The sequence below is a fragment of the Platalea leucorodia genome (genome assembly GCF_965183815.1).
Source record: "Platalea leucorodia genome assembly, chromosome: 9".
NCBI classification, from domain to species: Eukaryota; Metazoa; Chordata; class Aves; order Pelecaniformes; family Threskiornithidae; genus Platalea; species Platalea leucorodia.
In genome coordinates, this window is record NC_138831.1 from 34,134,404 (window position 1) to 34,278,582 (window position 144,179).

Genomic DNA, 144,179 nt, shown 5'->3' on the forward strand with positions numbered 1-144,179 from the left:
ATAGATCTTTCTTAGTTCCATTTCAACCTCCCTCATAAGCTCATTTACTGACAAGCTTTTTATAAAAGCTCTTGAAAGAAGGACAATATTATCATGAAATAATTTAGAAAATGTTTTTTCTTCTTTTTTATCAGAAGACTTCTTAAACTGAACACATTTTTAACCAGCCTGAGTTTTTATCCTTACTTATGCAGCTGGTTTCTTTGTGGCCATTGTGTTTTTCAGATCAAAACAAAATTGTTGGAACCAAGGAAAAATTACGCAGTCCCCTCTTTCACTTCTGATTTCATGCATGCTTCTTAGCTCCTCTTTCAGAAAGGCACAACATAGCAGTTTTCATCCACTAAAATAGGTCTGAGTGGCAAAATACAGTTGTGTTTGGAGAAACCTGACCCGGAAAGCCATGTGTAGACATATTCTTAACCTGTCCTTGAACTTTAGTGACATAATCTTGCTTTCAGGATCATATCTGTCTGCACCCCAAAGCATGCTGACAGCCTTAAACTGTTAAAAAACAGTGATCATTGTTTCAAAATGTTTAGGGAGATTTTAAGTATATGAACTATATGGAGATTTTAATAATATGAATCCAAGATCTGCATTAGTGTTTTGCATAAATAGGGATTACAATAGAAGTCCATGTAGAGTAACAATCTGGCTTTTTTTAAATGCCTGCAAGGGAAAACAAAACAAAACAGGAAAGGTGTTCTGATCGGGTGAGATCAAAATGTAGCCAATCTGTGTTTGAAGCAAATCTACTGTGACAAATTCATCTTTCATTTTGCAATTTCATTATGATGACACATGAGGAACAAAGAACAGTTTCTAGGAGTCAGTCTAAACAAAAAATAAATTTTCCAGATGAGAACAGAAATTCCATACATTTTTTTGAGTAAATTTCAAAAAGAAACGTCAAAGGGAAAAAAGTCTCTACACTGAGAGTGTGTTTTATCCCTCAACAACTAACACTGGAAATCCACAGCTATAGTTACAGTTTCCAAGCACACTTGTCTCAACAGTGGCATTCTAAGTACTAGATTTTGATAGTTTTCTTCATAATAGTATGATGTTATTTGCCTCATTCTTCTCTGTTACCTTTTAGGAATTGAGTTTTCCCAAATGTTCAGCACCTCTCTTTGCAGGGGGTGCATATCATTGAACAGACAAGAAAGAAAATGAGTTAAAGGCATGTTACTTGTTCACAGAATACTGGTGAAAAGTTTATGCTTAACTCATTAACCATCAGGACTTACTAATGTACTATTTTGAAAAGACAGAATTTCTTTTTTTCCCCCACCATCAGCTCCACAGTATGTAGGTCTCAGTATCCCCCTTGATAATGCTTGCTTACAGCATTTTGAAATGTAGAGATTGATGGAAGACTCTACAAATGCATTGATGGCATCAGCTTTTTATTGTTTGTATTATATTTTCATACCCCATCCATACTTACACCTTCAAGTACTGTTACGTTACTGAATGATCATTGTAACTGCATGAAACTGAACTTTCTGAAAGTTCAGTCATCATTTACTATGGATTTTTGCTAGCTTGGTCTTATTAACAGGTTTACTGGTTTCACTGTTGTCAGAACAGTGTTGACATTTTGCTTTTCATGGGGGCTTCTCTTTTATTCCACTTTAGGGAACTTGACATTTTATAAAAACAGAACGACATTTGAAATTGTTTCACTTCCATGTTTACTTCTGTGTTACCATTCTATGCAACTACATAGCCATTTTGTATGTGTGGTTAAAATAGCCTCCAATTTGCCAATGCCTTTTTATTGTTTGCCTGCACACTCACCAGAAACGGATTCACTAACAAACACAAAGGGATGCAGCTTTTCAGGACTTTGCTAAACAAGCAGTATGCATTGTGCAACGAAATACAGTGTGTTGCATACCTCTTGTTACATTGTCTTTATAAAATGTGTGTGAAATCATGCTCTGTTTGACCAGTTATTTTTTTAGCATTTACATTACAAATTTATCAGATAGCATGTAGATTTCAAACAAAAACATTTTACCTTTGTATTTATTTACTTCCTTTGTGTAAAAATATTTATAAAGAAACACATTAAAAAGATGTGAAATGAATTCAGTATAACAAATATTTCACTATCATGATATCAAAACACTTCACCTACCTGTTTTTTTCTTATGCAGTGCGTGGGCTGAACATTTTCTAAGCAAAGTTTCTTTTTTAACATTTGCCAGTAATTTTCCATAAAGTTCTCTATACAGTGATGACTTTATAAGGCTTGGATGTTTTCTGTGCTCTTGCATAGTATGAACTGAAATGATAACCGTTCTGCCATTAAATGTGAAGTAACTACACTGACTTTGGTAGAGGTATTTTAGACATACAGCCATTTTAATAAGATTTAAATATGGCTCTGTATGTGCATAGAAGACCGATAGTAGCTTTGGAGCACACTAAACAGAATAACGATCAACACATTTGCATGTCTGCCTACGTGCTTTCTTAAGTACTGGCTGAAAGGATGCAAGCACAGAATTTGCATTTCTGAAGGGCATGTTTAATACTGCTTTTCAGGAAGATGCATCCCTCCTATTGCTAATTATGTGGTGACTCCACAGCAGTGTCACTGTGAATTCCACTCACCATTTTTTTATTATGTGCTTGCTGTATACTGAACCAGGTCAAGCCTAAAGAGTATGTACTTTAAGGCTATGTCTACACAGAGACGTTACACTGAAGTAATTTAAGTTTGTTCACCTTACAGTAGCTTGCAATACAGACATTTCCCTCTCCCTCAAGGCAAATGTTTTAAACACAGTGACTAATTGTAATAGTCACGTAGGCAGGTTCTTAACTATACCAGCTGATTCCACGAATTACCCCTTTTTATATTGCATCATTCTGGGACTAGCTTGACTTTGCTCTTGCAAGCCTCTCTTATTGCAGAGTCACTCTTTCCATTTTAGATGTTGGATTTTGATACCTGAGAACCAAGAAAGTCCTTTTTCCATAATATTTAGTAATGCATTAAAGTAGCCATTGAAACCTTCCAACTATGGTTTCTCCATACTGCTTCTTTGGGTGCTTTCCTAGGTTCTGGGCTTGACTATCATCTTTGGCAAAATGTATGTCTGTCCTTTGAAATAAAAATTAAAAGAATATGAGTATCTGTAAGGCCTTGTCAGAAAACAGGAACATGAGGAGGGTGCATGACCAAGGATGTCAACAGGATTATTTCATCAGGTCTGCAAGATCCACAGGATCGTGCGCTGTTACAGGTGTTCTGGGTAGTTAACCCACTGACACAAAGCCTGTTTGCTGCCAAGCACTTGCTATGGAGGAGGTGAGTTTTCAGAGTGACAGCAGCACTTGGACACATTGCTGGGGTCCCACCTAGTAGTGCCGTTGCCAGCATATCACTTCTGCACCGCTGTCCTGTCTGACCGGTCGATTCTAGTTAAACTAGTATTACACTCAAAATCTTGTTACGAGCAAAAAGGAGACACACCTTGTATGTAAAGTCAGGAATTTATTGTTAGTGTAACAAATTCTAACAGTCTAATACCTGAATTATTATTATTAGTCTAGATCTAATTACAAGAGAGGAGAGACAAGAATAGAGGAGGGAAAAGAATACTACTATACTACTGCAGGAAAAAAAAAACCAATAAGGTAAAACTGATATATGCACACTTCCTACTGTCTACCCCTTTTTTTGATGTTACGCTCACACTTGCACTGATTCTCTGGGTCTAACGGTCAGTGGCTGCCATGGGGGTGGTGAGGAAGTATTGCCAGCTGTCAGCATCCCAGTCCTTCACTAGGATGAGCATGATGTTGATGCTGCTGGTTTCTTTTTCCTTATTTTTTGCTTACTTAGGGACATATTTATGTTTGCTATCAACTTCACATCTTGTTTTTCTTCATTGGCCTTCAAATCCTACAATTACACCTGAATTTCCTAGTCATTAGAAAAATTACTTTCACAGCTAAACAAATGAAGGGACAGCTCAGGGCAGGTGAAGGAAAGTTCAGGCAAAGCAATCCTGACAAGCCTCAGTCCTGAGGCCTTACAAAGTCAGTATAAAGCCTGTGGCCTGTTACTAGCAGTGACAATACCCTATTTACTGGGCTATGAGGCTACATTAGCCCTAGAGGTGTTTTCCTCTCGCTACAGCCACTGCAAATAAATGCTCTACTGCGTGCAGTGGTCACCTGAGCTGAATATTTCAGCCTAATTGTGGATTTTGATCCCCCATTGGGATCCAGCATCAGACAGAAAGGCAAAACAGATGTAAGGATCTGGTTGATATGGCCATTTAATGCCCATTTCAACTGGTGCCAGGGTCCAGGGGGTTGGGATAGTCAAAAGAACAGTACACAGCAGTAGTTTGGATTGCAGGCTGACAAACCACAAGCCTTGGGAGAAGTGAGACAAGAACTACAGATTTCCTTAAAACTGCAATCATCTTCTGCTTTTTTCAACTTTCAGCCTTATCTGCAGAAACAAAATTTGATATGGTAAAGTGGTGCTTTATGGTTGATGCCCTGTATCTTTACAATGGATGTAAGGTATGTCTTGATAATAGGCTTTAAAATATTCTTTGCAGTTGTTCAGCCAAAATATTTTAAGTGCCTGTATCCACCTTTCTCTTGGTGTTAAAGTTAATGAAAAAGGAGTTGCATAATTTCATCTGCCTGCTCCTCTTTTGTCTCTACAACATTAAAACCCCTAGGAAACTGCAGTGCTTCATCCTGCATGATTCTAGATGCAAGCATCTCCCTCTTCTTGCACTAATTGGACTGCTATGCTATGCTCAGCAACCTATTACCTGAGCAGACCAAAAGCCTTCAAAAATGGCCATGGAAAAAGATTGGATTCTCGTTTAGGAGCACTGGTAATCTGATAGTCACTATCACAATACCTATGTGAAATAGCCCAAGCCAAGGTGGAACACTGTACCAATGAACAGCTCCAAATAACTCCAGGCAAGTAATACCTACATAATGATTAACATGAAAAATACCCTTATGTAACATAGCAGAGTTCAGCGTCATTAACTCTCCACGCTGAGAATACTACCTCCACTTCGCAGATGTGGCTTGAAAAGGAGGCTTTTTTCCTGAGATACCTCAAGAAACTAAAACCTTTGCATAGTTTTTATGTCTTTTGTATATCTTTGGCCAAGACTATCCAAGTTGCTGTTTTATGTAAATAATCACATTTTAAATATTATTCTGCTGGATCTTCATCAAGGACACTCAAGAAAGAGATTTTTTTTTTCAACTGCTTAACAAATTTAAGGCATAATGTTTTTCTTCTATGAGAGGTAATACAGACCTGTAGGGCTGGCTTCCTCACAAGTCCCCAGCAAAAGTCCCACGCTTTTGAGTGCAGGCTGAGGCAACTTGGGTGTGCAAACTACTGAGTGCACAAGGAGGGAGGTGTCCAGGTAAAATCATAAACCGTAACGCTTTCAGTGATAAACAGAAGACTTTCATCAGTGAATCCCTGACTTTGCAGACTTCCCACATACTTGCTGTAGCTTTGGGCACATAGCTCAGCTGTGAAATCAGACAACACGTATGTCTTTGTGTCTTTTGTGTCAAGAGTTCAAACCAATAATTGAGCCATTCTTCAGAAAGCTATGAAAACACGTAAGTTGCCATAGAAATACAGGCCTGGAAGAGATCATCTATACTGAGACAAGTTAAGCAATGTCGATAGCATCAGTGACAGATGGTGGTCTAACCTGTTCTTGAACATGTCTAATGAAAGCCATTCTCTAATCTGCTGAGAGATCAAAAGGGACCATTATGGAAATCTGTTCTGATTTAACCCCAGCCCTCATGCATTGCACAAGCCAAAGTACTTCCCCAACCACAGAGCTCTCTTGTGAGGTTGTACCAGAACTTTTAGGAAGATACGTAATCTGATGTGCAGCAAATACAGCAGGTTGTGCACCACAGCCATAGCTAAGCAGGTAATTATCTTCACTGTTACACTTTGCACTGTATGTAAAAAGGGGCCCCAGGAAACTGTCACACAGCATGTGGGGCGTGATACCACCGGGACAGCAGGCCAAACTGGTTCTGGGAGGGCAGTGACAGTGGACAAGTGTAAGGGTCCTGGCCAGTCTAGCACACAGGAGATACCACTGAATAACTTAATGTTGAGGCAAGGAAAATAACTGCACTGAGTGAAAAATGGTGTTTTTTAAATTCATGAGAATAAAAATAGGCATCTGCAGTCTTTTCAGTTCAGCTGGCTTTGTTGCATAGCTAGCTTCCCACCATTCGTTCAAGACTGTTCTCGTAGAACAAAGGCATTATCAGAAACCTCTGGTTTAGCAGAACTGTTTGAAAAAAGTGAGCAAGTGAGGCAAGCCGGGATGGCTGGAGATGGGCAGGCAGCTGAGTGCATTGCCAAAAAGAAGTCAGGGGATCCAGACGATTTTCCTGCCCGTCCTGCTGCCCCCCCCGCCCAACCACCTAGCCTGCCTGCCTAGCCTTACCTGCCTTACCTGCCCTCTTGCCTTGTCTGCCCTGCCCTGCCAGCCTACCCTGCCCTACTTGCCTGTCCTGCTCTGCCTGTCTGCAGTGCCTGCTTGTATCCCACTGCAAGTTGTGACAGAATTAACTTGCTCCTCCAAAATACTCACTTCTGTCAAATCAGCTTTCTCTTCCCACTGGCATAAAACTCTTCCAGTGGCCACTTGGGACCAGTTCCAACAACAATCCTCACAAATCTTGTGATCTGAGAGCTTAGTTTTGATTTTGTTTCTTCCTTTTCAGAACAGCACTGCAATTGAAATGTGTCAGTGCAGTCCTTAATGGAAATTTGTGCTATCCTATGCTCATTCCCTCAAGAGTAAGATTGCATTTGCAGCCACTCCTCAGAAGGCTCAGTGCTGATGCAGAAACACTCTTGTAATTCTGATGTAGCATAAATAATTGTCATTTTTAACATCACTGGCAAATTTGTATATGGAATTTCAAACGTAGCTGATTTGGGCAATTTCTGCCTTCCTCGCCCTCTTGCTTTCTCTTCCCCCTTTTCTGATTTTAATTTCCTTTCAACAATGTTCTGAGTATGAACAAAAAACTTTAAAGAAGAATAAAGATGAGGGCAAGTCCCGCAGTATTTCTCACTTAGCAAACATCCAACGGATTTAGCTTGTGAAAGGGGTAAGTGACCAGCAGGAGAGAGGCTGTGGCTTGCTCTCACAGCACTGTCGGGCACTCAGCATTATAACACCAGCAGCTTCTGCAACACAGTGCACTCTCTAAAATGGACAGGGGCTGAGCCTGAGACCATGCCAGGCTGAATAATGCCACTAAGACAATGATGTTTGCAGCATAAAATAAAAATCTTGTATGGAAAATACAGGATAAAGTGAAGGGAACTGTCTGCCAGCACCAACTAAGTTGGGACCCTTGTGCAAGGAGGTGCACTTGTTTTAAAAAAACTACACAATGCGATTGTGTTTATCTTTTCCACCTGCAAGTCCAAGAGTAATGTATTGTTATGGAGGTGCTTGCTGGTGTTCTCCCCTGGACTGTTGAATAGCTTTAAACGTATGCACGTGTACTTCTTTCTTCAACCTAGGCAGGTGCCAGTGGGTTGTTTCCCTTCTCTCTGTTCAGACAAACCTCCCTGCTGGCATCAGCGGAGCATCTCATCTACGTTGGGGAATCCAGATTGTGCCCCAAAGTCTGTTCTTTCATGGAACATCCACCCTCTGACTTCACCAAAAAATCCCAGGGGCTATAATGCAATGTAATGTGCTTCCTATTAGTGATAGTAAGGGAAGACCTTGACCCTGCAGCTGATGCTGGGTGCTGCATGTGTCATTTAGTGTCTAAAAATGTGTCCGTTTTTCTGGAGTCTTCTAGTTCTTTACTGTCTTTATGTCACAGTGATATTACAACACTACTATGCTATAGCGGGCCTTTACTGATGTTACCTTGCATGTGAGCTGTTACAGAAAAATGACAGTATGCTGACCAAACCCATGCTTTTTAATAAGGTGAGGCTGAAGTGCCCAAATACTAGCAATTAGTTTGGCAGGTCCTGACCTTTAACTCTTGCCCCTAAACCACGGGCCTTGCAGTGAGCTACGCTTGGCTCGTAGATAGAACCATCACTATGGTGCACCAGCCGTGGGGGGAGCACCAGCAGGCACAGGAACCAGCAGCCCTTCTTACCCTACTCGATGCATCAGACCTGGCTTCAGACTCTGGAGAGGCCTGGCTGGTTTTACCCAATCCCTCTGTGCTTGGACTGCCAGCAGGAGAACGCAGAGTCTCCCCCTTCCTTAGATCTCACAGCTGACGGACCTGTGTGGTCCCACTCTGGGGCTCTCTGTTAAACCACGTTTCCATCCAAACTGTTGCTTCTTGTAGGAGGTATTTCTACTGTGGAGGCCAAGTTCATTGCAGTCAGTGCTCACATGAACACCTGCAACATGGACCTTTAAGGGTGCCAAGGGCCCATGCGAGTAGTTAGTCGGTTTCTTATCCCAAGAGATAGCAGTGTTAGATTTGGGCAGTTTAGGTGGGCGACTGTGTTATTTCCATGTTCTAGAGAAGCTCAAGTGAGCAATCCAGGAGTGCCTGGAAAGCTTAAGGAAAGGGAATTACATGGATGTTAGATCTGCATCCACCTCCAGCAGTCAACACGGTCACAGCGACGAGCAAAAGGGTGAGTGTGCGGCAGCAGCCTGGAGGCTTCGTCCATAGATCACATACACGCTACGGCTGTGATGTGGTACGCCTTGTGTAAAAGGTGACAGTAGGAAGAACTTGGTAGCAGCAGTTGATTCATGCTGGAGCTGGATTTTCACTGCTGATCTGAGACAACCCTGGGTTGCAATAAAAACCTGCCTTTGCAGGCCCCACGCAGAGGTTTCACAGTCTCCAAGCGGCTCAGAGGCCGAACTGTGGAAATCCTCTGCTTCACTCCTCGCTTTAATATTCGCCCCGCCGCCGCCGGCCGGCGCGTTCGTGATTGCCTTCCCCTCACGAAGGCCGGGGCGGGAGGCAGCGCTGAGCAGCGGCCCCCACGGCTGGCGCCCGGCCTGCCCTCGGGAGGCTCCGCCCCGGAGACAGGGGACGGGGAGCGAGCGAGGTCTCCCAGGGCGTCGATGAGATTCGGTAGCCGAAACCCACTGGCAGCCTGGTCAGGAATAACAGTGCCGGCTGCCGTTGCCGCTACGGGAAGCGTCCGTTAGAAGTGGACAACACCCTCATTACTCGGCTGCCGGCGGGCTAGCGGCCCCGCCGGGCCGCGGCCGCTTGGGCCCTCCGCGCCGCCGTAGGGAGGCCGCTCCCCCGCCCCCTTGCTCCCCCCAACATGGCCGCCCCGGCACGGCCCGGCACGGCCCGCCGCCCGCCGGGGCCGCCGCCGCCTGCCCGCCGCCGGCGGTAGAGAGCCGCTGGGCCCGGCAGGCGGCCGCCCTCGCGGGGAGGCGGAGGGAGCCGCCGGGGGCTCCATGAGGGGTTGCGGCAGCCCCAGGCCGGGCCTGCCCAGGCGGCTGACTCCTCCCTTGGGGAAGGAGGGTGCGCTGGGGCCGCCTCCGCCGCCGCCCGCCGGGGCCGTGTGACTGGGAGCGCGCAGCCCCGAGTGGCTGCGGGGCGCCGGGCCTGAGCCGGCGGGCGTCGACACCCTGCCCCCGCGGGACGGGGCCTCCTGGGCCCGGCCCGGCCCGCCGCTCCGTCCCCGCGCGCCGGGGTCCCCGCCGGCAGCGACAATGTTTTCTCTCAGGCAGCCCAAACCCACCTTCAAGTCCTACCTTCTGCCGCTGCCTCAGGTAACAGCCTTTTATTTCCATTAGCGACCTGCTCGGCTCTTCCCCTCCCTGCCCTGGCCCCGTCCTTGGCCCTGGCCGAGGTGCCGCCGCCGGGGCTGCCCTCCCGGCGCGGCGGCGGCGGGGCCGGCCTGGAGTGGGGCCCGGGGCGCTGCCCGGAGCTTCTCCCCGCCTCGCCTCGCCTCGCCTGGCCCCGGGGCTGCCGGCCTGGCGGGGCGGTGAGCCGGCACCTGCGCCTCTCTGGGGGGGCTTCCGGAGGGCCCCAGAAATCCCCCGTCGCACAGGGAAACAAAAGGTCTGCAGTCGGTTTGGAGTGCAGCCTCTTGGCTTCTCGGTCTCTGAAGTCGCACACGAACATAAAGCGAGCATATGCTGGTGGCAAGCCCAAACTTTGGTTGCGGAGCGGAACTTTTATCAAAATAAAGTCTTGCGTTGATTAAAACCGGCCAACGTGAGATTATTTTGGAAAGTTCTGAATAATGCTTCAGGTGTTTGGGCTCGCTTTCCTCTTTGTGCTGGGTGGGATTGGCATTATCCACGTTCGCACTGTGGAATATTTTGAGGAGAAAACAGCTGGTGCTTGTTGGTTATGCAAATAATTAAACTGTCACTGTAGCCATCGTTTCACATTTAAAACTTGGCTCATGGCATAAATAAGAAAATCAAGTATATATAGTAGAATACTATACATAGTGCGTACTGATAGTATCAAGTGTATCTAGTGGAACCACCAGGATTTTTTGTGTGGTCTGGGTGTGCGCTTGCCAGAATGTGGTTTTTATTTATTTATTTTAGATGAGGCAGGACCTCTTCTAGCAACGTTTGACATGTTGACTCATTTTTGCTTTTTCACAATTTCTCGGTAGAAGTGAAATGTCCATGCAACATAGTTCTGGACAGTCCTAGTCCTGGGAAATGGCGATATCAGTGTAAGAACCATAGGCATTAAGGTTATTTGACTGAAGGTTCCAGTCTTTTTATAGAAGTACGTTTATTTTTAAGGTTTGGAATTAAAATGTAAATAGTCATGTATGTGTTCTAGGCCTTGTTTTTTTGGAAATTTTTCCTGTGTTGGAAAGTCATGCATGTTAAAAGTTGGTAGAGAGTTTTGTGCAAAGTTGAGTGTCCATATCTGTGTAAAGCTTGTTGTAGGACTTGAGCCTTTACAGAATGTCAAGCCAAATTGTTTTTCATTTGTCCTGTGACTTGTTATAGCCTAGGTTACACAAGTAGTTAAACATCAGCACTTTAAATGTTATAGTATTCTTCTGGTACAGAGCTAAATGTACACAAAAATGTTAGTATCTCCACAGGAAACTGTTGCTGTGATTGTATCCTAGCTCTTTAAGATCAGCTTTTTAAGCTAAAAGAACTATCTCCTTTGCCCAAATAGATCAGGCTTGTGTCTGACTGACTGTAAAGTTCTGATTCTTAAGTACATTATCTTTTTTTTTTTTTCTTTTTTTTTTCAGGCTGAAGACCATATAGCATCAGAACCAAGGGTTAAAAAACTGGAACCAGTACTTTTGCCAGGTAGGCATAAATCAAGAATTTGGCAGATACCTCAACAAGGATATATTTAAGCCTTTTGTTTATTATAATAGAATTGGTAAAATGTAAATAGTTTTCCCTATTTTACTGTGATTATTGACTTTGATATATTTCAGTCTTAGTGTGCTCCTTGTGGGAATATAACTTCTAAGTAGGAAAAGCTAGTGATATTTGTGACTGTAGAAAATTGTTCTAACCTGCCTGACACACTAAATAAATACATAGGCAATTTTGCCTGTGTAATGCTTTAGTATGTGTAGAATAATGTCTTGGTTTTATTGCCAATATTTGAAATGAAACCATTGTAAGTTCTGTAACATTTATGACACATTTTGGAAGACTACTAGTAATGACATTTTTGTCAGGTAGTCAGACCTTTGCCTGTGTGCAGAACCCACTACCATAGCATGTGTTGTAGTGTTCTTTTATTTTAAAGAAAAATATTAACAGAATTTCCAGTAGGTAGGTATGATGGACTTCTGTATTGGAAAACTTCTAAGGCCATCTTTATTAATTTACTCTTATTGTATATGCATATTGAATATGTTACGTAATTTAGGAATTTATAAGTGTCTTTAAACCTATGCAGAATAACCTTTTTAGTGTGTGGATGAGAAAAGCAATGTTTTTATTATTGCTCATAATTACGTATTTATAAAAATGTAGGATATTCATGACATCCATATTTTAAACAAGAAATAATCTTTGGTAAATGACACTTTGATCAATGAGGTTTTCTAAAAGCCTTTTTCAGATACCAAAGGAACAATCTACTGTTGTCAAGATTATTTTCATTGCAAACTGTACATTACAGTAATAAATTTGGCTTGCTGTTTCTAAGGCTAATTTTGAGTTTAAAACAATGGTATACTGCATTTTTTTCTTAGCATTCAGATTATATGTTAACAAATACGAATTTATGCACACATACTAATGTAGGAAGCTATTGCTATCATGTTGTCTAAGTTGGTAAAACGTTAACTTTCAAAGTGATCAATAGAATAAACAAGTTACTCTTAAAAAATTATTTCTATCCCTGCTTCGTATGGGACTGTTGTTAATTAAGCAGTACTAATTGATATGTGGTATGGTCCATTGAGGTACCTTAAGCTTAAGAGGCTGAAGTATTGTGGAGGAGGTTCAACTGAAAGCGTAAATAAAAACTGACTGACTCTCTTCATGAAACAAAATAATACAGATTTTGCTTAAGGCGTAAATAGCTTAAAATACATTGCTAAGATTGCTCAGTATTTGAAATACAGTTATATTTTTATGCTTGCAAAACTTCTGCTTACCACTTGGCATCTTACTGGTTATGTTGCAGTTGATATTCATCCAAGGTCTTTGACTCACAAGGAAGTGACTGCATGTTCTTCTCTGAGACATTCCACAGAAAATGCAAGGCAGTATGAGATTGCTTTTCTCAAAATGTAACACATCTTGCCTTTACTGTGGGACACGTGCATGAGCAGTTATAGAAAACAACTTCTGTGCAGTAACTTTTTGCAGTGTGGTTCATTCTTTATTTGTGAAACTCCGAAGTACACTTAAAATGGTGCTGACTGGGTTTGTTTTTCTCAACTGGCTTATATTTATCCCATGTTTGCATCATTTCCCTTGTCTGCACTATCTTTGAAATCAGCATTTGATGGCTTTTGGGGCATTTGTAGTAAGTTGCCCCAGGTTATATAGAAACCGATTGAAAGAGTATGACTCACCACAGAATTAAAATGTCCACCTCCATATCATTCTAAGGTGTTACTCTGAATTATTTAAAAATAAAATTCACTGCTCTGTACAGCCACAGAGTAGCTCTGACAAAATCTTAGCATCAGTCTGTATGAGGGTGGGGGGAAGTTTAGAAGTGACTTTTTAAAAATGACTTAAATGAAACTCTTCCTGTTTAAAGTTAAGCACCAGCTTAAATGCCTTTTTTTTTGTTTGTTTCTGTCATCGAATGGTGCAGTAGAAAAGTGTATAAACAAGCACACATTGTACTGTTGGATAGGCTGGCTTTTGGATTTGTCATAACCCAAGTTTCTGGCCAAATTCCAACTCATTTAATTATACTAAGGCTGACTTGTACTCCCTTGCAAGTACAGTTTGAGTATGGTATTCCTAATATCCTACTCTTAATAGTTGTGTGAAATTGCTTTTCCTCTCAGGAACAGAGTTAAACCTGAGTGGCTGAATGTTTATTATGCTTCTTTAATTGATGGAGTTTTTAAGGAGTTCTTTTGGAAGTAAATTATATTAGCACAAGCAGTTACTGGCTTTAGTAATCTTTGAAAACTGCAAATAGTTGTATTAAGCTTTTGATTAGTAAAACGTAGTCACTTTGAGCGAGTAGCTTACTAAAAATTGAAAGTCCAAAGTAGCTAAATACCCCACTGTCTAACTTGTATTTCTGTGCAGTGGAGGTTAGGAGAGGGAGTTCCAGACATGGAAATAATATGAGTCAGGTTACAAAATGAGGAGTTTTTTATTGGGGAGGGTGGGGAGAGAATTGGAATTTACATTGGAATCTACTTTTAACCTGTAGAGTTTGTTTTTAAAGTTGCCTCTGGTGCTCAGAGGAATAGAGACGCTTGTCTTCAGCTTTTGGAACAAAAGTCTGCGTTCTCATGGAACTATGTGCCCTATGGAGGGTGGTGTATTAGGAAAAGCAACAAATATCATTTAAAGCAAGTAAAACCTTGGTTCTAAGTGGCAACACTGATACTGCAGCAGGGAAAAACAAATTATTTTATAGAATTTGGTATAATTTCATTACAAAACACGTGATACAGGTTTAAGATGGAGTTATGTTTTCTTTTTCTTTCTGCAGTTCTGTTCTCCTGGTGTAGCTCTCTGATCAAGGGCTTTTGCAGAATTAGTTGAAGAGTTGGCCTCTGTAACAGTTTCACTTTTTTTTCCTTTGTTTGCATAGCTTGTTTTATAAGCGTGTCAAAGATGAAAAATAGAGAAATAGCAGGTAGTCTACCAGTCAGTCTGTTAAAGTGCCTCGCCTGGCTAGTAGGAAATTAGCTTGTGTACTTCAGGGGAGAATGAAGTTAAAGTTGTTGAACTTGCAGGTGTGGGTTTTTTTCTGGCAATCAATTGCAGGCTGTTTTCCACAACGTCTGTAGCATTTTTGAGACATCAGCTTAAGCATTCAAAAAAATTGTACAACATAACTGGAATGTAATGCAGTGTGTGTTTTCACGATTTGAATGGCAAAGCAGTGTGCAGAGAGGTGCAGTACATGGATGGATAATGAACCAGTCCAGTGTCTGCACTGCAAGCAGTGCCATACCATTGTTTAGGCAAGATCAGGCGAAAAGGTCCTCACTGTTGCTCACACAGGATGTTCTGCAGGAGATTATGTCACTAATGGAACATCTGATTAAGTGTGAGAAAAGGATTGTTCCTCCTGAATCTTAATACCTGCTTGTAGTAATTATTTTAGTGTTGCTCAGTATACTAATTTGCTAGTAGATTGTTAGTAGTTGTTACCTGTAAGTTTTTACAAAACAGCCAGAAATGGTTCAGTTGTTTTTGTTTTTAACAGTTTATACAGTAACATTATAGAAGCAAATTGAATTAGAATAGTATTTTTTTATCTTTAAGGCTTGCTCATGTTAAGGCAAGTTAAAGCAATATTGGTGGTGAGCTGCTGTTGCAAAGTAGCTATTCACAGTCTCCTGTGTCTGCACCGTGTTTCATGGTCAGATTGTAGACATCAACTTCAGTGCCATCATTGGTGTGCGATCACACCCGTGGTGGGTTTATAAACAGGTCATAAGTACAGCCAGACTGGGTCAGATGTCACCGCTCGCTGACGGTGGCCAACAGCAGGCGTGTAGGAAGAACAGGACAAGCAGCACTCCCAGCTGCTTGTTCTGCCCTCCCTGCTTCCCTCAATGTGTGGCATGGGAACTTTCCTCTTAGAGGAACGTAATGGGGAGATCCAAGCGAGGAGTTAGAGCAGCATAGAGACAGTGCTGTCATATTTCATTCCTCTTGCTGGATTTTTCTTATGTGAATTTATCTCATTGCTTTCTGTAGCCATGTAAACTTCTATCACCACAGCTTCATCTGGTAAGGAGTTCAGCAATTCCATTATATGCTGTTACAAACTACATTTATTTTTTTGTTCTGAACTTACCACCATCTAGTTTCTTTGGATAGACCTTAGTTCTTGTATGACACAGCAAACGTCAAGCCATATTCCTCCATTCCATGTGATTTGTGATTTTCAGACTTGTATTGCATGTCCACTCTGTTTTGCTTCCCTCTAGCTTAGTGTTCTTAGTTGGTCCTAAGAAGGAAGCTTTCCATATCTTTAATCATCCTTTTGATTACCTCTGAACATTTTCCAGTTGTGCTGTGTTCTTGTTGAGGTGGCATTACATATTGTGTTCAAGATTTTTGCCACGGGATATATTTGGCTTTTATCTAATAATCCCAGTCTAATTGGCTTGACCACCTGCTTTTTGTTTTTTCACTTGCTTTTTTGTGTACGTGTGCCCTTAGATAGGCAACTGGCTATAGAAACTTAATTGTGGGAGGTTTTTAAGACTGTATCATGGAAAGTTTAAATCTTTTAGAAGTGTCTGATTCTCTCACAAGTTAGCTCCCAGCTCTTTTTTTTTTTTTCTGCTTTCTGCAAATCCTTAGTACATTAAGTCATGTGTTCCAGAGCAGCTGCAACGTATCTTGTGATAGGAGAAGGAAAGTACGCTTTTTGGTGACGCACCCTTGTGCGTTAGTACCCCAGGTATGTTCGCCTCTGACTGCTTTGAACCCCTGCACCTCTTTCTTGGTGTTTTCATTTGGTGTGTGGTGTCCCAGGACTGGAGAAGAGAGATCATGGTGTTGCAGTGTGAGTGCATGATGCCTGCGCTGTGACCAGGGAGGGAGGGGGAAGAAGTAGGGACCAAGTTAGTGAGGTTAATGCGTAACCCCAGAGATTTGTCAGGTCTGCATTTCTAGTGTGTTAGGAATCATATTTGTTTAACACCTCAAAGGGGAAACTGGGATGATTTAATTGCTTGGTACAGGTAGTAATGCTGTTACTGTCAGTGCCTTTTTCCATGTATATTTCTGGAATAAGTTGTTGATATTCAAGTAGGTATTGCTTGATCTGTTAAGGATGTTCATCTGTTGATGGTGAGTAGCGATAGCCTATCAATGCTGATAATAACTGAATAGAACTTGTATGAAGTCGGTTTCTGATTGTTTCCAAAGCATATTCAGTTGTTGATTCTTATTTCCAGCGTTGTGGTATGCTAGCCAAGGCTCTCTTACTCATTGCGCAGCTGATTAAGACATCATATTGCAGGGTTAGGGGTTTTTCCCTGCATCAAGTTTCTTATTTGAAATTGAAATGTTACTGTAAAAGTTTGTTTGTTTTTAAAGTTAGGGTGTGATATTAGACAAATAAGTGAAATAGCTTTGTAATTTCAACTCATTTTCAGGAATCAGTGTCATACAAGAGCATGAAATTATTTTCAACATTTCAGAATGGCCAGATTAGAACATCAGAATGACAATTTGGAAAGTAATACAATCCTCTAAAGCTTTCCTAAAGTAGAAAGGTGGTTTTTTTTTGGTCTACACCAAGATTACCGGAAGTTCTATTTAAATAAATTATGAGAGTTTCAAATTCTAGATTTGAAATCTGAAAGAGCAGCTTTCTGCAAACTAATCTTTCATACTGCAAGAAGTTTAAAAATGAACCAAGCATTTGACTTATATTTAGAATAAATGAGGCATCACTTACAGTAAGTATATAGTAAATACTCTTTTCTATTATAGCTTTTTTGTTTGTTTGACTCAAAGTAAATTTTCAGGCATGCTTTGGGTTCAGTTAACTGCTTGGGTTTTTTTTGGTTTTGCTTTTTTTAAGAATTGGCATGATATAAGTACTACTAAGGCAGTCTGCATGTAGAATCTAAGTTTCAGATACAGTCTTGCAAGTGGATTTTAGTGGATGGAGTCAGTTTGTTCTGCCTTCTTTGTTATGAGTACATAGAGGGCATTTCTTAAAGCTTCTGACTAGTAATATATTTGAAGTATTGTAAATCTCTACCAAAATGCTTTCCTATTTGCAACAGATTAGCTGTAGGGCAATATGGAAATCCTTCTTTAAAGACAGAAGGATGAACATGCTTTAAAATTAAATATTTTAATGTGTCTGCCTGTGCATTCTGCAAAACCGTTCCAAAGTAATTGGTTTCTGCCCACTCTGTCCTACATATATTTAATGCCACAAGTCATTAAACTCCAGAAGGGGGATAAAATGTTAGTGTAGGTTCTGAATTGCCAGCTGACCAAACTACTGGGGTTTTTGTCTCTTGGCAATTATATTTGCTTCCAGTGAAGTAAGTCTTCAGTGAACTAATTTCTAAGGAACATGTGTTTCTGTACTGATTTATTTATTAAGCCAAACCTGAGTAATTTAAGCTAGACCCAGTAATATATTATAAGTTCAGAACAGCATCTGTAACTTGTATTGGTGACATAGTTATAGAATAACAGGCTGAAAACCACAGTCCTCTCAAATTGTTAGTGATTATATTGTTTAGGCAAAGTCAGGCTTTGGGAATCTGTAGTTTATGTAGCCAGACTAAAAATATGCAAAACACAAAACACTCTCCCTCCTCACTGGCTTATCTGTTGTTCACGTTACAGAACTCTGACCAAATCATCGCTAAAACATTTTGGGGAGGGGTGTTTGGTAATAGGGTTATTTTAATTTGGCCTAAAAATATATACTGATGCCTAGAGGAGCTGTTTATTATTCCATTTTTTCTCATCACAGGTGTGTGTTGCTATTAGCTACTTGGTGCTGACACTTCTTTGTGCAACCAAAGAACAAGCCAGATCAGAGAGCTAATTCAGATGAAATCAGGACTGACAAAAAAGGAAGAAAAATACATGATTAGTATTATTTTCAACTGGATCAATTCTCTGATGTGATTAACAAAGTCTCTCGCAAATGGCAGTGCCAGCACAAGGGTTGAGGTGGGAATGAATGTTGAATATGGAACTGTTTCCATTTTAGGGGTAATACAAGTGGCTGGATTAAAGCAACTCTGTAAGCATGAACAGCTTTTTAATCTGCTGCAATGCTTTATTTTGGATCTAGTTGCTAATGAGAGCCTTGCTCATGATGGATGTTCCCTTCTTGCCATGTGACCTCCTCTTGGTTGCCTGCTCTACGTTCTTGTGTCCTTCACTGCATTTCTGCGGTGTGGGGGAAGCTTTTGTGGAGCATCCCATCCTAGTTCAGAGAAGCAATTATCTTTTCAGATCCCTCTTCTGGTCAGTTTCTTTTGCAAGGTTCACAAAGATTAGCCATTATTGGACAAATACTGATTTTAATCTTGTTATTGTGCATGGGAAAAGAATAGTTGTTCTTTGAAGACTTTTGCAAAGAAGTCTTTACTTTTTTTGCCCTTTTTTTCCTTACTGAGCATTTCTAAAATTTAGCTAAGCTCTTGTCCTGTTCTTTCTCTGTTTCTGTTTGTTAGCACACTAGAGAAACTGTACAATATTCATATATGATATTTTAATAACAATTTTTCTAATCAGATTGGCAAAGCAAGCTCTTTTGGTACTGTGCATTTAAAACACACCACTCTCCAAGCAGTGGTTAGTGTTGTTTTTTGACAGAAATCCCAGGTTCTCCTATTAAAAATTAATGCAAATAGAATATATCCAAATTGGTTTTAATTCCCTAATAATCACAGTATTGAGCTGTGCTTTTGGAACAACATTTTTACTTCATTTTTGTTCTTTTGCTTTCTGCAGATGTACAGAAAAATAAATGTAGCCTATTTTTTAACTAATTGTGAAAGTATTGGAAAATAGTTGGGGAAAAAAAAAAAGATGGGTGATATCTACACTAATGTGCAGCTTTTTTTTGTCTTCACATACCTTAAATCCATAAATACATTGTAAGAGCTCATGAAAATCAGGAAAGAGATAAAAGACAATTATGTCATGAGCTTACAAATACTTTTTTCTTAAGTTTGGAAGTGGCTGAGCACACTGAACAGAAGATTCATTTAGAAGTGGATTAGAGACATTTACATCTAAATGCTTGGCGCATACTAATAAACTCATACAATTTTGGTATTCTCTCTACAAGAGAACAGCTAAGAAAAGGCAGCTAAATGGGTGAAGATGTTCTACATTTCAGTTACTTATTAATGAAGTTTTTATTGGAAATTCTTACTGAGAAATTTACAGAAGTTAATTATTTGCCAATCATTTTGGAGCAGTTTTAGACTTAGATCTTTCTAAATACAAGTGTAGTCACGGATGTGCATTTTTAATGGTTAAATGGCTGCTTGAATTAACTGTAGCTTTTCTATTGTGAACTTTTTAGACTATTTTTTACGTAAGCTGTTTTTCTGTTGCTTAATTGGGTATAATCACTATCGGCATTATAAATGAGGAACAGGGGGTTATTTTCCTAAGTGTATTCAGGTGCTAGGTTTTTAAGAATTTAGGTAGGCATTATATGACTGTGTAAAGTACTTAATACCCTCTATTGTCCATATGTCTATTAGACCTTGAATGTACATTAAACATATTCAGATTTTGATTTAGAACTTCAATGCTGATTAAAGAAAGTTTATACTAATAAATTTATTCTTATGCTTCTAGTACAGCATTTGAAAAGTTCCCTTAGCAATATGTAGGGTACCTGCAAACTTCTTGAGCGTGTAGGATTTGCGTTATTCATTTATGGAGTCTGATTTCAGCCATTCACTGCCTCTAGCAAGTGTCAGGTTCTTATTGCGCTAGAAATATTGTATGTTAGCAATTTTAGCACACACACATATATATATATATATATGCATGTGCGTGTATGGTCTGTCTCTCTGTGTATGTATTGATATATATGTGTATGTGTGTGTTTATATATATACAATACAGCATAAATATGTCGCCTTGTAAACTGCTCAGTTACTTTATTTCATTGTGCAGCATTTTTGTATTCAGACAGTATTGTTAGATTTCTTGAATACTGTTCAGTCTGTTTCACCTCATACGTGAGTAAGGGTGTGGTTGTAGATGCTATTCAATCAACCTTCTTCCCTGAAAACTAAGGTTTTAAGATACACTGTTCCGCTATATTCCTTCTGTATTCATAGGCAGCAAAACGGTGCTAGAAACTCTTTTGGATCGAAGCGTTTGGCAACTGCTTCAGTGAACAACTGAAAACCTGGAAATTACTTGAGGTCTCTTTCTTTGTTGGCATGTTTCTTGAATTTTAAGCTAAGATAATACAGGATCTTAAAATAGCAAACATGAGAACTGGCTATATAGGTGAAAGAGGATTATTTATGCATCTCCTACTGCTATAAAGAATCCGGACCCTTATCAATAGAGAAAATACAGAAATTTCCAATTATAAGTTCTAATGCAGGGCTAATTCTAGCAGTTCTTGCTTTGTTTTTCAGATCTATCAAATTTGCTTATTGTCTGATTGCCCTGCCATTGATAACCAATAGTGATAAAACTGACACAAAATAACACAAAAAAGCTAAGAAAACTTTTTAGATATTTTGTGTGATTTGCATGTATGCAGGCTATTATATCCAGAGTTCCTGATAGTAAGTTACAAATTACTGCCTTCATAAGATAAACAAAAAAATTAAACTTGATCCTGTGGGGCATGGCACCAAAAATAACAAAAAAAATATTCAGTAGTAGGCCAAATGGTGCAGAACATCCTTTATTTTAGGCTGTTACTGATCAGGGATTGTGTTGTTAAATTTTGCGGGAATAAATTGCCCTGAAGCCTAGACCAGGCTCACGTAGTACGACTGCAGGCTGGGGAGACAAAACTGGTGCGGTTGCACAGCAGCTGTGATACCTATTGATCACTCACTCTGCTGATCGCTGAATTCAGCATGTTTAGGCATGCCTCTGTTGTCTCCAATTCCCATGCGTGCATACTCTGCTTTCTGAATTTTATTTGGATTGTATGGGTTATGCATTGTGATGAATTAGATATATACCATGAATTCTCTTAACATCCAAAACACAAAGCAGTGAAATTGCATGTGCTTTTGGGAGATGTAGCAGAATTTTTCTCAAGTTTAACAGTTTCTGAGGCTGTGTGTTAAGAGGAAGATGTATTAGCTAGATAGATCCTTCAGTCTTTTGTGTTATTTTTGTGATTCAGGTATTCAATGTAGAAATATTTTTATTGAACATCATTAGGCTTTATATATAAGGGTGGCAACCTGTAATTTTTTTTCTGGTTTCCTGACAGAGTTTAAACAAACTGCTCTTGTCTCCTGAGATCATGCTTTGACTGTCCGAGTCACATGGAAGTGTTGACTGCTGTTCCCTGTCTGGAACAGCTTGTGACTGTTTACTGGAAAAAAGCAGCAGCTACATTGTGAAAATGTGCAGTGTAATATCTCTGAATAGCTCTGTTGTTGACACTTGTATAGAAAAATTACCTACTCAACTACAGATACAAGAAGGATTCGTTGTGCAAGACCAATGTATTACTTATGTTGTTTATCTGCTTTCCTAAATTTGAGTTGATTTTGGAAGGTTTGCACCTTTTTATATTGCTCATTATAGACGTCCAAATGAGGGATAAAAGCCGGGTCGATATAAAATTCCAAACCTGCATTTAAAAAAGAAGTTCAGTTTCTAGAGGTTTTTGAAAACTGATTCTATTATATTTGCATTGCAGACTTTCTCATGCTTCATTGTATATGTTTAAACCCTTCAGTTGAAATTGGTATGCATGCACTCTCTGTCTTGCCATATTATAATACTCAGGTTCAAAACTGACACTTCTGTGTTAGGGCTGTAAACTTGAGTGCAAAGGAGAAGCTAGGCCAAAAAATTCAGGACGTATTTACGTTGGATGAAATGAGAATAAATGAAGTTGCAGTAAAATAGGATTAGTATTAACATGTTGTAGTGTAGCCACGCAATTATGAGGAATGGAGGAGGGAAGTAAAAAGGACTGGCTTTGGTGAAGAGAATGATCTAGCAGGCATGTTTTAAACTGTAGTAGATCCGAATTGAAGAAGTTTGCATGGATCTTACTTCTCTACTGTTTTGTAGCATCAAAGACATGAAGTAATGAAATAGTTTCACAATAGTAATTTGTGCCTTTAGCAAGAATGTGTCTGGTGTGATACTAAAAAAATATTACACTTGATAACAAATAAGAGAAAGTTATATGGCAAAAAAAAATATCCATGGAAGTTGCATTTCCTTTCATGGTGTATTTGGCTCTCCATATTTTTTTATTAGAAATGCAGTGATACACTGGAGGTACCAAGAGAAGGAAGAATAAAAACTATTTAGGTTTAGAACAACTGCCTTTGTGGAGAAGGGAAGCTCCATAGGCAGAATGTGACTGAGAACTCGGCATTGAATAGGTGAAGATTAACACCAACTGTGAGAAGGAGTTGCTTTAATATACAGTTTGGGCTTTTGCAGTTAAAGTAAATAGTTTATTAGAAAAAATGCTGGGCATTAAGAAGTTTCAGGCCAGACTCTGCTAAAAGTATTGAAACATTTTCATTACAGTGTTTAACAGGAGTAGGGCTTGTCATTCTCGTGTATTCCATTATAAGCCATTGTTTTCAATTGCTGTGGACTTGGCTGAACTTTAACTATTTGTACTGAATCTGTCAGAATCAGACTTTCTTTTTTTCAAATTCAGAAGCTAACCACTGTTTAGTAATGTTTGAGAAAAGACTTTAAAGCTCCAGCACATCTGTTTATAGAGCATTTTCACAACTCTTGCCACTTTTGGTATGGATTATGCATGTATATGATAACCACAGGTCAGTGAAACTTGTCCCCTTACATCTTCAAATGGTTGCAGGAAACTCAACATAATTCTGCCAGCTCAAGGCTGCAGAGTTAGTCCAAGAAATTTTTTGTAGCTGTTTATCACAACTGAACTAAAAGCAGGGACTCTGTTGCTGCTTCTTTTAGTGACTTCCAGGCTGATGCCTAATCATATTAGGGGAAGAGAGCTAGTATGGCAGCTTAGTTTAGGATGAGGAGCATGTGCAGAGACTGGGTCTCAAGACTAGCAAAAGGTGTGTTTCCTCTCAGGTGTTTGGAATGCTAAAGACAGTTCTTTGAATGTATGGTTACTTGTGTGCAGTGATAACTACCTGAGGAAAATACCTTCTCTGGATCAGGAGACAGATGGGAGATCTATTCAAAGCTGTATCCATACTCATCGGGCATACAGATAACTGATTACTGCCATTATAGTCACCCAAAGAACTGACTCTTTTCTTGCAGAGCCTAGGACACTCTGACATGACATTTTGGGCAACTGGGACTAAATATGCCCAACCTACTATGAGCAAATCAGGCTTTAGCAATCTTTAGCCCTTAGTCTTTGAAACAAAAACCTACAGCTAGTATAAAATTTCACTTTTCTTGAACACGCTTCCACTCCCTCACTATTTATGGTAGACAGCAGCAGCAGGAGGTGGTTGATCTGATGACAGAAGCAGAAGCCCTATGCAGGAGCAAAATAAATGACTAAGTTCATTTCCTGGAGTAAGAATGAAATTACTATTTAGCTTTCAGAAACCTCTCTTGTGGAACTAAAAAGTAACATTATGTGTAGCAATTTACTTTTTCTTTTTAAATGGTCCTCAGTCTCATTTGCCTGTATACTTTTTTATTTCATAGCTTATCCCAGATGAATTAGCATAACTTTTTTTTTTCCTTCATTTGGATCTTCTGTTTTGCAAAAGGAAATGGTTGGTCTCCTTCATTAGATGGTCACAGTAGAAACTTTGAAATAGTAAGGAGTGTTTAATGTGTATGTGTTCTGTTTTTTGGTTTTTTTTTTTTAATATGAAATCACCTGAAAAATGTGTTTATAAATGCAAAACTAGACGTGGACTGATTATTCTGAATTCATGAAGTTCATAAAACTCTCTAAAGTACTTAACAATAGCCAGCTAATTTCAGTTTTTAAAATAAATAATAGCTGAACTACATGAATGTATGCCTTTGTCCAAAAGACACTGTTGTCCAAACCAATGAATTTTTAATAGTGAATAGTTGCAGGGTTTGATCTTTGGGTGTAAGGAAAGTGGTGTGTATTTTTTTGCCTTTAACTACTGCACAATGTTTATTCTGGAATGGTAGTTTTCTTTTTTCCACGGTGTGGTGTTAGTTAAACTCCAGGTTTACCTCGAAGAGGTGTATAACTTGAAACAGGTAAAGAGTTAGGGGTTTCTTGGTACTACAGGCTTAAAATTGTCGTACCTACAAGATTTATATAGGCTTCTTTTTCCCCCTCCCCGTTTTCTGTTTTAGGTGAAATTGTGGTAAATGAAGTAAATTTTGTAAGAAAATGCATTGCAACAGATACAAGTCAGTATGACCTGTGGGGCAAATTGGTTTGCACTAACTTCAAGATTTCCTTTATTACGGATGACCCGATGCCACTACAGGTTTGTTATTACTCACATTGCTACATCGTGACAACAAATGTAATAGGTAAAATGGATTTAATTAGAATATAGTGAATCTGTCTCATATCTGATATAAATACGATGCCTTCTAAAACAAAGCAGGCTAAATGATGAAGTTCCGCTGTCCTGTTCTGAATGTGTTGCTATTCCATTCCTTCATTGAGAGTATTAGAACAGAGCAAGTTTGGTATGGAATTACAGCCAGCTCTATTTACCTCTGTTTCTGGAGGCTTCATTGGGAAGTGGTTTTACAGAAGCCAAAGCAGGAATTATATAAAAACATCTTTCTCCTTGAAGAAGATAATTTGTAAATGTTCCTCCGACTAGACAAACGTCGGATCAGCAAAGCCTTTAATGTGTCTAAGTTTTATTTGCATTACTGACGGACGACAAAGTAATCATGAAATGAGTTTTCATTGTAGATGAAGCAACAAGAAAAGGGGAGAAAGAAACCAACCCTTTGTCAAAGCAGAACATGTGACATTCAAAACCTCAATCAGTTTTTGAACAGCACAGCATACAGTACTGTTTGGAAAACAGAGTTGTGAGCTGTACGTTATTTTCAGTAGTTTTCACTTTCATTTTGGGCTTTTAAAAGAAACGCTCCATTAACTAGGCATGTGTAAAGCTCTGAAAGTAGACAGATAGTTATTCAGTAATGGTTAGTAAGTTTGACCAAAGCTGCTTTAAAAAATTAATTTTTGACATGAAGTAGTTGTCAGAACTTATTTCTGAAAGCTGAATTAATGCTTTTTTCTTTCTATGGTTACAGTAATAGTTGGAGATTTTTTTGTATCCTATGTATATTTTACACTTCAGATTGTATTGAATTTATACCAGCAATTTTTAAGGCTAGTAAATTCAGTGCAAGTAGTGGGATTATTTTGCATACTCCACTGGGGTTTCTACACTGTTTGGTGTGCATTCACCAGCACAAGAGAGCTGTTTCCACAATCTCTAATTGCCTGTGAATAGGCAAGGGTGGTACATGTCAGAAAAGTCTAGGCATGCCTGATTTTCATCATAGTTTCTTCAAAGTTGTGCTGTATATCTGGTTGTGAACTGCAGAACTGCAATTAATGGCTATGAGTTCATGTGTTTCAGAAATTCCATTATAAAAACCTCCTCCTTGGTGAACATGATGTCCCACTAACATGCATTGAGCAGATTGTCACAGGTATGTGAAAAATAGTTAAGTATGATGACAGGCTTTAAACTTATTCAGTTCAAAACTGTTAACTGCTTGTTAGGTTGTGCAGAATTCTGACGCTTAAGGTTCTCTATTTGAAAAGGAGACACATAGTCCAAGAGAGACAGCCTGGCTGTGCAGGTCTAGACCAGCTGGCAATTTACTATACTTACATTCTTGAGTTTTATGTAAGAAACAGGGAGTTAATCTTAGTCTTAACTCCAGCACTTTTTTATACATCCAAGTAAAGAAAGAAAAAAAAAAAAAAAAAAAAAAAGGCAGCATATATGCCAGTTACTGTAAATCAGAAGGGCATTGCAGCATACTCAATTAACTGTCTGGGAACAAAAATTGCTCTTGGGAATACTGCATGTTAATTCCTTATTTGTGAAGTTGTTGATGGCCAAAAATAATCTGGGCATACAGGAAGCAGTAATTCAGCCACTTGTTTGAAAGGAGATTGATCAACAGGAGGACCTATAGATTCTTCTACCTCAGTTGAACAGCTGAAATACACTATTAAATGAAAAACTGCTGGTAGCAGCATTACTGTCTGTTTGAGTTAGTCTTGTGTTGTATACTTACAAAACACAGTCCAATAACTTTCTTTTCTTTACAGTGAATGACACCAAGAGGAAGCAGAAGGTCCTTGGTCCCAACCAAAAACTTAAATTTAATCCAACTGAATTAATAATTTATTGCAAAGACTTCCGTATTGTCAGATTTCGTTTTGATGAAGCGGGTCCTGAAAGTGCAAAAAAGGTATATCTTCTTATGAAATCTTGCCTTGTAGTCATTACATGTAGCAACAGCTGTGCTAATAAGAACATCTTGTTTCATGTTTTGATAGAGAAGTAGGGAGGAAGAATTGCAAATTAATTACATTCTGTTACAGGAGAATATCTAGATTTTTAGAGTCAAAATTACTAGGTAAAAAATTTAACGTGATGTATTAACTGTTTCTTTTCATATAAGATAAACCTGTGTTTCTTGTATCTGTTGTACTTTTAAAAGTTACTAATTTATTAAACGAATCTTTTTAAAGACAAATCGGAATACTGCATTGCATCTGTTTCAACAGATGTTTACATTTTTATGGAAAATGTTTGAAACTTTGATATATTTTCTGAAAGTCGGAAGCTTAATTGACCTGTAGGTAAAGTGTACTATCTTATATATACACTTCTTATTTGCTTCACACAGAAAGTTCTCCAACGAGCCCTTGGAATGACCAGGTTGTTTAATCTACATAAAACTATGTGCTCTTTCTGAACAGTCTCTTAGAAAAGACTTGACATGAGGAATTACTTCTGTCCGTACATTCCTAGAAATTTCATTCCTTCCGCAGTTTTAACACTTGTTGTCATAAGTCTCAACCAAATCATACAATGTTATTTGACCTGGTAAGGTCCAAATGAGTTTCTGCTAATCAGAGATGGTTAGTCTACATAACAACATGAACTCACCAGCTTCCTTGTTCTGGATGGGTGCCATAGGTTATTTGAGTCACAGCTCCGCTGACCTCCGTAGCACCACTTCGTGGCCAGGCATGGCACAGCAGTCGTTTCGTAAGGAATGACCCAGGCTGCTCACAGAGCTTAAGAATTCCCCTTCTCAGTAGGATAAAGTTTGAGCTTAACCCTGTAAGCCCTAAGAACCATCTGCCCAGACATAAGTCTGTTTGCAGTTACCGAGTCGCTGATGAACCAGTTCATCACTTCTTCACCTTTTACCCTCTCATAGAGATTCATGGGCAGAAGCCCAGTAATGAAGCAGACTGTTCTTTCCTTGCTACTTTTCTAGGCTCCTCCTTGCCTGCTGCCTTTGCTGTTTGTAACCTTTCATGTTTGGCGGTCTTCCAGCAGTCAATTCTCCTTTCACAGCTTTTCTGAAATCCCCCTGGAGCAGCCTGTCTACTGCAGTATCTTTATAGCAACTGTTTCTAATTGGCTGTCACAGCTAAGAAGAGTGATTAGCCTGGAGGAAGGAAGAAGAGAGCAGAAACTCAGCATGTCATTAACACTTTTTGTGCTGCATTTACTTGTGCAAGCACAAAAAGCGAAACCTTTTTATGAAGTCCTTTGCTGTGTACATTTATAATTACATGGTCTAACATGATTTCTTTTGATAGGAAGAACAGCTAGTTCTAGAGATCCAGAAGGATCTGAATCTGTGTGGTTATAAAGATAGTACCTGGTGGTGACCAAAAGTGCAACAGTTGCCATATTCAAATATCAGAATGTGCTCACTACAGGAGTGGAAGAAAACTTGTGCAAATCCTAGTATCAGCTGTGCGGCTACTATTGCGGTTTTGATGCATCAAGTAGGTTACTGCAACTTTGTGTGGGTGTATCACAGAAGCACACTTTTACTGAAGGGAGATAAGCTTCTGTTAACCTAATCTAATGTTTCCATAATAACGTTATTCTGCTAGCATTAAAATATAAATGTCTAAAACCGTGAGGGCCTTAGATCAGGTTTCTTCTGTCAGGATTTTGCTTAAATTATTTTGGGGTCCTGGTGAACACAACTAGTATTGAACAGAGTTATTTTGTTCTTTCTGGCATTTAAATGGCATGGTAGCACCACACTCCTGAAAGATTTTATCTGGTTTCTGTTCCTGCCATTCAAGTAGTACATATTAGCAAGGCTGTCCTGATGTTTAAAAACAAAGGAAGGTGGTCAAGCCTCCTCATAGTTCTGAAGGGCCTTTTTAATATATATTTACATCCAGCTATTTGTGCATGAAAACATTGGTAGCTGTCTACTTGGAAATAATTGTGTGTGCATAACTTTTGTAGGGAGGACCAAGACTTAAAGTATAACTGAGTTCTGATGAGAGCGAATTCCTGCTCTTCTCTTTGGCTGAGTGTGCTAGCATTGTCTTCTGACCAAGAGAATGTTGTAGAGAACTGACCATGGGGTCAGAGGTGCTGGATGGGAGGAGCCTGTGGAGATCACCTAGTCCACCTCTCTCTTCAGAGTTGCCAGGATTAGATCAGGTTAGCTGTGGATTTGTTTGGTTGTATCTTGAAAACCACCAAGGATGAAGAGCCTTCTCCCTCTGTGCATAGCCAGTTCCAGTGCTGCATGTTTTTCCTGATGTCCAGCTTGAATGTCCCAAGATGAGTTTCTGGCTGCTGCCCATTATGTCATCTGGCAAGACTGAGTAGTTTGAGTACCAGTTCCTGGTAGTGGTTTCCTGCAGTCTCGTTATTGCACAGCTAAATGAGCCCAGTTTCTTCAGAAGATGTACTTCAGGACCATAGTCATCTTGGTAGCCCACCACTGGACCCTCTCCAGCTTCTCCTCTTTCCTTTTGACCTGGGGGCCTAATCTCCAGTCATCTCTTTGAGAAAAATCAAAATAATTGTCAGCTATATTTTTTCATCACAAATTTGTTTATGCTCATTTTGGAGCTAGATATGAAGACCTTCTGAGTTAAAAATGAACTGGATAGATTGTGCTTACATGCTTTATGGTTTTCTAGGGTGCTTAGTGTTGAGAAACTGCAGGACTCAAAATTTCTGTTGGAATCAGTGAATTGTGCAGGCTATAATTAAAAGAATATCTGAAGTATTTATGACTGAAGTTTTTTCACTTGTTTTTAAAATAAGCGGAAGGGAAGGTGATGTTACAGTTAGCATTACTACCTCTGTTCTGTAAAGCAGGAGACCTGCATGTTATATAAATCATAAATAGCTTCCTTTAGCAAACTTTACATAAATACAGTCAGCTATACAAATCAGAGCAGGGAGATTCCTAACTAGATGTTACCCTGGTAATACAGAGGAGTATCATCCTATGAATAAAGCACTGGTAGGTCAAGATGAAATATCTACCTACTGAAATATACACTTCAAACTATGGGGGTATAAATGTCTTTAACTTGTTGCCAGATGCTAGCAAATGTTCTGTTTAGAGCAATAGCTAAAGAAATAAAACCAATACACTTGATAATTACTATTTAAAAATAGCTTTAAATATATGGAATAGTTACAAGGAGAACAGATACTAACTTTATACAGTTAAGTAATTTGTTTCATGCATAGTTTCTTGAATGTAATGGAAATACTCAACAGCATTCAGTTACTTAAATTGGTGTTGGCAAAGAGAGTCTAATCTGTTCCTAAAGAAGTGTCTATATTTGCTGAACAGGGCATAAGAGAGAATAACCCTTATTAATTAAGCTGCTCAATTAGAATAGAGAGCATTCTGAGTCTCTTTTTGGTAGTAAGTGTGAAACGAAGGATCCAAGTTGAAAGCAGTCAGGCTTCAGATGTGGGCAATCTGACTGACTTGATTACCTATAGACATGATGCATGGGTAATACTGGTAGAACTTTCAGAGCTATTTTTGTCTACCTTTAAGCAGAAACAAATTGGAAGAACACATTGAATTTTGAGGTGAATTAGTTTATTTTGGGGTAAATTCTTATGAAGAAGCTTAAAAATCAGTTCTATTAGAAAAATACCTTCAACATTAGTTACAGCCAACACATGCTAATAAAATACTGTCTCAACATTAATCAGTCAAGTAAATATTTTCTTCCTCATTTTTATTATTGAATATTTGGGAGACGAGTTAAGGAATAATAGAGGGAATGGAAACTTGCACTCGTCACTATTTAGCAGTTTAATTCTGTTTTGTCTCTAAAGTAAAGCTATAGTCTCTCCAACGGAAGGAAAGCCAGATGGGTGTGGGAGGAAGTGGAGGATGGGGAAGCAAGGGTAAGCAAGTTGGGGAAGTCTTAAGTTAGGCAGTGTGAAAGAAGCAGCATTTCACATTCCTTAAAGGAAAAGGAATGATTTTGTTCCAAAAATCACAACAAACAGTCAAACTGAAAACTCCTGCTAATTTCTAACCACTGCTATACCTGACATTAGACTAAGAAATTAAAATGTATGAAAAGGTGAGGCTTTAGATCTTATGACTATTAGATGATGGATAGCATGTTGCCTCACCATGCGTATGAGTCTTGGCAGTGCGCCAGAATGGCACACACCCTATAATCTCCTGTTTCCTAAATATATCTCCATTTTCTCAGTCCCTTTCTCTTCTGGTACTCCCTCAGTTCTTTTCCTTCAGGAAGCTTTTATAAATGAGTATGAGAGCAGTTTCAGAAACACATGCTTAATCAAAACAGAAGGAAAATTACTTATCTCAAATCTTGCTTTCTGTGCAATCAAAACTAGGCTTCTCACATGTCATAACACTTGGGGTAAGTGGAACAATTTTTTCCTAGTAGTTATGAAGAATAATACAAAACTCAGAGTTTTGGACAAATGATCCTGACCCTTCCTCATGTCTTTTCTTTTTTCCAAACTTCTGTATTACCTTGTTCTAATTGTTTATACAGATCACAAAGTTCATACTATCTCAAGACACTGGGAATGCATGAGAAGATATTGTTATCTTTATGGTCTTTGGAGTGGGATTGGAGGGGGTGAAGAAAACTTTTTTCAGAAGTAAACTTAATCTAAAGGTATTTTAAAAAACAGCAGTGTATTTAAATATTTCTCTTAAGGCTCAGGAAACCTGTACTTAGAATTCAAACACATTCTTGTACAAACAAGGATTCTGATATGTAAAAAGTTACTTCAGCTTCTGAAATCCTTGTACTGTTTCCTCTCATGTAGATTACTTGTACTCGAACCAAATTAAGTGTTATGCGTAGCTGGTATTGGAATTCTTATAGAAGAAAAAAAAAAAAAGGCAGTTCTCAGTTAGACAATTCATAGCTTAGCAGCTAGGAGAACGCGCACGATGGTTAGGGCTGAAAGTCTTGTTACCTGAAAGCTTACACTCCCAAGCAGACTTCCTGCCTAGGAAGATTAACAAATTCTGACCATGGGACTTGATCTGGTCCTGGTTGCGTGATTTTCTACTACAGGTGTCTCTTCAGAATAGGAATTGCAGTAGCAAGGGCAAATAGTATCCTTCCAGTGAGTTCATAAGACAGGTAGCCTGGCTTAGGGGAGGAGGTGAAATGCAGGGCTATGCTAACTTAGCACATCTTAAATATGACTGTTCAAAACTCTTTTCCAAGAGCATTAGCAATATTTTGAAGCTCTCATCCTTGGTAAAATTCCTCTTGTTAAAGAGGAGGGCTTGGCCTGAAAGTATCATTTATTTTTCTCAGATACGGGTTGAACAGGGGACACCGACATAGGGAAATGGCCTTTGTACTATGAAATAATTACAGCCATTGTGTTTACTGCTTTTAATAAATGAACTTTCAAACAAGCAGCCTATTCTCTTGTTATTTGACTGAGCCTAAATATCTTCAGCTTTACACAATTGTAAATTGGCAAGAATACCAAACATTTTTCAGTTTGATATGAGAACATTTCCTGTAAAACATGTTTGTCTTCCAATTTAAGAGCTTTCTACTTATGGTGATAATCTGCTGAGATCTGTGGAATGTGCTTGTCTTTTGAAACTTTCAGACAATAAAACTACTATATGGATTTAGTGAGGAATAAACTGAAAATCAGTATGTCTTTAATACTTGTTTAGTGTATATATGAGTGAAATTTGTCTAAAATGTAAAAATGAAAACAGTAGCAAAGTAAAGATTTTTTTTTTAATAACAGAAATAGAGTAATCTACAGGTGGACTGTTTTACCCATGCAATACCTGGTATTGTGAGTTATGTCTATACTGTGGAACACCTGGGAGCATTTTTCATCTGCTGCGTTGAAAAGCACAGCTATGGTCTCATATTTTTGGGGAACCAGATCTGAATGCTTACCATCTCCCCCCCCCCACAATTTTATCCCTCTTAGCACAGCACACACATACTCTCTTTCTCAAATGTAGCAAGTAAATGACAGAGATTTCAGCTGATGCTTTTAAAAATAGGTTTTACTGTATTTCTATTGTGTTATTTGGCAGCACAATGGAATTTTTTAATGTCTTGCAGTTCATCCTCAAGCCTTGAGTGTAGATCAGCATAGTAAAAGGGTTCATCCTTCCCTCCCATAAATGAAGATGAGGAGTAGCTGTGCTAATATCAGTTACTGTAGTGAAAAGTTACATAGAAAAATGGAAGTCAAAATGTGTATGTACACAGATTTCTGTTTTGTTTCATTGTGAATGATAGGCAAGAGAAGTCTGTTAAAGAGGCCTAGTATTATGGAATAGCTGGCTTCTTCAGCTTTGATTTGTACACTGAAATCACAAGGTTTAATAAAATGTGCCTGGCTTCCAGTTACTTTGTGGAAGTTATTCAATGTTTTATCAAATCCTGGAAATGAGCTTATAAATGTTCATTTGAAAAGTCATTACTAGGGACACTTTTTACTGTTTGGGTTTTCTGGGGGGTTATTCTCTGCCCCCTTCCCCTGCTCCCACCCTGCCCCGGAATGTCCTGTCCATTTACTTTCTTTTGCAGTTTCATTGTAGAACTGAAAGAGTGGGGAGAAATGTTAAAGCAACTGTTCTTCTAAGACTCGATAGGAATTCCTGTGTTGGGGAGTGTTTGTGAAAAACCATTTTCAACTCAAGTTAGTCTACAGTCATTACTGGTTTTATAAATAGTGAGGAATGTCCCCATCAAAAGCCAAAGTAAATAAAAATATGGCAAGTGTTCCATAATGCAATATATGTTGCATACAAGGTAGTAAAAGTACAATAGCTTTCTCTGTGCAGAACTTAGCATAAGTGAGCTCTCAAGTTTTTTTTCCTGTGGCACAATGTTGCCAGTAGTCAGTTGTGTGTCATGCAAATCGTTCTTTTATGTCTGTGACAATAAGAAAACTTTCCTTCACTAACAGAAAACAATTTCATGGATGCACAGACTGTTTTTCAAAAATAATATAAAAACTGCTAAACACTGAATAAATTGTGTCAACATGTTGCCAAATATAAAAAGTCATGGAGAGTTGAAGGGAAGGAAGAAAATGGAAGCAAAAAATTTTAGGCAGTGGTAATGTGCAGTTATACTATGTCTTTGTCCTTAATTAAAAGCTTTGTCACATGGAATTTCTGTGTCTGAACATGTGGAATAGAGTTTTGTGTTTTATAACCTCCTTTTCATTAAATATTTTCTTTAGAGATAAGGCAGGTACATTTTAGTAAAATGCAGAAGCAAATACTGAGGGAAGAAGGCAAAGCTAAAGACTCCAAATCAAGTCCTGAAATTTAGAGAATAACAGTGCCAATGTCCACCTGAAAGTTTGTTTTTCTTCCTGAATTTGATTCTTCTAGATATTAGGGGTTTTGTCAGATCTTTTATATTTATTAGTGAATATCCACATTTAAAGAGACAAAGGCTAGCAAAGCTTGACTGTATTTGAGGTCTAGGATCTAATTCTAAACCATGTTTTGCACTCTTAATAATCTGAGGGTTCTACCAAAATGAACAATTTATACAAGTAGAAAATCAGTTGCTTATGTGATGCTGGTCCAGAGACTGTTGCAAAGAATGGAAAGACTTAGAGAAGACTCTTCCTTGTGCCCTAGGTTAATCTCTGCTGTTCTGAGGATGCATCTCTCTGTCATTTTAAATCTCTACTGAATTTCCCTTCCCAGGGCAGGGCTTGTGACTCAGCCTGGTTAAACTTGATTAACGCATCAGATTGTCAGAGGCAGTGTTGGAGCTTGCTATAAGCCTGCAGGTATCTAGAAGTTATGGGTGGGTTTCTTTTATGAATGAAATCCAGTCATCTGGGACAGAACCTATAAAGGCTAGGCCAAAATTTAATGAAGCTGACATCTTGCTACCCTCAGAAAGTTTGGCCGATGTTTCAGTTCTCAAGATCAGCCGGGGACTGGGAAGGGGGTGGTTACTGGCATGTTTAATTAACTGTAGATCCCCCACACTTGGCAAAAGGACCTACCCTGAAAACTCACTTTTTATTGAAATTGGAGATTGATGGAGAATCTTTGGCTTGCCATTCAGCTGACAAACAAACTACAAGTGACTAACATGAAGAAAATATCTCCCACCATGAATTACTTATGTCCAAGTAACTTGGGGGAAAAGCTGTTCTCCATTACCAGACAATTTGCTTTTCATTTATATTCATCAATGCCCTTCATAATTTTGGAATACAACTTAATGAGATGCAGGATTGACATAGGTCCTGGAAGTCTTCGAAGGGCAACCTCTTGTTTTCCTTTCCAAGAGCAGAAATTTTTGAAGGTTGAATTTTGGGTAGCATAGACTGGTAAGCCTGATGCCTATATGGGGTGAATTAGTAGAAAAGATAATAAAAAGTTAATTAGATACAAACTTTTGGTTAAATATGATACTTTAGGGGAGAACCAACATGGCTTTTGTAAAGGGAAGTTGCACTTCAAAAACTTCTTGGCCCGACTGACAACTTTGTAGAAGAAGTATTTGTCAAATGCTGTTGAATACTGATACCAGATTTTAGTTCAGGAAGTGCCTGAACTGTGAACTGTTGAAAAATATCCTGGTGAAATTTCATTATATGCTTTCTCTGGTTTTACCCTCTTCCTTAAGCATTGATTACTGGCCACTGTCAGGAACAGAGTGCTAGGTTTGACCTTTTGAACTGACTCAGTATGGCCGTTCTTATGCTACATTGATACGTACTCTTTATTTAAAAAAAAATTGTCAAAAGACCAATTACAAATGAGATTTTGCTGTACTGTGCTCACCACCTGTATGTTGTGCTCTTTTCTGTTCTCCTCCTTACTTCTGTATGCAGGTGGGCAGGCACGGCACAGTAGCTCCAAGTCCTTGCTTGTGTCTGTAGATACAGAGAATCATGTTTAGGGATTCCTGCTGCAGTCTGACCTTTCTTGCAAAAACTTAGTCCACCCTTATCAGTTAACCACTCTCGATAGATGGTCGTGAACTCACCTACTATGATTACAGTAATGGTCTCTCGGCAAATATGAGTATGTTTAACTATATAATTCACTCCTCTCAAATAAAATATGGAAATAAAACATCAGAAGACTAATTTTTAACTTTTGCTCTGAATATTTCACCCTGTCATAATTAAGGGCAATAGATTTTATGTCTATAAATAACAGTAATAAACGTTTCTTTCCTAGGTGTGCCTTGCAATAGCTCATTATTCTCAGCCAACGGATCTTCAGCTTCTCTTTGCATTTGAGTATGTTGGGGAAATATATCATAACCCAGGTAAGCATGGAAGTATTTTGATTCTTTTTTTTCCTATTTCATAATATGTAAATTTAGTAAGACTTCTGTCTAGAAGCAGTGGCAAAAAAGCATTTGAGGCTTTCTCCAGGGGTAATAAAATTGGCTTGTCCTGCACCCAACCTCTTACTTTCGGTTGTAAGTCATTCATTGTGATAGACATTAACGACCAAAGTCGAAAGAAATGTCTTTCCTGCCTGAAACAAAACAAAACTACCTATGACGTCAGCATGAATACTCATATTTCTCAATTCACGCTTCGATCCTCCTATTGTATGTCTATATTGGTACTGTAGGTACCTAGCTAATCTCCCATCAGGCAGGCTTGTTCACCTGCCCTTCTTTTGGGAATAAGTTTCTCTTCTGGTGGTATTGCAGGAGGATTTGTGCAACTTGGGACTCCATACCTTCTTTCCTAGAGGCTTACTAGGCAGTTCTTACCACTCAAAACCTCCACCACCCCTGCTGAGTTGGAGCACACCCTCTCTGCTCAAGGCCAATCTCCAACTGAACCTTGTCAGTTAGGTAAGCCTGCAAAAGATGCCTTTGGAACTTGATTTCTAGTGTAATGCTGTGCGGTCACTGCTTAGTGTTCCCCAGCCAATACACAGCTGAAAACCATCAGTTCTAGCGTAACAAGCCTCCAAATAGAGAAAGTGCCATTGATGTAGTTCTGTGGTACTGAAATGTTTACTCAGCAGCTGGCATTAGAAACCACTGAGCTGCCTGTAACAAAGTTTGAATGTTGTGGAATTATGAGCTCAGGCCTCCAAATTTGCACAAAAATGCATGTTTTTCATGTACATGACTACCCTGTGCATGCACAAGAATAAGTGTGCATGTGATTATGTTGCACACATAGTTACACATATAATTTCTTACCTGATAAAACTCGGGCGGTTATTAAGGTCCATGTACTTCAGCATTATAAAGTACTAGGGAGGAAGCTGATTTGCAGATAAAATTACAATAAAATGTTGAAGTGGAGTGTGAACGTAATGTTAGTCTGTCACAAAGTTGCCTTTACTCTGTCCTTAAAATACTATTTGCTGTACGGAAAAATACCTAGTGGAAGAATTACATAAGGTGGGTAAAAAATGTTGTTCCTCTGGAGCAGCAGACCGGAATGGCAAAAGATAGTTGTTCTGCTATGCTGCAGTTGCTGGAGAAAAGAGTTTGAAATACTTTTGGTTTGGGTTGGAGGTTTTTTGTTGTTGTGAACCCTGGTGTTTGTAGCATAGATCTCTGGCTTTACTCTTACAATTCCAGCACTGTGTTTTATGACTCTATCCCTGCTAGTCCCAGTAAAGTAAGAGTTGAAATACTGTCTTTGTGCTTTGTGAGGAACATAAAGAGCCTGCGTTGCTCTGGTGTAGATGTACCTCATTTTTTCCCAGGCTGTATTTCATTAATTATATATCCTGCCATTGAACAGTAAAATTATAACATTTTTTGGTAATTATCATATTTCTCTGTATACTGTCTTTGAATAACTACTTCATTCTGATTTTAGTCCAGTTTTCTTCTGAAAAACATAAGTAGTCCGAGTACTAGTGCAAGAATGAAGTTGATAGATACAGAAAGTAGAAACTACACAATCACTGAGATGACAGTAGAGCCATAACGCTGTATTCTGCTTTGTTTGGGCGGGCACTTAGATCTTTACAGACGCTTGCTAAAGCGAGGAGCTTTCATGGGGGAGGTAATAGGGTTGACTTTCAGTTTCACTTTAATCTAAAAATTTGATTCAAGTGTCAAGAAACAAAATGTAGTCTCCTTTGACACAGTTGACTGTCTCCTTGGCACCTAAAGAATGACCAGCAAAGGAGATCCTTCTGTACTAGTAACAGACTACATGATCTTCTTGGTCTCTAGCCACAAAATAGTAGGCCATCTTTTTGTGTGGATATAAATGTATATATATAAAAATCTATATATTTTAATCTGGCCTTCAATTTATTTGCTGTTAATACAGCAGCCAGTTAGAGCTGTTGAAATGATATAATTTTTATTTCGCTTTCTTCATAAGGTACCTAATTAAAGGGTAGGCTATAAAGGGTTCATGTTTTTAAAGCATCTCTACTTTGGCATGTTGAAGAGAGAAATCCTGTGACTGAAGATGACATTTGTTCCTGAGTGTTAGTATGTCTTGCTTTCTATCAAGCAGCACAACATACCAATTTTATGTTGCTTCTCTGTTGAAATTGCAGAAAAAATACATGTACGTCTTCATGTATCACCAAGCTATCGTTAAATCGCCGACCTGTTGTAGTACAAAAATAGGTAATGTTAGTCGTGATGCTAGTGGCTCATTCTTGTAATTAGGAAGGTGAAGAGTTTAATTTTTTTTTCCTCTTTTTTTAAAATGTGCATTGATGGATTTTCTTTTCCTAGCAAAGAAGGTGAATGGAATAGACCCAGGAGGTGGTGGTGGTGGCATCGGCAGTGCCAGTGGTCAGCAGACACCTTTGTTTGAAACTTACTCTGATTGGGATAGAGAAATCAAAAGGACAGGTGCATCAGAGTGGAGAGTTTGTTCAGTCAATGAAGGTTATATGATATCTACTTGGTAAGTTTCTCTTATCATGCACGTAGAAGAAAACAAGGCAATTACGCTGTCTTTTCCTGTCTCCTCTACCAAAGCCTCCGTCCTACCTAACTGTGCACTTTACCTCTTAAATATGGTGCTTTCTGGAGAGGCCCTCAGTTGAAAGATCCTGCAAGTGTTGTCATTAAAGGAAATGTCATATTTTGGCATCTGTTGCTTTCGTGCTTTTGTGCTTCCTTCTGAAACTTGCATGTTTCTAAACAAATACGTCTGAGCTGTACCAATGATATGTAAGATCATGCAGGCATAGAGGACAACCAGTCAGCACTGCGGTAGTAGGGGCTGGTGCATTATAGCTTAATAGAGTTGGTAAGACAGCATTGCAACAAGAGAAAAGCTAGTAAAATACATAGGGTAAAGTAACTTTTTGTGTCATATTTTTTCCCCAAGCCTTCCAGAATATTTTGTGGTTCCATCTTCCTTAGCAGATCAAGACCTTAAGCTATACTCCTACTCTTTTATTGGGAGACGAATGCCAGTAAGTATAGTCTTTATTCTGTTACTGTTCCTGATCATTGTACAATATTAATCTTAAAGCTATGTATGCCAATTAGCATTAAGAAAAAAATTTCTATGGAATAACACTAACTTGCATTATTTTGTTGTTTCTTTTGTGTTTTTTTCCCATATTAGTTATGGTCCTGGAATCACCCTAACGGGAGTGCCCTTGTAAGAATGGCCAACATTAAAGATGTATTGCAACAAAGAAGAATTGATCAAAGGTAAATGATGAGTTATGCTATTCTTTAATCAGATGCGTAGGATAACGCAAGTGGTGACTGTGTGTGACTGTATCACAGCAGCAATTGGTAACTGAGAGTATGCTTGCTTCATAATGTTGTAGTGCAATAGCTTTTGAGAAACTGTTCTCTGAATATAGTTCTGGCACAATTTCTATTCAGGGTCCACTTCATTTTCGAATACTGAATGATTTTTCAAATTTTAAGGGATGTTTATTTTTTAGGCAGCTAGTCATTCAGATGACAGAATTTACTGATAAAAGGATGAGACTTAATCTTTTCTATTGATGTTACTGTAATACAACTTATGTTGGTGAAGATTTTCTTACCTGCTTCAGCAACGCACAGTAAAAATTATTTAATTTATTTGTGGCATGGGGAAATACAGTTCTGTAGGTTTAGTGCCACAGTGCACACGGTATTTCTGTGAAATATTTGTCATTCACTGTCCTTGATGAAAAATGAAGGCATTTAGAGCCTTGCGTAAGTAGTTTACTAGCTTCGTATTTTTTGTTCTTTGGTTTAATTTGTAGGGTGACTTTTTGTAGTAGTACAAACACTTGCATTGTGTGTGTTAGGCTGGAGCTCTTGAGTTTTATATGAAACCTTGTCAGATTCCATGCCTTTATAAACTTTATATATGTTCTGTTTATTTAGCATAGATAAGCCTTCCTAAAAATTGTGGAAGATTAAAAATTGAGTAGAGCTATTTAACTGTAAGTCAGCCTCAGATTTTCATTTCCCAAATGTCTTGTTTTAATGATCCAGCGTTTCCATGTTTTTATTTTGTAACTAGCAGATATCAAAAATATTTGAGTCAATAGCTTTGTGGAAGGAGCAATATATCTCCTGAATATAAACTGGAAAACTTTTTTTTTAATAAGATGCATGTTATATGTGGTTTTAGTTGTTTGCAGTAAAAGACTCTGGCATGTTTCTTGAAAGACTGTTTCTCTCCTCTCCAGTAATAAAATGGCTGATTCTTTTTCTTACTAAGGATTTGTAATGCAATAACTCGAAGCCATCCCCTGAGAAGTGACGTTTACAAATCTGATCTGGACAAGTGTCTCCCCAGCATCCAGGAAATCCAGGCTGCACATATCAAACTCAAACAGCTGTGTGTTAATGGTATGCTGGACTGTCCTTCTTTCATGGTGGTTATTTTCTTGAAATACAACAAATTCTAATAGATCTGGCTAACAGGGATAGTTATTTGAAGTTGTTTTGCAATGTAATTACTTTCCTTGTTGCAGAGCCTTTTGAAGAAACTGAAGAGAAGTGGCTATCCTCACTGGAAAATACTCACTGGTTAGAGTATATTAGGTTTGTACCATTAATAATACGACAGTTAATGAGATGTGAAAAACTTTTACAAGCAGTGAATCAGTTGAAGGATTCTCTATTTTAATATATGAGTTAGGTAAATACAGATATCACAAATATTTTTTTCTACTAGAGTGTGAACCTGTTATGTTAACTGTTGTATCACTTTCTTTTCCTGTCTAGATCGTTTCTTAAGCATTCTGCTGAGCTTGTGTATATGATGGAGTGTAAGCATGTCTCTGTAGTTCTACAAGGTAACACAACCATATAGCATGCTGTAATTTTTAGCGTTAGTATGGTAATGTAGATAAACACATTTAGATAAAATCAACTGTAATCTTTATACATAAACCCCATCGCTTCTAAATATTTTAGGCATTTGAAGAACTAGAAAGGAAAATAATTTTGTTATGTAGCTGAACTGTAGTATAGTCCATAGCATCAAAAGAATATTTCACTTTGAGTCTTTGTGGGTTTTATTCTGATCAAAACTTTAAGGTGAACTTTTGTAGTGTGTTAATTGGGCTAATACTCCTTGCATAAGCAATACCAGTTTTATTCAGAGGTCCTATATACAAAAGTAGTTCACTAGCAGTGGCTGCTGTTGTGTAAGTGCAAACAGATATTCCAGAAAAAAAAGATGCTGAAAAACTTGCTGATATTGACATCAGAAATTTTGTAATTTCTGTAATTTTTACAAGACCCGTTCAGCTGCTATGTCCCACTCTCCCCATATAATGGCCTTCCAAAAACTGCTTCAGGGTGGAAAATATGTTGAAAATTTCCAGCAACGCAAACACCCTCCTTCTCAGCACATCTTGGTTTAAATACCAGGTGTTTGGGTGGGTATTTTGTTCTTGATGAATGCATCGTTGCACTGGATACTGCAGGAACCTTTTCTATAGTATGAGTCTCAGTTAAAAAAAAAAGGTGTTTTTTTCTCCTAGTTTTTTTTTAAGCGATGAGAACAATTACAGAAGAAAAAAGCATGTTTTAAAAGAAATTCAAAGAAAACCACTAGACCTAGTTGCCACTTTTTGCTCTTGGAGATCTAATTCTGTATATGTGCATATATACCTTATGTACTTCATACATTCTGTATGTTATTCACAGAGGAAGAGGGACGGGACCTGAGCTGTCTGGCTGCTTCTCTCATTCAAGTCATGCTGGATCCCTATTTTCGAACAATTGTTGGATTTCAAAGCTTAATACAGAAGGAATGGGTCATGGCAGGATATCAGTTTTTAGATAGGTGTAACCACTTAAAGAGATCAGACAAAGAGGTAAAAATGAATTGTATTTGTATATGATAACAGTATCTGGTTAATATCAGCCTGAATATTTATTCAGACAGAAATCTAAAAATAAAAAAAAATTAAAATCTTTTCACATCTTGTGAAACTAATATCAGAGAAAATGAGTCTTTGTCCGGGATAGAGAGAGATTTTCTTGATCCTCTGTAGCCAAGTGAGAATCAGTGAAACACCAGGTGCAATCCAATGATGCTGGGTTTTTATGGTGCTTCAGTGTTGTACGTGAAAAGGTCCCACTGTTACAGATGCTAGCACAGCCCACATTTTAAATTGAAATAAAAGGGGGTTAGGAGTGGGTTTGGAGGGGGTTGTTTGTTTTGTTTGTTTTACCAAGGGTATCTGTTTTCATCCTCGTTTTTTTGAATGCAAAGTCATGTCAATATGCAGTACTTTTCAAAGTATTGAGCTGATAGAGAAGCACTGCGGCTTTATGAGCTGATCCACAACTGCCAAACAGATTAATAGAGGGTAGCACCGTGCTTGATTTTCAGTATTTCCAGCTAATCTTATTTGGCCTCTTCATTACAAAGGAGAGAATTGTAATTGCAGTTGGAAAAATAGAGGACCCTAGATTAGCAGCCTTTTTCAGGGACGATGCCCGAGAGTAATAGAAAAGCAATATCCCCAGAGAGCAGAGCCAACAGATAAACTGAGGACACTGAGCAGTAAGCAGAGAAAATGTGTGAAGGGATAAAGAAACTGAAATATCAAGGGGGAAATAATGAGCAAGCAGATATTTTGACCCTAGGAAAGGATATACAGAAGAGTGAAACCAGGAAGAGGAAAATATTTCTGACCCTTTATATAAATGATAGTTTATACTTCTGCCAGTCACGGGCCACTGTGGAAAGAGCTAGAAAGTATAGTGAGAAGTTAACGTGGCTGAATCATAAGCTCTCCAGTCATTTCAAACAAGAAGGAGGTATATACATCGTGAGAATAAGGCCAAGTAGTAAGGAAGGCTCATACAAGCACTAATTTGGAAATTATGAGGGACACACAAGATGGCAGAAAGCATTTTTGCAGCTGCATGAGTACGAAGAGAGCCCAGGGAAGAATTGACTGGCTTCTTACAGAGAAGGGAAGGCTGTGGAAAGGTAATGCTGAGAAAGCCAGTTGACGTAGTTGCTTGTGAAAGTGGCTAAACAGGAATACAGGATATTACAGTTGCATGCAATCATAAAAAATACAATACTCCAAATAGTTGACCCTGTTAAGGAATGTACCAGAGGTATAGCTAAATACCCTAATGGAGCACGAACTGCAGAGAAATTGGTATGGCTTGGGAAAAGCTTATGTTAAATCTAATAATTCTCTGTTTCTTTTCCCAGTCTCCTTTGTTCTTGATGTTTCTTGACTGTGTTTGGCAGCTGCTAGAACAATACCCAGCAGCCTTCGAGTTTTCTGAAATGTACTTGACCATATTGTACGACAGCGCACGTATCTCATTGTTTGGCACTTTCCTTTTCAATTGTCCTCATCAGCGAGTAAAGGAAAGCACTGTGAGTATGAAGCGTTACACCTACTTTTCAAGTAAGAGACTTCAGCATGCCCTTCTGGAAATTACATCATCTCAACTAAATGGTATTCCTTTGTATTTTTCAAAATGTCACACTCTGTTCAGGGCAAAATATTCAGCTCCCCAGATGAATATGATTAGAATGTCATTTCAGGTGATCTTTGCATAGACAGTAACTAACTATTCAAGAAGAAAGTCTATTGAATTTCTTTTTTATTTTTTTCTAGAAAAGCATTGTTATTGTACATTATTATTTGTACTCCTCTAGGAAACAGGTTTATATCTGGAACTGATAAAGCAGAACGACAGGCAATAAGTAGAATTTCACACTTCGGGCGAACTTTGAAATCTCTTGACATAATTGTTTAAATAGTTGAAAAAGTTGGAAAAGACTGTAAAGGTCAAATAGCATTTGCACAATGAAGGTATTTAGAAAACCGAACACTTAAATTTGTTTTTGAAAACTGGAGCTTATCAGAACTGCTTGTAGAAAACACTTGATGGCTGATAGAAGTCAAACATACTTATTTTGTTAAAGATTTTGCCTTTAAACTTGTAGGTAGCTACCTTACAAAGAAGTAGAGCATTGAGGGACCGTTAAGCGTATTCTCAAAATAACAGTTTGGCGGTTTTAAGAGTAAACAAACAAGCAATTTAATATAATGGAAAAGTCATTTTCGCTAAGTAAGCATTAGTCCTGCTTCTTCATTGCACAAATGAAAAATGGGGTCCAGCTGTACCCAGCAGCAGCATCCAGCAGCAGCTGTATCCAGCAGCAGACTCTCTTGCTGCTCTGTTGCTTTGATCTGCAGCCACCTCTAAATTCTGTCCCTGCTCTTCTTTGCCCAATAGTTATGCACTGGTTTATAATTAAGATTTGTGAATAAGCCTATTTTCTTTGATTTTTAATATGCCTGAATGTTAACTTTTTGCAGGAATTTGCCATAAGCAAAAATATTCAGCTGGGTGATGAGAAAGGCCTCCGATTTCCTTGTGTTTGGGACTGGTCTCTTCAGTTTACCAGCAGGGATCGCCTGCTCTTTCACAACCCTTTGTATATTGGAAAGAGTGCACCGTGTGTACAAAACGGAGCGGTGAAAACTTTTAAGCGCTCAAAGGTAACTATAGTGATGTCTGTGAATGGACTGTTTCTGTGCTTAACTGTAAGGTGTTAATGCTTAAAAATTTACAGTTATATAGTGTTTTACACCCTCAGTTTAGCAATAGGAGTGTTAATTCTCTTAGCTTCCCAGCCTAAAGAAATGATTTTCTGTGGAAGTAAATACGTAAATTGTTGAGCCTTGTGTTCCAGGACATTGTCTGATATGGCTGAGCTCACTGCCAATATTTGCATTATTTTATCTATGGAAAAGTGATGACATGCCACTTTTTTTCCCCCAGGATTGTCAGCTTTTTCAGTGAATACTGATTAATTCAATCATTCATTGTTTTAGAAAGTCTAGAAAACATACGTTTAAAGGCCACTCTTTAAAGGCCACGGGTGGCCACACTGTTTGCCCTGTGAGCCCTGCAGTAGTGACTCATAAGCTCAGAACTGTTTAAAGGTCACAGCATTTCTCTGGATGATGCATCCTAGCAGCTCAGGGAAATCTGCTATTCAAATGAGCATAAAACCGGCAAGTTACCAGTCTTTATTTCCTGCAGAAAAACTACAGCTCCACATTGCGAGGTGTCCCCCCAGCATTAAAAAACGGAATCATCAGTGAGCAAGAGTTCCTTCCAAGAAGAAACTCTCTGATACTAAAACTGAAACCGGACTTTTTGCAGCAAACAGAGAGTCAGAGTAACAGTATGGAACAGTACTTCCGAGACTGGTTTGCAAAGCCTGTTGATTTGCACGGCGTAATTCTACCCCGTATCTCTGGAACGCAAATAAAACTATGGAAACTGTGCTACTTCCGCTGGGTTCCTGAGGTGCAGATTAATCACGGTGGCTTCATCACTGCTTTCCATAAAGTTTCTTTGCTGGCAGATGAAGTAGACATGTTAAACCGGAGCCTTCGGCAGTACAAAAGCAATTCTTCTTTGCAAGGCAGCTGCTCGGAACTGGATCAAAGCAGGATGTACTTCAGAGCAAATAGTTTAAATGACACCTCTGCGGCCCCAGACTTTCTGTCCTCCTCATTCCCATTTTCTCCTGTAGGGAACCTATGCAGGCGGAGCATTCTGGGAACACCTTTAAGCAAATTTTTAAGTGGTGCCAAAATCTGGCTATCCACTGAGACGCTTGCAAATGAAGACTAAGATGATGTGATGGTTTAAAGGTTTGGGGAGAATACAGCATATCAGTTTGTCTTTTCTAAGTTAACACTGCTAAATGCGGCATTGAAAGCTGTAATAATTTTTATATACAAACATTACGTAAGTTTTGCACAAATATTTAAAAGCAAAGCGAGTCATGCTTCAAATCGCACAATTTTGTCTTCAGTAGTTCTCATCTGCTAGGGCTTCTGGTCCCTAATTCCTTCTGTATTTTTGTGGTTTGGCTCATTATATGCGATGGAGCATTTCATTAGCTAATTGAAAGGCTTGGTGTGGTCATTAGTGAGGGTTCTGCTTGAAATACCTTTTTTCCCAGGTAGGGGCTGAAGTGACTCTTGTGTCAGAACAGCTTGGCAAATCAAAGTAGTTAGGTGCAGTGGACACAGACCGACAGCTGAAATCTGGGAACAAACTATTTTATCAGATTGCCTCTTCAGGAGGAATACTTACATGCATACATACATACAGACATACATACTAATGTTCTGTGACTTAATCACCTTACATATCTGTTAATGCAGTGTGTATCCATTGGGGGGGGGGGCGTTCCCTTTTCTTTCTCTCCCCCAAATGTATTCATTAACAAGTAGTCAGATTTGTGCTCTTTGTCATGAGCTTGACTTTAGACTATAGGAATCAACTTCAGGACAATGCACTGTTAACCTTAAAACATTTACTGTAGATATGGTATTGTAGTAGCTTTAGAAGTGCCTTTAATTGGGAGGAAACAGTAGCAAGGTTACTCCAATGCAGCTGACCCTCCCCCAACTTTTTACAATAGATCGTTACGGTAAGTTCTTGTTCCATCCCCTGCCTCCCCCTCTCCGTTCCTGGAAATAACAGAAGGCCAGCTCAAGAGACAGCAGGTTTTTCTTCCTTAAGGTTAAGCTTGTTTGTAAGTCTCATGCGAGCCTCACTTTTTTATATAAGCACCTGAAATACACAGCATTATATCCCTGCACGGATCCTGATCCCTGCCGACCCCCCGTCCTGTTGTAGGATGAAGTAGCTTTCAGCAGAGTTCATACTTAAGCCCCACTGGGGTCCAGAAAGGAGGACGTGCTCCAGGTGGCCGAATCCACGAGGTGGGGTGCTGCTGTTGTCACTTGGAAGCAAGTGCTGGCAGAAGAGTGGTTAGCGGTGCCGCCCTTTTACAGACATGCATGTCCATAGGGACAGCGCAATGCGCAATGGACAGGCACTGCTTGAGGGAGTTAAATTCAACAGCCTCCCTCTGCTTAATTCAGCAGCCTCCTCTTTGCTCTGAAACATTTTAAATGACACCTCTCCCCTGGATGCTGTGCCAGAAAAAGCCTCAAGTTTCACAGGGAGAAAAGCAAGAGAGTAAAGTATACTGGGAGGGTGGAGGGATAGTAATGTATCGTCCTCATCGGTTAAGGCTCCTGTCGACTACCTTCTCGTAACAGCGAGGCTGTACTTTATATTGACCGATTTCTGTGTAAAACAAATGCTATTGAACCAACACTGAGCCTCTATTCAGGTGTTGACTCACGAGCTAAGGCACTGAAGGCCTTATAGCATAGACTGCTCAGTTAGTGGGGTGGGGGGGAGCTGTATGATGATAATACACAGTATATTATGGTAAAAAAAAAAAGGCAGGGAGGGATCGGATTTGGAGCTCTTTATTTGTAAAACCACACTGGTCTTCAGCACAGCCTAAATCACAACGTGGGTTTTGGATGTCTAAGATTGCTCAAGTATTTATTTTAGAGAATCTGCATCTGGAGTGGCCTTACAGGTGCAAGCTTTGTGCTAGAAAAGTCCAGTGCCTACAGGACCCTGTTTTCCCCAGGCTAAAACTCACCTAACGTAGAAGGCTGCTGGGGGCGCTGGCTGTGCTGCTTTCTCGCACTGTGTTTGGCGTGGGGGGGTCAGCAGGCAGGTTCAGTGTAAAGCTATGCGAGCTAACGGAGGGGGGTAGACTTCCCTTTTTAACTAACCACACCCCCAAACCCCTGTTTTTATGCAAAGAAGCTGAGCGTGTGCGTGCGTGCATGTGCGCATGCACGTTATGACATAATGCCAGATCGCTTCTGGCCAACTGGTTGTGAGGAAAAAACGTGTATTCACCTCAATTGCCTAATAATGCTGCAAGACGGTCTGAGCATGTTACATGGTCCACAAACTAGTTGTGTTTATTTACAAGCTTGCTGGAGCAGCCATCTAACTTGTTCCGTTCATTATTCCAATGTTTGTATTAGTTTGCCTTTGGGTGGGTTGTTTTTTTTTTTTTTCATTAGCTTACTGCTTTCCCTGGCCTGATACTTGACATAAAAGACCTCAACCTGTGTGCTTAGTGTCTTTTGGTACCTTTTTTTTTTTTTTTCCCTTTTTAAAATTACAGTTAAAACTATGGTGTCTTTTTCTTTTTTTTTTTTTTCCTTTAAAGTCTAACTTTTTTGGTTTAAAGGTACCAAAAATGTGTAAATAAATTACTCCACACAGGCAGCTGGTGGAATAAAAAAAGAAATATTAATTTTTAGGCTAGTACCCTTTGGGGGAAAAATGGGTACTATATTTAAACAGGATTGTCTTTTATAAGGAGATTTCAGACATTTTTACATTTCAGTTCTAAGATGTGTACAGATGCTGCAGATGGTCTTTGTATTTTATATATATATAGCATGGGAGGGGGTTAAAAATAATATGCCTTTATAATAAGCAAAACCTGTCTAAATATCTATTTGCCAAACAGACTTAAAAAGAAGTTTTACACAGTTCAAAGAGGGGAGTTAGGCAAGCAGAGGCTGCGATGGCGGGGAGGACGGGCAGCTGCCGGCAAGGCTCTGCTGCCTCGGGTTGGCGGGGCCTGGCCTCCCCAGGCACCTGCACGACTGCTGTGTGCCTCTGCCTGCCTGCTGCCTGCCTGCTGCCTGCCTGCTGCCTGCCTGCTGCCTGCCTGCCGATGGTGGTTCTGCCTCCTAACTTAAACATCTTGATTTTTTTTTTAATTTACTTTTGAAAGACAGGTACTAAATGTTGATTTTAAAATATTCTCCACTCTGCACAGTTGCCTTATCAATCGTCAGTAGGGACTGCTCTGAACATCTTTAATAACTTTCAAAAGCAATTTAGGGGTGTGAGTACCTATCTCTAACTTCTATGTACAGAATACTGACATACAAGTGTTTGTTATATATATGTGTGTGTGTGTATATATATGTACACATTTTCAAATTTTAATTTCTGTTCACCATTGAAAACAAGATACTGTTAATGCCATTTTGGTGTTGCAAGAGTAGAAAAATTACCAAGAAGCTTATCTTTTTTTGTCTGTTTCTAGAAAACGTGCACTATTTTGGCTGTTACTGGCTGTTTTATCATGATTTTGTACTACACTGTAAACCACGCGGGGGGAAATACGAAATGCTGGTTGATAGGTTGAAGTGTACCTCCAGTGTCATTAATTACGGCGAGGTAGAGCTTATTGTAGACTTAGTGATCATGGTAGTACAATTTTATTCACCATTTACTGCCATGCATCAAAGAAATTTTGTTCGTTCCAGAAATGCATTGAGAAGTGTGTGTTTGTGTGTATATGTATACCCAGGCCTGCACGTGTGTTTAATGTGCACCTGCCTGCAATACCACTTGGATATTAACTGCCTTGTATTTCTAATGAAAATGTAGCAAGCGGGACAAAGGTTTTGGCTTGCTCTCAGACGGAAAGACATTAAAACCAAAAAATTTCTAACATATATTTAAGCAAAGGATGAAATCTTAAATTTGCCTCTAACATAAGAGACGGAAATCTGTACCTCAAATTGCTCTAGGCAGTAGGTTTCTAATGCTGTTGCTGTGATGGTTTAGAGTTCGCGATTTCAACTGAAACTAAAACCTTTGTGCCTGATAATGATTTATTGAGTAAAGTAGCAGTGCCAGGAGGATTATAAAATCCTGATGCTGAGTTGTGAATGTGAAATAAATTAGACTAAATAAAAGTTCATACCTTTCCACAGTGAACTTCAGGCGGTTTTCTTTCACTTCCTCTAACAAAAAAAATTAGTGGGGGTGTGTGTTTTGTTTCCTTCTTCCAAGAAAAGCAGGGACACTGTGCTGTGGAAAGATGATTAATAAAAAAGATGTGCAAATTATCTTAATTTCTCACTACATTCTATTACAGTGTCTGCTGTTTGTATGGTAAGCAGAATTTCCGATATCAGGAAAACTTACTCAATATGAGAATGAAGACTCCAGAGAAAAGATGTTGGCTATGTGTTAAAATTGAGACAAACCCACAGGATTTTGGTGTCTTAGAATTTGTCCTTTTGGTTCCATTTCAATTGACTGACTTATTTCTGAATAAGAAAACACATCAATTTATGTGGGGGCAAAACTGGCTATAATGAGTGACGCACTGCAAAAAAGTGCAGTGATCTTGGCACTGAACGACTCCTGTCTACTACCAGAACTAGTTCCCCTTTATACAGATAACACAGATAGTCACAACAGAACGAGCTGTTAAATAAATTACCCTTTCATACACACCAGTACATTAAAACAGCATTTTAAAAAAAAAAAAGTTTTATGCCTTACTCTATGCCATCATTGACCAGCTGTATTTTTTTTATATTAAAGTGAAAAACCAAAATAATACATGGTACAAGGTGGGGACAGGTAGAGAACCACGCTGGTCCTGACAATCCTGGGAAGGCGCTGAGCTTGCACCTTGCACAACATAATGAACTCGGGCTACGCAGGCAACGTGGAAATGCCCAGGACTTGAGGCCCCCCATTTTTTCTCGTAGAGGATGTTCTCAGTGGATAGCGGTGTGACTGCAGCTGTTTCTCTTTACTGGGCAAAACCCCGAGATTGCCTTTCCTAGAATAAGTTATGACTGGTGTATAAAAGAGAAAGGCTTTGTTTATTCTTCTGAACACAAAGCGACATACAGTAAATCATACCGACAGTCTTCTCAAACTATTTTTAGAGCGTTTTGTGCTAAAAAACGACAGTAATGATCCAAGAAACCAGAATTTTAGAAGAAACTACTTTTAATAAGCAGCAGCCAGTGGTGTGTCATGCCAGTTCCTTTAAAAACACCCAAGTTACCCACAGGATCAAGACCTCTGTTGTCAACTGAGGCGTTTACTCTTGCCTCCAACGGCTTGCACGTGACAAACTTCTACTGCAGCACCCAGCTTCTTCAGTTCACTCAGCCAGACGATCTGCTTGTGGGACAGGCGATCATTGGGACCTTTCACTTCCACCAGCTACAAAGGAATGTGGATGACGATCAGTACTGTGCCTCTGGAGGAACTGAAGGATCGTTAGCTCCCACAGACTAATGTAAGTATTCTTTTATGGCTGTTATTTGCAACAAAAATAATACAGATTTAGCACAACGGAAGGCCCAGTGGGTGCTAAATTATTAACCCATGTTCCAAAGTTTAACTGTAAGAGAATGAAATTTTATAGAGTAAATATGCACCAAAGCACAGACAGAGGCACTGGTGAATGGAGATACCACATACTCAAAAATTGATCATCTGCAACCTCACCCGTTCCAGCTGATACTGATGATAGCAACTTATTCAGATGGGCTGGAGAACTGATTTCTGCTAGGCAGCTGTGTTTCATAAATGCCTAACAAGTTGCTCCAGCAGCTGAGAGATGGCCAATAGTCTCCTATACCTATTCCACTACCGTGCAAGACACAGACCATGACTGTTTGTTTACTCAGTTTTTGTAGCAGAGTTGTTGTAGTCTCATATATTCAAGTTTTTGTGTAAGTGGTGACATTAGCACCCCTTGCTAACAACAGTCAGAATGTGCGTCTGATTGATAACAGTTGCTTTACAGTAATTTTAATTGAAGCCCTACTCTACAACAATACCTGGCCACCTCTTGCTGTTTCTCATTATGTCTGTCACAGCTACAGCAAAATGTGATGAAAGAGCAGCCAAACAATCCCCCGCTACTCGCCATCGCTGCTAGGCAGATGAGCAGCAGGTTTAACTCCACCACAACAGGAAAATACAGTTTGTATGGGCTGACAACCAACCAGAAGGTTTTATACCTAAGGGTAAGCTCAGCTGGGCACTGAGTATTTCCATCATCTGCCAGTATACCTTAAAGTGATTAGTGTGAGTACGCCACACAACCAGGTCAGGAAGCCCCCCTCTGCAATGGCGTAGATCTTTGGAAAGTCGCTTAAAAACACCGCTCAGAAACATTCCTCCAAGGCAAGAGACAAGGCTCTGGAAGAGAAGTTTTGGTAGTTGGCTTTTTTTTTTTTTTTTTAATTTCCTGTACAGCCATTTCCCAGCTCTCACAAGAATATTCTATGGCCCAGCTCACATCTTTGTTTTGTCATGCGTAACAAGAAACTTAAGCAGATGTTATCTACAGCAATTTCCCTGCTGTGTTCCCAGCTACTGGTGCAGGAAAAGTGACCATATCAGAAAACAGTAACAGTGCTTGGGATCAGGGAGAATTGGGCTGAAGTCCCCACTCAATTCCTCCCTCCCACCACTCACCATCAGTCTTGGCGCCGTGCCTCAGTACAAGCTGTGAGCGCGCTAGGGCCACGTGTGATTTAACAGCAAGCCTGACCAAGCCGCGTGCCCGGTCTGGACAACAGTTACTTACCTGAACTTGCTGGAGGGAAGTAAACCGCCCCCAGCTAACCAGTGCAGCCGCTTTTCCCTCCTGAGTCGTCCAGGTGTCAGCGATCAACTTTGCCAGTGTCTCTGAGGAAGCTGTGTGAAGCTGGTGGAGTCTGGCCTCAATGACAGCCCTCCTGTTCTCATAGAAGTGGTCAGTGTAGAGATCCAGGGGGAACGTCTGTATAAAAAGGTAAATACAGCTCTGAGGAGCTGCCAGCAAAGCAGCAATTCCAAGAATGACAATGCCCTACTTCATATTTTTCTTATCTCAACTACGAATTCACTCAAACACTGAGTCAATTTAACTTGAACATGTCCGCCGCATAAACCTTCATTAAATGGGAAAAGAAAGATTTGAGTGTATTTTAACGCCCGATGCCAGCACAACAAATGCTGGCCACATCTTAGCCTGTGCTCTGTTGGTTCTTGACCGCTAGACAGAGGTTTCCTTTAACAGACGACAAAGAGCTACCACCTGCTCTCCTAGCGCTCCGGGCAGTACCGCTCTAGTCAGGACCTGGACTCCGTATCAAGACTGCTCCGCTGCAGGGAGCAGTCGGAGGTGGGAAGAACCGAGCGGTGATGACGCTGGGGCATATCGTCCCTCAAGCTGCCTGAAAGCAGCGAGCCTTACGCGCCGCGCTGAACACATGATTGTATAAAGTCACTGCAGCAATTATTCCATTTTGAACACGGCTGAAAGAGGCTAGCAAGTAGTAGCTGAGTGCCAGTCTAGCTTTTCAAAAATCAAATGCAGAGCGCTTAGAAAATGGCAAATTTCAGCCTTACACAAATTGCTGCCACAGCAAATCCCACATAAATACAGCCTAGGAATGACTGAGGGAACCAGGTGCGAGCTTTGAGCTCATCCTTGTTCATGCCTAAGGCTCATGATAGCTTTGCTCTCCATTAATACGTAAAATCCAGTTTAAAAAAAAATAAATTTGCAAATGAGCTGTAAATACTGAGCTTGTTATAAACATATAAATATACAAGGGTTATTTTTGTTGTTTTTTTTTTTTCTTTTTTCAAAGGCATGCTCTATGGTAAATGGTAGTTTGCCTTGACAAAGCATACGTGCTTTTAACACGTGACATTCATACAATTACGTCATCTTACAAGAACAGCAGATAGTCCACAAGAAGAGGAGTTATTTGTATGAATTCCATTTACCAGTATTTGTGCAGCCTTTGGAGCTACAGCAGTCCCCTCCCTGTCCTGCCTATGAGCCTGCAAGTGCCTTCATGTCCCACCTCAACATTCCAAAGCAAGAAGGACAACCATCTCAGTTCTTTCCGCAAACGGTATCCAACCCTGCATTTACTTGGTCAGATGAATATAAGAATCAAGGAGTAAAAGACATTTCGAAGAACAACCATTCCTCTGTTGTAAGTAAGTTCCCTCTTTTCATCATTGAGTAGCTCTCCCAGGACACGACCAAGAACATACTCATAATCAAGTGCTCACGGCTTAAGAAATTATTTCAAGACACGACTGTATACAGACTCATAATTCAAGTCAAAATAAAATAAAAAAAAGGTTAAACTTCAGATTAGAGGGACAGAGAGCAACTCATGTATTCATAGTTTTGTGTTTAGTCCTATTGGCCTAATAATAAAATAATTGTACTGTTTGATTTGCTAGGTTTTTTCCATTCTTTGCTTAAGGGACTATGTAAGGATGGCCTTGAGGGAATGTATCTCCCCCTCAGCATAAACCTGCTGGGCTGGAGCAGGTGGGGGTGTTAACAAACCTGAGTTTAAAAATGTGACTTCCCTTTAAAGGCTATTGAAAAGAAATAAACCCTTTTTTTTTTTTTAATGGAACACATCACCTTCAAATGAGATGACCAATGCTATGGTATAGCAGCATTCTCCCACTGACTGTAGAGGAAACTTTGACCAGTGAGTTCGGCTACAGGACATCATACACATTTAGCCAGATGAATCCCACCCTATCTGACTGTCAATCCAGACTTACATAGCAATTAGTTACCGAGGAGCCCTTTAGTAACAAGCCCAATATAACAAATAATAAAACCAAGCAAACACCAAGATCTGTCTGGACAGTCCCTCAGAATAAAATGTTAATCTAATCCCGAATAAGATTTTTAACATGGTTACAGAGTCTACAGCAATGGGTAAAGAAAGTACCTAACGAAAGCCTTTCAAAACTACCTGATAGGAATTTCGGAAAACGTCGGGTATGTCATCCATGAAAATGATATCCCACATTAGAATACCATACAGCGTAATAAATGTTGAGCCTTCCCCATGAATACCTAAAGGGCAAAATTTAATAAAAATGGAAACATTAATTTCTACAGCAATCTCATATGAAGAAGGTACTAAATCATCAAGATCCAAACCAGAAACGTGCTATGGTCAGGTCTATACACAGCTGAAGTCAGTATATACCAACATTACAGCATCGAGTTGTAAATGCAGGTTATTACTTCTCCAATTTGCTACTGCTTCCTACTTCCAGGCTAGTGGCCTCATTTACAGCGTAGGGTTAAATTACGATGCCCTGTCATGAATAAGGTTTACTGTTCTAACTTTAGCAATTATTTTTAATACACAAAATGTTTTAATTTTCGCACTAAAAACTAATACATTAATAACAATGTTTTTTTATATATATATATATATAAATGTTTCATATTATACATATACACATACATATATACGGAACAATACATATACATATATGTATATACATATACACATACATATATACATATATATGGAACAATACATATACATATATGTATACATGTATGCATATATATGTATACATATCAGACCAATGCCCAGCCAGTATACTAAAAATGTACTACATTAATAACAAAATGTTTGTATATATAAAAATGTTTTATATTACATTTACATATACACATACATGTACATATATACACATATACATACACATGTATGTATACATAATATGGGTGTATGTATACATGTACGTATACGTGTAATATAAACCATTTTTTATATATATAAACACATTTTGTTATTAATATGTTACATTTCTGAGTGATACGGGTTGAGCACTAGTCTGCTGGTGGTGAGTGACTGCTTTTGCATCATCTTGGGTTTTTTTCCATCCCTGTGCCTTATTAAATTGCCTTTATATCAGCCCATGAGGGCTGGGGGGGGTGGTGGTTTAAATTTAGATGTATAATAGGTATACATACACACACACACACACAGAGAGACACACACGCACACATATGTATAATGCATATACATGTATAATACGTATATACATATATGTATATATACATGTATGCACACACAGGCATACATGTATGCACACACAGGTATACATGTATGTATATGTACATATATGTTTATATACATAAAAGTGTATGTATGTATATGTGCATACACACACGCACGTATTTTTATATATTAAAACCTGTGCTGGGTTGCCCCTGGATGGCAGCTAAGCCCAGCCGCTTGCTGACCCCTCCTGCCCCCGCGGGCTGGGGGAGACAACTGGAAGGGCAAAAGTGAGGAAGAAAGGGAAACAAATAAACCCACAACCCTCGGGGGCTGAGACAAAGACAACGGGGGGGTGGGGGAGAGAAAGGTGATGCAAAAGCAATCACTCAGCAGCAGACCAATGCTCAGCCAGTCTCCGAGCAACAGCCACTTTGGGAAAACGCCCCCACTCCCAGTTTTCTTGCTGAGCGTGACATTTTATGGTAGGGAAGAGACTCCCTGCCAGCCTCAACCGTTCTGGGATGTACGGTCTGTTATTAGTCTATTATATGTAAAGTTACATATAATACATATAGATAATAGAATATACACTGTATGTTATTATATAGAGAGTATATAGTATAGTGTGCATATGTGTGCGTGTGTCTGTCTGTCTGTCTGACTGGGCACTCTTTTCATTAGGCCTACCACTACATCACACATGGCCATTGCGTGCTCCAAATTTGTACTGAGGCACTCAGCCAAGAGGATGGATGGTGAGTGGGTGGGAGTGAGGAATCGAGTGGGGACTTCAGCACAGTTCTCCCAAATTCTAAATATCGTCACCTTCCCATTTACCCTTTTCTGATATGGCCACTTTTCCCGCAACAGTATTTGGGAAAGTATCAATAATATAATATTATATATTAAAATATATATTTTACGCAAAAATATGAATTTTATCTTAAAATATAACCTGCCTACCTTTTTGTATTTTTCTTTTTTCCTGTAAAACAGACCTATATATTCTTATTTGTCCATGGCTTTTCACAGCTCTTAAGTTGTAAAAATGTACGAACAACTACTAATAGAGCTGAAAATCAATCCTTTTCAAAAGAGGTTGCTAAGTGCCTTGCTATGGTATATACTGTTCCCATGTTCATCTAGTACCAAAAAATCAGTGCAAGTTTACCTTTCCTTAGTGACACTCCCTTAAATGACACTCCTAGCATTTTACCCCTAACAAATAGAACAGCTGTTCACTGATAAGAAAGGCAAAGTAAGTGATTTTCTACGGAGAAAAAAGAAACGTTGGGTTTTTTCCTAACACATTTCAAAACCACCTTAGGTATATGAAGGCAGCAAATAATTAAAGGCGAGGAAGCAGGTCAGGTGGAAAATACATATTAGAGCATTTTGGTAAGGAAATTACATATTAGAGCTGTTTGGGAAGGAAACAGAATCAGACTGAAAAATGGTCTAATGAAATAAGCTAAAACTGGTCTATTAACTAAACTGCTTAGTAAATTGGTTCTTTACTCCCACAGTTATTTTACTGTTAAAAAAAAAAAAGTTACTGTTACCCTGATCAAAACCATTCTGCCTGTAATGAGTTAACGCCAGCTCCTCAACTGAGCACATGACTGTGGATACACTGAAGTCTTCGCCTCCTTCTTCATCACCAATATCCTCCATCAGAAATACAGATTTTCCCATTCCCATCTGAGGACACATCTTTCCTTTGATTGTAACCTGAACATATTAAAAGAACTAGTTACTTTCCAGCATCTCATATAAAAAGCTTTAGCCTAGGTATTTGAATCTCTCCTAAAACACACATACCTCCTTTTCAGTTTTCTTAAAATGAGAACTAGACTTGTTTCCAAAAATCAACTGAATAAAATTTAACCTGCCAGTCCCTTGAAATCGTTCTGTTTAACTTTTACAAACTGGCAATTTTTTCAGGAAAAAAATGTCTAGCAAAAATGCTGGGCAGATGGGAATGTAGTCTTTCTATAGGACCGGGAAGAAAGAATACAGATGACTGAGGAGACTGACTCTGGAATGAGAAAAAGAAGGGCTGTAGGGAGATATGCGCTGACGAGGCCAAGAGAGAAAGTGAGGCTCTGCTCGGACTTTGCCCAGATACAATTATCTTTGCAACAGCAGGGAAAAGAATGAGTTAAAAAAAACCATTCTAATATGATGCAAGTGCATCACATTGCGTATTTGCAGAGCGCATATTTGGAGTGCATAACTCCCAAAGGTTACTAAAAAAAACTTGCATTTTTGAGCGATCAATCTAATGCTGACAACATGCTAAGGTTACTATTACTTCCTCTTACACGCAGAATCCTTGGCCTGAAGACACCAGAGGCAATGCACTGATTTGATCAGACTCTTCAGACAGAAAGGTTCTGACAGTATTGCTGGTAAATTAGTGGAGTTTATAGCTGATCAGATTCGTAACATGCATTCAGTAAAGCAATGCAAATTAAATCACTGTAAAGCTGACTAACTTCAGCTAAGAAGCTGACCATTTATTAAATAAGTAGAAACATTTGTTTACAAGAGGCTTTTGTTTAAGAAACCCATCTGTACTCATTCTCCTGCAGCACAAATAAGCCAGAGGCTGGTGCGTAGCACGTAACAACAGTCTCCCAGATTATTTTTTCTTGTCAGAAGCAAAAAGACCTCACGAGTTGTTACTTCTCAGAAACCACCAGCAACTTCACTTACGTGTGTCACGTCCTCCACAGTTATGACCGGCAGATCATGAAACAGGCATCTGAACTGCTTGCAGCTTGGTGAGTCTCTGATTCGTAGGGCCCGCTGGTAGAGAGAGAGACGATGCCCAGTACGTACAAATGGGTCTGCCAGCCCATTTCTAATGCAGTCAATGGCCTAGCAAAGAGCAAGGTAACAAGCAATAATTTAGAAAGACCTATGCACATCTGTCTGTTCTTACTAAGCCCAAAAGAGCAATTGATTAAGGAGCACAAAAATGTCAATGTGAAATACAGCACGTAAGACAAGGCCACCTTTCTTACTTACGTACTGAAGTTCTAACTAGTAAGTAATATTTTGCACTAGTAGGTTTGTGGATTCAAATTTGCACTAGTACAGTAAAAAGAAATTACTCTCCATTTGTACTGATCAATACAAGATTAAGGAAGTGTAAATTCTACATAAGCGACCAGAAAAAAGGAGTTGGTTCTAAGGTAAATCAGTTTAATGTTTTTAAGCCAGTTTCTTAACAGCATGTAGTATGGAAACAGAAGGACCAGATCAGTTGTGCAAGAAGGTACATACAGAACAAATTTTAGTCCAATGCAGTACTGCACTGAAGAACATCCAGGGTTAAATATGGACTCCAAAAATTAATTCAAATCATGGTTCTGACATCCTCTCTTTCTGTGACTTGAGAAAGGAACTCTGTCCTAATTTATAAATAAGGAACTGAGATAAACTCTTCCTTTGTACACCTTCTAATTCCAAATCTGGAAAAAGCGTGACATGGGGGTATAAGATGCCGAAGAGACAACTGCAGACGCTTAACAGCCTATGATATTATTTCCTTTTAACAGACTTAAGAGTTAAAATGCAACACAAAATACAAGCATTTTAATCCCAATTTTCAATAGCCTTAGTGAGGCAAGGAAGCAACACCAAGGGAAAAAATAAGTCATTCTCTGCTTATTTTAAATAACTCTACAGCTGCTACTGTTCCTGGACTTAAAACCTTTTTTTATCTCTCTTCTTCATTGCCAAATTAGTTAGGCATCTTAGGTGTGTTTAATTAGATTGGTCTTCTTTGTCTTTTAGTTAAATGTTGATTTTCAGTCTGCCCATACTTCACTGTGACCTAAACAGTCCTACAGAGTTCCATTTTCAATCACTGACAATATTTCTCCTTTGTATGTAACAGACAGGAAAAATGGACATAATCTCCTATACTTAACCCTCAGACCAGCAGCTGATACAACTACCACCTGCTGTTTCTTGCACAGGAAATTCATGGAACTGCAACTGAGCCCTGAAATGAGTTAGTGGCTTCTACACCTTGTGGTTCTTGAAAAGAAAGTCTGTGAAAAGCTGGTGCTGGCTCACAAGGAATTCAAAGGCACAACCTGTACTGCAGCTTGCAGTTTTCTCTGGTTCCTTTACATTCCGCTGCAGAAATCTTTCCAGAAGTGCCAGGAAGTTCTACAGAGATTTACAATAATCCTCGCACACAACCCTTGCCATTCCTATATGGTTATTTTTCTTTCATTCCACTACACGCCAGCTAATCACTTAGGAAACTCAAAGACCGCTCACCGTGCGCACTGTTTCTAACAGCCTGAACTGCATCATTCAGACTCGAGACCGGCAAGTTTACCCACAGCACAAAGACTGTGTCTTGCCTGTACAAACACACCCTACTGGTGTGTGTGTCCTACTGGAAGGGAAGAGGGCAAAGTTTCAGCAAAAGCTAAGATTACCTCAAAACCTCTTCTCCCCTCCTCTGCCTTCCTAAGAGAATTCAAGAGAGCAGGATGAACACAGCCTGTACTACATGCTATCTAAAATCATTAATGTTATTCTTTACCAGTCTAAGGGTGGTCAGTTATGGTTTCTCCTGGAGGACCACGGAAATAGTTTAAATTTGCTGTTGAAGACTGATAACTCTGCCAGAGCTGTGTACAAGTAACAGATTAGAAATGGGGTTGTCTACTGCTTGACCCCTTACGGTAGAAACCCCACACCAAAACTGGTCCAGATATAGAAGACAACCTTCTCCCCACTGGCAACAGTTAGCCAAGGACTTAATTCTCTTAATTTTTTGTTTGAAAACATTAAAAAATTCCTTCCAATCATGTTTGGTTTTTTCATTCCAGATATGGCCTCATCATCACTCAGGTTCAGAAGCAGAAGTGTTTACTGCAAGAAATTTCTCTGTTTCTCACACACTGGGCAAATTTATAAGGCAGAACAGCAAGAAAGATGCTGCCTGATAACCCCATACAATCCTTCAAGTCAAACGGTGGTGTTCTACACAACAGAAGAAAGCAGGCCAACCAAGGATGAGAGTACACTCAATATTCAGTTTCTTAGGAGAAACCGGTTGCCTGACCTTGGGATTCCTACCAATATCTGCATTTTTAGGAGAGCCTACCCCGCCGCTCTTCTCATATGAAATATTTTTTAAAAATGTTTTCAGACAATGACTGCAGTGTTTCCAGCTTTACAGCATGCAGTTGTGAAGATACCTTCTTAGTGTTTTTCAAGTGCTGATGTAAATTCAGAGCTAGGCGATCCCACCATCGCCCTCTGCTGTCAGTACAATACACCTCTTGAGACAGAAGAGTCTGCAGCTCCTGCACCGCTTCCTGTAGCAACAGGATTATTTTATTAATTGAGTTAGAAAACCAAGTTGAAGTTTCATTATATAATTAGCTTGTCACTTTCCCTTCTAATTACTGGATACTATAAAACTTTGTCTCTGCACAATTCAAACTCTATTTTTACTCCAGCACCCAATGTATTCAGGTGCATAGGTATATCTTAAAAACACTAGAATAGAGATACTTTTATGCAAACTTAAAGGTTAGCTGCCCAAAATACAATATTTTTGTCCTTTCTGTATTCCTTATTGTATATATGAAAAAGACCTGAATATTACTTGTTGCCTTTTTGCAGAGTCAAAGCCTTTTTCAGTATAATCTGCTTTAATAATTTGCTTTAACATATAAGTCAGAGGCCTTTGGAGATGTTAGCTCCTAAGGTGAAGAGGCGGGGATTCCATAGAAGATTTTCTTCCAGGATTTTCTTATTTAAAAGCAATAACCAAATCTAGTGAAACACAGATATCTTTAAATAACAAAAGAACAATGTCTCAGCAACAGTCTTATGGTATGTTACATATGGTAAATCCCCAAAGCATAAGCAGAAACCAAAACAATTTGAAGCTTTCTAAAGCAGCAAGAAAAAAAGGCTCTTTTTCCTTAAAAGTAACCTGTTAAGAGAACTGCAGCAAGTCCTGGCAAACATCATCACCATTTCCCAGCCACATCAGAAATGTAAATTTATGTACAATGCTACATTAAACACGTATTCCTATTCACTTCACCACTTTACCTCATACATGTGAAGTCTCTGCAAAATTTCAACACCTTGAGAAAGGATTCTTGTATACACCCAGCCAACTGTGAAATGTCGCAGATACTCAGGTAAAACTCTGTGATAGCTGAAAGATAAGAGCAGCTCAGATCAATTTAATGATGGCAATTTCAATTCTTAAAATTCTCTTACTAAGAACACTTATACCTAAAGTTTAATTCACAGAAATTAAATGCCTTATATATCAAAATTGAACTGAGTATCCCAGCTGCTAAGCCAAGAACCCAAAGGCAAGAAAATAGTTTAGCTGCGGTAGCAGGTGTGAGCTGCACTTGCACAACATATTTTGGTTTCAACAGCAGTGGAATTATTAGTTAATAAGTTTTACATCAGATGCAAAACAGTAATTTATTACATCATGTTTTGTTACTGCCAACTTGTTCTCGCAAGTCAGAAGGTTAAAACTTTAGAAACACAGCTGAACAAAAGAAAAAGGCTAGAACAGGCATTTCCTGCCATAAAAGACAACTAACATCTTTTGGGTAGGCACCTCTATGTTTCAAGACAAAATCTTTTGAATTGAAATCAAAATAGGTTTTTCCACTGTCTTCAGTGTGAAATGGAATAGAGCTCCAAATGATCCTCTATGAATGTTATTTTAAATCAGTTGCCATGAAAATGAATACAATGCCAAACATAAGGCTTTAACTTCCGCTGTATCATTAAGCCAGAAACCAAAATAATTGAAAGAAAAGCTGATGAAGGACACTTCAAAAACGACACATGTTATTTCAGTTCTCAGATCTTTAGTAAAGTTTCCTGAATGACACCCACTTGGAAGCCTGAAGAGATGAATAACCCAGTATGTTTTCCCATAACATCTGCAACATTCTTTTGTTCACAGTGAATTTTAAATTCTGCTTATTGCTATTTGTCTAAAAGCCATGAAAACAAACTATGACAAGGGAAAAATAAGGCTCTTGTGCTCCTGCGCTAGCATATAGAACAGAAATGTTTTAGTGCTTTATCCATGCCTACCAATTCATTCCCAAGGTTTTATAAAAAAGGCCTTTTCGTATAATCACTTAAAAGCTAAACAACCAACCAGGAAGTTCAAAGCTTTCAAGAACATTAAAGCTTCTAAATTTATCAGGCTTAAATAATATCACTAGTCTATAAGCCTCTCTCAAAAGGAAAAGTACCAAAAGTAAGATAATACACTTAATAGTTTCATATGAACACTAGGCTAGTTTCCAGTTTACTACCTCAAAGAGGGGTGATTTTTCAGTTCATTCCAGGTTTCTTTAGCACACATATATAGATGATTAGCTTCTTCCCAGTTGCCATTTACCATTGCAGTGGCTATATCATTTGACAGATAAGCAGCAGTTGCATACCTAAGGGAAAAAACATAACAACTGTATTAGTCTCAAAAAGCATTTATACTTAAAAGAAATCAATTCCTCCACACAACCCCTTTTAAAAACTCCCTTCCAGTCTCCAAAGACATTGAACCATGCAGTCAACTTTATTCTTAATCTTGTAGGATGAGCAGAGCTTACAGTAGCAGGGTACATTATGTTTAAAACTACTTATAAACTACAGAACGCATTTTTTGTTTTGTTCAGAGTCCATTCTAAAAATCATCACAGCAAATGAAAAACAACTTTCAGCAGCAGATGATAATGAAGCAAACAAATACGCTATTTTGGTTCAAAATGCAAGCCACTGTGAATTACAAGTCCTACCTGGCTACAAAAATGCATTTAAAATCATTGCAAAAGTGGACTTCTACCTATTTACCTCTGGAGTTCTACATGATGAATTTTTATTTGCCCACACAAGTACAGCAGTAAAGCTTTTCTAGAAATAAACAGATTTCCAAACTGCCAAAGCTCCCCCTACCTGATAAGATCTTCTCTGTCCTGGAAGACCTGTGTTTTCCTATTTACAATGTAACTGGGGAATACCATACGCCCCATGTTTACCATAAGGACTGTGGAGAGCTGGCCTTGACCAGCACTACCAGCTTCTTCATCCTCTATTGACTCAGACAGTGAAAATAGCAGCAGAATTCGAGAAAAGACAGCCCGAGGGCCTTTACAGACCCTGACAGATTTTCCAGCCAGCTCCTTCACCCTGGAAGGACAAATAAAATGATCACAACAAATGGTTTTTACCATCACTTATAAAAATTCAAATATACTGAATGAAGTATGAGAATAATTTTGTTTTCAAGCCAATTAGTGTGTAAACTTGATTTTCCTTGAAAGAAGCAGCTTGAGAAACTATATAGTGCATGTAACCTCTAGTGAAAAGCCAAAGAAATGCATTAACTAATAAAAAGTTTAAGGGGCAAACTTCAAGCAGATAGAATTGGAACTAACTGCCCTTTGGGTACAGCCCCTCCTGTTGCTATGCCAGGCAGTTCCAACACAAAACAAGATGTAGGGCAATGTTTACAGACCACAATTTGAAATCCCTTGTTTTAGGGTATATCCATTAGCATATCTTCATCCAGCCTTTTCATACAAGAGAAGATTTCTGTTATTTGTCCACAGGATAGCACAGATTTAAACCAGGATTTTCTCTGACCTCAAGAGGTAACTGGTATTTCTGCTGTCAACTATAGCAAAGAGCATTACATTCCCAAAGTTGATGTGGCTGAACAAGTAACTATCAGTCTCTTTTGTTGGAGTAGGGAGTAACCCAGTGCCAAGGACATTTTCTGGAATGTAACTAATTTTCCCAGGTTCCTTTCCATTTCCTGAACAAATTTTTTTCCAGCCTTCCTTTGTATACTTTAAGCCAATATTCTGAAAACAATTTTGTTTCTGTTAGAGATATTTACACAAATTATGCATCACGCATCATCATATAGTTCAAATATCTAGTATCAAAGAGAAAAAATGAAATCGCAAGTGATACAAAGTATTTTCATACTGAAGTTTTCTATACCTGGATTGGAATGAGGAAACAACCGCAAGTCCTTAAATTAAAACATCCCTACTTATCACAAAGTCCCGGCATCCTCTAACACAAGATAATCATGGCTGTGGCTATGATTACTTCACCTGTTTTCCTGCAGGCCAAATGAAGTACAACGCTACTGGAGACAACGACACCAGTGTGAAATACTGTTTTTAACAGAATGGGAACCACTAGAGCTCCAGTTGTATTTTGAGAACGACAAAGACCAAATAAAACTATTTTAAAGAAGCTAACCATACTATGCAAACCTCCCACTTGTGAAGCTCTGCAAGCCCTGCACTAAGCTAGCATTAGGCCTCTCTTTTGGCATAAGGAAAGAAGACCTTACTGATTCACGTAATAATGATTCTTCATGGAGGGATATTTTTAAAGTTCTTCTTGCAATACTAGGCCTCTTTTAATACAAGGAATTCTGTGGAGAATCACATGATAGATTTCGGGGGGGGGGGGGAGGGGATATTTGTCCAATAAATGTAGCTATGCAAAACTTGACAAAGCTTTATGTCACTCTCATTTGAAAAAGAATACCACAGGAAAGGCAAATTATGTTATTGAGGCAAATGCAATACATACTGCTATCTGGCAGCTTTCTACCCAACCTGCATTTTCTTCCACAATTACTGAGTTCAGACCCTAGTTCTCCAGCCTACTAGACATGCTAACCGCTAGACAAGCACTCTTTGTTTATATGCATTACTATTCAAACAGTTACTTTTTGGTATTAGTTACTAAGAGAGGTAACTGTGTAAGCAAGCTTATAAACTCCAGAACTGACTTGTACCCTAGCACCAGTACCCTGGCTATTACTTTAGTTCATGTTCCTAGACTTTTTGTGGATGTTCTAGCTACAGATCCAGCCCTAAACACCAAGAACGATAATGCCGTAATCACTCCTATTAGGGCAGAATGACACCTTAAACCTGAATCTGGACCCCAGAAGACCTGGAAGTCAAGGGCATCCCATATACACAGCTGTGATAGCCACGGTGAAAAAATTCACAGGAAAGAAACAACACAAGAAAGCAATCTTTTCCCTTTAAAAACATTGCTGAAAAGGAGGCTCTATGCTACAGTACAAAGTCAATCATAAAAAAAGAGATTATTGCTCCCCTCTACTTCTACTAGAAGAGCTCACCCAGCAAACGAACATCAGACAGTTGTTTTAATAAGCAATGACCTTCCTTATGTCTTGCTAGACATTTTTCTGCACAGATTTTGCTTTAATAATTCAGAAATGTTCCTCTGTGTAACTGAGTAACTTTGGAGATAGATAATCATGCCCACAGCTGAGAAGCACGATATAGTTTAAAAAAAGTCTAATATTTACCCTTCTGTTTGACCCACTGTGAATCAAAATTTAATGCTGCCCTTTTTTATTCATAAATTTACTAAATGCATTCCTCTCTTCAAAAGGCATCTAGATTGAGTCCTCTGAAGCATAACTTACATTCACCTGCAAAATTTAACTATAAACAGAGTTACCTTTTCAAAATCACTGTCCCAATACCAGCCTGACTCCTGCTGAAGACTGAACGTTGTTTTGCCAACCTCAGAAAATCATCCACAAGTTGCTGTTTCTGACCATTTGGGTTTGGCAAGTGAAAAGTCTTTGCCAATGTTTTTAGCTCAGGGGCTGACAGCAAATCCAACCCTTCACACAGGTCTTCCAGTTCAGATTCTAAAAGTAAAATGATTCACATATATTCATTATGTGCTATACATACACACTCAAGCAACAGCTCAAAGTATAGTACATTCGTATGACCTAGTACTGATCTAATGATTTAGATTCTTCAAACATGTATCATTGATGCTAGCTGGTTCAGCTTGAAATTCATTCTCTTGACAGGTCCGGTTTGAAAGAATGGAATAATCAGAAAAAATATCCCTTTGCAACTTCAAAACAAAAGCAAATATAAAGAAATTCTGCTGAGTTACAAAAAAATGCTGTTTAGAAAAACTTGTCTTCCTCATGATTAAAACTCTGCCCAATGCAAAAAAAAGTGCTGCCAGGGAGCAGGAAGAGCAAAGCTGCTTGAGAAGGGGGATGAGCCAGGAGTCAAGAGTGACCACAGCAGTGGCAGTGTCCTCACCGACCCTGGTGCAGTCCCACTGTAAATGAACAGAACAGACAGAGCAGAAGTCTGTAACAGATTCCACTGGCAGCCCCAGAAAAGGCATGATGATGAATCAGGTCCAGGGTCGATCTAAGAGACGAGCCGGACATAAGACTACCATTTACGCCTGAGATCCATCCACAGTACATGGCCACAGACAAGACTGGAAACAAAAACCTGCAGCATTGGTTGGAGGTCCAGCCAGCCAGGGGTGGAGAAGGCCAGGGACAGGGTGCCTGCAAGACAGTTCAGGGCAGTACTGAAGGATATTAATTAGAGCTCCTGGACCAATGCGCAGAGGCTGCGCAGGCCAGGGTCTGAGATGAGGCTGGTGAAGGCAAGTAAGACCTATTGTTGCACCTATAGCCCTGACATTTATTTAGCTCTCCCTATTACCTAATTTGCACTAGCTGCTTTTATTATTAAGGTAACACAACTCATCTACCTCAAACCTTTATTCTGCTCCCCTAATTCTCTTCTCAAGGCACAGACAAGCATGTAGTGCATTCAACTCTAACATGACACAACTGCAGATTTTATTTGCAATATTTTTAACATTTATTAATGCTGGCCATACCTGTTTGCAGAAATCTGGCTTCAGCCAGTTCTTCAATTATTGGTGACAAATCCATACTTATCTCTCCATACTCTATTTTGTTCACCTTTAACCAGTTCAGCTTGCGTTGAAAAAGTCTCACATATAACTTCTGCCCACCAACTGCAAATTTTATTTAAAGCGGGGAAGGAAAAAAGAAAATTAAATTCTAAAACATAGCACTATGCATAATCACTGCCTTGCCTACAAAAATTACTTTGATGCAGATATCCTCTAAAACACATTTTAAATCTGCCCATGTTCTACAAGCAGACTTGGTAAAGTATCAGAACTTACCTTTCCAAGCAATTATTGCTGATTAGAATCTTTAAGTTTTGTAGGTAGAAAATTATTACAATGTATTTTTTAAGTCATGAACATTGCTAAAATGCATTTTGGACATGCTTACCCTTTAAGAAAGAATTTGTCTTCTAGGAAAAGACAACTTCATTTTTTCAAACTCTGCATATTGTGATGTTAATTAGGTCTTTTTGCTTTCTTTAACACTCATTCAATAACCAACTATTTGATGTTGGGGAACAAAGGAAGCTGTAGTCTGACAGAATGATTTCATAGTCACAGAACACCTCACTGTGTAGTAGTCTTCAGATTCTTATTTTTCCAAAGATAAGCTTAATTTTACTAATATATCTACTGAAAACAAGGGAAAAAACCCTCCTATTGATTTGATTTTCACCAGGGAAGTGCTCTCTTAAAGTACCTTTTAAAAATACTTTTAAAATACTAACAATGCTGAAATTCAACAAAATAGCTTATTAAATCTTAGCTGAAAATAGTCCAGCTACTGTTACTACATTCAGCTCCCTTTTGAATACTCAATTCATCCCTCATTAACTTCTAATTTTTTGTATCCCTATCTGCTGCTGCTTAACTGAAACTGATCATTAATAAAACCAGACACTGAAACACTACCAGACATAGATATACCAGACCTAGATATATTTAAGAAACGGCAGTTAACTTTTACATGCTTATTTAACTGTTCTCCTGTCCTTAAAAAGACTTTTTCAGCCTTTTTTTTTTTTGGATTTCCAGGATGTTTCCAGGATCAGTTCACTGAGAGAACTACATTCAGACACATAAGTTTGTTGTTTTCTCTGTGGGGTTGTAACTTCTTTGAAGTCTGCCTCCAGTTTTTACAACTCTGGAAAAAGGTCAAGTAACACATGAACATCCTTTCTCCAGACCATGGAAGCTGACCAAACTAGGGCTGCAATCCAATACCAGCAAGTGAGAACTGCTTTCTCTCTCAAGCATTTGAACAACAAATAGAAGGATAAAGAGGTATTGTGCAAGCAATTAATTGCTTCTTACGCATCCTGTTCTGCAGTACATTACCTTTGAAGATTTGGGGGATTTTTTTTCTTTTGTAGTTCTTAAGAAAGTTTCAGGTGTATCACTGAAATAAAAAATTTGCTCTAAGTTGAAATATTATCAGCAAAAAGATGCAGAAGATCTTACAAAAGTTCACCCTCTATGACTCATTAAAATGCAACAGAAAAAAATTACATTATTTTTTCTTGTTCAGTTTTCTGTACCTCAGTTCCACTGGTGACTATAAATCAATGTTTCTCAGATACGATTTTTCCATTGTATCAAAGTTGGAAGGAGGACCTCACAAAGTGTATTAAGTAGTGTCACTAGAACTATGTGCTTGCTTTAAATTCTTCCAACTGCAACATACAGTGAAATTAAACATGGAGAATACAAAAAATATTTTTTTAATATTACACCTAAGTTCAGACAGATCTCGTCTTGAGCACAAAGCCTGACATTGCACTGCAGATTACTTGTTATGGATACACCTCTGCTTTCCCCTACTTTTATTTACTGTTCCCAGTACTTAAAAAATTGGCAGTGCTCTACATCTAAACCGAGGCCATCCACTTTTGAGAAAACTGGGCAGGAAGCATGGAAGGATTGCTTCAAATTTAATCCTTTTAAAAATATAATTCCTTTCATAATAAGCATTAGAGATAACTCACTGAAGAATGGTAGACATTTTAGCAGAAAATAATTAAGTACTGGAGAATACCTATGTTCAAGCAACTCTACGGTACTAAGCACATGTGTGGCTTTTTTGTGTTATGGTAACTGAAAGACAACACTTGCTTTGGTCGAAACTTCTAATGCGGAACAGATAACCCATCTCCCTGATCTTTTCAAGTATCCTGTCTAAGATCTCTTGAAGGTAAAGACATCCATCTGTCACTTGTCCAGAACTCATCATCTATTGACTTAATGCTATCTGATCACTTCTCATAGCTGAATCATTGCGGTTTTCCTGTCCTGCAAAGAGAGATTGTTTTATTTGTGACTCTCGCAGCCAGTGCAGACGTGGATTTATCAGCACCACTTTGAAATAACTCTTTCTGTATTCTGAACTCCTGTGAGAGGGGAATACTGAAATCACACCACTAAAAGAGAAACAAGCACTTCTTTTATTTAGCAGAACAAGTTACTATTACTGATCAATCTTGTACTCATCCAGAGAAGGGAGTGGGGAAATAAAGAAGCTGTATCCTGAACGTCTCTTAGTATTTGCCAAAGTAGCCAAAGCCTGCATCCACTAATGACCTAACTGTAAGGTTATTCCTAGATCTTCTTTGGATGTAAATGATAGGCATCTACTGCTTGCCTCAGAGAGCCAATAACAAGAGTTTTGTTGCTTATATTCCATTCTTTCTTTATATATAGCCATTTTAACTATCACAACTTACTTAAACAAGGCATTATCAGGCTCCAAGATGTCACTGTATACACATTTAGGTGGAGAAAATTAACTATGTTAATAATCTTAAGGCCTTGAGTGCACCAACAGACTCTGCAACCCCATCCCAGCCCCTACAGGTTTGGCTGCTTATGTTCAAGGCCCGCTCCGATACGGTGCAGCTGGAAAGAGCTGTGTGAGGCTTTGTCAGGACCTTCCCCTGTTCGCTCGGAGCTGTACTTAAGCTCAGGCTGGTAGCCTGCACTCTGGCCTAAGCTCTGCTGTAGCACGCCAGTGCCCAGCCAGACACCTTGCTGACCTGGCTTCACCTTGCACCTGCCTCATCACTACAGGCTTGCCTGAAGACCTGCCACCGTTGGAGCATGGCCGACACTGGATCCACTCGGCTCTTCTTTGGGCAATGTGGGCTTATGCCCCTTGCAGGCGAGGAAAGGATGTGGCACCTGCCTGCCCTGCTGTCCCCTTTGGCTCCTGGCTCATCTTCTCATGCAGAGTAGTCTGCTCTTGCTGCTCCCTGACAAATACAGTCCTATGTTATGATCTCATCTTACTTACAATATTCTCATAACTCATGTTAGTATTATTCTTTAATTTTTTTAAATGTTTGGTGTTACTGCGTAATTGTAACTATTACAATATAATCTGTAAGAGCTTAACCGTGACCAGGTAACCACTGCAGAAACACCTGTGTAAGTTTAGAGCCCTACTTCCTCCTCTGGAGTTTCTTCACCTTTTTTAGCAACCATCTCTTAAGGTGGTTTGAATCAGCTCAGCTCGCTTTTCCACTAGGGCAAATGAAGAGTGTTCATATGGTCCTTTCCAGCTGCTAAACTTTGGAAGAACATTTTAAGTCAAAAAAGACATTTCTGAGACTGTTCCACCACAGTTTAAGTTTCTAGAGAAACAGATCTGCACTGACTCAATTTTTTTAAGGAACTGAGATTGTGAATTACTTATCACGGCTATATTTCTTCCTAAAAAGCTCAAGCCAAGACTTCTCCACTTTTGTCACTCAGTATCCTGTATTAAAAACCTTGTGATGTCATATACACTAATCTAACCTCATTCTGTTATTCTCCACATCTATACAAGTTATTAGAAAAACACTTACTGAAAGTCTCCTATTGGCCTTGAAAAAATTTCACGTAATTGCTAATCACAAGTCATGACCTTTTCTAATGTCCTGCCGTGTCAATCCAGAATATCATTTGGAACTTTATAGAAACAAACGTTAAGGAACTAAGTGCTCTGAACAGCTAGAACAGTTTTCTTCCACTTTGCAATGGGGAAACAGTCTAAAGACTGTTGTATACTAGTGCAGAAAAAATGAATATAATCTACACAGAGGAAAAAGACCAAAATATACAACAGTTTCACACAGGGTAATACTATTCTTTAGTGTGATAAACTTTACAGCCTGCTAGCTAAGCCAAACTCAATGAACACAACACATTAATAAGTTCAGCCTGCTTCTGATTTTTTTTTTTTATTTTTACCAGCAGGTATGTATGCAACCGTCTCTTTCGTATGTTCAGCTCAGATGCATGAACTGAGCCCATATCAGAATACATCTAAAAATACTTTGTCAGGCAGTTGTATATTGCCATAGTAGCTTAAAACAATATAAATGGTTATGCCTGCAGTACTCACTCCGAGATACAAATTTTCTTGTGGAAGTTGTTATAAGCTTATTTCCATTTTGATGCTCCAAGTTTGCAGCTCAAGTGCTGGTAAAACCACTCTTAATTACAGTTTAAGACAAGTTATAAACATACATAAAAAATTGGAGGGTTAGTTTTAACCTGCATCGCTTCTGCCATGCTTTTACTGTAAAACTTATATGAGTATAGGATTCAGACAACATGTCTGCTTCGGATCTTGTCTAAATACGGAGGGCTTAAATCTCCAACATTGTGGCTCCTACTGAAATTAATGAGAGTTAAAAGTACTAAGCAACCTACAAGAAAATGACTGTTAATTAGTAACTAGCATTCTAAACACTGGATAATAATCATAGGGATAACCATGGATTCACACCAAGCACAAAAGTCATCTCTAAATGTGCTGAATCAAAGCTCACAAACGCTACTTCAGAAGTATTTTTTTCAAGGTCTATCTATCCAGCACAGGCCTCTTCATAACCCCATTTTGTAGAATTCCCATATGTAATAATCACCAAAAGCCTGGTATTAACTGATACTCTTCTTCTGTGCTACGAGTTTCCTTCCTTGGAAATGCATTTAAAAGCAGCAGCAAGTTAACTTAAGATTCTGAAAAATAGCATTAAAACAGTAAAAGTATTCCAAAAAAACAGAAATATACATAATCATTCTCTCCTTATTTCTTACAAGTTTCCACTATTTATCATTACCTTCCATTAAAGGAACATTACAAAAGTCTACCTACAAGAAGCCACTGAGGCATACATCTGCTGAGAAAAAGGAGCTTCTTCCCTTAAGGAATTTATCAAGTTAAATTGCCCATTGGTAGAGCACTCTTCACATAAAACTATGTAAAAGTTCTGTCTATAAGAGGTAACGTGACAGTATATTTAAAAAAAAAAAAGATACCTGATAATTTGCAGAACTTGGTTATAATGCTCATATCTTGCTCATCAAAGAGTCTGACATCATCTTCATTCTCCAATACTGCTCGCAGCACCACTAAAAAATTCTGGAGGTAATATGGGTGACCAGGAGAGCTGGGCACAGAGCTAACCTCATTTATTTTGTCTAAAATGTCCCCAATGGAATTTTGAAATTCTACCTTTTCCACAGTTTCTGACAAAGTATGATTAATCTCATCTTTAAAGTCTTCATGAACTTCCACAGGAAGTACCTGTACATCACCCTTGCTCAAGCAATTTTGTGTACCACAGTTCACTTCTGCCTTGGAAGAAGGAACAGCCTGAGTGTGAGCCTGAGTCTTGACTTCCAAACTACTGGTCAGCTCTGTTGAAGTACAAATGGCTAGATGTGTTTCAAATTTATCAGGACTAAGTATCACACCTTCAGAGCTACTTTCTGTTTTGGTGCTCTTTGTACCAAATGGTAACCTTTTGGCATTAATGTTATCAGCTGGTAATGATACCGGAACAATATCCACAAGGTCTTCTCCGTTACATTTTTTTGTTTCTTCTTGAAATTCAGGTTCTTTCTTTGAAAAGCTTTGTTCCTGGTGCTCTCTCCAAGCAAGCTGATTTTCTTTCTGAGAACCATGCCCAAGATAAATCTCTTCATCATCATCCCGTGCTGCAGCACTTTTGCACATACTGTGAACAGCTGGAGGTGAAGACTCGACCTCTTTATACACAATCTGTTTTCTTCCCTGGATACGTCTTCTGGACAGTTTAGATGACAAGCTTCCCAAAGAGATCATTTTAACTGTTTGAGCCTGTGGTTCATTGTTAACACTACAGACTGAACTATTATTGCTAAAATAAGGACTAATCTGTTGTGCTGCACTCCCTTCTGTTTTCAATAAACTGCTTTTGGGAGGACTTGTTTCTACATTTAAGAGGTTTTTTGAAAAATATGGGCTGGAATTGTTCACATTTCCAGCTAGGGGAGTCTCATTCCTAAGAGAGTTGAGCGCTGAATCAATGATGCCAATCCCACCATGGTTTCTCTGACATGTTTCATCCATGTGCTCATTTATTCCATATCTTGGCACCATTTGCCCACACGTGGGACAGGTAATTTTGGCAGGGGGAACATTGTTAAAAAAGGAAATAATAGAGGAGGATGTTGAAGGTATAGATGGTGTTCCTTTACCTTCTGCTTTTTTTGTTGTTCCTTTTTTTTTTTTATTTTTACTGAGTGACAAAGTTATTCGGGGTCTTTTAATTTCTGAAGACGTAGCTTCTGCCATTACAAAACTTCAAAGCATTTACATGGCACAGGCAACTTCATTCGGGCTGTATTTCCTTATTCTGTAATACTTGGAAAAAAAAAAAAAAGACTTTTTCTTGGCTTTGCGTTTTCCATGTGTAATCTTCTGACATGCCTTCAAGGAAAAAAAAAAAAAAAGATATTGAGTGAAAGATCTTCCAAAGTACCAAATGCAACCAAGATGAACAGTGAAGAAAAAATAAAACCCTAGAAGTGGAAAAGTGAAGCAATCCTTAACTGCTACAATAAAACAGTACCTTTACCTTCTGACTAGGCAGGCAGGCAAGCATGTCACAATTGTCACGCTGAGCACTGGCTTGATGGGAATGGTTTAAAAAATGGAAATACCAGTACACACTTTGACTATTCAAACGCTGTGTTCACCGTGTTTAAATTCAACCTAAGGATACAGTCAAGTCCTCCAATTTTGCCACGCCCTTGCCCGCCGCGTGCAGGCAGACCGTTTCTTGGTGCCAACCCCCCGCCCCGGCTGAGGCGGCACGCGGCGCCCGCAGCGCCCTCGCCACGCCCGGGGCGCCCCTGACAGCGCCGAGGAGACGGCGCCGGCCGGGCTGCGCGGGCCCCGGCCTCTCCCGACCCGGCCACGCCGCTCCGCACAGCGCGGCGGGGCTGCGAGCGGCTCTGCGCGCGCTCCCGAGGCGGACGGCGGCGCCTCCGGTTTCCCAGCCCGTTTCTGCCCCTCGCCTGCCCGCCCCCGCCGGCGCCGCTACCCCTCCCCGTCCACCGGCCGCCGCCTGCCCTCGCCTGGGCCGCCGAGGGGCCCAACGGAGGCCGCCCGCAGCCCGCCCCGCCTGACCCCGCCTCCCCGCGCACCGGCGCCGCAGCCCCGCCTCTCTCCGCCGCGGCCGCCCAGGGGCCGTGAGGGGCGGGGGCGAGCGGCCGCCGCGCCAGGCGCGCGGACCGGCGGCGGCACGCGCGAAGGCCGCCCCGCGAGGCGGGCACCCGGGCCACGCGCACCAGCGGGCCCCGCCCCGCGGCACGGAGCGGCCTGCGGCTCGCCCGCCCCCGCCGCCAGGCCGGCGCAATGCATGGCCGATGGCGCGGCGCAGGCCTGGGGAGCGGATTGCCGAGCCTGCGAACCGCGCTCCGGTAAGAACGCACGAACTAAGACCTATTTATCTTGCCCTCTTTAGATTTAACATTTCCTTCAACAACAAATGGTGAAAAACAGTTCTGACCTTTCTTTAGAAAGGGGAACCAGAGGGACACCAGCTGGAACTTTCTTTTTTTGTTGTTCAGGCAAGAAAAGAGCAAATACTGAAATATTTCCACCTTGAGAAATATCCTTTAAGTTAAAAGATACCATTTGCTTACTCTGAGTTGCTGCAGGCTTAAAAAGCTTCTGTGTCCTCCCTCTTTGATAATTTCCAATTTATACTGCCAGGTTGCATCCTAAGTTCTTCAACAAAGGGAGCTATTCCTGCAATACCTACAGAGCTACTACAACAGCAGGTACAAAAACTATGGCCTATGGCTTAAAAAGACTGTAGAGTCAAAGCACAAATATTCTACGTGGTTAGGTATCTGCCCATGGCAAGCAGCTTTCTTTTTAGAATAAAGACAAAATCAGAGTTCTATGGTAGACCATAAAAGTAAAACCTAAAGGAAAGCCTCTTTACATCACCTTAGAAGTTCACAGAACATTTTAAAGATCGACAGAATAAAACCTACTCAAATTCAGCATTCACATAGAAACATTTTAATATATACAAGATGCAACATACATAAAAAGGTGAATTACAATTTCAGTTTATGAACAGAAAGTGCTTTCTGCTTCTTCTGTTTCTTCTCTGATTTGTTTGCATCTTTGATTTGCATTTTCACTTGATCTTGTAGTTGAGAGAAGAAGGCCTGGGATGATTTCAAGACCTTGTCTTTACCTTCATCCTGTCAATGGACAAAATATTTGTTATAACCAAGAAATGTACATTATACTACTTACTAGCTACTCACATATAATGGTATTTGACTTAACAAAAAAAATCTGATAATTGATTTTCAAAGGGTATTTTTCACTGCATTCTTATACCACTCCTGCTATTGAAAGAATTAGAGTACCTTCCCTTTCAATTAGCAGTTAGCATGGTAGGTAAGAACAAGCATCAAGAACAGATCCTTGCACATGATGAGCTACAACTACGTATCTATATTTTGTGTTCCGCTCTCCTTTTGAAAAGGTAAGCACAAACGTTTTAGAAGTAATCAAGTTACTTTTCCTATTAGTGTCTAATACCTCACAATTTCAGAGAGTTTTAAAATTTAATTTATAAGGCATCATAGGTGGTACACAGGTTTACTGTTTTATAGCATGCAAAACAAAATCAATCTGATGAGAGAAGGCTCCACAGTAAGCAGTAGAAAATTAAATAGGAATATTCTATTTCGAAATAGCTTAAGTTACTCAAAGCTTAGAAAGAACTAAACAGAAACCCCATCCTCAATTATGCACGCAAGTAGTCCCATTTAATCAAGGGAACGATTCAAATGCAGGAAATAAGAGCGTAAGTCATAGTATTTGCAGGGACACTGCCTTGTGAACTTTGAAATAAATAAAAAGTAGTACCTAATGCAAACAATCATTTCTGCTTTGTGTATATACTTTGATATAAAGTAACTGTATCATACAATTTTTTCATATTTTTCCACATCTAAAGATTAAGTTGCTTACAAATTCAAATATATTTCATACTCTGAGTAAGCTTCTACAGGTTCCAACAACCGTTTAGGTATGATTTATTCATACTTAAAGCAATAACATCTACACATATATGCATTATAAACAAGGGCGTCACTGCAAACTGCAACCAGAGCTGCATTTTTTCAAATCTCTATACTGACATCATGCTGTCAGAATTATCGGCCAAATCAGGACTAAAAAGGCATTCAACACTACTTTGCATAAGGCAGCTATGAGCATGGATTAGAACAGCCCTTCCAAAACTGTAGTTCAAAAGAATGCAGGGGAAAGCAAGGGGGGGGTAAGAGAAAAGGAAACAAAAAAAAGAAAAGAAAGAAAAAACGAGTATGCATCTACCCTTTCCATGTCTTCTTCCTACCTTTTTTCCAGAAGCTATATTTACCTTTTATATTTGCTCAGACATAAATAAGGTAACAAGGTTTAGGTGGTAAGCGGATACACTACTTGTGTACAAGAATTTTTGAGGGGACGGAGAACGCTTAGGAGATGTAGCTGTGCCAAGAGGGATGGGAGGGAAACCAAACCCTATACTTTCTAATTCTTTGGGATGAAGTTCCTTTTCCTCTCTCTAGCTACATATTATCTACCCTTGGGATTTTAATATTCTTTGGCTGGGAAGCTCTAAGTTATACAGGACTACTTAAGAGAGCCTTACCTTGAGCAGAGATGCTTTGCCTTCTTTTGTAAGCTTTTTCAGTTTTGCTGCAGCAGCTTTTTTGCTAAGTTTTGTGCCTTGTTCTGGTTTCATCTTTTCAAGAAGCTTCTGACGCTTCTCCTTTTCTCTTAGTTTCATACGTTTACGAAGCTTTTTCTTTCTTCGTTCTCGTTTTTTGTCTGTGGCAGTCTTTTCTGCATCTGTTTTTACATCACCAGCTTTGTTCTTTTCCTAAGGAGAACAAGATCTCTAGATCCATAAGCGTGCAAAAGACTCACTTCACAATACTCAAATCTGTCTTCAGGTTTCCATTATTTCAAGTGTTTAGCCAGCTCAGGGCGATGCCACATTAAGGCAAAGGCCAAAAACTGGCAAGAGTTGGGAAGTGAGATTTGTACAATTGATCAAAGACACGCCAATAGCTCTTCCCTATTGTCATTTAGCTTTCCCCTTCCAAATACCCATAAAGATGTTGGGAAAAGTAATTACCATCACATAATAGCCAAGAATAAACCAAAGCATAATATTATGGCCTAGTGTAGCTAAATAAAATTAACTCTTTCCCCTCCTTCCAGTTATTAAAAAAAAAAAAAAAAAAGCACCCTCCACCCCCCAAAAAAACCCCCAAGCACCACCACCACAAAAATGCTAGGCAAGAAGGTCCACAAGGTGAGGAACCCAGGGTGGGAGGGGGCAGAATTCTCCCATTGATCTGGCAGCCAGTACACCCTTCTATCAACAATACAGATCCTCTCCAGATCCTTACATGATTTTTGTTTATATTTACCTTGATCTCCTCTGGTGCTAAGAGAGCAGCATCACTAACAGCAACAGGTGCTACTTCTTCCATACTTATAGCTGGAAGGTTTGAAACTATTTTAACTTCTGGCACAGGCTAGAAATAAGGAAAGATATTCAGGACTGAGCACACCATCTCACAGCAGCTTACAGCTAACTGAAGATACCAAATATTTGTTTAGAGGCAATTATAGTGCATTTAATATGAAAGAAGAAGCAGCTCAATAACACTCCATGTTTACTTTACTTTCCATTTCCCAAATATATTTTAAAGTATCCATTTTCAAAGGTGGGGGGGGGGGACAGACGACTCCAACTTTATGAAACTTATGTACTTACTGGTTTGGGTGTGAAGTGGAAGTTACAAAGCGCGTCCAGCTTCAGGAAGAGTGAATCCATCATTTCCTGAATTTCTTTGTGTTCAGGATTTTCTTCCTCTTCAGTCTTTTGCTGCATTAATAACACAATGTTACTGCAACACCATTCATAAAGCTATTTTACTTTAGCAAGACTGATAACAGCACAATATACAATTCAGAGCCATTTCACTGGTGAACACTCAGACAAAGATTGAAGTACTTCCATAAAGCTGAAAGGAGAGTTAGCAGTGCACTAATGAAGATATAAAGTTATGTGATGTGAACTTCAAACCAAAAGAAAACACACTGCTTACGTTACCTGGTGAAGTTTCATGTATTCCTGCTCATAGATCTCAGCGAGACTCAGTTTACTCTTTTCATGATCCAAAGCGATACGTTTCTTATATTCAAAAGCCTCCTCTTTTGGTTTTTCTTTTGGTACTACATCATCCCATGCCTGAGAAAGTCATAAATTAATGACGAAACACAACTACAGTCAATTATCAGGTGCTACAGCTTATTTAGAACATTTTCCATATTACTTATCTGACACATTAACTAGTTTATGCATGTGGCTTCCCAGGAACTCATGAAGTCTCACACTTTTGTTTGGAAAAAAGTAATAAAAGACTTATAACTCTAGCTTGCCTGCTTATTTTTAGTGAATCAGGGTAAAAATTGTATAACAAATAACAAATGTGTAATCTTCTTAAGTTCTTAAACACTCTCTCCCGTATGTACCTTTTTTTTTATTCAACTAACAATAAGACAACAAGGTGTGGGATACAAATCTTCTATCAGTGGCCTTTAAGAAAAATAAACAATTGAGTTTTGGTTAGTATTCAGAACGCTCACAGCGCTACAGTTACGGTCATAGACAAAATTTACAGACTGGCATTATATTCCAAATAAACTCCTTATAGTTTTATCTGCAAACACTCATTTTTTTGAAGCACACCAAAACCTCACACATAACAGGCACGTAAAAAACAGAGCTCCTTAGAAATCTAAAGACACATTCATCAAGGCAAAAGACTAAAACAACCAGTTGCAGAAATTAATTACGATAACTCTACATCTCATATTTTAAGAGCTTCAAACTCATCCTTGGAATGTGCCCTATGAATCAAGTCTATGAACAAAATAGGGAGGAACAAGCAAGATAATATTAACCTCATCCAATATTCTCTGTTTAATGATATCTTCAAGCTGAAAAGTAGTTTCTTCTGTGATCACAGGTGCTGAGAGGAGAAAGAGAAGAATTTTAAGATTAATGTTTCTCCAGCAAGAAATACTTTTTGTTCTATGAAGAATAAACAACAGAAAAAGAAAGTAAAGCCTTAACAAAAATGTAGTAATTGAAGGTGAGGTAAGTAAATAATGTTTTCCTCTATCTTGAAAAGAGTAATCATAGTATGTAAGGCTTGTAAATGACTAAATCTGCCACTGAATTAATGAACTGTCAGTTAAGCTAAAAATGAACAAAAAAGATTATAGCTTCCTGTAGTTTCCACCATGAAAACGCACCACCTCAAAAATGCACCGAGAAGTGTAACTTAGCGTTTTGTTACCCTGCTCTTGAGTCACAAGTGTTTTCAGCAAGGTCAAAGGAAAGAAAACCCACCATGGTACGCAACATGCTTCAGGAAAGCCCACTCTCACTACTTACGCATTCGGACTGCATGGTCAAAAAGCACGGTTTCCTCCAAAAGGCTGTTTTCAGGTCGTTTTTGTCCAGTTACTTCTCCTTTAAGCTGCCAAGGTTTCTCCTCTAACAACTCTTCTTCTAAACTTTCTATTCTTTTTCTCATCTGAAAAACACAATTTCCTAAGAAGTTTAAAACATAGAGCTCACAAATAAACTCAAGGCAAGAAATTAATAGTTATTTCAGGTACTTCTAACTCCTCTTCACATAAAGATGAGGGAATATATGATTGCATATATATCTAATGTAGATAAGCCACTTTTTATTTTTCTTAATTTGTAAATAGCCTTTTCATATTTGCCAGACTCTGAACAAATTACACAATCATTTAAAAAAAATATATATATTGGCCACTGTTTCGAAGTATTAGCAAAATAAAGAAACAATTACCTTTTCCTGTCTCTTCTCAAAAGAAGACTTGATTTCACTGGGATCGATGCCTTTCTCTAATTGCATATCAGTAACATCTTCTGTCTCACTGTCATCTGGCAAACTAAAAGTAACTTTTTTAGAGGCTTCTTTACTTCTTATATTCTCCATCATCATTTCATTCATATCCTCGACCCTGTAACATTAAAATTTAATACAAAATAAAGATTGAAAAGCCTCTATAATTTTTTTCAGGCATTAGATGTTTACCTGTTGCAACTAACCCACAGTTAAATACACTAGGCTTTCATTGAAACCTAAAGGCAGGGGACACTAGGGAAACTTCTACATATTAAAAAAAATAACTTTCAAAAACTGAAGTTAGAGCTATTAAATGATTTATTCAAATAAATATCAAGAAACAATATTCAAAATTTTGGTAAATAAACTACTTTTTAAATAAGGTGACAATGCAAACCATGAACATACAACAGATAACAGAGAATGGCAAACCATGACCAAAGTGAGCCTGGAATTCACACTTTATTTTCTACTTCCCTTCAGTGTAAAATTACAAGGACATTTTAACTGCAAATAATGCATATACTTACTCAGACATGCTTTCTTCATTCTCTTCTTCAATAGCACTGTCTGCTTCCTCTTCCTGATCATCTTCAACATCATTAGCTACTAAATCATCATTGTCATCAACTGGATCAAAGAAATCTTTGTATGTCAAGTCTCTAGAACTTTTAATTGGCTAAAAAAGGGAGAAGGGGGGGGAAATCAAACAAACCAAAACTGTTAGACTGACAGAAGTCTAAGGGTATCCTGTCGTTTAAAGTCTTTAGCACCTGGGGAACAGCACTACTTGTGTAACAGCAATTCAGTTTACTGAAGCTGTGGTGGGGCATCTTTTTCAAACTAATCTCTTTTACAAGCATTTAAAATATTCTACCACTTAAATTAATTTCCAGTTTCAACATATACAAAGTCAAAGAGCAGTAGATTCTGCCGATTACTCATTGGAATGCGTACGTGTTCCCTTACACCCTGGGCATAGTTCTTACTTGCTAGTGAGAATCTCTGGTAATATTAAAAGATTTATTTTTGAAACAAGTACTCAGCCACTTAAGTTAAATCAGAGAGTTATAAAGCCATGTCCCTGAAAAGATAAGTTGCCAAAAGCCCTTTGCTCTGCATCGGTCACCTTAGTGATCTCTAACTGCCAGATGTCAATGCTGAGTGGCACATCTTTTTCATCTGCTGGGTCACAAATTCTACAAGGTCACTTATTTCTTATGACATACTATCTCTTCCTTTATTCATGCAAAAACCCAAGACCCATCTAAGGAGAGACTGTAATAGCAGGACGGTATGTTCTTCTACACTAGGATGTTTTGTTACCAAATATTCATGTCAAATATATTATTAAAGTAAAGCTTCAGAAGTAATCATCAGTCATCTAATCAAATTTAACTTGGTAGTTTCTACTCCGAGTTCAACAACTTATAGTCACCCTAACAGATACCAGATCTTGATTTAAAGGAAGAGAGAGATCAGAAAATTAATTTACTGATATTCTTACTTTGACTTCAGCTTCTTCAGACTCTTCTTCCTCATCATCTGAGATGATGTCTTCAAAATAATTAATATCTTCTTCCTCCTCCCTGTTTTCCTTCTCTGCATATTCTAAAAAAGCTTCCATCTCAGCCAATTTGAAAAACTTGTCATCCACTATAGATTTTCTTCCCATTTTTTTCAATGTGGTTTCCTTGGCTGTTTTAGTTTGTTGCTCCAGTGCTTCAATATCAAAGTCAACATCAGAATCCTCATCACTGTATTTCTGCATTACGCTTTCTCTGAGTTTACTTTGCTTTTCTTTAGCTTTAGTTTTATCTTTTGTATAAACATTCTTCTGTTCAGTTTCTGCTTCCATTATGTTGTCTTCCAATTCCTTGTCACTGCTGGTCTCTGCATCAGAGCCATCCTCTTCCTGGTCTGAGAGAAGGCAAAGATCTTCATCCTTGGCATCCCTTGCAATGGATTTCTTGAAGAAATCGAGAACTGCATTGTTCTGGAGCTCTAGCTGCTGCCAAATCTGTTCTTCATCAAAATTTTCTATCACCAGTTCTTTTAGAGGACCCCCACGAACTATATTACTTCCCAGAGCTTTATTCAAATCATAGAGAGTCTTTGTTAACGCTCTAAAGTCAGCAGCCAGTCCATCTTGCACACTAAGAGTAGAAAAAAAGTTAAGAGCCTTAAAAAGCACAACAGTTAATATTACTGCAGAATTTACCAGCTTTCATTCATTTTACACGTTCCATTAAGTTAATCACATGGCCACACTGCAGCTCTTTTTATATCTGCTTAGGTGCTACAGAATAGCACCTTTCACCAACTACTGCTGTTGCTTAACTTTCTACACACCTGTTGGACTACTGCTACTAAACATTCCTAGAAATAAAGCCATTATAATTATTAAGCCTTTCAGCTTCATTACACTTTGTGTATGAAGTAGCAGCTGGACAGAATATTCTACCCTTCTATAGTTGCATCTTACTGTACCTTGATCGTATTTAAGCACTCCAGACGTTTTGGGGACGTGAATAGTATAGCACTAAACACCTCAAACATCCAAGATACAGACCCTTGGTTTTGGAAAAGTAATTGTCTTCCTCCACTACCTTACTCCTCAGCTTTTATGTTTGGGTAGCTTCTTCCAGTTTTTTCTCTAGAGCTACCAACGCTTCAGCACAGCTGGCTAGCACAGAAACCTCCGTTTCCTAGTTCCCGAACGCTGACGAAAGGAATAGGATACTGCGGCAGCCGCGGCAGAAGCCGCGGCCAGGTCTCGGCGCCGCTAACAGCGCGTTTCAGGAGAGCCCGGCGGCACCGGGGGGAGCTGAGGGGCGCCGGCCGGCACGAGGCCTCCCTCCCCGAGCACCGAGGCCTGCACAAGTCGCAGAGCGCTACGTGCACGTACACACACACACACACGCACATACACATCCCCCAGCCCCTGGGGAGCCCGCAGCCCGGCGGTACCTGAGGAAGCGCTCCGGTCGCGCCGCGGCGGCGCCCGCCACCCTGAGGCACGTCTCCAGCGTCTTGGCAGCCGCCATCTTCCCGCCGGCCGCGGCGCGTGGAGCAACCTGGCACCGCCTCCTCGAGGCCGCCGGCTGAGCGGTCCGGGCGACTCCCGCGGCCGGCGCCGAGGTTCCGCACGCAGGAGTTCCGCCCCGCCCCGGCCGGCAGCATTTCTGCCCCCCGGCCCGCGCTCCTGCCGCGGAACCGGCTCGTCCGGCCGTGCCGCGCCCGCGTCCCCGGGTGCCCTGCTCGCGTCCGCACCGAACCGCAAGCGGGGTATGGCAGAGTCACCTGCTAACGGCTGCTGCTTCCTCCCCTTGGAAAAGCGTGATATTGCTTTAGATTGGATGTTCATCAGCCCTGAAAAACCTGCTCTAAATATAGTAAAGCTACAGTCATCTTACTTTGCAGTTTTGTCTCTCTGACCTAGATACCAAGGGCTATTTTGGAACGCAATTAGCGAGCACTGCCTAGTGTTCAAGTGGTTTGTTACTGTACACCACATAGCTTCCTTAAAGTTTATTTTATAAAGTCAAATTAAGCAGTACACCCACAGACCCTGGTGAAGAAGCTGCTGCTGCCGTTGGGGGAGACGATCCCTTCCTCCTCCATGCTGCGAAGCGCGTCAGCAGGGGCTGCCCCCGGGCTGCACGCGCCCGGCCTGCTGCTGCTCCCAGCCTGCGGCCGCTCAGCACCCCGTCACAGAACCGTGACCACCTTCAACTTTGTTCTTGCTGTTGCCTCTGCTGTTCCTCTGATGCTTTCATGTTTCCTTCCTACCAAAAAAAGAAGTCTTTTCAGTGCACAGAAAACAAAGCCCTGCTATGCAACTTCTGTGCCTCCTCTCACTGGCACTTTGCACCCTCAAAAAACCATTGTGTGGAGCGGGGCCCAGCCGCAGAAGCACGAGTGTGGCCTGTACCTGTGCTTCTCCAAACATCGTAAACGTATCTGACACTTGACAACCTGGGTTGGAAGCAGAAGGTGTCATATATCGGGACTTTCAAATACCCATTTGGACCACTGATTTTGATCTGCACTTTTAGTTATTGGGATATTATCAGATTTGAAATGGCACAAGCTGTCCATCCACTTAGGATGTACCCCAGCGGCTTGCCCCTACGCCCCTGACACCACAGGGACGGAGCACCAGAAGACAGCCTGCTCATTGTCCCGAGCCTTTTCCACAATGCCTCAGTCAGAAAACTCCCTCTCGCTGCAGATGTCCCTTGCTACAGCCGGCCTCTTCTGCACTTTCTGTCCGAAATAACGGCAGTGCCCGGAGCCGCCCCTGCAGCGGCTCGCCGCACGGCCGCCGGAGCCTTCTCCGTCTGGGAAAGGCAGCGGGCAGCGGCGGGCCCCGGCCCCGCCAGGGCTCGCCAGCCCCTCGCCGTGAGACAGCCACCGCCGCCGCCGGTGTCTCCTGCCACGACGCGCCGGTGGCGCCGGTCCTACAGAGCCCGGGGCTGTCACCGCGCCGGGGGCTCCGGGCCCGGGCGCGCCGCCAGCTGTGGGCGGCCGGGGGACGGCTCGGCCCCGCCGGGGACGGCGGCAGGCGGCTGCTCCCCCGCGCCCAGGCCCCGCCTGCCTGCGGCCGGGCTGGCTGCGAGCGGCGGAGCGGCGAGATGGCGGCCTCCCAGGGGCGCGCGGCAGCCGGTAACGCGGGGCCGGGCGGGCCGGGGCGGGCGGCGGGGCCGGGGAGGCACGGGGCGGCCGCGGGCCTCGGTGCCCGCTCCGGCCTGGAGCGCCTGCCCCGCGGCGGCGGGCACTCCGCGCATGGCGCCGGCCCTGCCCGCCGCGGGGTGCGGGAGCGGGCCGCGGCTCTCCCTGGGAGCCTTACAGGCCCCAACAGAACAGAATTGCTCCTATAAATAAAAACAAGGTCTTCTGATCCAGGCGACAGCTATATGACCAACTGACATTGTCTGGCTTAGAATAAACTTAGGCAGCAAACTCCAAGCTTAATACTTAAGGCGCAAGGAGGAGCTTGTCTTTTTAAGGTGCAACTTGGAGGTCAAATGCAAAATCATTTCCCATTCATTATAATTATCTGGACTGCTCACTCTCTTTATAGTAAGTAAGGGCAGGTTAAACTCACTGTACCTAAACCACTTTACTCAGTAGCCATAAACTGCAGGAGAAAAGTGAATGAGAGACTCAGTGCTGTCAGTGATCCATCAGTGGGATAGTGGGAATGAAAACACCTTTCTGTAATTGCGCTTCGATGGAAGAAACCACAGCCGCAGCAAAGTGAGACTCAGTTTCTAAGAACTACGGAGCCCCTGTGATTCCCAAAAGCCGCCTCCAGCACAGAGCAGAGCAGCGCTATGGCTGCCTTACGGGCTGGCAAAGTTTCCAAGATGCTAATGCCACCCTGAAGTTGCTGGGATGTAAGAATGGCCAGACTATGCCCTTCCTCCCTTTGGTCCGGAGAGCTAATACACAGCCCCTGCATGACAGACTCCCTATGGCGGCAGCGTCCTCTCCATGCTTGGGAGTTTTTCTCAACCTGAAATGGCTGACAATAGAGCGGTGCCCAGTGACAAGGTTCTTACTGCAACCGACGGTTGTGTAACCTCCCCGTAGAGAACATGACTCAACTCAGTTGGATTTGGCCGGCGTTTGACTACTTAGCCATTTAAGTCAATGAACGCTGCCCCACATAAGGAGCTGCAGGCCTACGAATAAACATTTGAAGGATGAGTACTTTAGATTTGTTACTTCGTGTTCAAAACCTGCTGTTACAGAGCGTAAGCCTCAGTTGGTACAAGGGTACATGTGTAAACTCTGATGTGCATAACACTAGTAGATCAGTCAACCATTAATAGAATAAAACCCAAATAAATCAATTTAAAAATATTCTTCAAATGAAGCTGAAGAAGGTAATATACGTTCTGCAGTATCACTGAGGCTAGGAAGCCAGCAATCATATATGAGAGCAGGGTCAGCTGAATCTTCTCTAAAGGACAAATATCTAGAAAAATTCAGCTTTGGTTGTCAGTGTCTGAAAAATGAAGTCTTAAAAAAAAAAAAAAAGTAGGAGCAAATGCCATATATACCAGGACAAGCAACTGCATGTGTGAATTTGGTCAGCCTATGCCAGTTTTTCAAGCAGGACAGATACTTGAATAGATACTTTGTGACAGTATCCATTGGTTTCAAAAGAAGCAGAGAAAGTAATTTTTTTAACATTGGAGAAAGTTAAGAATTACTTGAATAATTCTGTAAGTCAGTGGAGGAATGCTTTTGTGAGTGAAGAATTTAGCCACAACAGTTAGTAGGACTAGTTTTGTGATATATGCATAAACATAAGTGTTTCTTTCCTGAAACATGAAAGTGATGGGGTTTCAATCTGATGTTTGCTGAAAAGCTTTCTTTTTCACTGCAGGGTCATCTTTTGATTACTGGGTTAGAATAAGAAGATTAGAATTTTAAGTAACTAATCTATACAGTTACTAATCTATATAGTGCAAGAAAAACACAAATGCTCTTTGTCTAATCTCAGCCAATTCATACTGGTAATTATGGGTTTAAAATTAAAGCTCTATATGCATATGACTAGAGCTAGGATAAATTCACAAGACTTCATAGTATAAAGTGAAAAAAATCCCCAAACCTGCTGAAGAGTCCTCTGCCCCTACATACTCATAGGAAAAATATATAGACTTCTACCACCCAATCCATTAAGTAAGAGGAGGAAATGGAGAGATGCGTAAATAATAGTGTCATATGAGTGGGCATTAAGGATTTTTGACTTTGCAAGAATCCTAGGAATATACTTCACTTTTTCTATCTATCATCTTTCCAGGAAATGCCACAAAAACCAAATGCTTCTTGGGCAGAACCCAACAGAAATAGCATTTTCTATTCTCTTTGCTATTGCTTCAGTAATAGCTGAGTAACAGTCTGTGTCTCTACTTTCTGTCAATTTACTTGAAAATAGACACAATAAAAATTAAATTATAATAACCATGTAGTCTTATGCCCTATATGAAGTACAGCAAGAATTATACATGGGAGATGTCAAAAAGAATGGGAAAAATCTTGGCCTTTCCCATCAGTAAAGATTGCTTGAAAAATCTACATTAGTAGTATTTCCACTGAACTGTGGTCTGTTAATATTTGGAAGAAGGAATGAAACAATAAAAGGCTCTAGGAAACACAACAAATGCTATAGTAAGTGGTCCTTATCTTTCAAAGGATTTTTGTCTTTTGGAGAATACTGACCTCCTCTAAGTGGAAAAGTATCTTTTGCTTCAGCAAGAATTGAATCAGGTCTTCAGAAATTATTGTAGGAAACAGAGCTACTTAGGTAGAATCTTGGGTGGACAGAATAGACTGTATGGCGGGTGTTTTTGTTTTGGGTTTTTTTAATTTTTAATGCATTATTTACTCTGGTGATCTGGTCAAACTGTAGTCTAGCTAATTATCCATGCCTCTAACTATGCCAACTAGATACTGCATGGTTTTTATTTTACACATTATAAAGCATTGCATAGCATTGCCTCCTCAGGAAATTGCTTTGTTCACCCCTGATACAGCTGCATTTAGATGGCAAGTCTATCTACAAAATAGTTTCAGCATAGACATTTGAAAAACAAGGATTTTTCTTCTGTGTAGAAGTTGCTAGGGTAGTTTTTTTAACGTGTAAAAAGTTGAAACGTACTTGGAAATACTGAGTTGCTCCACTATGCCAGTATGATAGCCTAAAGGTAACAAGTGAAAAAGAATTGTCCAGAACTTCTGGCTGTGATGAAGGAGATGACAGGAGGTACTGTGTGAAAGGCTGGCCAGAAATACTTCAGGGCAGTTACTTGCAGAACTGGACAAGTTTCTGGAAATTATGAACGTAGGATGTTGATTTAGTATTATCAGATGATTCTGAATAGACTTACTTTTGTGATACTAAGTCTTTGGAAGTATGTACATTGCACATTGTAATTTTAAGTCTCAAATACATGCAAACACTTCTTCCATCACAGCACAGTGCTCAGAAAGGCTCAGATTTAAGGACTGCATCAGTTGTCTTTGTGAAGAAAAATGAACTGATAGCTGTAGAGTCTTGAATTCCTGTGAAATGGTAGTTCTCAGTTTCATACACTGAAGCTAGCTGATTAATTACAGCTACTACTAACCTTAGTACAAAGAGTCTGAAAAAAATGCAAGCCAGGCTATCCTCAGTGTATTGCAATGCATCCAGAATCTCAGTGCATCCTTGGCACAATCTCTTAGCAAAATAGCACATTTGTGAATTTAAAACTAAGAATGCCTCAAAGACTTCCAGAATGCTAAGATGCCTCTAGCTTGGCCTTGAGGCATTGGGAACTCTGACATGGCCTAAAGCAAACTGGCATGAAATTAAAATGTGGCTTTTATGAATATATTCTTTCATCTAATTCTAATTCTGGTGCTAGAAACAACTGATATGATCACAATTTCTCCCCCACCCCCAACCTCTTCAGATTCTAGTACTCTGACAGATTAATTTTTAATGAAATTCATTTGTAAGTATCCTCATTTTATATCTTTTTTTGTTATTTTTAAAAGAAAAACAAGAAACCCTAGAACTATTTGTGAGCAACACAGCAATTTGACACAGATAGTGCAAAGTTCAGTACTGCCTTGTCAGAGCAGTCTGTGAAGAGTTCTGTAGATATCTAAGCAGTTTTTCATGGCACTGAGTTTCTCCATGACTTCTCCATCTTTTGTCTACATGTCAGCCCTTACCTTTGTGTCATATGGTCATCCAATATTTTTTTATAATTACCTTTTCATTTATGATGAGCCAAATCATATTATTTTTCTTTTGTAAGTCACACTGAAGTCAGTGGCACTAGTTGCATTAAAAAAGCTATTATGATTTTGACCTTTTAAAGATAATCTTCTAAATTGCTATTGGTCAGTTGGACATTATGTTGTTCACAGTATTCAGAACTGAAATATTTCTAAGCATCTTGAAACAGATCAGTGAAACTAATTATAAGATCTGTAAGGCATGTGAAAAGTAAGAAGGGCAAATGACTTAATCACTGGAGAAAGAAAAAATAAGAAATCCATCTCAGGAGATTTTAGGATTCCTTAAGCCTCAGATGCAACATGACATTTCTTTCCTTGCTGGAATTAGTTCTGACAGCTGAGAGCTCAAGTCTTTTATCTTTTGGATCCTGCAGTATCAGTTCTGTCCAAGGTTTTGTTTTGGTTTTCTTGTTTGTTTCTTATAATTTTTAGATGTATAGGCATATCCTCATTTCTTTCTCTATTTTGTAAGAAGCTCTGAAAAATACAGAAGTCACTTTTAAGTACATTATACAGTTGACCACTACATTTGGCCATGTAGTCGTCTTTTTAACAGGCATATGTAAGCATTTACACCAAATTTATGTTTGTTTGTTTGTTTGTTTGTTTTTAAACTTCTGAATAATTACATACATAATTACATAATTTTCATTGAGCTGTTAGTACTACAGAATAATTCTTTCCTTGGTCTCAGACTACCTTCAGCTTTGCACACTGGTGTGCTTATGATGTAGGAGTTACATAGGCCTCATTAAAAGGGGAAAAAGCAGATATTGATACTTTCTCAAAAGCATTATATCAGTGCTATTCACTTTTTTCAGGACTTCTTACCAGATTGCAGACTTCAGCTCCCACAATACGAACTCTGTCATCATCAAATTCCTCTTCTCAAAATGTTCCAAGCTGTTTGTGGAAACTGGGCCGACTTAATCATGTAGCAATTGCAGTACCTGATTTGGGGAAAGCTCAGTCCTTGTATAAAGATGTGTTAGGAGCACAGGTGAGCGAGACTGTTGCTCTTCCGGAACATGGTGTCTACACTGTTTTTGTGGAACTGGGAAATACAAAGCTGGAACTTCTACATCCTTTAGGAGAGAAAAGTCCCATTGCAAACTTTCTGCAAAAAAACAAGACTGGAGGAATGCATCATATCTGCATTGAGGTACTTTAACACAATATATCACATAATAAGATAGAGATATTAAAGTATGCATCATTTTTTCATAGGTTTGACCTGTGTCAAGAACAAATATATAAGGCTGTCATACTTGTGAGAATTTATGTTGCGTAAGAAGAAGTCTTAGAAGTGCCTTTTTTCTGGTTTGGAAATCACAGTTCGATTTCATGAGCTATGTGATGATGTTTTCCTCTTTTATGCTATAAAGATTAAATTGGGGAGGAGAGGGTTAAGTATCCAGTGTGGAAGGTGGACAAGCCCAAGGGCTTGTGAAGAGTGTTTGACAGGCATCAACTTCCTGACATAGAAAGGACATACACTGGAAAAAGATGGAGTTCTAAGTTTAAGCTAAGGCATAGTTCGATTTTCAGAAGTTTCTTCCTGTTTGGTATTTGTATACAGAAGTCAAAAAAGATTGTCAGTCATACTTACCAAACAGCAATGAAAGTAAAAGTGATTTCCAGTAAGACCGAAAAAAACTCCAGCCCTCTGTAAGACCAGTGGTACTTAATTATAGGTACAAGAGAAAGAAGTTCTAGGCATTTCTCAGCAAAAAAAGGTCAGAGCTCCCAAGGGTTTCAAGTATACGTAATCCCTTTTAAGATGTTTCAAGAAATATTTGTTACCAGCTGAAATTGTTCTATGTAGATTTCCATTTTGTATGAGAGATGATGTTGTTGCAGGTAAACCAAACATGGCTGTCAAGGGAAGTCATACTGTTAATTATGAAAACTGAGAAGAATGGGACATGCTAATTATACCATATTGGACAACATAGAAGTGTTGTGTTAAAAAAGAAAATTTATAACTGTATACAGCAGGTCAAGCAAGCCAGGAGTCATAATCTAGCAGTTAATTTCCATTAATTGGGTGAGCTGGTGTTACTTGCAGCCAAATTTTCCTAAATGAAGTCTTGTAACTCACTAATATATTCTCTATGCCAAAAAAAAAAAAATTAAGAAAAAGATTGTCCTAAATCCCTCATGTTTGTCTCCACATAAAAAAAAACGGAAGATTATAGACTAATTTACATGGAGAAAAAAGCAATCCATTGTTGACCTGCTGTTTAAGTGGGACTGAAAAGAGATTTGGTCACTACCGTAGTCAATCAAAAAGATATTAATCTCCCTCCTCCAATTTTCCATTCTCCTCAGAATTTCCATTCTCCTCAGAATGGAAAATCTTACAATTTCAAAGATATGTCATCTTCTGAAGTTGAGCAAAAATAGTTTTCAGAAGAACTATAAAAGAACTTCAGTGTCAATTTGAAACGTTCATTTGAAATTTAAAAAATATTTTGTAGAAATGTCATTCTATGAACAATTTTATTGCAAAAAGCTGAATTGTAAAAATTCTTTCCATACTGGAGAGGAAGCCTGACAAGTTTATCAAAATGCTTTTCATTTCTTCCCTATGTCTTATTATTCAAAGGAAAATTTTAGACAGATGTTTTGATAAGGAATTTGTTTCAGACAAAATAAGCATTTTATGAAGAAATTAAATTATTCCTGACCAGCTATAAATTAATTTAATACCTGCAATGAAATGCATGCTGGACACTTGGTAGAATAAGCCTGATACTCTCCTAACACGGATGCACCCACAGGCTTTCCACTGTTCACTCTCACTGCTTCCTTGGGGATGCAGTAATTCGTTCCAGCTGAGCCCAGACACAATTCCTCTTCTGGCCATCTCTGCAGGACAAGAGCAGCAGCTGCAGTGGCTTTTCTGCTTGGGAAAACAAGCTGGAGGGGGCTATGGCACCCATTATGTGCGCTGTTTTATTTTAGATAAAACTTGACAGTCATTTCTTTTTTTTTTTAGCTGACTGGTAGTTGCGTGTAGGAAGAACTGTAGCAAGTTCAGAATTTCATGAACAAAACTGCTGCAGATGAGTAGGAATTAACTGATCTCTGTTCCTCTGAATTAAAGCTAGGTATTTCCTTCTTCCCTACAATGGCATCATGCAAGTTTATTCATCAAGTTATGTCCAGACACCTCAGTCTTGAAAAATAGCAATGCTATTATTTTAATTCTAGGTCTTTATTGATTATTGACTATTGGATTTGCTAAACTGAGTGCTAATTTTATTATTTCAAAGAATGAGTGCATTTAAAGTTTCGGAAAATTCAAATTTCATCTGATGACATCAGACTTAAGATCACATTATACAGCGTAGCCATGTTTTTGTTAATTACACATTTCTGCAGGAAACTGTACTGAAATATTATGTTAAAGGCTATTGTTATAATTAAGTTCAATAGGAAAACCAGGTCATATTCTGGGTATGTTTCTGATAATTCCAAGGTTTTTCTTAGGAAACTTTATGAAGCTTAACCTATTCAGGAGGAGGATATATAAATCTAAAAGGGACTTTCCTTTTACCTCCTGCCCATTACCCTCCCTTTTAACCAGCATCTAATGAGTCAGTGTTCTGTCATCAGTTAGACAGGGAGGCATTCTTCTTTAGTTATTGATAGTTTGAAAGCAATATGATCTTCTTAGTAATAGTAATGCAGCATTTAGATTATTTATGGAGATCTTATAAAGTAACAACATAAAAAAATCAATGGGCTTTGTGCATGAGTGATTTTTGTTTAATAATTTCTTAAATATACCACAATCTATTTAAACAATATTTTATAAAATCTTCAAATAACAAATGCAAACTTCTGTAGGATTTTCATTTTTAAGACTAGATATTTTTAAAATGTTTTCTAATTTAATTCATTTTCAGAATTGTATTAGAATTTAGAAATAACATTTTAGTAAGGAATTATATTATTGCTCCTAAATGTAGAATCTGCATAATACATTGTAATATGTTAATTTGTTTGAACTGTATTTTTCTTTTATAAGGTTGATGACATAAATGCAGCTATGACAGAACTGAAGGAAAAAAAGATACGAATATTGAGTGAAGAGCCAAAAATAGGTGCACATGGCAAACCTGTGATTTTTCTTCACCCTAAAGATTGCTACGGAGTCCTTGTGGAACTTGAGCAAGCTTGAGCTGCAATATTCATAAATAAAACAATAGATTCGTTGTGAAGTTACTGAGCTGGTGCTGGGAGTATTGATGTTGTATTCAGTCTTTAAAAATTCACTGTAGTTCCTGTGGATTAAGTACAGCTTTTGAGTACTGAAATAGTGCTACAGATTTAGGGTCGTTTTCTTTTTGTTGTTGTTGTTGATCTGATTTTCAGAATTAGTATGTTGACATTTCTTCAATTCTTTGTGATTCTAAAGACAAATACATGAGCCAAGTTACATATGTAACATAGTAATTTACATTCTGTTGCCTCATGATTGCAGCATGGTTTTACCTCTGTAACCACAGAAACTGTTACAGTTTCTAGGTCATCCCACGTTATTTTGTTCTACATTTCAAGAGCAGAGACCCACTTCTTGGTGACAACAATATAGCTTAGATATTCCCTTTAGAAATAAAGGAAAAAGGAACATTGTATTTTCTGTGTTCACCATTCACTGTCTGTGCTTCACACTGATTGATTGGTTCATGTAATAAAAAAATCCTTACGTTATTGCATGGGTGTCCACAATCAGTAAATAAGTGTCCCTTGGCATAACAATTAGTTAGCCAAGGAAGTTACCATGCATAAATTTGTTTTATGAACTCTGTGGATATGCAGACAATGCGAGAAAAGCACCTGAAATGTATTTCAGACTGTAATGTACTTGTCACATTTTAGTTTTTTCAGGTATTGACTATTTGTTTTTCAAGCTTTATCCATAGGAAGATATTTGGAAAGACCTAAACAAATAACAATTAATCTTTTCACTTACTTTATAAATATTGCTTTCCTATGCAAAAGCACTTACAAAATCAGTGGAAAATAGAAGCCACATAAGTCTTCGTTATGTACACTGTCTTGAACATCAGAAAGCATGCCAGCATACTTATGTTTCTGATAGACTGCAGTCACAGTGTGTTGACTTATTCACGGACAGACTTGGCTTTATTGGTGTATGTTAAGCAAGCAATGTTTGTCCTGAGACATTATTTTATAGGTTTGTTTTGACATGTCAGCTGTAGAAATTGAAGACTTGCTGTTTCTCTCTCTAGTTTTCTTAATCCTTAAAAGTCGTATTTTTTCCTAGTTAAACCACAATCTGAATTTTCTGTTTACCTACATCTTTGCATATACAGTGAATAGTTTCAGCTTGATATGAAGTAAGTTCATTTTAGTCTAGGAGAATTTTTACTTAATGGAAATGGAGTTATTTGTGTTCTGTGTCATGTTTGCTACAATAAAATACAAGTACAATGTTGACCTGAGATTTAAACAGGGCTTTAAAGACATTGATGCTTCCTCATGAATTTTACTTCTGAAAAAAACTCTGCACAGCCATGCATTTTTTTAAACGAGATAGTTTTGTACTCAAAATAAATACTCCTTCTGTCATATTTTAAGAAAAATACAGTCTTCTGCAGGGTTCTTGCATTTCATCAAATCACTGTTTAGAGGGTAGTTTGTGATCTAAATTCGAAATTGTTTGAGTTTAGAAAACCTAAGGCTCATGATGGAAAAGCAGGATGATTTGATATTCCTGAAATATGATTCTGCCATTCTAGGAGACATTGTATTAGCAAAGCTGCTGTTGTCTTTCCATTCTTTCAAAGACAGGGAGGCATCTTTTCTGCAAAACTAGCATAGGAATGCCAAGACTAGAAGCCTTGCTGGTTACATGTCAAGATAATTGAACAGAAGTCTTTGAACCTAATACCCTTAGTTTGGTGCAACAGAAAGCAGGGCAGTCCTCCCTAGGTTCATACTCCATTTCTTTGTCCTGTCTGAAGGAGATGGAATTTTGTTATTGACATTGATACACTCAGAGTAGCAGCTTGATATAGTACTAGGCAATGGAGATTTTGAATAAACAATACTTACTCGCCTCATTGTGCTCCCCAACTTATTAGCAGAAAAAGATTTGTAATGCTTTTAGCTAGTAACCAGCAATTTTCCTGACTGACTGCAGTGGGGTTGCCTAGCACTAAGTCAGCTGATGTATTTTGTTCATCATAACTAAGTCATGCTCTTATCTCACTCACAGTCTGTACATTTCATCTGACTCCTCCTAAGGTGGAAGTCAAGATATTAACAAAAAAACCCAAAAAAACAAACAAACAAAAAAAAAGACTTTAGGTTTGTAAAATTAGTCAATACCCAAAACTGGGGCATGCTTATTACAAGCTCTTACTATTTGGTGGGATCAGGTCCTCTTACTTGTCTGCGTATGTGCTGCAAGATATAAGAATTTCCACCTCTGGAGCTCTAGACTTGGAAGGAATAGCCAAGAGAGCTGGACAGCTGAAGAATCTGAAGATAGCCAAGACTCATTGAAAGAAGTTTCCTGTTCATAAGCCTAACCCCCATAGACTTCAGTGGGAACAGGATCAGCCCCTGTACTTGTAACAAACTTCTAGTCCTTCATCTTAAACAAGAGAGCCTTCACAAGTCATTCTTTGTTCTGACTTTCTAAGGCTTTCCAGGGGGTTTAGATATATGGGCCTTAGCCTTTGTCACTGCCATCGTTATAAAAGGGGAATAACATAAAGAAAAACAGTGGAAATTCAGGGATGGAAACTGGAGCAATAGAGAACTGTGATTTGTTTCTACCAGTGGAGGGACACTTAATGATGTACCCCTGTTGCATCAGTATACAACTTCTGTGAAGAACAACAGTGATTCAAATAACTGGAGCCTGATTAGCTTGGAAGGGAATTAGGCTTTGACAATGGGTATTTGGTTAGGGTTTGTTTTTTTTTTCCCAAAAGGTACAGTGAAGCCTTCTTTTCTGATCATGTCAAGCTTTTCAGAAGATGAAGTGTTAATATTTTGTCAGTAAATTTTGTCACACTCTGGTCATTTTGTCAAGTGCAAGTTCCCTGTTCCAATCTCTCCATGTGCCTTTTTTCCCTTCTGAGCTCAAGCATGTTCCCATTGTATGCTGCCTAAGGCAGACAAGACACATTTTTCTGGACTCCATCAACATTACTCAGGCAGCTAAAGGGCTCATAATTAAATGATGCAAAATATCTTTTTTGACTTCCTCTATGCAATCATCAAGTCTCTCCTAGGTGGGAGGAAGAGAACAGGCTGCAGAATGAATCCCATTCTGTATCATGAGACAAACCTAGAAGCAAACTCAAAAAGCTGAGAAAAGAACTAACTACGTGGCTTTTAAAAGCAAACCTTACAGTTTTGCAAATCTGCAAAAACTCTGGTCCCATCATGCTTATACTGCAATAAATTCACCTGAATTAAAAAAAACAAAAACCACTGGGTATTTCATTCTGAATTCAATTGCTTTCATTATTACCATATTTACCCAATTTATCACAAGTTTTGGAAGAATGTACTCTATCATGATGCCACAGCTACAGTGCTTAATACAGTTAACAGAGCCTGAAAATTTAGAAAGCTGTGAATGAATTACAAGAGGAACTGAAGATGGCACTTGCTTCTGCAGACCACTTACAGGGCAGATAATACTTCTGAGTTTAATGCTGAGACTAGAGTTTACTTCCTTAATGCACATGCAGAAGCATTGCTGTCTATTGTTAAGGACAGTCCTTGGATTTGGACTTTATTGCTAAGATAGATGAACAGAAGTTGGTGTGACCAAGGAAGTCTCATAGAAAGACCAGGAAACATGGAGAAGTTTACAATATCTAGTTGAGGTACTTAGAGTAGGTGCTCTGAATCATTCCTTTGGTGCTTCATTTGATTCTCTCCTTACAAGAAATTCTTCCTGTAGTGATCTGTCTTGGGTTTGTTGGACTCAAGAACCCTTAATTAAAAGTTAGAGTTAATTGTTTCAATAAACACTTCATTCTTTTACCAAAGCAGTTGTCAAGCTGGGAATACCGCTTTTGGTATATTGACTGAGAAAGTGAAAACTTCCTTTTATATATATGAGGCTATTTCATCAAGTTAACGATTCTGAGAATTCATAATATGAATTAAAACATGATTTGCCAAATGTTTAAACAACCCATCTACAGATTATATATAACCTTCTGTAGTTCTGTGTAAAACATACATGCATTACAGTTTATGTAATATTTGAGCCCTCATTATCTTCAGACGAGAACCAAAATCAGTCAAGTAATTAGGATATAGAAAGGGATAGATGAAAAAGTCACCATAGAAATGCATGATAGAAAATAGCCTCTTAGTAGCAAATGGCTACTCTGTAGTTAGTGAATCTTAACAGAAATCTTAACAACTAAACAAAAAACAAGAATAAAAAAACACAAAATGGTGTTTCCATGAAGGCCTTTGCATGTACATGGAATTTGACTTGGTGCTAAGCAACTGGTATAGCTACCCCAGGGCAAACAAAAGCACACCAAGTTGGACACATAGCTATTATAGTGAAAATTGATATCTAGCTGATTGGAATGCAATATAATTACATTAAGACAGCTTTTCACTTTTGCGATCATGAGAAAGGTTACTTTTTACACTCAAGAATAGCTACAAGTCTCAAATTTGCATACTTATCAGCAAGTGCTGTCATAATTGGCCTAAGAGTACTTGATCTCACATATGTTCCTTTATATACAAAGTAATCACCATCACCTAGCTGCAGTAGAAAGATCTAGTAGTTTCTAATAAAAGGCCTGAGGAACCAACTATGTTGATCATTCACCGTAAGAAATGTTCTTGGAGAAACCCACCCACTTCAGTAAGCTTTTAAATACTACAAATCGCATCTTCCATTTTTAATCTTTATGGGGGGATCTATGTGTTATCTGCATGAGGGCATAAAAATCATGATTCGATCTCATAGATCTGGCCATATGATGGAATGTGACTAAGTCCAGTGATGTCCCCTACTGTAATGTTCAAACTTTTGGTGTTTAATTTGATTTTTTTTTGCACTGGAGCACCTTGAGCAACAGGGAAACCTGAGGTCATTAACTAGCAGGATTACATAGCTAGCATTTAGGAATGCACTTCACAGAAAAATGGTATGGAAGACTTACAGAAAACAACATATGCTATGGCCCACCACCGAAGCAGGGTCCCTGGGTGTACAGACCGCCGGTGCAGGGTGGCCTCGCCACGCATCACAGCAGGACTGGAGGCCTCCAACAAACATACCTGCCTACCGCTGCTGCTTGAGGGGCTCCTGAAGAGCAGCCGGGCGGAAGGGTTGCTCCATCCTGCAGGCCGGGGGTGCAGGAGCGACGCGCCCCGCAGCCGGCTCTCCTCAGCCTCCAGGTCTGGGCAAGCTTCTCCACGGGCACGTGTGAAGCGGGCGCAGAGCTGGGCCTCCAGCCTTCAGGATCTGCGGAAGAGCATATTTGACAGGTTAGTCCACATCACCAAGCCGCCCGCTTTTTGTGCCATTTTGTGAGAAACTCGGGGGCGTACAAACACGGCACCACCTCACCGGCCCTCTGTGAGGCAGCACAGGGAGTTCTGCCATTACTTCTTCCAACCTCGCTGGGAGCAGGCCGAGCAGGACCCTGTGAGCGGAGAGCGACGCCCGCGCTTGGGGGCACGAAGGCTGGCAGGCAGGGCCGGGGGCAACCGAGCGGTGGGGCGCAGCGGGCCGGGGCGGGCGGGCGGAGGCGATGCTGAGGAGAGGCGGGGGACTCCGGGCCGCCCCGCCGCGGCGGCCCGGCCCCCCTGAGGCGCCGCGGCGGCCGGGCTATGCGCCATGCAGGTTCCCGGGCGGCCGGCGGTATTCTCGCACGCAGCTTCCCGGGCCCACCAGCCGTCTCGGTGTGTGGCGCTGAGGCAGGCACACAAAAGAGCGGCTGCAGCTGCCCCCGGGTCCCCGCCGCGGCGCGGGGTGGGGACCGGCCCCGCCGCTGCCAGCAGGGGTAAGGAGCGGGGGCGCCGGGCGGGGGACCGGCGGCCGGTGGACCGGCGGCCGGTATCGTCGCCGTCGCGGGGACCGGCGGCTCCGCCGGCTCTGCCGGGGGTGGGGCGGCAGCATCCCTGCAGCTCCCCTCAGGGGAGCGGGGAGCCCGCGGGGCCGGGCGGGCGCTGAGGGGGCGCCGCGGCCACCCCCGCCCCGCGGGAGCGCGGCCGTTGCTCCCCTCGGAGTCGGGGCTGGGGGCTGCCCGCCCCGCGAGCAGCTGCCCCCGCCGCATCCTCATCCCCAGGCAACCGAGCTACCCGCAAGGGGACGGAGCCGGGGTGAAGGGGAGCCCCTGCGGCATGGCGTCGCCGCCGGGGTGGTCGCGGTCGGCGGCGCGGCGGCGGGGGGCTCCCGCACAGGGGGCTGCCGCACGCCCACATGTCCCCGCTGGCACCGAGCCGCTCTTCTGCCCGCTGTGGCGGGGAGGCGGCGGCGGAGGATCCGCGCCGCCACCGCCTCCTGTCAGCCGTTGGAGAGCTGGCAACGTCTCCCCAGAGCCGGGCTGCCGTTGGGGACGGCGGGTGCTCGCGCTGCCGGCTCGCCATCAGCTCCCTCTGGGGAGGGCTGCGAGCTCTCCGCTCAGCCCGCCATCCCCACCGCCTCACCTCGGCTGTGCCTTAACGCCTGCGTTCGGTAAAGCAGGGACCGGCAATGCAACATATGCATAATGTCTGTGTTTTGTGGAGGGCGGGAGGCTTAAGACTCTGCTTGTCTTAACAGAGTCAAAAGAAATGCGAGAGGAGCCCTCATGTAATGCAGCACCGCTAAGAGTTTTTATTTGTTTCTAATTTCATGCCTCCAGTGTAGCAAATGGATCAGAGCTTTTGATCCACTCTTTTCCCGTTCCCTTCATCATGAGGTCTGGAGGGAAAAAGCTGCTTAATGAAGAATACTTGATTTTTGTTGGGATAAACAGCATGAGACATCATAGCATGCTCTGTTTTCCCCTTTTTGAACAGTTTTTTGAATACGTGGGGGGGGGTTTGTATTGCCGTAACAAAAGGGGTGGGGGTGGGGGAGAGGAAGGGAATGCTGCGTTTGGAGCTGCGTCTTGGAAAGGCAAAGACTGGCTTATTTTGCCTCAACTAGCAGTCTGCGCTTTCAGATTTACGTACTTTGCATCCTCAATGTCGTTTTGATGGTTGTTGCATGCTAGTGAGGGCATACAAGAAAAGAAATTTAAATAAAGACGAGATCATACAACGTTGATAGTACAGAAATAATGGGCATTGCAATGATGTTTAAGGAAAGTCTTAAACTACTGTGACCAGTTTGGGTAAAAAATGCAAGTAGTGTTTCAGTTGTATTACCTGGTCAAGGCCACCCTATAATCTCCCAGGAGGGGCTGGGAAATCCATTTGCAGAAAAGGTATTTCATGTATTATGCCGTTTACCCAAGAATCCCTCATTACTTAACCAGCAGAACTGAAAAACAGAAACAACTGCTATCATAGTTTTATGTGGTTGTGTGTAAGCAATAGTATTTCCATGTAAGGTAATTTTAAAAGGGAGGAATTTTAGTGTAATTCTTTATTGCCACTTAAGTAAAAATACAGTATGTGCTGGTTATCTGTATGTTGAAAAGCATAAGACTGAAGTTTATGTTAAAGCATAAGATTGCAATTTATCACTGTATAGTCCAGATTCTCCTTCATATGGGACAGACAAGGATGAAAGAGCTTTTCTTTCCGTATGTTGTTCTATAGGTACTAAACTACTAAAGGGGAAGCCACTGCCCTTACTCCACTTTGGGCTCATAGGATTTCAGGCTGCTGACTTGTCCTTGTAAACCTTGATTGTCAGCTTCCTAAACCTAAATTCTCTGATGGTTTAGCCCTTATCTGCACTTGCAAATATCTAATGCTATTTTTAAAAATGCAGTGTTGCCTCTAATCAGCAGCTGCATTATTGCTTCCCCTTGATACTCTGATCATAAAGGAAAAGTGTTCTTGAAAAGGCCATCGCTGCTCAGCTCCTTTGGTCAAAGACTTATGATTCTAAGGAAGACTCCTGAAAAGCATTTTTATATGGTTACTTGGTTAATGCCAGTTCAGATTGGAGACTGGACATGAATTTAAACAAGAGCTCTATCTTTAAAAAGTGACCTTTGCTGTGAACATGAGGAACAACTTCAAGAAGCATAATTTTACCATCTCTCCCGCTGTTCTGATAAGAACATTTGCTAAGAAGTAATTTGTGAAAATATCATGGTTTAAACCTCTTCCAGTTTATATTCCTGTGCTGGAGGTAGAGAGATCTAGCAAGAAGTGATCTGTTCCAGGCTACCAGCTCACAGAGAGAAATACGGAAGATCCTGGTTTTGTCTGGAACGAAATCTTGGTTGTAGCCTTTGAACACATCAAGTTTTAGGTGCTTTTGCAGACTTTTTATATCCATTTCCCCTGTAATCTGTGTTTAAATAAACAAGGCAATGCTTTCATGCTTTAAGCCATTGCAATGATAGAGGCTGGGGAGCAGGCCTGTCAAGAAGGCCCAGAGGTCCTGACGGACAGCAAACTGCACGTGCACCAGCCATGTACCCTGGCAACAATGATAGCCAGGAGCATCCCAGTCTGTATGAACAAGAATACAGCCAGTAGATCAAGGGAAGTCTTGATCTAGAGGGGAAGTCCCCCTCTACTTATCATTCAGTAGACTGCATCCAGTTTTGGTCGCCCGTGGTACAAGGAAAATATTAATGAACTGGAGTTCCTCAGAGGCCACCAAAGTGGTTGGGGCTGGAGGCCAGGCTCTGTGAGGAGAGTGCAGCTTGCTCAGCCTGTAGAAGGGGAGGCTTTGGGGGGACCTAACAGCAGCCTTCCGGTACTTACAAGGAGGTCTTCTGGGAAGTGGAGCTAGACTCATCACAGTGGTATGTGGCAGAGAATGGGAGACAATAGGCATATGTTGAAACGAGAGGTTCAGACTGGATATAAACAAAATCTTTTGCCCCACAAGGACGATCATACATGGGAACAGGCAGCCCAGAGAGGTTGTGTGGTCTCTGTCCTTGGAGGTTCTTAAGACCAGACTGGATAATGCCCTGAGTAACCTGATCAGGCATCACTGGTGACCCCGGTTTGAACAGGATGTTGGACAAGAGACCTCTGACATTCTTTCCAACCTGAATTGTTCTATGATCCTATGAACAGTTGTATGTTTGTGCCTCTCCATATGTGATACAAGAAGCAGACATGTTTCCAGAAGTTAGATTTTTTTTTTGGAAAGAACTAGAGCTTCCATTCTAGGGCTAATCCATGCATTTCAGCAAAAACGGAGTGTAGTATCAGTATGATACATTGGCCTCTATTACCTGTGTAATAGTACATTACTATTAGTACAAACTAATAGCTTACTATAAGCCTCCCAAGGAAGAAATATTTGATTGAAATGTTTTTATTTTAATGTAGATATAAACAAAATCAAGAACATGCTTCTTGCAAGCAAGAACCTTTCTACGTAGTATCTTTTGACACTCCTGTGAGGCAATTAAAACCTTGCAACATTGGAAGAGACATAATGGTAGTTCTTATAGCTGGAGAAAATAAAGCACTGATGCAGTCACATGCACTTCACAAGTTAAGAGGAAGAGCTGAAAGCAGAATCAGAACTCACTAGTTTTTAGACACTCCACAAAACATGCAGTTGCTGAGTCAAATGTTCATTATAAGTACTTTGGATACTTGCAAATGCTTTTAGTCTACTGGAGAGAGCATTAAAATGTAAGATTTTTTTTTTTTTTTCTGAGGACCCATTTTGCCTTGAGAGCTGTGTGAAAAGCAGCTCAAGAAAGCACTATGTGTTTCCTGAAGTGTTCAGTGCTTTAGGCTTGTGCTGCCTGTGGGAGCTGAACATGCAGCACTTAGGCTTTATCATGGCATCTATGAGAAGAGGTCTTTCATTCCAATTCTCAGTTTTGTTTGAACTTAAGTCTCGTCTTGGCTAATGATGCTATTTTCCAGAAGAAAGGTCTTATACAACTGGTAAAAATGCATATAGAATGAACTGTTTTTTTCTGATGCCTGTAGGTAAATGCACTGTCATTTGAGTACGTGACATTCCTTTCCTTTTTTGTTGCAGTATTTACTGTCTTCATTCACCTGCTGCAGCAGAGGAAGGTGACTTGCACTTCAAAAGGAGTAAGTTAGAGCTGAGCAGAGACTGGTACGGAAAACTCTGGGATTAATGGGTACTTCCACCTAAGCAAAAGAGGGAGAACTAGAAGCCCTGTAGGAAGGGATGACAAGGAAGAAGTGTCATTGTTCTCAGATTATAAGGTTGCATGAAATACTGCTGGAGATGCATACTCTGAAGTATACTTGTGCATGAAGGGATCATTTTCTTTTGAAATAGAAGTAAATGAAGAGGAAAGGAAAGTTGGCAAAAAGGTATACAAAAAGTCTTGGAATGGGGAAATATGTCAGTTATATCCAGTATGAGGTTTGGAGTCTAGATAAGGATTTTCAAATAGCAGTACTTCTGCAATGCAGACACCCGCTGATACCCACCTGGACTACCAGTGGGAGCTGCACGGAGGAGTATTTTGGGATAGTTGTCTGTTTTGAACTATTAAGATCATGTTTTCTTCAGAAAATAGCCCTTCTACTTACAGACTTAGTAATGAAGATTCAGCCACATAGGAATAGCTTGTTATTGTTTTATTACTTAAAAGGCAGTAATCATTTCTATAATTCTATTAATTGAATGAAGAAGTTTTTAAACTTAGTTTTGTACATTGATGTTAGGACTATTTGTGAGCATGTAACCAGCTAGCATTATTTCCAGACTTCTATCTTTCCTTTTACTTTCTGAGAGTTACCCCTCACAGACGCACTTGTCAACTACAACCTTTGCAGAAGTTCCTCTCCCCAAGTCAATTGTGCCATAACCCTGATCATTTACAAAGAGTGAAATCTGCTGGGTTTATTCCTAAAATGTTTCTACAAGAGAGAGGCCTGACCTTGCAAGTTTTTCTTTTATACATCATCTACTTTTGTGTGTTAAGGGTTCACAGGATCTAATCCTTGAAGAATTTAGTGAAATTCTTTCACCTGAGTAAAGTGGTTAGATTTAGCTAAGATTTTGTAATATGGTCATAGCAGGCAAGTTACTTCTTACTGTCGCAAGTATAGCAACATCTTCTTTAAAAAAAAAAAAAACTAAACGAACAACTCACAACCCAACTTTAGTTTTGTAATACTGACCATGAGTGATGACACTCTTCTGGTGGGTGTGCAGATCTAGATGCTTGACCACTCTATTCCAGAATGCCAGGTGATGTTGTCTAACACAGGAACATAGGGCTTTTTGGGTTCGTTTCCATTTTCTCCAGTAAGGTATTTTTCTTGCAGTGACTGTAGAAGAGTCATCTCCACTTTCCAGTTGTTCCACTTCGGATTTGTTGTGAATGACAGCCAAATGATTATCTTAGCATGACACTGTAGGGTTCTCCGGGGGATTTAGTGAGACAGTAATTCCAGTAAAAATTGAACAGAAAATTCACATTTTAGTAGGTAAACAGAGATGGAGAATTCTTATTCTTATGTATAGACTTCCATCATTCCATCTCACTGTGTTAAGAGCCTGCGTCTGCAGAAAGAGCTTCATTCAGTTGAGGATTTAGGAATGACATCAGAGTGATCCCCTGGGATCACTGTGTGGTCTGCTCCTCTGGATAAGCTGCTGAAGAAGGAAGCGTAGGAATAAGCGTAGAAGACCTTGCATATCCTCGGGTTCTAACAGTTGATGTAAACCTTAGTTGCACTACAAACTAGCAACAGACAGCAGTGGCAATGTCACCTCAATTCTCCACAAACATACTGTGCCCATCTTTGGGAGAATCACATGGACAGATCTCTTAAGGTTCTCTGGAAGGGACTCCTTAGGCATCTTGCCATGCAAAAGACCACTGGTCTCATGCGGAGTGGCCCTGTAGCACGCAGAAATCCTTAATCACAGGGAAAATTAAGTCATTACAGCATTTCATACTAAGGAAGAAACAAAGTGCATCAAAAGCCAGGTGAAACCAACTCTTGGTGTCACAAAGCATTTGTGACAGGGCAGGTACTTTTGAAGTGGTTATGGTAATAAAACTTGGAGAAAGCTCATCTTCTACATAAGGAAGAGACCTGTAGATCTGTAAGTGCTGACTTACTTTAGGAGTTCTAAACTGATTAGGGAAATAAAATTAGCATATCAGAAAGCAAGACAACATGGAAGGAAGGGAAGGAGAAGGAGGGGAAACAAGACAACATCTGTATTGGTGGTGGTGCTAGTGGTATGTCTGTGTATGAAAATTCCCTGAGGAGGAAGAGGAAGTGACAGGAATTTTTGAAGTGTAGGCTCCAAAAGAGTGAATGTTTAGGTAGAAGTACGGAGCCTGGATGAAACATTAGCTGCAATTCTAAAATCAAGGTGATACCTGCCTCAAATTGTATGAAACACAAGACATGAAGTTATCAGTGTGTTGACTGCATTAAACCAGGATAAACAACTACCAAGGCGCAAAAAATTCCGCCTCTATGTCTGTCTTTTTTTGGTGCTCAATTATTCCAAAAACATTCAGACAAGTATTTCTAAACAGCATTTTTTTCCCCTCTATACAAGCTGTAACATAGGGTGAGAAGCCCAAGCTCCACAAGGACAGCACCTATCTAAACAGTATTATAAGAATGTCCGAGAAGGAGTAGCTGTGTTTGGCATTCAGTGTTCAAGTTCAGTGAAACAGCTGATCTTTATGTAAGAGAAAGAATAATAAAGAAAATAAAATTCCCACACAGCCCTCCACATATTTACTGCCTTCATGCCCTGGACAGAAACAAAGGTACTTGGGTGGACTTTCTGTCACCCACTGTGCCCTTCAAAATCAGAAGATCATCTGCTGTACGTTACTGGTTAGCCTGTCTTTCTAGGGAATCTCAGAAGTGCCAGTTAACTTTGCCTTTTCCTGCCCTAGCAAAATGGTAATATATTCTGGAGTGCCTGGTTACTGAAACAACAGGAGCAACTGATGAGAATGAGTGTTGCACAGACCAGATTCTGTTCTGGAATGACATATAGGATTTTATTTTTTTCTTCCTTATCACCAAGAGTGAAATGACATCAAGCAATTGACGTTACTCTCTAGAATCACTGATACCAGCTACCACAAAAATATAATTTCAGTGCAAGGGCAAATGCACCCTTTTGGTTTAGTCAAATCTTAAAATAGGCCTCAAAACTCATACTCTAAAAGCTGAGAGATGCCTTTTCAACACATCAGGGGCAGTGCATGGAGATGGGATTGCTTGTTTCTTGTTCAGAAGCAAGATTGCTTCAGAACTGCTATATTTCTCAAATCCACACCAAATCTCTCTCTTGGGAATGAAATCTTTTATTAAACACTGTTACTAAGCATATCCTTTTTTTTTTCCTTTTAATGTTTTCTTCTAATCTGTAGCTTTTCTGTCTATTAAGGATGGCCGTCCTGACTGCTGCCATGTTTCATAGGGTTGCTGTGCTGTCTTGAGTTTCAAACACCACTACAACTGCTAATGTAGGAATAGTCATAAAGGCAGTTACACAAAGAACAGAAATATTGCTACTCATAAAGTGGTCCAGTATGGGAAAGAAGCAAAGACTTGCCTCGGTTCCAAATTCTTACTATGCAGCATAGCATGTTGTTGCCATGCTACCAGAACTGCTTGCCTTGATATTTAAATTTATCCTTAACAGATTTGCATTTAAAAAGAATGAACTGTTAACAGTACATTAAAATATAAAATAACCTGACAAGACATAAGCCTTGTCACCAATTTGTTAATGTATTTTTGACCTCTACAGATTTTTATTTTCTTTCCTAAATAAACCCCACCATAATAACAAATCTCAGAGGTGAACGAACCAGAGATGAATGAAATATGGAAAGGTTCTGTTTGGTAGTGCAAAAAAGGTTTATTTCAAGGGAGGAATATAAATTATAGTTTCAATACTTAACGAAAACGTGCATTTTGCCTACCTTAGTTGTCATCTTTCATAGTCTCTGATTTAGCACTACAAAGGAAAATCACAGTATAATGATATTTTCTTGCTATTGCTGGGTTGTGGAAGAGAAAGGAATGTTATTATGTGTGTGTGTATATATAAAATGTCCTTTAGGCACAAAATCTTGTGTTACTGGAAGACAACTCTTGATTAGAGATAAGGCAGCTTTAAAAAGAAACTTATCCCTGTGATATTCTTAGCCAGTGAATCAGTGTGGCTTTAATTATGTAGAAGTATTTGACATATTATGGCCCAGGAGATAAGAGCTGTCGCATACTGGATGATAGAGAGAAAGGGAAGGAATTCTTTTGGTGACTAGAAATTCCATGCTCAGTGCTGCATCAGAGGCATAAAATGAGCAGTGGAGGGGAACACTTCCTAGTAAATGCTGATTTGCATTGCATTTCTGATTCCAATGTTATGAAGGTTGTTGGTGGCAGAATTCTTCGTTCCTGGTAAATGACTGCCTGCTTTCTTGATGGAAGATTTGCTGTGAAAATACCTGTGTGGTATCAGGAGTGTGACAACAAGTCAGTTGTGTTGGTGTTTTGGTTTTGGTTTTGGTTTTTTAATAATAAAGGGGTTTTCTTTGTGTTTTCAATGGTAGGTGGAAATCTCCCTCTGTTCTTCCCTAAGTAAAAGGCACAGAAGGTGTCTGTTGTGATACTTGCTGTTTTCAGTACTTGGAAAGAGACCACCTTAGGGTTTTTAGCACATCTATTCCACACCTATCTGCAGTGATAATAAATTATCTCTACAGCATGTGTTTCATCTGATATTTGTCCTCCATTTATTATTCAACTCATACACATAATAACTGGACCCACCAACTAGCAGATGATGTAATTAGAAATAATGATTTGGGGGAAAAAAAGTGCTGTTAAGATTATATTACTCTAGGGATGAATAATCTCATGTCAGTTTTATTGCAGCATAAGATGTATACATTGGTACTGTAATTCTTTTGTACTGTCATGCTAGGTAAGATTTAGCTTTTGAACTTCTTATCAGAAAGTGTCAAAGCAAAGGAAATAAATTTGATGGCCCTGTTTTGCAGATAGGGAGTCACTGAAATGTCTTGCCCAGAATCATTCATCCTGCTGGGATACTGTACCAGGAATAATAGCAAGATCTCCAGAATAGTTGCCTAAAGGTTTATCCACAGTACTGTCTTAACCTGGTTCTTGCTTTGTACAGTAGCATTTAGGAGAATAACAAACTTAGCTGATCTGCTTTCTGTCATACAAGCATCTTTCTCACATTTTGGTGCAAGAATGATTTGCTTCATGAGAGGGTACTTTGTACAAAACATAGTAAAGATCCTTAGTAATCTATGCCTTGCTTCCTAAAGACTGGAATGAGGGAAACCTGAGTACTGGGTGTGGGGGTGTGTGTGTATTTATTACAGCGCTACTAGCCCTTTGTGACAGTATTATATTTTTTTTTCTGTGCATATCGCTATATTTGTTTTGGAGGTTTTAAATCACAATTTAGTAAAATCTCTGGCTTATTCTTGAGCCAACATTGATTTAACTTACATTTGTTAACACTTTTTAGTATTGGGAGTCTTAGGATATTTCATGGTTTAGTTGAGGCTCCAGCTGTTGGTGTGTAAGAATCGCAGCTTTGAGTTTGTACTCACACAGACTCCAGGAATGGAGAAACTGAATGTGTACTTTAAACATCTGTGGACAATATGATACCTCTAAATAATTTTGAAATTCTTGTGATTGGCAGTGCTATAGCAGTTGTAGTGGAAATAAATTCCTTAATATTAACCAGCATCTGTTTGAATGATACAAGCTTGAGTTATTGGTTTTCTTTCTGATGGTACTTAACATCTTTATAACCATTCATAATAAATATAAACAAGCCAAATGCCATCCAGAGTTTCTGAACCAGCTGTTTTATCAGTAAATAGTCCGTGTTGTTACATATTTTCATCTGTGTAATGATAATCCTAACTAAATTAATGTAGTAATTAAGGTAATGTAGTAGCCTACTATAGTACTGGTAAATATCATAGCAAGGTTGGGAAACATGAAATCTGTATACTGCTGCTCTAAGTTTCCCAACCTCCCCATGCTCTGGTACAATGAATCTTGTCTTTTGACAGGATGAAATCCATGTTGCCTTTAAGATGATATCTCTCTCATCATCAGATGAACTTGTGACCCTAACTGGGGCTGACAACTGGGGTTGACCCCAACTGACTGGTTGACAACTTTTAACATGTTGGTCCCATCGACACAATGACTATCATCTCCTCAGACTGGACTGGTAGTAGTCTTTCGTCCTCCTCTCTCTTCAGACCATCCTGTGAGGCCTGTGAGGCTCAGCAGGAGTGGTTTCTCTTGCTGAGCTGCATGCCAGGCTCCCTGTCACGGCGTGCATGCTGAAGACTGCAGAGACCCTTACATATCATAAAGAAAGACAAGCAATGGGGGAAATTCAAACAGGAATTTTTAAACAGTAAAGTTTGAAGTTTACCGTAAATGTGGAACTAAACTAAACAACGTAGTTGCATCCTGAATGAAATGGAGGTGCTTGAAAAAAAAATTTAAAATCTTTATTGTATTGGAGCCTACGAGCCAACTAAGTGTATAGGACCCCTTTGTGGTAGGCATTTACAAAGACAGCAGTAGACTGTCATTGCTCAAAAGACTGACCTATGTAAATAGACTCGATGGTTTGGTATCTTCTGTTTACATTTATCTGATAGAGGAAAAGAATATTGCAAGAGTGTGAAAACATGGTACAGAGCCAATATAACCTCATATTATGGTAGAAACAGGGGTGTGAAACACCGGATTTAATCAGTAACACACAGACTAAACATTTACTGAAAATTTGGAATAATAGGTATGTCTATAATTATCAGTTAAAATAGCTTAAATGTACTTAACTGGCAAATCTTAATTTGGTTTTGATATTAAGTTGAATTTTGCTCTTAACCTTCTTGCTGGCTTGAACTATGAAGATAAAAATAATTACCTTTATAAATGAATGTGTTACATAATTTGCCTATGTAAATATGAGTAGCATGTGGAAAAAAAGTTCTCTGCCGTGGAGACTATAAAAGGATGGCTTTGCAGTTATTACACTATTTCCATTGTTGTCCTTGACCAGTACTGTGTCAATGTGTGGGGTGTGGGTGTGCTTGTTTTTGTTTTTTAAACAAACTCCCCAAAGTCCACTTCATTCATCTGTCACCTGTGGACTTACTTATAGATTTTTAAGCTCTTTGTGGCAGAAATGGCTGCAGAATACTTAACATAATGAAATCTTGGTTATTTGGCTTTTCCACAACACACATAATTTAGGATTTATTTGCCCCCAGCTGACAGTTGTTACTAGAGCAAATACAGGATGAAGAATTAAATGGAAAGGAAAATATTATGTGACTGTTCAGGGCTTGAATCTGATAGAGAGATATCAAAGGGCAGAGAAGTTGATTATAGCCTTGCAATGCTAGGCTATATATGATGGTACAAAGTTGTATCCTGCAGGGAAGCCTTCTAAGTGCCTGCCAAAATCCATTGAGAAAGCCCAGGAAGGGTCTGCATGATGTTACATTCTTGTTGTTTTACAATTGTGGGCAACTTCTGTTATTAAGGAACTGTGTCATACCTTTGCAATTTCAGTGGCTGGAAGTTAACCTTTGATTTGAACTGGGTGCAGCTCAACAGTATTTCAAGACTTCAGTTTTGCTACAAGCTACAAACTTCCCTGCAGTACTCTGGTCCCCCAGAATGTCCCACTAGCCCCAGCAGGACTATAGCTGTACATCTCTTTGTAACGCAGGAAGTTCTAGTTACCACTAGGAGGCTGCGATTAAGCTTAGAAAGATGAAACCTAGTTGACTTAATGATAGAAAAACAGGAATTTTTCCAATTGTTAGAGGAATTAGTCTACATTTGACTTTCCCAATGAGCACAACAATTACATAATACGTAGTATTTTTTAAGGATCATATTCTGCCAACCATAATACTTTGTGCCATATATATATATGTAACTGTTTACATCTCAGAAAACTCAGTCTGAATCTTCCCAATTTACATCTTCCCTAACATGATACTACAGTAACATTTGGAAATAGATCCTTAAATAGAATTGGAAATAGGCTTTCTCTAAATATTCACCTTACTAATTAACTCTTCATGGTAGAGTTACAAGATCCTGGACCTTCAATGTACAGAGCATCTACAGCTATCGTGGAAGATTTAAACGTTTGTGTAAGTGCTTGGTACTTTTTTGGAAACTGAAAGATCTGTCTGTACAACATACAAACTAAGCTGCAGAGAGACAGCGTTCAAAGGAACCACTACATCCTAAATGTAAAACTCCACCTACCCTAATTTAGGATAAAAGATGATATCCGCACTTACAACATATTGGTTACTGTGGATGATCCATCCGTAGCCGATTGCTTTTTTTTAACTGCATTAAATAATGTGCTGAAATTTGCATTGCAAATTACAGGATGGTGGGCCATTTTTCTTTACAACTAAATCAAGTCAATTCTACCGAGGTCCTCTGTATCCAACAACCCAACAGTGAAGAGCATTTTGGCCACCCTCTTTTTCATCCTTTGTTTACTTAAATTATTTTCTATTGAGCATAAGGGACAGATATTTTTGTAAGTAAGTTCACTGTTAGGTTTCACAGATGTAGGTTTAAGGAGATTATTTATGCTTTAGGATTTAATATCTACCAACATGCTGTTCATTTGCCTGATATCACTAGGGACTAGTTCTTTCATTTGCAATTTATAAATCCTCATCTTCAGACATTCAGGTTTTCAGACAGCTGAATGTTTGAAACATCCTGCAGTTATTAATATTGTGAATTTTATCTCAAACAAACTAATAGTGTTTATTCAACCAACATTATATATGCTTTATATATGATAGGTCCAGGGTTGTGGTTTTTTTTTTGTTTTTTTTTTTTTACATTTAAATAGAATAGATAATGCTAACCTAGTGGCTTGTTGAGGAGTCACCTTGGGAGCTCTCCCTTAGTTTTATGCATGTTTGATAAGGAATGCTGCTTTCTTGTGCCCTCTACTGATAAATTTGGTGATCAGCCTTTCAAAAGGACAACAGCTGAAGCTCACAAGCACATATCCAATGCTGCTTCTTTCCAAAAACCTTGCATCTGGAATGAAGAAGTCAAACTTGTGCTCTGTGTGCCTAATGAGACCCCAAGCCTTGGCAAAGGTTGTAAACAAAGATGTGACTGAGTCTTACATCAAAGCCTCACGATACCCAAGATAAGTGACTGTAAATGGGTTGCAGTAGCTTATGAGGTCTTAATGGTCTGTGCAAACAAGCTCTTCATATTCCTGTAGGGGCAGCTCCATACAATACACTTTGATATGTAAGTACTTTATTTCCTGTAGTAGTCTAGATGTAAGTTGTCAGCTGATGAAATTCTGCCACTTCCCTTCTAAGCAATATTCTTCAGTTGCATAGGTCTAGCAGTCAGTGCTTGTAGCGGCTTTCCCCTGCCCCCGTTCGTTGCTAGGCTTCACATCAGCTCAGCTATTTCCTATCAGATTGTACCAGAGAAGGACCTGTCAGGTCCAGAGAGAACAGGAGCTCTTTGAGACTTGCCATGCAATAAGTGATAACCTTCTTATAAAGCAGGATGCTTAAAACATTAAAATTCAAGAACAGAAGGTGAAATCAAAATGTGAGTCTTCCTTGAAGTGTCTGAGTTAGCTAAATCTTTATGCTGCTTTCAAAGTACATTGCCTATTCTTATATAATTAAAGCTTGAAATTATTTTATGTATGCTGCAGTGATTGATTTTAGAATGAGAAGGAATTTTAAAAATTCCTATGAGAGAAAGCTTCATAATAATTAATAATATTATGTTAGAAATTTGAAAATAACCCTGTTTGTTTGTTTCTCAGTGGTTTTCATCCTGTTCTTGGCAAGCATTTTCCTGTGCTGTATTTCTTGTGCTATGAGAGCCATTCTGAATTGCTGATAGGCTCAAAACTCAAGCAGTTTGTAGTCAAATGACCAGATGCCATGATTTGATCATTCTGGGCTGGGGTGCTGTGAGCTACCAAAATGTAGTCTAGCATTTTATAGAGAGGCTGCAGTCCCCCGCTATGGTCTTACCAAGAGCTTATGCTGTATTCAGTTTTCTTTGGACTATGAAAAACTGAGGACACAATTTCCCCTTTCAAGTTTTATTATGTTTTCAGTGCTACTAAATCAGAAATGTGTATTCTGTTATACTGTAATTTTGCAATATAATACATCTTAAGCATATTTTGGTACTGCCAAGTGCCACAAGATTATTAATATTTCATGGAACTTCCTTCCCCCTGTATTAAAAAATAATACTTTCTCTGTCTTGTCTGACATTCAAAGGCTTGAAAAATGCAGAGAAACCAGAAAGGAGAATATGGAAGAGGCAAATAGTTGCGTATCATTTCTGCACCTGTGCAAAGGTCATTTTCATGCACTAGAAAGCCAAAAGATGCTGCAAGATGAAGCCTGCAGCATATAAGGCATGATGAAACAGGCAAGGCCGGAGGCGAAACCTCTGGATCCATCTGCTGTCCTCACGTGTGTAGTGGGAAGCTTCAGTAGGTACTGCAGAACAACTAGGGGAAAATAAATAACTTCACTTCTAGAACTGGCAAATTTCCCCATTACTGAAGACACATACAGTGTTATACTCAGAGAACATAATCTGACCTTGAAAAAGTCAAAGTGTTTTTCACAAACGTTGAGAAAATACTAACTTTTTGCATGGAAAGGTCCTTGATTTTGTGCATTTAAAAGAGGAATTAATTCTTCCATGCGATGTCTAAATTTAATTTCTTAAATATCTCAGTGGTGCTTACTAAAATTGCTGATATGGGTATCTCCAGTTTTAATATAGTTGCAGCTGATCCTGACTAGATTTACTCTGTTTTGTTTCATAGTTCTACTAAAGCTTTGAATGAGATCTGTTCATGAGGCGTCTTGTACTACATACAGAAGTACCCCTAGGGCATTGTATAAATTAATATTCCATCCATGAATGTAGCTAGTAGTTAATTTATCATTTGGCAGTGAGAAACAAGAGACTAGATTACTGATTAATTATAATAAAGCTGAACAGAATGCTCACGTGTATGCTGAAGCGGAGTATTAATATACTAGTGATGGCCTTTTGCAATCTGCAATCTATTTTAGTAGTGTTAAATCTAGCAGTTTAAGAAACAAATAAGAACAGTGGTAAACAGTACCACTCTTTTTAGTTTAGCTAATGAAAATTTTATGACTGGCATAGAGGATTTGAGTTTATGGCATCTTCGAGTTTGACATGGGGAAATAAAAGAATTCTCAAGAGTTGACTTTTGCTATAACCTGTCATATCTTATTATGCTGTTTCCAACTCTCTCTGATTTAAAACAAAACAAACATATAATTTATTCTTCACTAGAAAGGAGAGGAAATAGAGCCCAGTAACTCAGCCAGCAAGTACATCTGAAATAATCCCATGATTCCTGTCAGTGGCTGTTTGGAGCAATTGCGTCCAATGATCATCCTAAGAATAATTAGGTGTTGCCACCTGGGAAGAAGCTTCAGAAAAATACTATAAGGAAATATTCACGAATTACAATAATCACCTGATACATAGTTATCAAATGAAATCTAGATAAACACAAGAATACGGCCTCTTAAGCACACACAGACAAAAAATGAACAAATGAATCTCTTCTATTTGTGTGTGTGCAAGGAAAAGAGATGCTCTTGAGTCTCTTCACCTGGGCTTCGAACATTTCTGCCCCAGGTGTATCTCCAGCTATGTTTGTGAAAATATGGCTGCTCTGCATTAAAACTGGTTTTAGGTTTTATTTTAAAGCAATCATAATTTAAAAAGAAAAATACTAGACTTTTCAGTCTTCCTAATGAATTCTTGTGCAGTGTCACAGGGCCATATATAGCCTGATGTGAAATATGTCATCCTTAATTGATGTCTGCAGCAAAGATGTACAGTTGTGTTAAGGACAACACTGATCAGGATTGGCTGTTAGCTTCAGGATGAGGCATGGGCAGGGCCAGTAGTTAATTCTAAAAACCTCTATCTGTCAGACATTGTGGATCTAATAGAGATCATGGCAGAAAAAACTGGCAGCTTTTCACCCAGTCCTGTAATCCAGTTTCACTGCCACTATCTTTAGTCAAGACTGTTCTGAGAGTCTTCTACCTGTGGAAGAAATGCTATCAAGAATAGTGATTAAAAACAGTATATCAATTGATTTAGGAATTCAGTGATTTGGGAGTAGTAAACTGAAACCCTATCCAGGTGAGCAGTGCTTGGGAAAGGAAGAGGCTCTGGGCCTGCCCATGTAATCTCAGAAGGGATAAAATGCCACAGTGGGTGTTGATTTGCAAAGCACTGGGCAAATTGGGCTTTTCTTTTGTCATTGTTTCACGAGTTAGGATTTACTGTGTTGATCAGTGGATTCAGACCAGCCAATGCTACAGCATTTCGTATTGTTATTATAGAAACACCTTTACATTTAAATGAAGAGAGTCCTTAATTCTTTTCAGAGAGACAAGAGGAGGGCTGTGGAATCTCCCACATGATTTTGCATCTCCCTTTACCTTAAATAAACAGCTTGTATTGCTTTGGAATAGGAACATTTTGATTATCCTTATTGCTTGAAAGTGGACAAGAGCTACCATCTTTCACTTCCCATTCTTCTGACTAGCTTTCATTTACTGTATTTTCATTTAGAAGGCACTGCTAATTACAGATTTCCTCAACATACACTTTGATCTTAGAGTAAGATAGGAGTTAGGTGCCTGCAGTGTGTGCTCCTGTTTTGGAATATATTTTTTTCATTTGGTTTGCACATTGTACTGCTGTTTTTAATAGTGTATTTATCTTTGTGTGTCCTATAATTTTCTCGTTAGTCATCCTTGCTTCCTAATTCCACAAAAAACATTAATTCCTTAATTGATCAGTTGCAAATATGTTTTAAAGATACATAGCTATCTCTTTTGCTTGTTTCTGATATGCTGCTTTATACATATGCTCCATTTTTGTCTCTCTTTAATCAGTTGCTCTAAGCCTGCTTCCTTAACTTCACCCAGACCTCAGCGCTCTGTACAGATGTAAAAAATAGCAGTCATGCTAAAAAGTCTCTTCCCTGGGTTATTCAGCTAGTTCCTCTATATCATGTCAGGATTTCAGTGGTAAAGAATTTTGAGGAAAAGGCTTAAATTAACTTGAGCTTAAATGAAGGTGAAAAAGTACAGAAAAAAGATCTCAGTTAGATCAGGCTTGTCCTGAACAAACAAGATATGCTGCCTAGCAGCTGCAGTTTTGCAAGAGTGTAGTTGTAGTCTATCGGGCTGGCTGAGAATTGGAAAGAGCATTCTCATTTGTCATGCAGTATAATCAAATCTGATGCAGATTTGCAGACCTGCACAACAGTGATAAGACATCAACACTTATTTTTATGCTGCATAGAGTGTAAACAGGAGTAGTTTGGGATATAATGTAGTGGATTTTTGCCAGTGTTTCATTTATTGTCTGTAACTAGTGACATGCAGTGATTATCTATGCAGAACAGCAGCTGTTTTATTTTCTTCCAACTACTTGCCATAATTGTGCTTCTGGATGCAAAGAAAATCTTTCTCAAGATGGCAACTAACAATTCAAGAATAGAAAACACTGTGTTTGATAGTTTAGGCCCTAGTTAGGTAGCTAATCCTCAGCCCCTTGAGCAATTTTAGAGCCTTCAGTTTTCGTGCTTGTATAGGAAAGGTGACACTATTCATACAATTAAGGTTTTGCAGGATTGGGCTTTTTCATTACTGAAGCACTAACATTTATTTTTAATAAGGTGCTCTAGTCCTCTTGTGCAGACCTATGAAATGTTTGTTCCCCAGGCTGCTGCTTCACAGTTTACGATGTTTTGGGGCTGCAGTTGGAGCAGAATAGGAAAATGAAAATAAATAAGAATAGATCTTGTCATTATGGTTTGAGGTTGAACTGATGAAATTGAATTATCTTTGCCTAGCTGTTTAAAATCTGCAGTGACTACAGTAATATGGATTAGAGGCAAATAGGAACATTTTGGAAGGGATTTTGAGAGACATCTCATCATAATCCTAATAGGGTACAAAACAGCTGATGATGTATTCAGAGCTACTTAGAACTGACAGAAGAGAATTACACGTATTTGAGATTTTACAGTTTAATATCTCTTCTTCCACATAATGTACATAGGCATCATTTACTTACTGACACTTGCATGATGTAAAGGAAGGTTTATTTCTTATTTCAGTTTATTTCTAAGAAATCTCTGTGTTACTTCACATCCATCCCTTTCTCTTGAACTAAACTTCAAATTCATACCCCCAGCATCATTTATGAAATAATTGATTTCTGGAAAATAATAAGAAGACTAATTAATTTTTCTTAAAATTTAATTTAATTTCAATTATATGTTGAGTTTAAGTATCCTTTTATGTATAATTTTGTGTATGTATGTTTTGCAGCAACTCTGTTATAAAACTGATGATAAAGGGATAGATTGTACAAATTGCCTTAGGAAAAAATGAATCATGAGGTCTCAGGTACAGACAAGGCTCTCTGTACCAGCCTGCTGTGCTAACTACAGGGAAGTGGAGTCCACGATTTTGTAAAAAACAAACTAAGGCATTTACAAAGTGAGAATAAAGTAGGTTGTAAACTGTGGTGTCACTAGCTAGCTAAATGTGATCCCTAAAGAGTTTGAAGTATACTTAATGTTCCAACTACGTCACTTTGAAATTAAGTTTTATGATTATAAAATTAGAAAAGTTCAAGTAAGAAAAGAGATTACAGCAAAATACATACTCCCTCAGATGTTTCTATGCTGTTGGTATTTTTAAGAATCTTCCTAGTTAAGAGAATATAATATTTATGCTACTGTAAAAGCAGGCCATTCCTGACAGTCTCCAGACATTGTCTAAATGATTTGTGTCTTGGGAAACAGCAGTTTAATGAGGAAGTGCAATTTTCTACTAGATGTGTTCTCCAGTAGTGTAACAAATATCCAAGCATAGTAATCAGAGAAATTAAGAGATTGATCAGGATTTACGTGCAGTTAAAATTTACATTAATTTACTACCTAGACTGGATCTAAGTCAAATCATAAATTGCTTTTCCTAACAATAGGTAAAATACAGATTATCATTACCATGTAATCTAGTAGATGCAGTCAGTGTCAGAATATTAGAAGTTTATTTTTGCTTCCTGTGTTCCTATGTGCGCCTTGCTTGGCAATACATTTTTTTGTGACTGAGTCCCTGCTGAAATTTATCTCAGAAAAACTGCAGTGAAATGAAAAAGAAACTACAACTGGGAACTTAATGAATGAGCCATATAGTAATTCACTGTGAATTCAAATTAAGTCCAGTAATTTCACTAATAACTTGCAGAAAACTAGTCCTCATCACCCAGGAGTAAATATGCCAATGGTGGAATAAGGATAAACTCTTTCTAGGAATTGCGTCATATATCTGTAGCTTTTTTTGTAGGGGCCTTTTTTCATTTTTCAGATTTTAAATGTTTTACTTGCTGAAGTCCTAAGCGCTTAGATACTGTACAGTCTATTGATTTTGTTCTCCATGCTGCAGCTAACAAAATGGATGAAAGCATATGGTGATGATAAAACTAGGGGTTCTTCATCTTCACAACACTGTACAGATATTGGTTAATTAATCACCCCAGCACTGTTGCAAAATGGGTAACTATTATCCTCATTTTCACTTATCTGAAACATTTTATTCTTTTTTTTTTTTTTTTTAAAAAAAAGATAATACTTCAATTTTGCACAACCAAAATGTTGATGTTCTGTTTTATTTAGCATCTGGGATCTCAGAGTGCAGTACTTCAATGAAATCATCATATATTAGCATATAAATTAAGCCAGTCTGGTATTCTGAGTTTCTCCAGTTTCTTCAGAAATCAAAGAAATGAGTTGATGTTAAATTGCTGGCACAAGCAGGAAGAAGTCTGTTCATGCCCCAGATATGAGTAACTGAATGAAGTCTGTCTGGTTTTACATACAGGAACTGAACAAAGGTTTGAGGTGATAATTACAAGACCTGAGCTCTTTCTTTAAGAAAGAAATCTTCTGGATTTAAGCTGACATAAAGCATCTCATATGTCAAGTAAAAATTAATAAATTGGCACTGTCAAATGTATATTTTTACATAAACCTATTGAAGAATTAATTCAGTTTTTATTTTATATGTACATGGAGAAGTAATTTAATAGCATATGATTTTAGTGGTTCAAACAGAATTATACTAAGGGAGGTTTTAGCCACTGCCAAAAATACAGAGCATTGTAAGGAAGAATAATCTATGTGCAATTTATAATCTAGCTTTGGACTACAGAGGAAGCATCATTTAAAATTCTGTAAATGGACAGAGAGAGAAAGGCTGTCTTCACACTGCATTATGTGCATTTCTGCCTGCCCAAATGCGAGTAAGAAAGAGTACATATCTCTCTTTATCGGAGACATTATTAAATACTTCCCTTGAAGATAACAAGACAGTTCTCAAGGCATTTAGCTCCTTACATGATCAATGTAATTTACGTAGTACCAAGCATAATTCCTTCAGGAGAAATTTTATTTAGTTCTCTTGATAATTCTTTTGAGTAAAGTCCACATACTGCCCTAAGACAGGCAAGATCTCATGGAAACATTTAAATAGTTTAAGATTAATTGAAATAGGAAAATAGATATGTTTGGGAGGGGTATGAGAATATTCCAGGGACCAACTCAGGACTCCTGTAATTCATAAGGTCTTAAAAGTATACTTTTTTTTTCTGATCCATCTCTCGACTCCAGTGACATAACTGATCAGAAATAAAATGCCTACTCTTTCTATAGAATAACTAAGAAACAAGTTATCTTTCTCTGAAGCCCACTGCTGCCCAAATTACTCACGATAATAAACCCATAATTTATTATTCATAATCAACTTGAGTTACATATTTGTTGTACGAGTTCTAGGTTACTGAGGACTGCTGTAGAAAGCTCTGAAGAAAGGTGGGGTTTTTTTAAGAAAAAATCCCATATACTCATTATCCTTACTATCCACTAGGCACCGTTCTTTTGAGTCTTTTTGGAGAATATGTCCTTTGTGCAACATCTTGGCATAGTAGCCTGTATTTGCCTGAGCATTAGTCCTCTATTTTGGTGGTTCCTTTACAACTTCATGCCTCAACATGAGGATGAACAGTTCTTCTCTGCCAACACAGCAGAGTACAGCACTGGCCCTTCTTATTCCAAAAAGGAAGTTATTCCCTCCTTGACCTTTAAAATACATACTTACTAAAGCTTTATTTGACTGAAATCTGTGGGGTCAGATTTGCTAGGAAACCTGGCAGTATTTCTGTAAATGCTTGTGTTGGAATGCTGCTTATTCATTCAGAGTGCATACATGATTCTGTGGGTTAGACTTAGAAAACTGCTGCAGTATGGTGCAGTGGTACATCAGCTCACTGCCACCTTTTGGCATTGATCCCAAGGGTTGAATCTTATCGCAGCCAGGTTTTGCAGTACTTCTAAGCCCTACTGTGTAAAGGACTTGAGAAAATTAACTGATCTCTAACTGTAGATCTCAAGGACATTATAATAAAATAGTGTAGTAATACAATAATGTACAGTGAAATATAAATGGCAGATTGTATAATCCTATTGTACAAGAAATGCATCTCAATAAGCGGAGAGAATGTGTTTAGAATGCTATGGAACCGAGTTATTACAGCAAGATCAATTAGATGTGATTGACCTCAGAGGCCTATTTAAATTACTTCAGTAGGAAGCATTAATATCTTGGGTACAGCTTCTAGGAAACGTGCCATATTAGCTGTAACTTTCTTTCACAGACTTTTAATAACTGAACAGATAATTTACTGAGTGTGTTATAAAAGACTGCATATCTTAAAGCAAAATAATTAAATAGAATATTAACTTTAAATGAATTTAAGTTTTAGAAACAGCACTAGAAATTGCTTCAAGTTTAAAAAAAACACTTCCTCTTAAAATTTTTAGAAGACTTTAATTTCTCATTTCTGTTGTTTAAAAACTCTTTATTTGCATGACTGCAGCAGCAGTTATAGAACATCATAAGGGAGACCAGTACTACAAAATTTGCAGATAGAAAAACCAGACACACTGAAATACAGAGAACTTTCCTTTTGTTATGTTACTTCCTGTTGCAATAATTTCAGCTATTTTCATTATAGAAAGTTCAGAATTAACTTCTCAAGTTGCCTGTAGTGTGTCATAAGAGAGAGAATTAACAATATTTTGACGTACATGTAGATGTCCTATATAACACCTTTGTAGTCCAGTTTCACCAGTTTTTTGAGGACCGTTCTATCCATTTGCAAGACTAGTGATGGGAAAAGAAAAGAAAAAGCTTTTATTCCCTGCAGAGCTGAAGGGTTCAACAGAGCTACAAAACAAGTTGGGAAAGGTTTCTGGTCCTTAGTGAGAATTTCCGTCTCAGCCACATAGTCTTGGGGCAAGTCACCTCAGCCATATTCAAACACATCTGCAAATACTGAAATGGTGACTACAACTAGATCCTGTCATTGCTTAGTCACTTCTTCTAGTCAGGCAAGGCTATACCAATACCCTAAAACAGATTTAGCAGACCAGTTGTCTTTGCTAAGCCTCACTCGGGGCTTGGAGGAATCCCACCCTTACTCAGCTGCGCACAGCAGTAAGCTCTGAATGCACACAGGTGTCCCTGTACCTCTGTGTACTTCTGTACCTCCAGTACTTCAGCAGCATAGCAGGCACAGAAGTGGCTTGCCAAACCGGGATTCTGAGAACCCAGTTATGTCACACTGGAGTAGCCCTATACAATGATGTTATTAAACAATGTGCATGGTAGTAATTGCATGATTATTCACAAAGCACTTGGAATATTAATGATACCACTTACTCTAGGTGAAGTTTCTTCATGATCTTATCCAGCTTGTGCAAAAACATCGTCTGCGTTGCCCGGAACTGCAGTGTTTCCGCTACCCTTCTGCAGAGATAATCTTTTTAGAGTCTGGTCTAAACCCTAAAAAAGAGGAAAAAAAGAAAAATTCCAAATTAAGACATAATTCTTAATATGAAGTACTCAACTGCTAACCAAAAAGGGAACTATGCATGGAAAACTTAGATTAAAAGCATTGCAAATAAAAGTACCTAATTTCATCTGCCAAACCACTTTATCACATCAGCTTATTTTTTGTATCACAATTATATTCTAATTGGTGTGATGAGGATACTTGGTAGTATATAACATACATTCTCTGTGCCTCATAAATACATATATTTATGCTTTTACCATATTAATTACCATATTTTACCATATGCTTTTACCTAATATTAATACATTTAAATATGCATGTATTGGAATGAGCACATGGGGTTTTGATTCCATAAAGAGAGAGGTGTATATGAGCTCATGCGTGGTTTTACTATTAAAAGTTTAAATTGATTTGTGGGTTTTGACCCTAAAATAAAGAATCAGTAACATGGAAGTTCCATTGTCATTAACCTAGTGGGTGAAAACCCTTTTCACAGGTCAGTTTGGTTCTTATTTCAATTCCAAATACAACTTTGTAAGACATCAAGGTGACCTCAGAAATGGAGGCTGTACCGAGAAATTCAATATGTTAAGTACAGATCACACTAACTTCTTAAGATGAATGCATGCCTGTTTATTTAATCGAGTGGATTGGTTTTATTCCTTTTGATACTTTTGTGCATAGGAAAAATACTATTACAAACTTTGTGGAAGAAATTAGGTGATACCAGAGTGTTTGCAGTGGCACATTGTAAATACTGAAGAAGATATATAAAAATATAAGGATATAGAAATTTCCTCCCTCCCACCCCCAAGCTCTATTCCTCTATCTTCTTTGAGCTGTTAGACCAAACTGCAGTCTTCATATGACACTGCTGTAGAGCTGTTTTCTGTTTTGAGACTTTTTCATTCTGGTGGTCAAAGATCAGAACCATTGCTCTGTTCTCAACCGTCTTTGACACTGCCAGCACGATTTTCTTCTTAAAATTGTGCCCTCTCCTGTCAGTCTTTCATGGCTGTGTCTGTTTCTGTGGCCCTACATAGTTTTTCAAGATACCTTCCCAAGGAGTCTCTTTCTTGTCCTGTAGAAGTCTGTATGGCTCTGTCCATTGTTCTGTCTTATTTCTCTCCATACCATTTGTCTCAGTAATCTCAAACACAAATTCAGTTGCCCTCTCTAGACCAACAGTTTACACTTGCACCTCTATTCCAGACATTGTCTTCTGTTCAAGATTTTAGATGTTCTGTCAATATTCCTGAAACAGAAATATCCCAGCAACACACCTCTAAACCAGAAGTCTTTATACCCTATACTCCTGTTACTTCCTTCCTCAGTCACTTTAGACAACAACACTCTTTTACCTGTCATTCAGGCCTGCAAATAGCATATCCTTTTTCATGTGCCTTCTTAAATGTAGCATATTCTTTCTGTATCATATCCATGTAAGTAAACTTCTTTTACAAATTCCAATTAAGTCATGTCTGATTTCTGTAATGTTTTCTCTGACCTCAGTGAATGCAACTTCTCTTTTCTTGTATCTACTCAGGCTACCACTACAAAGATCATTTTCTCACACCTCTGGTGTGACCACATCACCTGTTCTCTTGTCAGCACTGCATCCTTTTCCATTACAATAATAATAATGATTAAAAAAAATCTGGTTGGTCAAGTGAAAACCTTTAAAGTTCTTCCTCTCCTCTTTTATTTACTATTCAGCAGCCAACTAGAGATATGGGACTTCATCACCCATTTGTTAAATTTTTTAGTAAGCATGTTAGGCCTACTCCCATGCTGGCTTTTGCATCTAGGAGGTGGTGTTATGAAACACTTGAAAAGATTTATCTATATCCTGCAAATTACCCTGCCTCTACTACCTCCCCGCCCCCAAAAAAGGAAGGGTAGAGAGGCAACTGAAGTGCTAATACTGGTGTTTACTGTGATTGACCTAGTATTACAGTCTTTATGTTCTCCTTTGCAGGAGTCTGTTGGCTTCTACTTTGTAGCTGAACCGTGAACTTCTTAGGACATGGAAAATCTTATTGTCCTATGTTTGACTGTCCACTGCAGATATTATGTCTAGTACTTTGTAATATGAATAGTAAACCATAGTAGACTCAATTAATTTCCTCTGACCCAGGAAACTGCCAGCACAGGAAGGAGGAATGTGTAGATTTCCCATCCTTCTCGGGAGAGAGAAGAGAAAGAATTATGATATAGCTCTTTACCAAATCCACTTTAGGTCATTCTTCTCAGTTTTTATTATACTAATAATTTCTTTTATCCAATACGATAACATGTAATTTAAACTTAACTTGTATCTTTCTCCAGTAAGAATTAGTAAAAATATTTATGGAGTATAGGAAACGATCCGACTTTCTCTAGAAGAAGGCACAGATGAATTATTTTTAGATAATACCATAGATAAGCTATAAAAATAAAAAATATATTAAAAAATCATCGGATTCTACTGCAGCTTTTCAGCTTCTGTATGCATGTCATGTCCATTGCCTTAACCTATTTAAAATTACTTTGGAGGAATGACTGTATGATCTCTAGGGAGATGAATGAGAACATCAGTCCTCAGAAGTTAGTCAAGGCTTTTTCTAGAAACATGGAAATGAAATAAATTGAGCCTAGAGAGTGCCTGTGTTTCCTGGTATGAGATACATTGCTTATTCCAAGTTTTAAGACTTCTGGAGAATAGGTGAGATAATCTGAAACCATCTAAAACTCCCAAGTGGTTTTAATAAAATTTTTCCTTCTTTCTCATTTCTCTCCCCATTAAGAATTCAAATTTCCCTCCACATGTTACTCCATAATTATTTACTTTTCCAAGGTCATGACATCTACCTTGCTTATAGGCCCAGGTGGTTTCCTGCCATTGTTCAGAAAAGGTAGATTTCTGCTTCTGTATGATTTCAATGTAAGAAGTATTCACCAGTGACACAGCTATGTCAAAAGTGAGCAATTTAACACCAAATTAAAAGAATTTTATATTGTCTGTGCTTGAACAGATGGTACCCTTACTCATTTTGTGAGCATAAATTACTACTAAGCTTAAAATAATTTATTCACTCCTTAGAACTGTAGCCAATAGCTTACCATCTAGCTACATGAGTTTTCACATCCATCAGCTCAACCAGTGATCCGAAAGCAAAACCCAGCTCTTGGAACATTATGTTCCTTTTGTGACACTCCTGGGAGGACTTTAGGCCTCTGAACCAGTGGATGGATATGCGTTTCTTTCATTTGTGAAATAATACTATGGAGGATCATCTTACTATAAAAACTCCCAGCATGATTCAATACACATTACCAACATAAAATGAAGCTGCGCTTGTGGAAAAACAGTGCGATAGAAATTGCTTAAGGCCACTTTGTATACATAGTAATTTCAAGTAACGTGTTGCTAGTTTATAGTTTTCTGTAATTTTAAAGGTCCTGTAAAGCTGAGGAGACATTTGAAGGAAATAACTGTGTACTTTGGTTTTTCCTGTTCTTGGGTACATTTTGTGCTCAGCTGTTTGGACAAATTTCAGCTGAGGTGTGAATACACAAAGAATGAGAAAACATTGTTGAAAAATGACCGTAGAATAATACTAAAACCTTTAAAATCTTACAGGTACAGGATTTGATAAGCATGCAGTAATAGAGGTGCCCTGAGGCAAATACATAGACAACAGATCCATAAAAATCAAAGGCTACTAATTCTACAAACCCTGTAAAAAAAAGAAGCATGTAGATATCCTCTTGCACCCTATCCCTTGTCTACGCTGGCTTACCCTAATGCACACATTTTCTTCTATAGTGAATCCCCTGTCTGCCCTTCCCTTTGATTCCTTAGATCCTTCTGTACATTATAGTATGCTTGTCAAGTTCAGGAGAGGTGTGTCCAGCCAGGTCACTCCCCGCACCGTGAGGTTCTCACTATTAGCGTGCAGACTGACCGTTAGTCTCAGCTGGTTGTTTCTGACTAGGCAGAGTCTGTTGCAACAGATTTGGTCTGACTTTTCTGTGAATGTTGAGTGGTTGTGTGATGGACTCATGTTCTTTTGGCTATTGTGGGTTAAATGAGAGAACAAGCAAGAAGCTTTTTTGTGTGTGTATGACCATCTATGAACCCTTACTTTCCTTAACAATGGGCAAACACCAGGTTTTTGGATATGCATGTTTTACATGAGGTCCAAAAGCCCACTCGGTCACATTATGCTAGGAGTTGTCAAAACATAATTGGAATAGCTGTTCTTAATACAGAAATATTTTTACTTATGGATACTTCATATTTCATGTAGGCTTTTCACCTTGTAATAGGCAAGAGCTACTAAGCAGATTGTATGTAATCCAAGATTTTCACTGATGAAAAATCACTAATTTGATGCAATTCTTCCAATTCAGGAGAAAATCACATTCATTTTTTTACCATCAGGCACTTTTTTTTGTTCATGTTGCTTTTTATTTCCATTCTTTCAAACAAACTCAAGAAAGATTGCAGAAGAGTACGTTAGTTATTAGTAACAGTCTAAAGATGTTTTTGTGGCCATTTTCTATGGATAATAGGTGGGTATCGGTGTCTTTTGAGGTGCTTTGGACTTACTTTTCTAGCTAAATATGTTCTGTTGAATCTAATTAGGAAGCTGTGGGTACATAAAATCTGCTTTAAAAAGATAAAATAAAGCAGGGATAAACTAGGTACTAGAAATCAAAATTCCCAACAGCTTCTGAAAGGAAAGACCTCAATGACTCAGTTTTTTCAGATGCAAATTGAGAACATTTTCCTCCTTAACATATTCTGATAATTAACGAACTAGCGTAACTCAATGTAATGATCAATTTGAGTTGTTTTTCTCACAGAGGAGACTCTTCTCAAAGAGAGTCCAGAATAAGTGGTATGACGAGAACTGGCTTGGAACAGAGAAGGCAGCCATTGGGTTGCCTTTAGTTTCCACTCCTGCAGATTTGCCTAAAACTTTCTCAAGCATCACATCAAGTGGAAGCTCTTCCCAAGCATGGATTGCAGAATTTGGCAGTTCAAAAAACAGTTTCCATTATTATAGCTAGAAATAGGAATTTATATAGCAATTGATCATTTCAGGCCTGTGCACTTGAAAGGTGAACAATCTCTTCCCAACTCTGTGAGTCTGGTAAAGTTTTCTGTCCTAGAAAACTTTAAATAACATTTAATAAATGTTTCTTCTCCATGCAAACACAGAGCAGCAGGCACTAAGGCTGCTTGACATAGCTAGAACAATAGCCACACTTGTGATCCTAATACTCTGAGCTGAACATGCCTGTGGAGGCGACCTTCATGTTTTGTTTAGTGGAAAGAAAACAATTCCTAAAACTGGGGTAGATCAGAGGGTAACCTGCTGAGAATGAAGATATGCAACACTAAGCTGTAGATGGGAAGTTCTGTTATGATTGTGCTAATCAAATAGTCGTAACAGTAATGTAAGTAAGAGATGCTGGAAAAGCTTGTAATACAAACCAGTAATACTGCTGTCCCTAAGCTGTCCAAGTTAAAAATACTTTACCAGAATCCAAATTCATTTGAGGTCAATCCAGATTGTGTTCATCCTGCTTTTCTAACATTTCTGCATATAAACTGTAACTTCCCAGCAATTAATCTGCGAACATAAGATATAGGAACTTATAACTGGCCCATAACTAAATCAACGTGAAGGTTATACATATCTGGACAGACACTATGAGTCTGTACAGAATGCCTTAAGTGTATAGGAGTATAGTCTGATGACAAAGTATAAATGCAGATGCTATTGGTGGACCCCTAGTGCCTGATTCAGAGATAAGAACACAGTGCATTCTAGCTGGTCTCCAAGAGTCAGTATGATTTGTGCACTATGGCATTTTAGTACAGTTTTCTATCACTTTAATTATGCCTGCAGGACTTGTGCAACAGTGCTGTATACCAGAGCAGTCACTGATACTGTATGTTTGTAGTTAGAATTTTAACAGCTTGGGCCTGCCAGCCCCAAACACAGCACTGACATCCAAGAGTGAGACTAGAAATATGGCATGGATGTTTATTTTTCATCTTGGAAATGCACAGTGTGTCATGGCTTTACTGCACTGAAGAGCTAACAGGAAGATTTTCTAAAGATACTACAGTATATAAATCATAATTTAGCACAATTTATAGTGATCTTAACTCTGGGGGTTGAATTTGTGAGTTTTGCTAGCATAAGCCTAAGGACAAGAACAGAAGAATACTTTGGCATAGTGTTAGATCACCTGACACGCTAAAATTAATCTTCTAGGCCTCCTATCATTAGTTTCAACAGCATATTCTTTAATGGTGACATTCTTGTCTCAGCTGCATGGCTGGGTTTTTTTATCAGTATCTGTCACTACACTTTGTCTAGCTGCTGATCCTTCTTAAGTATTTTCTTTCTGCTTTGCCAGTCTCTACTCCCTTTCACATTTTCCTTTTTCTCTCATTTGTCAAGTGCCACATTTTGAGGACATCCCCTGCCATGTACCTGCACATAACTGCAAGCCTTTAAAGAAGTCTTTGAAGTTTAGCAGCTTTCTTACAAGTCTTCAGATATTGCAAGGGTGTAATTCATTCTTTTTCATTAATTTCTTTAAAATACACAAGTTAATGTAATAGAAAATTATAGGATGATTACATTTCTGAAATACATCAATATACCACTTTTCAGATATTGTAGGATTTTTAGAAGCCTGCAATTCAGAAGGTGTCATGTTCTCTGAAGCAGATTTCCCTTCACCAGACAAATAAATAAGGAGCAGTATACTGACTATTTCTTGTGACATAGGAGCAAAATATTGAACTTGCTTCAAAGTACTTGTTTGTTTTCATTTATTAGTTGTACTGACTTCAAAATTTCAGTGGTGTTTGGGGTTTTTTTTTGAGAGAGCGGGAAGTGAATGTTTCACCTTAATGTGTTTATTATTGACATTTAACTTTTATTGAAATTGACAGATGTAGAAAACCATATCGTACAAAGCTATAACTATTCTGAATGATTCAAGTCCTATTTAGGCAGAGATGCAAAGACATACGTGACAACATTCTCTTGTCTCATTTTCTGCCTGCATTAATGCATCTCCGAAGGCACGTCCTGTTGTTTTGATCTAAAACATAATGACCATATAATGGAAGTAGTTAGAGATATTCTTTTGTTAATAGGTTGATGGAGAAGGGGGGGTATTCTGCTTAAGAAATGCAGCTTTATGAAATATGCTGAGATTAAAATTTGCCCATACTGATTGGCTTGATCCACCCAAGAATACTGAGGGAGCTGGCAGAGGAGCTTGCCAAGACACTGTCCATCATTTATCAGCAGTCCTGGTCAACCAGGGAGGTCCCAGATGACTGAAAGTTAGCAAATGTTAACGCCCCTCTTCAGGAAGGGTTGGAAGGAGGATCCGGGGAACTACAGGCCTGTCAGCCTGACCTCGGTGCCAGGAAAGGTCATGGAGCAGATCATCTTGAGTGCCATCATGCGGCATGTGCGGGACAACCGGGGGATCAGGCTCAGCCAGCATGGATTTATGAAAGGGAGGTCCTGCTTCACTAACTTGGTCTCCTTCTATCACAAGGTGACCCGCTTAGTGAATGAGGGGAAGGCTGTGGATGTTGTCTACTTGGACTTCAGTAAGGCCTTTGACACAGTCTCCCACAGCATTCTCCTGGAGAAGCTGGCTGCTCACGGCTTAGATAAGTGCACTCTGCGCTGGGTTAAAAACTGGCTGGACGGCCGAGCCCAGAGAGTGGTGGTGAATGGAGTCAAATGCAGTTGGCGGCCGGTCACGAGTGGTGTTCCCCAGGGCTCAGTGTTGGGGCCGGTCCTGTTCAACATCTTCACTGATGATCTGGATGAGGGGATTGAGTGCACCCTCAGGAAGTTTGCAGATGACACCAAGTTGGGTGGAAGTGTTGATCTGCTGGAGGGTAGGAAGGCCCTACAGAGGGACCTGGACAGGCCGGATCAATGGGCCGAGGCCAACTGTATGAGGTTCAACAAGGCTCAGTGCCGGGTCCTGCACTTGGGTGACAACAACCCCATGCAACGCTACAGGCTGGGGGAGGAGTGGCTGGAGAGCTGCCTGGTGGAAAAGGACCTGGGGGTGTTGGTTGACAGCCGCCTGAGCATGAGCCAGCAGTGTGCCCAGGTGGCCAAGAAGGCCACTGGCATCCTGGCTTGGATCAGCAACAGTGTGGCCAGCAGGACCAGGGAGGTGATAGTGCCCCTGTACTCGGCACTGGTGAGGCCGCAACTCGAGTACTGTGTTCAGTTTTGGGCCCCTCACTCCAAGAAGGACATTGAGGTGCTGGAGCGTGTCCAGAGAAGGGCAATGAAGCTGGTGAAGGGCCTAGAGCACAAGTCTTATGAGGAGCGGCTGAGGGAGCTGGGGTTGTTTAGTCTGGAGAAGAGGAGGCTGAGGGGAGACCTTATTGCTCTCTCCAACTACCTGAAAGGAGGTTGTAGCAAGGTAGGGTACGGTCTCTTCTCCCTAGTAACAAGTGATAGGATAAGAGGAAACGGCCTCAAGCTGCGCCAGGGGAGATTTAGGTTAGATATTAGGAAAAACTTCTTCACTGAAAGGGTGGTCAAGCATTGGAACAGGCTGCCCAGGGAAGTGGTTGAGTCTTTATCCCTGGAGGTATTTAAAAGACGGGTGGATGTGGTGCTTGAGGACATGGTTTAGTGATGGACTTGGCAGTGCTAGGTTAATGGTTGGACTCGGTGATCTTAAGGGTCTTTTCCAACCTTAATGATTCTATGATTTGTGAACTCATGTTTTTCCCTAGTTAAGAAAAGTAATAGCTTCCCAGCTGTAGTGGCAGCCTGGGGATACCAAATTGATGTGAATTACACTGTCTTTGCAGTGAAATGTTGTAATAGTGACAAAAATTTGTTTCCATAGTGTAATAATGCAGCCTAAAACCAAAGATAAAGCAGCAGGAATGCTTTGATCTGCAACTATGAGATTCTTCCTGTATTCAGCATAAGATTAGAATTCAAATTTAATTGTGCAGAAAACTTTTACTGAAGTAACAATTTAAGTAAATATCTTCATCTGTGAGTGATCCTACTCTGGAACTGAAGTTATTTATAACTCTAGGACAATGTATAATACAAACACAATTCTGGCTTCCCACTGCTCGACTTTCCTTCTGCCTCTGTAAAGAGAGTTCAATTTGTGGTACTTCTGCCTTGGTTTCTCTGCTACAGTTTTCCAGTTAGCAGTAGTATAAAAATTAATGGGCCTATCAAAGAGATAGTAAAAACTTTGTCAAGATTGAGCTTCCTGTGCTAGTTCACATACATTTATATAAAATTTCTTGCCCTTTTTTTGAAAACTGAAGCTCTGCCTCTGTATATCTGAAGGTTATTAATGGATAGGAGCCAAGACTTGCTCAAGAGTCTAAAGTCTAGGGTGGAGGTGGAAACTAAGCACCTTTCAACTTGGAGTCTAAGATAGAGCCCCTTAATCATTACAATAGTTTTACTCTTTGAAATTACTCCAGAATATGCACAGACTTTCATAGTCAGTGGCTGTGCAATGCAAATGGACTACATCCCCTCTTCTTGAACTCTTGATGGATACTGTGCTCTCGTTTTCCCATTTGCCATTTCCCATTACTGTTGGTTCGTCTCCCAGAATCAACAGTAGTTTAAATGTGAATTTGCAACCTCATAGTAAAAGTCTCCCTGTCTACCTGTTGTCTCCTTACTGAAGAATTGGCTTTGAATGGAAATTTTAGTCTTGACTACAAGATTTGAAAAGAGGTTTGAAAGATGTTACAGTCTCTAATGAGTTATTGTTTTCCCGATAACAGAGAAATCTCTTAGAGTTCATTCTGCAGTGATGGAACTATCTCCCGTTGCATGGAGATTCTAGTACAGAAAAGGGTTGTTGCTCATAGCAATCAAAAGCTGCTTTCGAGGACTTTATTCCAACCTCAGTTCTTGATTCCTACACCTCTATTGGCGCAGTGTCTGTTGAAATGTAACAAGACTTAATCTTTTTTTGTGTTTGTTCTTATTCAGAAGGGTTTATTTTACTCTTTTAATGTATATCTAGCTATGCTATTTTGGTTTTGAATATGTAATACAATTTAGTAAATTATAGTCTGTTTTTTTAATATATCTTATATTTAAAGTAGGATATTAATATGATGTGTATAGAAGTATTTTCCCTAGTTGGCTTTCCTGGGAAAGGTTATTTTAGAATGTAGTTACCAGTGATGGCTACTATAAATGCAAGCAGTGAACTAATCTGCACTTCACACAGCAGAATCCTTTATCAGGCACAACACAGGCGTGCAAAGAGATAAGAGGAGCAGCAGGTCTCCAGGCAGTGGAAAAAGGGTACAGATGGCAAAGACTGAAGGAAGGTTTTCAAAGGTAGAAATGGCAGTTGACACATCTAAGTTCATTTATGCATTTAAAGTGTACCCCATCTTCTCTAAATCTCAGACATGCCTGCTGTTTACGTTACACATAACAAAGAACCAAGGCTAAAATTGCAGATTTTTTTCAATGACATGGGGGTCAGCCCGAAGAACAGTGTTAATGAAGATCCTGTGGTGAAGCCATGCTGATTTGTGACTTTCACACTTTCGCTCTATTTTAAAAAGTTTGTGACTGTCCATATTTCTTCCCTAAAAGGTTCTTCTGGAAATCAAGAATAAATCAAACACAGCAGCAATATCTCCTTCCTCTAGCCACCTCTCCTTCCCCCATTTGATTCCAGTGCGACAGAACAGGAGACACTGCAACTTAGCTGTCCCTGGATCCCACTGCTCCAGGGAACGCTGAGCTTGGTGTTTAAGCTAGCTTTCCAGCTGCCTTGAACCAGGCTACCAACTGGCTCAGGTTTCAAAGACATTTTCAGTCCCTACTGATTTCTTTGCAGAATAATTTATTGCATATCCTAAAAGTGCTCTGAATTCTTATAAGTTGCCTCTGGATATAGAGAGGAGTCAGTTGCAACCTCATATTCTGATATTATTTCTATTATTTTATTTCAGAATATTATATATTAAAATACTGTAAATAATACAACATAGATTTATTTTGTTTAATCCATTATTGGTTTTTAACAAATAAGTAAATGTATATTTCAGATCTTGCAAATACTCCCTTAGACAACATTTGATTGAAATCAAACTAATTTTTTCTCCAATACAGCATGTTTTAAGAAAACTGCCTAATGAAACAAGAGATTCTCATAGTTTTTAAATTGTAGTTTTCGCTCTGGAATTAAGAGTTGTAATACCGTTTTTGTGGGTAGCTGAAGGCATCTGGAGTCTCTGATGTTATTGGGCAGCAGGAATGGAGTTTATTACATTCTCAACAATAGGATTCAATTACACCTATTAGCTTAATATAGGGAGTACTTTTGATAAGAGAAGTCCATTGTGGGGTGGAGAAGAGCCACAAAGGCTAGCCTCCAGGAGGCTTTGAATGCAGCCTGGACTCCCTATCTTGATAAATGGTCTTTCACAAACTTACCTGAGCATCAAGTCTTTCTACACTATCAGATTGTTTCCATTGGAATAGTAATGATGGAAGTGGAACATTTCAAATCCCATGACCAATCAGTGTTTAACTACATTCCAGTCAACTTATACCAGCCAAATAGTTCTGTGCTACTTCATCATCTTTGCTCTGGCTTTAGTGCAGTGTTTACCCATTGATCTTGAATTGCAGCAATTCTGTTTCTGCCTAAAACAAGCCATGAAGTTTGCTCACAGATAGCCATGAGTGCTACATATTCTGTTGGTAATGATTACTCTGAAGAGAAATGCAGGTAATACCGTGCCTCGCTTCACAAGGGAAAGACTTCTTTGAATGTGTCCTGAGGTGAATACCTAGTGCTCAACATGAGATGGTACAATACTCTCTGCTATTAAGCCAGCTGATTAGCTGTGACTCTTAGCTGCTTGTGGGAGCACACTAAAAATAAAATGCCTTTCTTGTCTTCTGTTCCATGACAAAAAGCTATGGCCAGCAATAGCAGTAGTTCTTCCTACAAACAGTTAATGCATGTGTGAATCACAAAATTTACATGCTGTACTTCAGAGATGCAATTCAGCAATACATATAACAGACCTTTGTTTTTGCTGATCATTTAAAGAAGGAAACAACGAAACATGCATTGTTTCTGAAGCTTTGACACACTGAAAGTGAAAGAGTAAGGAGAATACAACTAGGCCTTCTTTTAGTGAAGAAAAAGATTGTTAGGGAGGGAGGAGAAAATTAAACCAGAGTTCTCCCATTTAAAACTGTTGTTAGTCTTGGACAGAATTCCCCATCCCTTTTTTTTTCTGCTGCAGCTGCAATACAAAATACTCTCCAGCATATGCACAGGAACTACTCCAAGGAGAACAAAAAATATCAACCTGAAATAGCCAACCCAATGAAAGTTTTATAGACTAAAGAAACACTAGCAGCATAATTTATTTTAGTGGACATATTAAGCTTTCACCATCTGCTCTGCCCCTAATTATAAACACCAAAAGAACATATTTCACAGTTAAATCAGTAAGAAGACATTATTCATGCACTTATATGTTACTTCTACACTGACACTTCTGCAGTGTTCTTGTACTGCCTACGCAATTCAGAGCAAGCTGCTCACATCTGAAATCGAACTTCTTGGTAAAAAGTATTTTTCAATAACTGTTTCAGTGGGAGAGTATTTGATGTAAAACGTATTTTCAAAGAAAAATAAGTGGGAGAATGAAAGCCTTTTGTTTTGGTAATAGCTTCTTGGAGGCATATATTTGTATTCCATATTAATCCCAAATACAAATGTATATTTTATACATTTTTCTAATTTTTCATGTGGTTGTAATAATTAAAACTAAGCACAATTACTCAGGTGCTTGATGTTTTACAAAAATTATGCTTTTATCATTTGAATTTTTTTTTTGTCACAGGGCGAACAAAATATTTGAATAATTTCATAGCTTCTTAAATAAAATTTATTTTCTGTTAATTCACAGAAATATCTACCAGGTATTTTTGCTTATATCTCTAATCCTGTATTGAGTGCTTTCTGTATTGATATAAAATTTCATTACTTCAGGGGAAATTTAAAAATAGATACAAGAAAATTAAAAAGTATTAAAAAACAATTTGTGTGAAGTACTCTTAAATACTTTGCTAAATCAAAGTGATCAGATAGGGGCCTCTAACGTGCCGTGGAGGAATAAAGTTAGTGATGGGTTAAGATCTAGACCCTTGAATTAGTTCTCAGTATATACATACGACTTTAGAGAAGGACAGAAGAAATAGAGAAGCCAAGTCATGTAATGACTTGCTAAAGATCAAGCAGCCTTTGGATGAGTACATTTTTCTCTGCTTTCTTGCATTTTGTTCCCCCTGTCTGTTTAGATGGTGTGTATGGGTGTGTGCGTGTGTGTACAGTGCCTACTACAGGAGTTGCTTTGAGTGGTGTTATAATGTACCCTCCCCTGCACCACTTCATAGCAGAGGTACACATTATCCTCACTGGGGAAGGTGAAGGGGAGGAGCTATTTAAGACAGAAAAATTGAGCAATTTATAATGCTCACATGATCGAGTTGAAGACCACCTAAAACAACAACAAAAACTCTGCAAGTGAAGCTTATTAGTGATTTTTTGAGAGAAGCAAAGCAGTTTGAAGGGAATTGATACTAGCTTAGAATTTCATCCTGTAGATGTATTGAGAGTACGATACAAGAGAACCCTGAACTGTTCTCTCTACACCTTGGTCAACTACAAGGCTCTGCTAGCTGGAACTGTGTTCAACCCACAAGATAAAGTGTTACCATTATGTTAAACTAGTATGATATTACATACCACGTGACATTTGGTATTGCAGATTGTGCCATCCTCTGTCCCGCACTTAAGGAAAATAAAATAGAGAAATCTTCCCTCTTGATACACCATGCCTTGTTTTGGTTTAGCAATTTAGCCCTTAATATTTGCTTGGCCTTGAAAGTGGTAAGCATGGTAGTTGTGTGATGAAGAACCCCAATAAGAAAGAGAGGAATGATCAGAGTTTTAGACTCGTGTTAAAGGAGTACAGCTATCATCCAGATAATCTGGAAAGCACAGGAAATCTTTAGAAATACAGTACAGAAAATAGGAAAATTAATAGGAAAATTAACTGGAAAAAACTTAATTGATATTACATGGTTTGCTGAGGCCGAACAACAGAAAGAAACTTGGCAGAGCACTGGAGTCTTATGAAGAAGGATCTGAACTTTTCTTCTGAAATATAATTTATGTTCCTGAATAGGATGGAAGGGACCACCTTTTTCACTGACTTAGTCCTCTGCAACAAGTCAACTGGATACAGGCATTTTTTTATACAACCATCTAGAGACTGACCCTGTACTAGCAGCCACAAACTAATTTTTTTGTAACAGCATGAAGCTTATAGGACAAAATTATCAAAAGATCTAGATCATAAAGTGCTGCTAAGAGATCAGGAGAAATCAAAGAGATTGCCAGCATCCTAGAGAATTTTCTACATGAAAAGAGCAAGGTGATGCCAGGAAGTGGATTCTTTTCTATGAAATCAGAAAGCGAACAGAAATCCTTTGTCATTCTAAGCCGGGGAAACATTCTTTCCTTACCCACACAGGCATATAAATGAAATGCACCAATACTCTGTAAAAACATCAGCTTGACAAAAAATACCAAGAAATGTCCTTAAAAATAATTTTGATTTGAAATTGATGTAACCTATTTGTTTCTGCAAGTGGCTAGAATTTCATTCTGCAGACAATCTGACATGACATCCTAACCAGCTTAAGTTAGAAGGACTTTCATTCTAGACTTCTATTTTGCAGACTCTTTTTTTTTTTTTTTTTTTAATTGTAGAAAACTAGTCTTTGAGCTTGTTGAATTTATTTTTTTGTCATTTATCTGCAACCTGAACTATTCTGAAGTTGAAACTTTATATTCTGTAGCTGTTGACAATGAGCATATGCCCACTATCTAAAAAGAAAGAAAGGATAATGCATTCATTTTTCAATTTCATGTATACTTATGCATGGACATATGTGTATGGGACTGTGTCTCTGTGGGCATACAGGAAACTATCCAAAGGGACTCCTATGTGTGAGAGTACATCTGACTGTAAAAAGTATGATGGAATAGGGATCCAGTGTCAATTGAAGGCAACGGAATAATGTTCCCCAGTATCAACACGGGCTGAATTAGGACTCAAGTAAATCTTAGCTGAACTCAATGCACATACAACCTTTTCCTTTCCTCCCCATAATTTTACACACAAAAATACAAATATTTTCAGTGGAGAAAAACTCCTCACAATGAGTACATTGGACGCGGCAGTCTAGGTTACTCTAAATTTTGGTGCAGTATAGACTCCTACCTTTTGGCGTATAATTTTAGGGTTTATGTGAAACTAAGCCTTAGGAAAAGCCTGTTCTGTGTGCTCCTCAGAGGTTGTATGAAACATTTTTTTTCCTTCCATCTTCAGTATTTTAAACTGCTAGCCAGTACCTGTAACTCCATAAGTCTGAAAACATTACATATTTTTTCATATGGATGTGAGCAGAAACAGCTGGTCACAGAGTGCGGATTGCTTGCCATCAGTTTTCTCTTCTTTGTATTCCTGTTGGATATTTTAGTTTTAACTGAGGATAGAGGATTTAAAGACAAAGTGAAAGTTAAGAAATTTAGAAGCAGTAGAAATTACTTGTCTATTCTAACTGTCTCTAGGTAAAAACTTTCCATCTTCTTACAGCACTATTTAAAATATCCTGCTTTCACAAAAAAAAAACAGTTGTTTTTTTTTTCTTAGAGTCACTAGGTATTAATTACATTAAATTTTATGCATCATATTTTAAAAAGGAAAAAGGAGATTGGTAGACAAAAAGTTGAATAAAAAATTTAAAGGTTAAATTTTGTGCAGTCTAAGTTTTGGTATAGAGACTGTATGTAGGTGTTTGTATATGTGAGTACATGTGGAAGTATGTTCTTGTGTCATTGAGATAAAATGATCTGAACATTGAGAAAAGGAATTGTATTCACTTTTCTAATGTATCTTGCGTATTTATGCTGGCAATTATGAAACTGCTTAAATAAGAGCTGTAATATAAAAGCTTGGGGAAAATACATGTTTAAGTGTATCCAAATCCAGTACAACTATGAAGCAAAATCCCTTCTAAGATGGGACGATACTTGGAGTGTCTTTAATTTTCCGTTTTTCATTGTCCTCAGTGATCTGGAGCTCCTTAATTCTCTTGGAGACACTATGCAGTATTCTTTTTTTGTACAGGCTCTTTTAATTACAACAGTCACTAGAAAAAAAAAGTATGCTGTCAGTGTGCTATGTTAGCAGGTTAATTTGCTAGTCACATAATATTAAACTGACTGTTGTTCAAACATAATCTAATTTACCTTGTGTGCTTTTGTTCCCTGTCTCAGTTCATAATGTTGTAGGTGTCTGATGCAGATTGTTAGCAAAGATAAAAATCAAATGTTATTAGGAGAAGGAGACAGTTTATGCTTTCATTATCTTGAAATAACTAGTAAGGACAGATTTTTCCTTGGTGTATTTTTATATTGATTTTCTTAAGTCAATGATACTATGTTCTGTCGTACCACCTAAAGACATGGCTGAAATTTGCAGGCAGAAGGTGATTTGGAGATGCTATATGTTTGCTGCTCTTTAGGTTATTCAAGACAGCCTGTTACTAACAGCATATCTGCAGTCATTTTAACCCCGCATTGCTTGTGTTTGTCTGAGACACCTACAGCATTGATTACTGTAGCATGTTGTCAGCTTTGCTGTGTCAGCATGAAAAAATTTCTTTTGATGTGGAAAAAATAGAAGTAGGCATTCAGTGTGTGCTTAGCACCATTTGTGACTGTAACATTTAAAGTGATTCCTATAAATGCAGAAAATATTTTTCCCTTTTCTCCTCAAAAGAGTATTTCCTCAGTTGGACTATACAAAATTTATAGATGACTACAATAAATAAAGGAGCAGCTTTGATTTAGTTTTTTTTTTAATACAAAGATTCTCATTTAACAAGTTCTTGATTGTCAGCATGCATTTTTCTGCAGTTTATATTAACTACCCTCATAGCTGCAAGTTCATGCGCTAGAGGAAAACAAGCCCTTTCTCCTGCCTCCTACAGTAGTAACATGCTTCTCCAATTCTTTTCTTCTTGCACATGTTTTCAAGTAGCCCTTGCAAATAATGAAAATTTAAAAAATGGAAAATAAAGAGCTACTCTCAGAAATACTTGTGGCTGCCAGCCAACCTGTGCAAGACCAAGGACCATGAATACAGCTGGTTCAAATTAGCCAGGAAGAATGAATGTTAGAACCAAACTCTTATTAGAGCACACATTGATTGGTAAAGTGCCTCCTTTCCTTGTTGTCAGTATTGTCTCCTGGTTGGCATTATAGCAATAAGACTCAATTAAACTACTTACTAGCTATAAGTAATAACAAAGCTTTTAAAGATATTATGCATGTATTCTGCATGTGCTTAAAAAAATAAAATCTCTTTGGTATGGATATGTACGAATTAAAGGAAATCAGAGATAAAAGCAGAATTTTTTTTTTTTTTTTACATTAACAATGAAGGAAAATTTTATTTCCTTTCATTTATTTGTAGATAGCATTAAAATGAAAAGCATTTATATTTGCATCAGTAAAATAAATTAAGGTCATCCTCACTAAATATTAAAACTGAATTAGTGCAGGGGCATAGTACATTATCCTCAATATTTAAGAAGCTGGAAATCCTTTTGAGAATGCATGTCAATATTCAGGGAGGGTTTGGAAGCAAAATAATCAGGACTTCTTTTAAAAGTAGAGCTTGCAGACAAAGTATGGATCCTCTTTTTTAGTTGCTATATTTTAGACTTACATTGTTTCAAAGTACTGGTTACTTCCATATGCAGGTAGGTTTATATTATTTTAATATTAATAACAGTATTTATTGTGCATTGGAGACTAACATGTATCAGTTAGGATCAGAATTGTTTACCTGACAATAAGCGCATTTAACTCTCCCTGCTACATCCTCACACTCCTCACCCAGGAAAAAGCCCCCAAACCCTATGGTTTCCACATTGCTTGGCAAATGGGGAAAAAGAATCAGTATGAATTTCCTTCCACTTGCTATTGGAATCATTACACTTACAAGATGTGTTAGGCGATTTGATAGCTAGGCTCTGGTGTCTATTTATGAAGTTTACTCTTCCTTGCTCCCCAAAATATGTACAGTCTGGGTATGGATTCTCACTCTGTTAATTTATTACAAATAATTGTTCCCTTTTATTGCCTTGAATAATCATCTTGTTTAAAAACTGATCAAATGAAAGAGATATACCTTGATTTCTAGGTCTGGCTTTTTTTTTCCTTCAGTATTGAGCATTTTAGTGTTATTTCTTACTGTACTTTGCAAGACATGAGAAATTCTGCCCTTTTCAGAAAAAAATAGTGAAAGGGCTTAAGAATTCTACTGGAATGTGATGGATCTTATTTAATTTTTTATTTGTGTTATGTTGGATGATCATGGATAAATTGTGCAAGACACCTGATTCTCACACAGTATTCTGTGTTGGTCTTTCAATTCAGGCTAATAGCGCACAAATTAAAACATTGTATGTGAACAGCAATCTATTCAATATCCATGCACATTAGTTCCTGACAATTTTCTGACTCTGTATTGCAGATAACCCAAGCAAGGAGGTACAAAAGTGGCTTAGCATAGCTCGCAAACCCTGTGCTGTCGGTGTGAGCTGCCACAGAAAAATGCTTATGCCTGAGGTACTCTTAAAGACTTATCCTGGGTGTCTCCAGCTTATTGTATCATAGGCATGCACTCATGCACAGGGACCATGGCTATTAAAATGGGACAAGTAGGATTTAGATAATACAAATAGAGAAACAAAATTAAATTGGAAGTGCATTTTTCTCACCAGCCCTTTCAGTGATAATTCAAGGACGGTCACAATAGTGGTGTGTGTTTATGGATATTTTATAAAGCCAAGTACATGGAAATTTGCTTCTGTGGCTAAAATATTAAACTGGAATTTCAGTTGAATCTTAAATAATTTTTTTCTGATTTTATTTTTATTTATAATTTCTTTCTAGTTATGTTTTTTTAGATGCATGTCTGAATTTCATTCAGTAGTACATGCTCTGAGAGTACTTGCATGCATTTTATTTAGCTAGTGAAATTCTAATCATTTTCAGCAGAGTCTAGGGGACTGTTTATGACTGAGCAGGACTGACATTCTGAGCAAGATTACCACTGAAAGTAGATAGAGAAAAAAATAGGATATTTGGTTACATGTTTGGAAAACATTAAAAGGAAAGAAGCTTGGTAGCTAATTAAAAAAATTAAAATCAGCTTAATCAAGTTGATTCTTATTTCCCTCTGCCAACTCTGTAGTTTTGAACATGTAGCTTTTTTTTCCCCCAGTGATATTATCTTCTTAGCAACTGTATGAAAGGCCAAGCAGAAATTGCATATGCTTTGAAAATAACGAAATCGAACAGACCCAAAGCTGCAAAGATAAACTAAACACACTGGAGAAATAATTTTTGCTAATCCTTTTTGGTTACAATATTCTTACAGGATGGTAGTTGTAATAGCCATAGATAATTTTTTTTTTTTTCCAAATCAAAGTCCTTCTAAATACCATGATAAAAAAAAATAAAGACAGCTGTTTTGTGAAAGCTGAGTTATAACATTTCTTTCAGGCATGCCTATCTCTCATCAGCAGAGAGTTTACCCTGAATGCATTTGCTGCTTTGCCACTTAAGATAAATGAATCAGTAAACACATTTTCTAAGTGAGTCAGGAGCAAATTTTGTCCATTGGTACAACATTCTATAGATTCATAGATGCATTATAGATGAATGGTTTTGATCCCTAAGCTAAGCATCCAGGCACAAGATAGTCAAGATATGCAACAGCTACGGTTTACTTTGAGCCAATGAATCTCATTATCTTTGTGTTACCAAATGTTAAATCATTGGCTTGAGGCCTGTTTTGAATGGCATGCACAGCTTAATCATGTGAAAAGAAAAATGGTGGTCCTTTTTTTGGAGAATTATATTTTGAGACAGAGACATAACTTTAGCATTTTGGACAGCTGTTGAAATTATAAGAAACCGAAGTACAGAAAAGGAAGATGTGTGATAGAATAAGATGTGGAAATCTAAAATCTGAAATTTAAAAATATCTAGTCCATAACACAGATTACCAGCACACTACTCTTACGCAAGAAAGATATGGTGTAATATTCATAATCCCAACACCCAGAGTTCAATTATTTTGCAGTGAGACCCACTTGTATGGCTCGATAATGAATTTGGCAATGACAGGAATGAAACGAAGGATGGGAAAAGTTTAAAAATATGCTAGTAAAAGAATAAATGTGACGCTGCTACATTTATACTTTATCTTTATACCATGGAAGAAACATACTCCCCTTTTCAAAGGCATTAATTCAGAGAAGAAAATGTGAATGTGAGAAAGGATTTGCACTGAGATTGTTTAGATTCACATGTCGTCTATTGATGAAATGGAATTACAGTGCTTTTGAATGGCTCTTGGTGCAGTAGCCTGGAGACTGAAATACTCTAGACATCCACAACATAGATCTAGTACAAGCACTTGAAATAAACCTTTTTTTTTAGACAGCAGGCTCCATACATGGAGATAATTGTTTTAAGGTGTAAGATGACTGTTAGCTTGCCATACAATGACCATACAGTCTTCAGCTTTTCTCCAGAAACTCTCTTCAAAGGTTGCTAAGTACTCCTACATGCTGATGAGATTAATGCAGATATGAAATTGGATATCTGTAAACTAGCAAATGGTACTGCTATGAAACTCTTGAAAAAAGTTTGTTTGTTTTTAACAAAAAATTAAGCCTGCTTATTTTTATGGTTATGTAGTCAATCATAGTTAATAAGCAAAAGACAGTTTACCTGTAATTAAGGTAGTAGATGCAGGACTTCTCCCTGAGAAGCATTTTATTTTTCCTTGGTTGAATGTTTCTTGGAGAGAAGGCATGTTAAAGAAGCACTGCTTATGAAAAAGGACATGAAATCCCAAATCAGTATAAAGATCTGTTCTATGTTGTGCTTTACTGACATTAACTTCGGTAGGGCCTTAATACTCAGTAACCAAATTCCACAGTACTCTGCAACTGAAGTGCAACACTGCGTTCAATGTGTTTC

At 39.0% G+C, this 144,179-nt stretch overlaps 3 protein-coding genes across 10 annotated transcripts; 2 read left to right on the forward strand and 1 right to left on the reverse strand.

Moving 5' to 3' along the window:
• Nucleotides 1-9,411: 9,411 nt before the first annotated feature.
• On the forward strand, nt 9,412-49,960 carry MTMR10 (myotubularin related protein 10). Its single transcript, XM_082322106.1, has 16 exons — nt 9,412-9,797; nt 11,267-11,327; nt 24,675-24,811; nt 25,937-26,009; nt 26,641-26,783; nt 36,054-36,144; nt 38,557-38,731; nt 39,161-39,248; nt 39,404-39,492; nt 40,508-40,638; nt 40,764-40,833; nt 41,017-41,087; nt 41,947-42,116; nt 43,478-43,648; nt 44,601-44,783; nt 45,331-49,960. The coding sequence occupies exons 1-16, from the start codon at nt 9,738-9,740 to the stop codon at nt 45,928-45,930; spliced, it is 2,313 nt and encodes a 770-aa protein (XP_082178232.1). The 5' UTR covers nt 9,412-9,737; the 3' UTR covers nt 45,931-49,960.
• Nucleotides 49,961-50,952: 992 nt separating this feature from the next.
• FAN1 (FANCD2 and FANCI associated nuclease 1) lies at nt 50,953-84,024 on the reverse strand. Of its 8 annotated transcripts, none has more exons than XM_082322427.1 (14): nt 75,069-75,178; nt 72,915-74,349; nt 67,575-67,715; nt 66,363-66,558; nt 63,795-64,028; nt 63,155-63,286; nt 61,908-62,016; nt 61,040-61,159; nt 58,527-58,691; nt 57,371-57,539; nt 54,756-54,859; nt 52,562-52,756; nt 52,042-52,170; nt 50,953-51,183 (listed from the first exon to the last, which is right to left on the reverse strand). In XM_082322427.1, exons 2-14 carry the CDS (start codon nt 74,212-74,214, stop codon nt 51,046-51,048), a joined length of 3,132 nt encoding a protein of 1,043 aa, XP_082178553.1. In that variant the 5' UTR covers nt 74,215-74,349; nt 75,069-75,178; the 3' UTR covers nt 50,953-51,045. The 8 variants fall into 8 exon arrangements, 6 of the variants coding, with proteins under 6 accessions (XP_082178553.1, XP_082178554.1, XP_082178555.1 ...); XM_082322428.1 differs by lacking the exon at nt 75,069-75,178 and adding an exon at nt 74,498-74,902; XM_082322429.1 differs by lacking the exon at nt 75,069-75,178 and adding an exon at nt 74,492-74,902.
• Nucleotides 84,025-84,691: 667 nt separating this feature from the next.
• On the forward strand, nt 84,692-95,291 carry MCEE (methylmalonyl-CoA epimerase). Its single transcript, XM_082321207.1, has 3 exons — nt 84,692-85,589; nt 90,551-90,891; nt 93,766-95,291. Exons 1-3 carry the CDS (start codon nt 85,559-85,561, stop codon nt 93,916-93,918), a joined length of 525 nt encoding a protein of 174 aa, XP_082177333.1. The 5' UTR covers nt 84,692-85,558; the 3' UTR covers nt 93,919-95,291.
• Nucleotides 95,292-144,179: the final 48,888 nt, after the last annotated feature.

Coding starts and splice junctions, on each gene's coding strand:
- MTMR10 (XM_082322106.1), top strand. CDS start 9,738: ATGTTTTCTCTCAGGCAGCCCAAACCCACCTTCAAGTCCTACCTTCTG. Junction 40,834..41,016: donor CACTGGTTAGAGTATATTAG/GTTTGTACCATT, acceptor TTTCCTGTCTAG/ATCGTTTCTTAAGCATTCTG. Junction 43,649..44,600: donor AGCGAGTAAAGGAAAGCACT/GTGAGTATGAAG, acceptor AACTTTTTGCAG/GAATTTGCCATAAGCAAAAA.
- FAN1 (XM_082322427.1), bottom strand. CDS start 74,214: ATGGCAGAAGCTACGTCTTCAGAAATTAAAAGACCCCGAATAACTTTG. Junction 66,559..67,574: donor AGCCAGATTTCTGCAAACAG/GTATGGCCAGCA, acceptor TTTTACTTTTAG/AATCTGAACTGGAAGACCTG. Junction 52,757..54,755: donor TTTTCCGAAATTCCTATCAG/GTAGTTTTGAAA, acceptor CTTTTTATACAG/ACGTTCCCCCTGGATCTCTA.
- MCEE (XM_082321207.1), top strand. CDS start 85,559: ATGGCGGCCTCCCAGGGGCGCGCGGCAGCCG. Junction 85,590..90,550: donor CCAGGGGCGCGCGGCAGCCG/GTAACGCGGGGC, acceptor CACTTTTTTCAG/GACTTCTTACCAGATTGCAG. Junction 90,892..93,765: donor TGCATCATATCTGCATTGAG/GTACTTTAACAC, acceptor TTCTTTTATAAG/GTTGATGACATAAATGCAGC.